This window comes from Aotus nancymaae, unplaced genomic scaffold (genome assembly GCF_030222135.1).
Source record: "Aotus nancymaae isolate 86718 unplaced genomic scaffold, 86718_ANA_hifiasm-v0.15.2.pri h1tg000010l, whole genome shotgun sequence".
NCBI lineage: Eukaryota > Metazoa > Chordata > Mammalia > Primates > Aotidae > Aotus > Aotus nancymaae.
This window is the reverse complement of record NW_026988421.1, coordinates 12,806,213-12,950,391: the sequence shown is the minus strand read 5'-3', so window position 1 is coordinate 12,950,391 and position 144,179 is coordinate 12,806,213. Positions and strand designations below refer to the sequence as shown.

At 37.2% G+C, this 144,179-nt stretch overlaps 1 protein-coding gene, 1 long non-coding RNA gene and 1 other non-coding gene across 5 annotated transcripts; 2 read left to right on the top strand and 1 right to left on the bottom strand.

Moving 5' to 3' along the window:
• Nucleotides 1-33,571: 33,571 nt before the first annotated feature.
• RAB11FIP2 (RAB11 family interacting protein 2) lies at nucleotides 33,572-74,723 on the bottom strand. 3 transcript variants are annotated; one of them, XM_012448046.2, is made up of 5 exons: nucleotides 74,268-74,723; nucleotides 68,574-69,016; nucleotides 67,427-67,895; nucleotides 43,697-43,742; nucleotides 33,572-37,882 (listed from the first exon to the last, which is right to left on the bottom strand). In XM_012448046.2, exons 1-5 carry the CDS (start codon nucleotides 74,618-74,620, stop codon nucleotides 37,655-37,657), a joined length of 1,539 nt encoding a protein of 512 aa, XP_012303469.1. In that variant the 5' UTR covers nucleotides 74,621-74,723; the 3' UTR covers nucleotides 33,572-37,654. The 3 variants fall into 3 exon arrangements, with proteins under 3 accessions (XP_012303469.1, XP_012303470.1, XP_012303471.1); XM_012448047.2 differs by lacking the exon at nucleotides 33,572-37,882 and adding an exon at nucleotides 56,038-56,077; XM_012448048.3 differs by lacking the exons at nucleotides 33,572-37,882; nucleotides 43,697-43,742 and adding an exon at nucleotides 45,322-45,492.
• LOC135274140 (U6 spliceosomal RNA) lies at nucleotides 62,983-63,089 on the top strand. Its single transcript, XR_010341932.1, has one exon. It is a non-coding gene; the product is annotated as a U6 spliceosomal RNA (small nuclear RNA).
• Nucleotides 74,724-75,275: 552 nt separating the features above from the next.
• LOC105714151 (uncharacterized) lies at nucleotides 75,276-128,546 on the top strand. The gene is made up of 4 exons (XR_010341692.1): nucleotides 75,276-75,571; nucleotides 77,991-78,097; nucleotides 80,757-80,822; nucleotides 126,672-128,546. It is a non-coding gene; the product is annotated as an uncharacterized LOC105714151 (long non-coding RNA).
• The last annotated feature ends 15,633 nt before the right edge of the window (nucleotides 128,547-144,179 follow it).

Genomic DNA, 144,179 nt, shown 5'->3' with positions numbered 1-144,179 from the left:
GGCCTTAATGAATAACTTACATAAGCAAAATTACTAGACTTGGAATCAAAAGTCTTAAGCAAGAAATATGGTGGCTGCCTCTCCCACCAGGATGGAGGTCAACAGAGTGCTGGAAGCCCTAAACAAGAATTGGATCGGGGAAGAGCACTGTGCTAGAATTCTCCTTCCTGTTCTTCCACCCACAGCACCTTCCTTGGGCACTAGAAGGTCAAGTAGAACACCACACCAGCCTTGGTACCCTCACAGCTACCTCGCCTTCATGAGTCCACCAAGGTTAAGATGGGAACCCAGGCTGTATAGGCATTATCCACCTGGACTCCCTTTGGGTCAGGCATCTTTACATCAGTGAACAATGACAGCCAAGTCTTTCTTCCAACTGCCCAGCTCATCTTTGCATTTCCCCCTCCCCCTGAATATTGGCAAGGGACCCTAGGGTAACCTGCTCTGACAGCTACCTGTTGGCCAACAGGTCTAAGATGAACAATCCTCCTCGGTCTCCATCACTCTCTTTCTGAGATCTAAGGATGGAGCAGGCTCTTCTAGGTAGTCTGAAACATCTCTGGCTCAGAGAACAAGTCCAGCCTCGAGCCACAGTAACTGTGAGCAGCAGGCGCATGCTTCGCATGAGAGTGCAGCAAGCTGAGGCTCTCTGAGAGCACCCTACTGTACAGAACACGATACTGAGTCATCCCAGATCCAAGCGTCCACTTACTCATTCACTCAGCTGATACACATTGAGACCCTACTATATGCCAAGCACTGCTCTGATATATGCTGGTTGCTGATATACAAGGTAAACAAGATGAGCAAGCCAGTAGATAAAAATTACACTGTCTCTGGCCAAGAGCTTGGAAAGAAACAAACAGGAAGTTGAAATAGAGAACAACCAAATTGGGAAACAATATACTTTAAAGTAGGGGACTGGAGAGACCCCTCCACAGTGCCTTGTCAGTTAGGAAGGATAAAAAGCAGCAAGCATGGAGAAGAAAAAGAGGAGAGGGTCTTCCCAGAATTAAAAAGAGATCAAATGCCTGGAGATGGAAAAGTATGTGGATAAAAGTTTCCGGATAAACGGAGCCAAGCCCAGTGAGGTGGACGGAGTGGGCAAAGACCATGCAGTTCCCCTTCCACAGATCACAGACCTGCTAGCCCAGCATGTGGGTCTAAAGACTATGTCAAGGCCGGGTGTGGTGGCTCACACTTGTAATCTCAGCACTTTGCGAGGCAGAGGTGGCAGGATCCCTTAAGCCTAGGAATTTGAGACCAGCCTGGATAACAAAATGAGACCTCATCTATACAAAACAACAAAAAAAATTTTTTTTAATTAGCCGGGCATGGTGGCATGTGCCTGTGGTCCCAGCTACTTGGGAGGCTGAGGCAGGAGGATTTCCTGAGCCCAGGAGGTCGAGGTTGCAGTGAGCCATGATCATGCCACTCACTCCAGCCTGGGTGACAGTGAGACCCTGTCTCTAAAAAAATAAAAGTAAAATAAAATAAAGACCATTTCAGCCAGCCTTCTCCTTCTGTTCTTGCCAAACGACATGGGCTCACATCAGAGGACCAGTTCTCTGTTCAGCCTCACAAGAGACACACTGATCAGTCCAGTCCAGGGTCTGCTGCAGGGACTGCCAGCCCTGGGACTCACTGATTCCCATTTTGATGACATTAGCTTCCTTTGGGGCCCTAGTGGTGTACTTTTAATCCAAGGACACCCTATTTCTGTCCAGAAATGTTATTTGGGGAGTGGGTGTTCAGGGAAAGTAGTTAGCTTGGCTGGTCCCAAAGGTCAGTAGTCCCCCAAGTCCCTACTTACTCATCATAAATTCCTGCTATGGAAGCTGAGAAGTCAGAAAGCATGCAATTATCTCAGGCCATCCAGAAGGCCTTGCATTGAGTAAAACCTGGTGCGGGCCCAGTCTGACTCTCAATCCATCTGGCCAGCTGGAGATTAGATAATTCCTAGAATGTCGAGCTGTGAACAGAGGGAAATGAAGGGATCTGTCTGGCTCACAGGGCAGATGGAGAAAGTAATGCTTTTCCAATCAGACTCAGACCCTTTGGCTCTCTGGTTCTGTGGCTAAAATCCAACGGTCAACTATGGATGAAGGGCATATCAGACTGGAAGTTCTTGATAAGGAGAAGCTAATAAATGCTTACAGCAGCTTCAATTTCTATTATATTTCATATATATGTGTGTATGTGTGTATATATATACATATTTAAAATCATGCCATAAAATAAAACATAGCAGAAACTTTTAAACCACCTGTAATTTCACAACCCCAACATAAATATTTTCTTCTGTATACAGTTACTTCTGGCCTTTGCCCTAAAACTTTCCTACATAGTTGTAGTCATGTCTGCACATACTTGTGTTTTTAAATTTTATATTATGTCATAAACACTTTTCCATATTCTTCCCAGCCTTTATAGTTAACATTTTAATAATGGCATTATTATACTACCTAGTAACTGTACTGTAATTTATCTAAGCAATACCTTTCTTTTGAACATTTATATGACTTTAGTATTTTACTATGATGGACAAGAGGCAATTGATAGTTTTATGTATGTAACTTTTTCTTTCACATTTTGTTGGAAATCTGATATTATTAAATTTTTAATACTTTTGTTACCATCTCTCTCCTTTCCAACTGTCCATTTTCTTGCTTTCTTTTTCTTAAGGCTCCAGCTCAAAGGACCACTATTTTTCTTAGACTCACTTCTAAATGCAAGTGACTTAGTGTGAAACTGCTTCCTGGTAAAACACCATCTCCCATGATGACTTGCATGTGATGCTAAATACACAGATGGTGCTTCAGCAAACTTCCCATTCAGCCTCATCTGACATGTGCTTTTGCCTTGTGGAATAGAATTTGGAGTGAAGGTCTTCTGCAGTCTCTGTTCTTGCAACAACTTTCTCTCGTATATCTAGCTTCTCTCCTTAGGCAGCTTCATAGAATGAAAATGTAATCATCCCTTTGGAGAGAGAGAATAGGAAGGGGCTTGTCCTTAGACAACAACAGCCTGTCACCTGGAAAGGTGCTCTGACCTAGAGAAGTGTGGTGTGACATGCAACATGAAGTCCATCCAGGAAGCATGTTGTGGCCTATGGGTCTGCATACCCTGGTATGTTAGTCTGACCCAGCTGCTATAGCAAGATACCATAGACTGGCAGCTTATAAACAACAGAAATTCATTTCTTACAGTCCAAGTCTAAAATCAAGACGCCAGATTCATGTCTGGTGAGGGCCCACTTTCTGGCTCACAGACAGCAACTTCTTGCTATATCCTTACGTGGTGGAAGGGGCAAGTAAGCTCTTGGGGGGAGTCTCTTTTATAAGGCCATTCATCCCATCATGACCTAATCACTTCCCAAAGGTCCCACCTCCTAACACCACCATCTTTGGGATAGGGATTTCAACATATGAATTGGGGTTAAGGAGGGGATGCAAACATTCACACCACAGCACCTGGGACAGTCTGCACTCACTTTTTCTTAATCTGCTGAGTTGGAGGCAGTCATTCCTATGCAGGCTCAGATAATAATGACACACAAACTTTATGACTTTTAAATCCACATTTAAGGAACCCTTAACATTTTCAAACAAAGACACCGAGAACAGAAGTGCTCTCTTCATGGGGTTGCTTTTCCTTGCAGATTTTTATTTTCTTTTGTAGGAAAGTTTTTAAATAGCGATAGGGAGGAGGTTTATGGGGCAGAAAGCACCATTCTCAAAAGTTTCACCTTTGACAAGTCTGTTAAGATTATCTAATACTATTTCTAGCTCTCCTAAGCAAAGCGGGTACAAAGTTACAGCTCTGGCAACTTTGATAAATCTAAAGAATGACATTTCTGAGAATGACTTTTCTCAATCTAGCCATAACTATCAATGAAGAATTCATGTTACTATAAAATAAAAAAATGCCAAGGAATTCACTTCTTTACTGTCAAATTGAGATTTGATGGAAGAAACAGCCAGGCAATTAATTATATTTAGAAACCATGCATCTTGACTTTGAAGTTAAATGTATTTCCCTGTGGCTTTATATTGGGAACAGCTTTTATTAAATTCAATTACTTTTCCCTCTGGTTTGCTCCATAAAGGTGCACTCATAGAGGAGGATGGCTCTTAGCAGAAATATTTCCACTGGAAAAGATGGTAATCAAGTGGGTTCAGTCACTAAAAAGAGTTGGTCCTTTATAAGCAAAATGCCAGATGAGAGGGTGTGTTTCTGGTGGTCTTCAAGTTTCACCACGTTCTCATCAGCCAGTAAAACAAAGAAGAAGTAAAAATAGAAGGAGAAGGGTCTCCTTATTTCCCATTTTGCCGCCTTCTTGCCTGTAACCCTACCTAAAGCCCTTACTCTTTCCCAGAGGGGTCTTCTCAACTCATCCACAGACCCTTGGACCATGTGATTGCTCTCAAGATACTCCCAGAGTCATCCGTCTTTGGCTTTGGCAAAAGCCCTGCACAAATGGCCTGGAAGGATAATTGGAATGAAAGCATTAATTCTAGATCCATCTCTGTCTCTAGCCATAGGAGACTTGATCATTTCTGCTCCATGAACCTCATTTTCTTCATCTGACCAGCAGGCAGGCGTAACAACTCTTGACCTCCCTATCCCATATAGCTGTTATGAGGATCAAACAAGATGGTGAGATAATAAACAAGTGATAATTGCAAAGCATTGGTAGGACTATTAATAATAATTTATGAACTATCAAATTTGTTTCACTGTCATTTAAAATAAATTGTCTCTTTGCTTAATAATTTTCTTGTCCAAATGTGCTAAGTTGTATCTTATTATAAGTAAAAAATGATTATTCTCTCCCTAAGCTACACAAGCACGGTAAAAATCTAACACATTATTTGCTTAGAAAGCAACTGCAAAAGTTGACTACATCATCAGCCAATCAGGTGGCAGCTCTCAATGAAGGCATTTCTAACCAAACGTATAATGTATTTCTGTAATAAAATTACCAATTTTACAAGTCCCAGGCATTGCTTTAAAATTGGTTGTATTAGGATCAAAAGCTTTGGTGCCACCTGGGAGCAATAAGTGGTCTGTTTCTTTCAGAAACATCACCTACTTCGGCCCCAAACCTATAGTTCTGGCTTAGTGAAATTAAGAAGCATGAAAAACACAAGGCAAGCTCAAAGACCTCATAGAAGAATGACACAGAAAAAATTCAATATTACAGACAGGTAATTTTCCTCCAAGCTTGCCACAGAAAGGAGCCAAGAGTACAACTGTAATCTTCCTGGCTTCCACCAGTAAGGCACTTTTAAAGCTGGATTCCAAAGCTCTGCACCAAAATCAACAAAAAGTGGTGTGCTTCTGCAGCTTGGCTAAATACTACTGAATTTGGTTGTTCAGATTCAACATTGTCCTCTCTCAGTTTTCATCATCGATAATGTGGATGTGAGGTTCAGGTAGCCTTCATTTCATCAGATGTATCACTACAAGCACTTAGAGAGAAGATGTCTAATGAGAGAAGATCATAAAACTGCCACATTAGGACTACAAGTGAATGGAACACGTCCTCTGGAACTTTCTTTGGGTACACTGGGCTTGGCAATTCAGTGAACTTTAAAAGAAACAAACAACATAGACATCCAGATGTGTCAATATCACAGCACAATGATGAAATCACTGAAGAGTTCTGCCTACTGATTTAAACAAGAGATCAAGGTGGGGCATAGGAGGTGGTTTTGAGCTTACTGTGTTCAGAGTACAGTATCACCAACATGGAAGATCTAACACAAGGTGGTATATCTTCATTATCAGATGATTATATTGATTGTCTATTATAAGTCTAACTAGGATCCTGGAAAAGGACATAATAAATCTGCTGGTTTGTAAACTGCACTAGGAAAAGGGCCATATTTGTCTTGTTGACTTATCTGTAGAAAGAAGCATAAAGTTAATATGTACTAAATGCACAATAGATGCTCTATAAATAAAAGAATGAACAAACTATTCGTGTTTAAGGTAACAAAGTACAAGTGTTTATTAGTAACTTTCTCCAAACTCTAATGATGAAAAAGTACAGAAAAATAAAAGGGTAAACTTGCATTGCTCCTAGAAACTAGGAAGGACACCAACACACTTCACCCCTACTCACCTAAAGATGTACAAAATTACTGGAATTCAATATTTGTTCACAATTTTCTTTAAGATAAAATGTATATACAGTCACATGAAAAAACCTTTAATGTACCATTCAGTGACAAATATATGCACATTATAACCCCAACCTCTAACAAGATAGAAAACATTATTACCTAGAACATTCTCTTATGACTCCTAGCCTTCTAAATCAATCTCCCTCTAACATTCCCAGAGACAACTATTATTCTAACTTTGTTTCTATCATAAATTAATTTTCTCTATTCTGTAATCTTATATAAATGAAAGTATACAATATGTACTATTTTGTATAAAGCTTCTTTAATTCCACATATCATTTTTGAGGGTCAACCATGTAACTGCTTCTTTTAGTAGTCTGTTTCTTTTCATTGCTTAGTAGTATTTTATTTATAGAAAGATTGCAAAATACAAGGTTAAGACATAAAAGTCATTTGTTTTTCTATGTATCGCCAAAAATACAGTATCATTTACATTAAAACCTCCCAAAAATGAAATACTTAGGTACAAATCTTAAAAAGTACAAGACTGATTTGAGAAACTACAAAACTGTGATGAAAAAAATCAGAGAAAAATTAAATAGAGAGATAGTCCATGTTCATGAATAAGAAGACACATTATTGTCAAGATGGCCAATCTTCCAAACTTTATCTACAGATTAAGTGCAATTCCAGTCAAAATCCCAGCAAGTTATTTTGTTGATGTAAACAAACCGATTCTAAAGTTTATATGGAGAGGCCAAAGACCCAGTACAGCCAACACAATACTGAAGGAGAAAAACAAAGTTGGCACACTACCTCACTCCAGGACTTACTATAAAGCTACAACTATGATGACAGTGTGACATTGATGAAAGAATAGACAAACAGATCAATGGAACAGAATTGAGTGCAGAAAAGACCCACATGAATATTGACAACTGATCTTCGACAAAGGAGAAAAGGCAATACAATAGAACAGTAATAATCTCTTCAAGGAATGGAGCTGGAATAATTAGATATACAAATGCAAAGCACACACAAAAAATTTAGACATATACCTTTTACCTTTCACAAAAATTAACTCAAAATGGAACATAGACCAAAATGTAAAACACAAAACTATTACATTCCTGGAAGATAACATAGGAGAAAGTCTAGATGACCTTGGGTATGGTGATGCCTTTTTAGATACAATGCCAAAGGCACAGTCTATAAAAGAAATAATTGACAAGCTGAACTTCATTACAATTAAAAATTTTTTCCCCATGAAGGACACCATCAAGAGAATGGGAAGAAAAGTCATGGTCTAGGAAATATTTGCAGAAGACTTATCTGATAAAGGATTGTTATCCAAAATATACAAAGAACTCTTAAAACTCTATAATAAGAAAATGAACAAGCTGATTAAAAATGGGCAAAAGACCTGAACAAACATCTTTCCAAAGAAGATACACAAATGGCAAATATATATAGGAAAAGATGTTTAACATCACGTTATTAGAGAATTGTCAACCAAAACAATGCCATACTACATTACATACATATTGGAATGGTCAAAATCCAGAACACCAACACCAAATGCTGATGAGGACATGGAGCAACAAGAACTTTCATTCACTGCTGGTGGGAGTCCAAAATGGAAGTCTTTGGAACACAGTTTGGCAGTTTCGTACAAAACAAAATACAGTCTTACCCTATGATCCAACAACTGTGCTCCTAGGTAACTACCCAAAAACCTGTGTTTAGATATTTATAGCAGCTTTGTTCATGATTGCCAAAACTTGGAACCAACCAAGCTGTCTGTCCATAGGTGAGTGTGAATAAACTGTGCTATATCCATACAATGGAATACTATTCACTGCTAAAAAAAGAAAATCTATCAAGCCATGAACAGATATGAAGGAACTTTAAATGCATACTACTAAATGAAAGAAGCCAATCTGAAAAGGTGAAAAGGCCATATACCATATGATTTCAACTATATGATATTCCAGAAAAGGAAAAATAATGAAGACAATAAAAAGATTAGTGGTTGCTAGGGCTTGGGGAGGGAACAATGGGTAGGCAGGGCACAGAGGAGTTTTAGGGAAGTGAAATTATTCTGTATGATACGTGTAATAGTGGATACACGTCATTACATATACATTTGTCAAAATCCACAGAAAGTACAACATCAAGAGTTAAGCCTACTGTAAATAAACTGGATTTTCAGAAATAATAAGTGTCTATGTAGGTTCACTGATTGTTACATATGACCACTCTGGTGCAGAATGTTGATAGTGGGGAGGCGATGCATGCCTGGAGATGGAGGGGTAGATGGGAAATTACTGTATCTTCTCAATTTTGTTGTGAACATACAACTGCTCCAAAAACATAGTTTATTTAATAAAGTCTACTTTAAAAATATATCTGGCCACAGTCCTGAAGGGAGGGCTAGCTAGGTATTTACAGCAGGCTTTTTTCCTTTGGTAGGACTTTGCCACCCAAGCATCATGAATCTTTGAAAGATGTTATTTTGCCTTTTAGAAGCTCTCAGCCTATCCTGTCACCTTCTCACATCACATCAGAATTTAGTAACAGTGGAAAAACCAGCTGTATGCTTGAATTCTCCATGCAAATATCTGGTTTTACCTTTCCCCAGGAGATTCCCTCTAGCTGAGCTGAGACCAAGCCTTAGCCCATCCTTGGCAAATGCACCTGGGAAAGAAAAGGATGGAAAATAATTACCTTACCTTGAGTCATTCTCCTGGGTAGGTAATGGTGTCTCTGCCTTTCTTGAAGTGATATCATTTGCCTTCTGTGTTGTTATATGATGCTGTTCAATTCTTTAAAATCCTTCTGAACTTTATGACAAAAGTCACATAGTATTATACTATCAGTAACTACTTATTATGACCAATCAGCCGATAATTCTATTTAAAGTGTATAATTTTTCAGAATTCTTTTATTTGGAATGTAAGCAAAGTTATTTGAAGACGATTTGTCAAGCCAACACAATCACACTTCAGAAAAATAAAGTTTTTCAACAATTTAGAGAAAAGGTGGTGTGGTGGTAGGAAATTTGAAAACATAGTCTTAGACAAGCAAAGGACTGAATGACCTAACTAACGGTATTCTCATCCTTAGAGAATTGGAGGATTACATTATTATATTTGTAATGATGAATCAGAAAAGAGATATGCAATGTCATCTAACGAAGACAAAATTTCTCCCATGTCTTCATTATTTAACTGTAACCTAACTGAATCTATTACTGTACATGAATTATGAATTAATAAAAAAAGGAGTTGTGTAGTCATAAAAACCAGGACAAAAGGAGGTCTACAGAGGTCAAGGTAGCCATTCTGTTTGCCAAATATTTTCTGGCTCTCTCCTTTCAGACACATAATAAAACTGCATTTTCTAGCCTTCCTGTGGTTTAAGTAGAGCTATTTAGTTAAATAGCCAATTTAACTTAGCCAATAAGTTGTGAATGGAAATAATGTATTGCTTCTAGGCTGAAATATTTAACAAGATTTTCTAGAAACCTCTTTTCTTCTGCCACAGCAACCAACAGCACTCCAAAGAGTGTTATCTCCAACAGCCAGCATCCTTGAGTAAGAACACCCCAGAGAAGAGCCCCAAACCAACCTATGGTGGGCAGACAGCATACAGATGAAATAAGTCTTGGTTGTTTTAAGCTCCTGAGATTTGGAGGGTAGTTTGTCACTGCAGCATAACCTTGCTGATCCTGACTGATATGGCATCCACACTCACTAGGACAGAGCTCCCTAAGGACTTCAGCAGTTCTTAGGACTCCATCTGGTTTCAGGAATGAAAACTGGATACTTCGAAATATCTTAAATGTCATAAAACATTCAACTCATATAAGTAACTCCCCTTTCTCTGATTCCACACACATCAAGCAATCTTATCATTACAATTGGGCATAGCATGTGCAATGGCTCTAGAGAAAAATACTTGTTTTTGTGAGACCGGCTATGGTGAGACAGATCTTTGCTCAGGGGCTGAAAAATCCGATTTCTGAGTCTGGAAGAAGCCAGGTTACAAGTGGGGAAAAAAGCTCACTCAAAGTGGCTTGAACAATTTATTGTTAAGAATTTATTGCTGACATAACTAAAATATTTTACAGGCATTTAACCTCAGATGTAGTCTGATCCAAAGGTGATCTGATATGGAATCACATGATTCCATACATACATATATGGAAAATCAGAGTTTCTCTATCATAAAGCCTTTTGTTACCCATAAATAGCCCCAGGAGTTCATGACACTGTGGGAGGTCAGAGGGTAGGCGCTGGGTATTTAACATTTCCCAAAACTGACACCAAATAGCTGGTTCCAATGAAGTCCAGTGTGCAGACAGCATTACCAGACAGAGCACCCGGTCAACTCATCTACGTATTAGAAGACCATGATAAACTAGCTTTACAGAAGAAAGGAAACTTCTACCACTTATGAAACCACAGACATCATACACCACTCAGGGCCCAAATCACTGGGACCCAAGCAAGATGCCAAGAAAGGACTGTTTGGGGTTCAGGTATAATAATAGTAGCTTAGGGCTTCAGGAATCACGTAACACCCAAATTAAGGAAGTGCCATGTCAAACGAGATAACACAGGTGTGAGCCGTGAATGAACCACATAGCTCTGTGCATGTTCCAGCTTTGGTGGCCACTGGATGTCTCACGGTTGGCAGAACCTTAACCCTTGTCATTCTGAGTTCCTGATCACCTCACCTCAGCCCACTTCCCTCATAGTTCCCTCCTGCCTCACTCATCTCAGGCCTGGCTCCTCAACCCATGTAGGTGTTCCATTTTAAACAAGAGTGATTCTGGATGTTTCTCCCTTCTCCCGCACTGCTTTCCATATCTAGTACCTGAGCAACTACAGTGAGTTCTGCCTGCAAAGTTACCTCCCATCTACCCACATCATCTCCACTTTCACTCCAACAACTGTTATTCCTCCCTGGACAACAGCAATACCCATCTCACTTTTTCCCTCACTTCTCTCACCTCTCCAATCTCTTCTCCGTGCTGCAGCTAGACTCATCATTTTAATATAAAAATTTGATCTATCACCCCATTTCCATGCTTAACATGCCTGAAAGCCTTTGCAGTATATTTCAAATAAAATTCACCCTCTTTACCATGGCCTAGAGAACCCTGCATGATCTGGCCTCTGCCCATGGCTCCAGCCCAATCAATGGCCCTCGCCACAGCCCACTCCCATGTCCAGCCTTCAAAGTGCTTTTCTCAGCCCACTATTCATCCTTCAGCTCCCAGTTTAAATGTCACCTTTCCAGAGAGGCCTTTTCTGACCAGCCAGGTTACCAAACAAAATACAGGATACCCAGTTAAATCTAAATTTCAGATAAGAAACAAATACATTTTTAGTCTGCCTAAGTCCTAAATATTGCATGGGGTATGGTTATACCAAAAATGTGTTCATCGTTTATTTGAAATTCAAATTTAACTGGGCATTTTGTATTTTTATTTGACAGATCTGGCAGCTCTACTGACCACCCAATGTGTTCCAGTGTTATTCTCAACCACGTTGCCCTATTTGTGCCCTTCATTCACTTACCATGATTTTCAAGCATATGTGGATACATTTTTTTATTGTCCTATCCCCACCTAGACTCTAAGCTCTTTAAGGGCAGAGCCTATGTTTATTTTATTCCTCAGTATAGTCTCAATAATTTGCACATAATAAAAGTTTATCAAATGTTTAGCACATAATAGGAGCTCTATAAATATTCAACAAATGAAAAAATGAGTACTATGTTAGCTGAAGAGTTAACATCTATTTGTTTTAACTCCTTCCTAGGTAATGTGGCAAGTTTTCCCCTTACTGAAAATATACTTCACAGACCAAAGCAGTAGAGTATGTAATCATAAACCATTTAGCTCCATAATTAGACCTTAATGTGACTAAATTCAGCTGATGGTGCTTCGAAGAGACTAGGTGTTGAGTAATGTTAACACTTTTTGACACCTTTCCAGATGATAAAAATCACTGGAGAAAAATAAAAGAGGAGGAAAGTAAAGATACGGAGATGCATAAAGGTGAAGTCACAAGAGCAGAAAGTTCAGATTCATAGTTAAGCGAGGAAAAGAAAGTAAACACTGATGCCATAAAATTGAAAACAGAGTAATCTAAGGCAAGGGGCTATCAGGAAAAAGCTTAAAACCCTGGGCCAAAGTAAAGATTACCTAGAAACTTTGGAAAAGCAAAGATTAATTTAAAAAAAAAAAAAAAAAAAAAGCTGAAGCCCAAGCATGAATAAATCCTGTACTATAGTCCTCATAAATATAAATTAATTGTCATATATAAAACAGCTAAGCAAAGAAGGCTAAGAGAAAGAAAAAAACTCAGGTGAAGGGTTTTGTTTTCAGAATCTGATTTGCTTACTTGTTTAGAAAAGGAAGGTGAGCCCAGATGTTCAATGGCATCAATTTCCCGAGAACGGCTGGGGTCTATTTGTGTATCCACAAATAAAAAAAAGAAATTTTACTAAATTTCAGGCCCATTTTACAGTAGTTTTAAAGACAGGGCAAGAGGTATCTCTCCTTGAGGTAATGGTGGCATAGGATATATGTATCAAATATTTTGAGATATGTTTTTGAAACATTATTCTTATTGTTCTCTCATGGATGTGGGGTCGCTTCTGGGGTCTAGGATGGATTCGCTGAAACTCACACAGGTCTAGCTGAGGTGTTTTTACAATCACTGATGTCTAGGAAAGAATACACTGGAAGTCATCTGGAAGGAAAAGTTCACTGAAAAATGTGGTGCAATCCCACAACCCCACCCCACAGCTTGATACAATCAAAACTCCTATCTTCATTGCCTTTGATAACACTGTGGGTACTCTGTGAAATGGTCTGGCTGTGTCCCCACCCAAATCTCCTCTTGAATTGTACTCCCGTAATTCCCACATGTTGTAAAAAGGACCTAGCGGGAGATAATCTGAATCATGGGGGTGGTTTCATACCCTATACTACTGTTCTTGTGGTAGTAAGTCTCATCAGATTTGATGGTTTTATCAGGGATTTCTGCTTTTGCATCGTCCTCAATTTCTCTTGCCACCACCATATAAGTGTCGTTTGCCTCCCGCCATGATTCTGAGGCCTCCCTAGCCATGTGTAACTGTAAGTACAATTAAACCCCCTTTTTTCTCCAGTCTCAGATATGTCTTCAACAGCAGCATGAAAACAAACTAATATACTTTGCTTCACTGAAAAGCAACTAGTAACATTATGGTGTCGTTCAGAAAGAGACTGTTACTTAAGGAGTGAATTTTCAAAGTAGGGTATTATCTAGGAAGGTGTGGGGCAAAGTCAGATCAAACTACACTTTTCCCCTCTCCCTACTAGGATTACCCAGGTGAGATTCAGCTACAATGAAGTTTGAGAATGACTTTGAATAACAAATGCAGTCACCAAGGGCAATCTAGGGGAGAAAGGTGGTGGTGTGGAATGGGAGGAGAGGTCCCGTCTCATTTATTTTGCAGGCATATGTGTGAGCAACTACCTTATCTGTGAAACAGAAACTTGGGGTTGTGATCTTCTCTTTTGTGAATGGCTGTCTTTACAATTACTTCTTCTCTTAATTTTCTTAAAACACATGACTATTTCAAATGCAAATTATAATATGGTAAGGTTTATAATGTATGTAAATGAAAAACATGACAATTATAGCATAAAGGATGGCAGTAAGGTAGTAAATGAATCAAAATAGTTGCAAGATTTCCATAATTTTTATGAAATTGTACAATATTAATTGTAAGCAGACTGTGGAAAGTAAAAAATTGATTTTATAATCCAAAGAACAATAACTAAAAATAAAAAACAAAAGTAAATAAACTGCATAGAGTGATATCTAAAAATTCAAAAGGCAAATTATTAAAATAATTCCAAAGACGGCAGAAGCAGGGAAACAGAAGTAAAAAAGAGAGGTGACAGTTAGAAAACAAATAAAATGGTAGGCCTAATTCTAACCATACTGATAATTATATTAACATTTAATGCATTCAACTTTCACTTAAAGACAGATATTATCAAAGTAGATTTTAAAAAAAGGAAATACTCAACTATGTTCTATGTACTTCATTTATGTTAACTCATTTAATTCTTATCACAATTCTGTAAGGCCATGCCATTATTAACCTCATTGTATAGACGAAAAAATAGGGGCTCTGAAACATGAAGAAACTTGTCCAAGCTTACCTAGCTAGCAGAGGGCAGAGATGGTTTCAAACCCAAGGAATGGGGCTTCAGAAACTATTAGTCTGCCTCACAAGAAAATTAAGAAAAAAAAGCAAGTAAATCCAGAAAAAAAAAAGAGAGAGAGAAAGGAAAATAAAAAGAAGGAAGAAAGGAAGGATTAAGTCTGGGAAAAACAAAACATTAGTACAAAATGGTCATTATAATCCTAGTACTCTACTTGGTTCAGTGGTGAGCTACATCTATAGAATAATACTAATTAAAACAATTAACAGTGAATTTAATCTAAGATTGTGGTATCCCTGTATTTTGAGAATGGAACAGTAAGACAAAATTGAATTCATCCTGCAAAATAAGAAATTAATGGCGAATGTCTAAAAGTGATGATCCAACAGTGTGCACTGTAAGTTTAATTGTGAGAAATGGAGATAAATATTGGAAGTAAGAAATGAATGAAGCTTCTGGAGAGCTAAAACAGGATTGGGCAGTGGGCAAGGAGGGCACAGGACTACTATTTTTGACTTTTTGCCTTACAGTGATTTTGACATTTAAAATTATATGCATATATTCCTTTGATGAAATGCTTTTGAGAAAAAGAAAAAAAAAAAAAGACTCACATCAGCAATTAAAACGTATGTTGAGTAGCCCAGTTCAGTTGCTGAGAATAAAATAAAGGTGGTAATTTTGCTATTAAATGCTGTCTTAGGCAAGGTTCTACAGAGAAACAGAGCTATTTGGATATACATAGAGAGAAAAAGAGATTTATTATGAGGAACTGGCTCACATGATTACAGAGGCTAAGAAGTCTCAAGATGTGGGGTTGGCAAGCTGGATCTCAGGAGAGCTATCAGTGTAGCTCCAGGCTGAGTTTGAAGACCTGAGAACCAGGAGAGCAGATATAAGTTCCAGTCAGAAGGCAGGAGATGTTCGTTCAACGCTCCAGCTCAAGGACCAGGAAGGCAAAGTTCCTCTTACTCAGCTTTTCGTTTTGTTCAGGTCTTTAATCGATTGTCTACGGCCCACTTACATAAGGAAGGACTACCTGCTTGCCTCAGGGTACTGATTCAAATGTTATCTCAGCCCCAGAAACACCCTCACAGATACAACCAGAATAACGTTTGACCAAATATGTGGGCACCTAGTGACCCAGTCAAGTTGACACATAAAATTAACCATGACACATACTATTCAGAGTTTACATGTATTTTATGTGCAAATTCCCCTATTCAAAGTACTGTACAGATTTCCAATATTCCTAATTTCATCTTCATTTTCACTAAAATTGCTCATTGCCAGTTATTTTTGAAATGCTTTTTAAAATATACTTTTAAATAACATTATTTTAAAATTTAAAATTACTTTAAAACTATTTTAAAATTAAATAATAAAATAAAGCAATATAAATAAAAGAGAACACTATAGATGGTTACAGCCCTGATGCTCCTCTCCCAGGCCCTGCTCTCCTGTCTGTCTCAAGAGGCTATGCATCTATCCAGACTTTATACATTCATGAAAAAATGCCTTGTATTGTTTCGTACATTCTTTTCAATAGTCAGAAATACTACCATATTACACGTCATTCTGCAGCATGCTCTTGCAATCAGTGACACATTTCTGAGATTCTCCAATTGATTACTGCTCTCGAGAAAAAAACATGCTGTCTGGGAATTCTCCCAAGTTTTTATATCTTGTTCGCATTCCCCCTCTCAACAGAGATCATTTCACGCCTCCTCTTTTCATTAATCCTCCTTCTTTTCTCTATTTCCATACTTGGTTTGAGTGATCTCATTTGGTTCCACACCTTTACCATTCATGTCAATGTTGCACAATTGTTTATCCTCTAACCTTGACCTCTCCCTATAACTCCACACTCCCATAAGTGCTCTGTTTAATTTCACCACCTGGATGTGTAATAGGCATCTGAAGCATATCATGGTAGAAAGGGGACTCTGAATTTGTCCCAAGCCTGCTCCAGTCTTGCCTCTCCCATTTCAGCACAAGGCCAAATCCACCCACTTGCCTTAACCACTTGATCTGGTTGAATCAAATTTCTGAGAGGATGAGAGACAGAGAGGGCAGCTGACCTCTGTATCAAGCAGTATCCAATCAGGGGCCAGACAGGAAATGGAACGGGAGAATCATCTGGTTCAGCTCACAGTGCAAAGGAAAGTGTAAGCCTACCCTCCTCCTTTTTCAGGGCAAAAAGGTTAAGAAATATGGTGACCAGGAGACTGCAGGCTCTTTAGAGATGGGGCAAGCCACCAAGCACAACTGGGGATTGATGTCTTCAGTCCAAGCTTGTTGGATCTTCTTAAGTGTTGGCAACTAATTCAAACCACTTTTATGTGTTGCATAGACCAAACACAACATATCTAAGGGCCTGATTTGGCCCATGTGTCACAACCTTGCAACACCTTCTGTGTGTTGTGTTTGTGTGTGTGTATTACACATTTTGGGGAGGAACAGCACTTGAAAATGTAGAGACCTGAGTTCATCCTACCACATTCTAGTACACTATTATCATCGTTCTCTGCATGGCTCCTTTTTGTACTTTTTAATTACATTTTATTTATTTCCTTCTATCATCATTTCTACTCCCATCACCTGCCTGCCCTGCCATAGGCAACCATTCCAATTGACTGGGATCTTTTGCTTGTATGTGTCCTTGCAAAATGCATAGTTATTTTGCATGCAAATACTGTTAATTTACATAAATGGTGCTATTCTATAAATCTCATTCTACTCAAGTCATTTTATCTTGAGAGGGGTGTGTGTGTGTGTGTGTGTGTGTGTGTGTGTGTGTGTAAGGTATGCCTGCACCATGTTTTACCTGCCCACTCTCCCCAGATGCTTCCAGGTCTTACTTACTACGAAAAACTTGAACCTGCTATACCGCGAAATACAGGACTGCTGGACCATAAAGTGCACATGCATACTGTGCATCTCACCAGCAGTGCAGGAAGGCGCCTACATTCCTATATCCCCACCAATATGTGGCATCATCCAGCTTTCTTCTTTCCTGGCTAATGGAAAGTGGTATTTCATTGATCTAAGAATCCAAGGTGTACTTCCAGAATTAACACAATATTTTTTCTTGAGAACCTCAGAAGACTTCAAAAACTCTTTGTGTTCATCCTCAGACCTGAAAGGTAGGTGATTCTCTTCATTTTATAGGTGACTCACTACACACCAAAAGGCAAGGTCCAAATCTTTCCTCCCAGTGGGTGCTTTGAGACCTTACCTGTTAGATTCTATGACTTCCAACTCCTGGTAAGGAGGAAGGGTTGAGGACTGCCTTTCTTCTCATTGTATTCCTTCATGAATTCACCTCAGTATTTTAATCACTAGAATATACTTCTTGAGCGGAAATAAAAGACATGCTTGGTAGTATGGTGTTTTGTCGAGTCCAAAAATGAAAGTCACATAAACAGAAATCAAAGCATAGTCCATAGAGTGAATCTTCTCAAATGACTTTTTTAAAGAAAGAAAAAGTCACAGTCCCAATTTGAGTTGAAATACATTCTGGGCACAGAGGCGTGACTCTGAATAATAAGATTAGTCTGGAGTCTTGATTGACATTGCCTTGTCCTTAGAGGGGGTTATTTTCTTCCTTTTTAGTATGACATAATGTCATCCTCCAACTCTTACGTACTCAAAACATTTTCCCCTAAAGCAGCAAGACTGATGATCATGAATAAGTAAATTTGTCAGCATTACTGTACCAGAGGAACTCCCAACCCTCTGCAGGGAGACTTGCCTGAAGGCTGGAAGGCCATTGCTGAGGAAAGGGCTGCAGCCTCTGCAGAGTGGCTGTTAGGGGTGTGGTGTGCTTTGTTTTCTCTTCTGACATGGCAAGAATATTACGTGTAATTTAATATTTGCTAAAATATTATTTTGAGATGAAATACACTCTGGGCAGAGTTTTTCATCTCAAAATATTAAAAATCCTTTTAATTGAATAAATTTACTGAAAAGCTTCATCGATTTAAATGGTCTTATGAGTAATTTACTAGAAAAGATTGATTTCTTTAAGAAGATCTAGTTGTAACTTGCCTTGAGCATTGTACAAATTCTTTAGGGGAACTGGTGACTTTTTTTTGTTGTGCGCGCACGAGCGTGCGTGTGTGTGTGTGTGTGTGTGTGTGGTTTTTTTGGCAGTCAGCTATTTCTCTAGTTGAAAATGATACTATTTATTCTATTTATCAGTGGGGAAAACTTGTTTAAACACATTCAGAATGCTGCTCCTGTTTTTATTGAATCTAATCCTTCTGTTTCCTTTGTTAAGAAGGCTTAAATATAAACATAATCAAATTTGTTCTATGTGAGCTGTTAAAACCCTACAGTAATACAAAGTGACCAAAATAGCTCTTCCATAACTCATATTAGAAATGCAATGCTAGTTATTTATAAGACAGAATGATAACACCTAAAGAGATCAAAAGAAGAGTGAGGCAGACACTGTTCACAATTAAAATGAATAAAATTGAATTTCATAATCCTAGATTGCAAGTTCCTCCAGATGGGGACCAAGTCTCACTTTATAGACTCAGTTCCTGGGAATGAATCTGGCTTCCTGTAGGTAAATGTTGATTGACTTACTATTATGGAATCACAGTGGCCACAATGAACACCTGTTCCTTCCCAACCTGAGACACACAGGAGTCAGACAACTGGAGACAAAAAGGTCAGCTTTATTGAAGATAAAACTAAATTAGAGGACATGGCTGCAGCATGCCTCTTAATCCTTCATCCTGAATTAGATGGGATTGGTCCCTCAGTCACGGGCAGCTCTGGCCAACTAGCAGTCCCACTGTACCTGTCTGAGCTCACTGAATGACCCTGACCCACACATCCCAGAATGGAAGCATCCTGTGCACATGCTGCCTCCCTTCCCAAATCTACCAATCAGGTAAGCCACGCCCCTCCTGCTGAGGAAAGGGCAGAGGGGCAGAGGGAAGGTGGAAGTGTTTCCAATGCTTTTGCTTCTGGGGCAGAATAGGAATTGTTGCCCCTCTCTGAAAACATACAACCATGGAGTAAAATGGGGGTGATATTATTTTGCAATTATATGCTGTATTATTCTATAAAAGGCTCCACTAAAGCTAGAATTCTCAACTCTATTCTTGTAGTAACCAGAGTAAAACTTGACAAATATCCCTCCAGCTAACTTTAATATTTATTCCATTGCTTAGATCAATGTTTTAAATCTGCCTTCTGTTTAAACTATGTTGTCAAAGGAATTACTTGAATACTTTTACTTACACGCTTGCGTTCTCTTTCTATTCTCCACCATGATTTTGTATGCCCTTTTGTAACCTGTTGCTGGGGCAACTCAGTAATTCTAAGCTTAGGCAAGTATTTAAATTGGGAAACTGTTCTTTAATGACCTTAATTGGCTGGAAAAAAAAATCCTTGTTATAGTGTGCCTTCCATTCTGTTTGGGGTTTTAGAATTTCCGGATGTGTGACAAATATTAAACAAATGATCACTTTGATTTGGGGATTCGGGCTCAGATCAAAGGTACCAGCATCAAACACTTAGCAATAGGTGATGACACCAGACATGGCTCTGTAGTGTAGACGCAGGCAAGGCATACAGGGTGTTTGTGGAGTGGCTCCTCTGAGACTGAGATCAATGAGGAAGACCCTCAGTGTTGATACTCTGCAGGTGTCTTCCATGTGCCAGTCTTTGATTTCCACACAGTTCTTTTCATATTATCCTGGCTTTGGGTTCAGATCAGGTTTGACTGTGCTCAAAACCAAACTACTAGAATTGCAAAAAATACAGAGGCCTCTTCTCAGTGCTTAAAAGAGCATTTTCTAAAAAAAACCACAGAAGAATGTAAAACCCCAGACCACTGTATTTTATCCATGAAGTTTTAGGGCTGGGGGAGGTTGTAAAGATCAAATCGAACAACTCCACCCAACCTACTTCCTCATTTTACAGAGGAAATAGAAGCAAACTAATTTAGTAACTTGAACAAAATTACAAAGCTCATCAGTAAGTAGGTCAGAGGTACAACTGGTTTTCTGGTTCTCCATCTATCTTTATCAATCACTGCTTATCAAATGTTGAAAACTTTAGGGATGAATACCCAAGACTTAAAAGAAGGTAGCCCGATTCTATCTAGTTGCCTGTATTCCATGTATCATGTTAATTTGTTGGAGTATTAAGGGAGGTCTGCAAACTGTTGTAGATGCCACGTTCTAGCCTGAAGCCAAGACTGTCCCTTGGTTCACACAATTTGCCAGTGCTTGACAGCTTTCATTTCTCTTCTCAATATATTTTATACTATGGTCACAATACTAATAGTCCAACTCCATTGAATAGATCACAGCTCAAATCTAGGAAATCTAGATAAAAACTGATCCCTGAGTTTTTGCTTCCTTGCTTAAACAGACCGGGAGCATAAATCACTAAATTGGCCTCAATAGTGTAGGATTTGTTTTGTCAGTTGTTTGGAGGGTTCTGGGGATTCTGGTGGAAAGACAGGAAGGATTTTGGCATCAACTTTCAAAGTGTGAAAGAGTGAAGGGCAAGGGTGAGTGAGGGGAAGGAGCAGGGAGGGCCCCTACTGGGGACAGGACCACAGCACCCCCTCTGGGCACACAGACTGGAGGGAATTGGGGAATGCAAGCCCAGATCATGCCCCAGCTAGAGAAAGCAGGGGCAAAGGACTGAAAAACACCTCCCAGAGCACCTATGTTTGGAATTTTTGTCTAGAAAGGCATTGGCCAGTCTTGTTTCTGAAAAAGCCATCAGCAATTCACATGACATCTAAGAACTGGACACCTGGGGAAACCACAGACCCAGTTCAGGGAAAAAGAGGGCAGGAAAGGCCTAAGATGCTGACAAGAAACTCCTGACAACCCCAGAGGGGAAAAAGGAAAAAAAAAAATCCCTCCCAAAGAGGCCCAGGAAGGAAGACTTTGCCAGGTGGCACCACTTCAGTTTAATTAGGCTTGGGGGTGGGGTTCGGCCTGAAAGCAGAGACACCTGGGGAGTGAAAGCGAAGGAGAATCAGGGGCAAAGGTGGTGTCAACAAGCCACCTGGGACCCCTGATGGAATACTCCCCCCAGGATATGGGATAAAGGGGCAGGTCAAGGAGGCTTCCAGAAACCAGAGCACAGAGATGGTGGTGCCAGAGGGGGCAGCCTGCTGTAGTCCAAAGATGTCACAAGAACTAGAAAAAACCCACGATACTGACAGTTAACCAAGAGCATGTCTTCACCTGGGTATAACAAGGGATAAATGTCAAATTAGGAAGGACAGCAGAAAAGAGATGGCCCTAACCTAAAAGGTGTTTTAAAACAATTTTTTTTTTTTGCTATTGTTTACTAATGATATTTTTTGAAAGCCAAATGGGATTTTTTCTTGTCTCCCCATTTCTTCATTTTGAAACTTTCAAACTTACAGAATCAAAAGAAAAATACTCTCTACCTATCTACCCTTCACTTAGATTCACCAACTGTTAACGTTTTGCTACAGTTGCTTTAACTAGCTATAGCCTTTTTCCCCTGAACCATAAAATAGGTTGCAAACATCCAAACACTTCACTTCTCAATACTTAAAAAAAAAAGGTCAGGTTTCTGGCATTTAATTATTTATTCATTCATTTATTTAGAGATAGGGTTTCTCCATTTTGCCCAGGCTGGTCTTGAATCCTGGGCTAGAGCGATCCACCCACCTTGGCCTCCCAAAGTGCTGGGATTACAGATGTGAGCCACCACGCCCAGCCAATCCTCAATACTTTCACATGCAATTCTAATAAGGCCATCCTATTACATAACCATAAACGTGCCTAGGAAAATTAACATTAATTTTATTTTGTAATTCATATTCCAGTTTCTCAGTTGCCCTCAAATATTTCAGGACTTTTTTTTCAAATCCAGAATCCGATATTTGTGCAGTACATTTAGTGTGTCTCTTTAGCCTATTTTAATTTGGAATAAACTTTTCATTGTCTGTTTTTCATGACACACAAGTTTTTGAACCCAGTTGGCTAGAATGTGCCACATTCTGGATTTGTCTGATTGTTTTCTCAGACAGATGATTAGATTAAATTTGAGTATCTGGTCAAGAATACTATATAGGAGAAACTGCCTTTCCTAGAAGGAAGTCATACCTCAAAGGGATGTGTCTCACCTATATAACAAAAAGTCCTCATTAGAGTAGCATTATGCTTGTTCATTTCTTTACAATTTATGTTGATGTGGTTTCTCCCTCAAAAAGTTTTACAATATATTTTAGTCATAACCAGATAATTAAAATAATTATTAAACACACAGTTATATACTTAACGCTGAATCTGATGCTAAGATTCCAGGCCAAGAAAAAGTCTGGTAAAGAAACCAAATTCTAGAACTTAACTGTTCAACTCATACAGAAAAATCTAAAAAGAAATTCTTGCACTAAAGAACTAAATTCCATAGGGAATTTATCATTTTAAGAAACATGATGGGCAGTACCTTGCACTGTGGTTCCCCAGCAGAGGCAGCATCAGTCTTTCATGGAGAGCCTGGCTCAAAGGGATTCTGTGCTGCGCTGGACGGGCCCCCCAGGGTTCTGGATGCCAGATGTTCCAGTGAGAAAGCTGACAGTTGTGAAAACGGAGGTACCTGACTCCTGTTTTTGACCAGATGGTGAACCACTCACCTCTGCAGGGCAGTGGTTTACTTGAAGCTCTATACATATCATTTTCCAAATATAGAACCAAATTATATACAGAAAGAATGGCTAAAGTCTAAAACCAGGTAATAACTAGCCAAACAGTCTTGAAATTGATCAAAAGATGTATCTTAATTTTAAAAACGGCACATGCATATGATGAAAAACTGAAACAGACCATAAGAGGTTTATGAGAAGTTAATCTGTCTCCTATGCAAAAACCTAGTCCTATTCTTCAGAAATAATCACTATCAGTTTTATATATTCTTCCAGGAATGTTCCAGCAAACAGATCCATACATCCACACATCCACATATTTTAACGTGTAAATTGCTGAAGCAATTACATATTAAAAGTTTTCTTTTTCTTTCTCCATTAACCATGTATCTTGGGTATTCTGGCAATACATCAGCAATACAGGCCTCATGCTTTTTACTTACTGCATAGTATTCATTTGGATACCAGAAACTGTTTTGACTAGTTATTTCCAATTTTTTATTACCAACAATGCTCCAAGTGCATGTTTGTATACATGTTCCAGATATTTTTAAGACAAAAGTATGCACTTAAAATATTAATAACATTATAAAAATACCCTGCAAAGAGCTTGTCTCAATTTACATTCCAAATGATGTATTAAGAATGCCCACATCCCTATCTCCTGGCAAAGCTGTTTTTCTAATTTTCAAATGTTGGTAAAGTTATCTGGCTTTCTTATTCTGCCTTTTTGTCTTCTGAATATTTTCCTAAGGGTTTGTCCCTTTATTGGAACATGAAAGCTTTTGATATAACAGAAAAATTAGACCTTGTCTGTCACATGTGTTATTTTTTTCCCCATTTTGTCATTTGCTTTTGACTTTGTTTACAGCATTTTTTTGTTCAAACATTTAAAAAACGTTATATTGTCAACTATATCAATATTTTTCTCTATAGAAATTTAGATTTTGTGACGTGAATGGACAGCTCTTCTCTATTCTGAGATTATTAAGAAACAAAACAGAACAAAATATCCAACATTTTATTTGGTAGTCGTCATTTTTATGTTTACATTTTTAATCCATACTGAATCTCCTTTGATAGAATGACAGAGGAATGGATATGAATTTATACATTTCCAGACAGCATTTAGTTGCCTCAAGATTTTTTATTAATACATCTTTCCCCATGATTCAATGTTTGTTTTTGATGGTAAGTGTATTTTATCTTATGAAGGTAATTATTCTCAGTTTTAAAAAAGGCTAAATTAAGCATCATTAGATTCTGGGTACGAAAATATTTTAGTTAGTATTATTCAATTTAGAAGCTACTGAAAACATCCTCTCACATATAATTCTCAATACATTCAGCAATTTGGTACTTATTTTTCTCCAAAGAATTCATGTGTCATAAATGTTGATGCATATTTCTTAAATAAAATGTACTTTATCTTTCATTTCTAAATTAAATGACTGCAATTCCAGGTGGAGAATGGTAGTGAGTTCTCTGTAATACAGAAAAGGATCACAACAGTCCATTTACATTATTACTTAAATTATTAAAGAATTGCCCCTGTAGTGAAGATAATTCAGCATTCTTTCAATCTTGCTCAGAAACATCTCCCATGTTTTAATTATTTTTTTTTTCAAAATTAAGCCCATGGGTTAACTAAGAGAGTCATGAAAAAAATTCATGTGAGCTCATCATTAGTTCTTCATGTCACAAGGTGCATCTAGATTACCTCACATCTAAGATCAGCATTGGTGAGATGACATGAAGTTTCATCCTCACAGAAGATAACACTCAAGTTCTCTGAGTTGCTGCTGCTATGATTAACTCAAGAGTACTTAACTGGTCACATTAACTTGAGCAGGCCTTAAAAGATTCAAAATTATTCCTCAAAAAATGGGGTAGGGGGAGCATGAACTTCATGAGCACTTGGTAGACCTCATTAATCATGGCAGGATTTCTTTTTGCACATTTAGTTCAACTCTGTACCATAAGTGTTTTAAAATAGTGTTTTGCACACAGCTGATTTTCAATACATATTTGTTGAGTAGAAGAAGGAAGGATGTATGGATGGATGTTGGACTGGATTGATGGATGAATGGGAGAACCCAAATGAAGTCTCATCCATTTCCAGAACACAGCAGCAACTGTTGATCAATCCATTAACACTCAAGATGAAATTTACTTTGCATGTTGCACTGAGGTTTTATTCTGGATTCATTCTTCTATTCAATTAAAGACATGTAGATTAAATAAAAGACTTCAGGTGGAAAAGTCTATCTTGCTTAGTATTCTCATCAAAATACTATATTTATCTTTGCATCATGATATAATTAAGAAAACTATTTTTTATGTCTAGAGTTTCTGTAAGACTCCTAAACAAAACTGGATCAATGCACACCCTGTTTCAATGAGGGACCACTCAAGGTTTCTTTCTTTCTCATTAATTACAAATATAAGTCAAATTAGAATGGGAACTCCTCCACTTATCAAGGACAATAGAAAGTGTTTTATAATAACCATGGTTGCAATATTTTAAAGTACAGATAATTAAAATCTCAGCATGCTGCCATCCAAATCACAAACAACAAAAAAGTAAACCTTCTTACACTGTGTTTCAAAGAATCAGCCTCTAAACTCTTCCCTCTACTCCTTTCTCTAATATGCATTACTGAGGACCTAGAATGTGACCTGTGACCTCTAAGCAATAGGGAAGCAAAAGTGAGCAGATAATTTGTTCTGCTCAGAATGCGTACAGATGAGCAAGGAAACAAATACCTGCAGGAGGATATGACAAGTCCTCACTACAATAAACGAATGAATGAAGAAGTTGATAAAGCATACTCACCAAATTTTGGTAGACTGCCTATAATTTGAGATGAACATTTATTTTTGCTTTTTCCCAGTTCACTCTGCAATGTTTTTGCAGCAATCATTTGTTCTCTAGTGCCAACTCCCACTGCCTGTTAAAAAACGCTTATTTTTAATCACTTCAAAGGGAGTTCCTTTATAGGATAATATCATGGTTAATAATACATTTTCATATAGATATTGATAAAAATAATTTGATCACTTATACAACAAATACTTATTGAGTACCAACAATATTACAGGCACTATGTTAAGTGTCCATCTTGGGGCCACAATGACTAGAGGCTCAAGGAATTCTTAGTATATTTTTATAAAATAACTATTAGACCTAGAAGCAAGGACAAAAAAAGGCATAAGGGAGTTTGTTGGCGGTCAACAAAGATCAGACGGGAGTTTGATGGAATGGAATAAGCAGGATTGGAAGCAGTGCCAGCTTTAAAGCATTTATCCATAAGATGCCCAATCCCATCAAAGATCTGAGGTGACTTACAAAAATACATTCAACTTAAAATGATGAAATAAATGAGTTAGGACAAAGAGAAATATGGATGTGAAGATAATAAAGGTAGGAGTATATTCGCCATTTAGAGATGCACACTACCCATTTAATGCATCAATTTGTTCAACAGATAAGAACTAAGTGTAGGCCGGGTGTAGTGGTTCACGCCTGTACTCCCAGCACTTTGGAAGGCCCAGGCAGGCAAATCGCCTGAGATCAGGAGTTCGAGACCAGTCTGGCCAACATGGGGAAACCCTGTCTCTACTAAAAATACAAAAATTAGCTGGCATGGTTGTGGGCACCTGTAATCCCAGCTACCTGGGAGGCTGAGGCAGGAGAATTGCTTGAACCTGTGAGGTGGAGGTTGCAGTGAGCCTAGATAGCACCATTGCATTCCAGCCTGGGTGACAAGAGTGAGACTTTGTCTCAAAAAAAGAAGAAATAAGTGTAAAGACAACTGAAAGGCATTTAAAAAATGATTGGCCGGTCTGTGGGAATCAAGAGAGAAGAAATAATTAGTGGATAATAACTAATATTATAAAATCTGTAACACAGTTGTAAGAGTAAAGACAAAAGGTTGAAATAATATGCTAGTATCCTAATATGTATATACAACAGCTAATCAGAAATTAAGGTGTGGTTCACTGCTGTGGTCTTTTGATGGCTTTTAACAAGGGGATGTGCTATGGGAGCTTGAGGGACACCCACAAGTGGCATCGCTCTGCTATTGTGAGACCAGTAACAAAAACTAAAAAAGTAGACTATTTTTAATTTCAAGGGGGTCTGGTTTGGGCATCAAAACACCAGAGTTGAAAGCAGTTTGGGAAGCCACTGCTAAAGAGTGAATACTAGGATTAGGAACTATAATTGGCTAGACGTTCCCCCTTGGTCTGGAGGGAACCACATTTTGTTCCATGTATACACCACTCTGGTCCATTCTCACAGGAGGCATCATGACAGGCTACAGCTTATCAAGTGGTATAACCCTGGACAGCAAGCCTGCCAGGGGTGAGTGAGGCTCCTTAGAATCAGTCAGAGCTGAGAGGTGGATAAGTCTAAGACTCCAGGTGTCTATATACAGTTGACTAAGGAAACCTCAATTTTCTGTCTTCCAGAAGGTCCCTTGCTTTTGGGGTACCTGTGCATGATTTTAACCTCCTTTTGACCCTCCACCAAGTCAGACGAAAGAAATACATAGCCTCAGCCTCCAACAGGATTAAAAAGGACCTTTCAAGACCTAGGGTTCTGTAGCCCAATCACTGCACCGAGCTTAGTATTTCCAAGACTACAAATGAAACCTGATGCTCCCCTCAAACAGTTGCCTCCAAGGATGACCCCAGGACACCCAAGTCATCCCCTAATCACAGTCTCCCTCTTTGGCTTGCTTCACAAAATAGAATGCTTATTACGGCTCCCCTGTGACTGCTGCAGTTACTCTGCAATACCTTGTCCAACTTAATGAAGAGCTCTTAGAAGCACAATTCTAATTGGCATTAATTCCAATATTTTTATATAAAATCTGCTCACTTAAAGTTAAGATGACACCTTAATGCCATCTCAATACAGCAACTTGCCCAGAATAAGAAGAGAACTTCATTTTTGGATAGACTTACTGCTAGATTTCAGACTACATTTTTAAAAATTAAAATACATGGACTGTCTTCATCGCAAACTCTTCCTGAATATTTCATGTGTTTTGTGCTTTATTTGCTGTGCATATCTTCACAGTGTGCGTATTATTCAAATATTCCTAACAGATGGTTTCAAGTGCTACATATTACATGGCATTAAATGAATAGCTTGGTAAACAAATGAGTCAAGGATTAAAATATTTTACAGCTTATAATTCATGAAAGATGTTCAATAACAGTACATTAAAGAAAAAAATTCTTCAATGTAAACATAAAAACATTAAATGCAACTACTGGATCAGTCAACTGCTCATGACAAATGAATCATTTCTTTAAAAGAAGTGTCTGTCCTGTACAGTCTCTTATAACCTAAATTAATCTGAGGTTGACAATTAGTTTCCCAATGAACCAGACCTACTGTTTCCCTTCTCCACACAGCTCCCAGTTTTCTCTGCCATTTTCCCCCTCATTAATGCCTGCAACTAGGAAAGGAGATGAAACTTATAAATCAATTTGTTACTGTTTAGACGACTGGTAGCAACATTTTGTTGAGAGGTTGAAACCTCTCTCAACCTCAAATTGAGGATTCCAAATTAACTATGGTTTTAATATCTGTGCTTTCCAGTTTCCTAATATTAGGTTTGTATCATAGGCTACTCTAATGTTTGCCATTGAAGTTTTCATTGAGGGTTTCCATGATTAAAATAAACAACAAATAAACACAAAAACAAAGAAATCAAACCTAACAACTTTTGCCTTGTTAACTTTGAACTCATTTCATAGTGTCAATGTTCCAAACATTAGTCCACTGAGGAATAAAAAATACTCTCCCTATTGGATGTTCTCACCCTACCCTTATTTTAAATTATGTTACTTAATTGATGCATAATGATCTTTTCCTAATTGTTTAGGGTTTCTAATATTTCATGTAAGACCTAACAGGACTTTTCAATTTCATTCTAGATCTCTCTAGAAACAAAACCTCAATCCAGTTTTGACTGTGAAAAGAACATAAGATTTTTAATAAGCAAGTTATTTACTGGGAGGCCGAGGTTAGTGATCACTTGAGTTCAAGACCAGCCTGGCCAACATGGTTAAACCCTGCCTCTACTAAAAATACAAAAATTAGCCAGGCATGGTGGCACAGGCCTGTAATCCCTCCTACTTGGGTGGCTGAGGCATGAGAATCATCTGAACCCAGGAGGCAGGTGTTGCAGTGAGCTGAGATCGTGCCACTAGACTCCAGCCTGGCTGACAGAGCAAAACATCGTCTAAAAAAAAACATTAGAAAGTATGCATTAAATAAAACCTCTCATCTAAAGTCACAAATGGGCTTCATTTGTTATCTTGAAGTCCAGCACACAATTTCAGGCATATATTGAAAACCTGATTCTGTCATACTCCCTATGTGGCTGCATTCTTGATTTCCTTTTCTACATGAGTATCTTTTACCTCAGTTAAGGCCTCTGTGAGGTTGAGAAAGATGCCCACCTTAACCAAACTTTGCATAGTCAGGTCAGATCAATTGGAAGACTATTCTAGCAGTTTTAAATTAAGGCCCATTGTGTATTTTTTTCTTCTCAATCACAATACCAAATCTTATTGCACAAACAAAACATGTATCAATAATCAACAATATTTATCATGTATCTACTCTGCATAGCGCATTGTACTTATGAACATTCTACCTACATCAAGTTTCATCATACACGATGTTTTTCTTTAAAATATATTCACCAAAACACTTTTAAAAAATCAGTTTATAAACAAATTGGCAGGGAAAGTTACATTAGGCCAAAAAAAACCCCCAAAAAACAAAAAAAAACCCAAACAAAACAGTATTCTCCTAACCACATTAAGAGATTAAGAGAAATAAAGTGGAGAGGGTCCCTATCTCAGTGGTTCTCAAATCTGAATATGTATTAGCTCCACCTGGGGGGCTTGTTAAAATCACTTTTGGGTCCTCCTCTCAGTGTTTCTGATTCAGTAGGTCTGGGGTAGGGCCTGAGAATTTGTATTCTAACAAGTTCCCAGGTGATGCTGACACTGCTGCCCTGGGGATGACGCTTTGAGAGCCAGTGACAGAGCTGGGATCAAAAAGCATGACTGAATTTTAAATAGCCAATGTAAAGGTTAAACTAGGAAATCAATGGCCATTATGTTTTAATTGAAGTATGTATTTTATGCACTAAAAGTCACATGAGAATTTATTCACTATTACTAAAAACTGTCATACAATATATATGATTTGACCTTAACACAGCACAATATACGTGAAGTGATCTTTGGGACACTAGTAGTTTTTACATATTTTCTACCAAAAAGGCAAGATCATCGTAAGTAAGATATTGACAAGTCACAACTACCACAAAAGAGTATGTGACAGATCCCAGGGTAACACTTGAAAATGCTTTAAACATTAAAGCAGTGACTCTCAGACTGGACCTCAGGTTACCTGTACTGGTCTCTGAAAAGTAACTGCAGTCAGGTTCAGAGACAGGCATACTGGAGAAAGTCTTTTTGAAATTGCATTTTTAAAAATTGTGGTAATAACATTTAGCATGAGATCTACCCTCTTGACAAATTTTTAAGTGTCTAATACAGTATTGTTAACTATAGGCATAATGTTGTTCAGCAGATCTCTACAATTTACTTATGGTGCCAAGTGAAATTTATAACCATCGAATGGTTACTCTTTATTTCCTCCCTCAACACAACCCCCATCACCCCTGAGAAAATCTTGGGCTGTGGTTCTCAGTCTTACGTATCACACACACCCCACATATTCCTCAGCCAAGCCACTTTTTTATTAAACATAAAATCACTTGGGGAGAAAGTAAACAACAACCCTCCTCCAAACTGTTCTTACCATGATGATGATGACGATAACTGATGATACATCAGAAATACTGACTCACTAAGAAGAGATTGCAGGCTAGGTGTGGTGGCTCACACCTGTAATCCCAGCACTCTGGGAGGCCGAGGCAGATGGATCACTTGAGTAAGGAGTTTGAGACCAGCCTGGCCAATATGGTAAAATCCTGTCTCTACTAAAAATACAAAAATTAGCCAGTTGTGGTGGCAGGCGCCAGTAATCCCAGCTACTCAGGAGGCTGAGGCAGAAGAACCGCTTGAACCTGGGAGGTGGAGTTGCAGTTAGCCAAGACTGAGCCACTGCACTCCAGCCTGGGCGACAAGAGCAAAACTCTGTCTCAAAAAAAAAAAAAAAGAGAGAGATTGCAAACTGGTGGCCCTTGAATTTTTTTGGTTAAAAAGAAAATGAGTTAGTGTCAATATTTGGAAATCATGTCATATAATCTGTTTTATTTTCAGTTTCTCTAGAAAAACCAGTTTAGCAATCTTGGACTTAGATTCATTTCTGAATGGCCACAATGAGCTGGAGCTGAACAGCTGTTGCTCCCTTTTAGTGCAAAAAAAAATGAGCTCTCCAGATTGCCACTGTCCTAGGTAATCTCATTTTTGAGATGAGTCTTGCTCTGTCGCCCAGGCTGGAGCGCAATGGCCCAATCTTGGCTCACTGCAACATCCGCCTGCTGGGTTCAAGCGATTTCCCTGCCTCAGCCTCCTGAGTAGCTGGGATTACAAGCACGTGTCACCATGCCCAACTAATTTCTGTATTTTCAGTCGAGATGGGGTTTCACCATGTTAGCTAGGCTAGTCTCGAACTCCTGACCTCAAGTGATGCGACCACCTCAGTCTCTCAAAGTGCTGGGATTCCAGGCGTGAGCCACTGCACCCAGTCAATCCCTATTCTTTTATGTTCCACCCGCCTATTATCCACTGTACCTACCTGGCTCTGTAAATGTTTGAGTTTGCAATTCCTGCAGTAAGTGTTACAGTACAAATGAGAAAGTTTGCTGGGAACTGCACATAACCCCCAGTCCCACTCTTAACACACTTTCCTGTCATTTGCCAGAGCATAGCAGAATGTAACACTATAAGAACAATAATCTTTATTCTAATTTTTTAAAAAAATCACATGCAAACTTTGGTACTGTTAGTGACCAATCATACTATAGCTTACATTTTACCACAATACACTGTAATTGAAAACCTCTGACAGAGAAACTTGATTTTGTGCTTCCTAGCATAAATTTGGCTTTTTGGTATGCCTAACAAATGATGAAACCATTGAACATTTAAGAATCAAATTTCAGAGTGTGAGGACTATAAGATCAAAATTAAGCACTTTTAGTTCATGTAATTATAGGTACATAAATACAGAATTAAATATTGCTTATAAGTATAAAAGTATGAAGCTGTGGTATCATGTAAAATTATTTGAGGAAAAACGTCAAATGTTGGGAATTTAGGTCACAAGCCCTACATAAAAAATAGCTACCTTAACAGACTCATAATAGCTCTCTACTTCCAAATTATTTACCCCAAATATTTTTGTCTCCACAGAGTAAGGAAAAAGAAACGTGTATGCTGTGGGTAGGTAGAAAGAAGAATCCAAAGACATGCTGAGAGAAATAAAGGGGCAGGTTAAACGGGCCCTCCAGAAGGGACTACAATTCCAGAACAGAAAGGTATTCTGGCCTGCTGAGAAATCCTTTGTGCCAAATATGTATGATTTATGTCTAAAACTACATATGTTTCACGTCCCATAATCTAGAATACAACTACCTAATACACTGCTATAAAAATGTACCCATACATTGGATGGAGAGGGGTGCACTTACACTGCTGTGCTGAGGGGACTGGAAGTGGTGACTGATTAATGACTTCTGGTACGAGCTGGAGGACAAGAAGTGGTGAGAAACGCTATTGGGTTTACCAACCCTATTCTACTTTCTTGAGTACCACAAGGGGTTTTCTTACATTTCCTCTGGAAGCTTGTGCATTCTCTAATTTACAGGGTTGTGAGAAATAAAGCATAAATAGAAAGTGCTAGACATAGACCTTAGCCTATATATAAATACTCAAATATCATTTCTTTTTCTTTTTTTTTTTTTTGAGACGGAGTTTTGCTCTTGTTACCAAGGCTGGACTGCAATGGCGCAATCTTGGCTCACCGCAACCTCCGTCTCCTGTGTTCAAGCAATTCTCCTGCCTCAGTCTCCCGAGTAGCTGGGACTACAGGTGTGTGCCACCATGCCCAGGTAAATTTTGTATTTTTAGTAGAGACAGGGTTTCACCATGTTGACCAGGATGGTCTCGATCTCTTGACCTCGTGATCTACCCATCTCAGCCTCCCAAAGTGCTGGGATTATAGGCATGAGTCACCGCACCCTGCCTCAAATATCATTTCTACGAAATTGCAAGCTCCATCCCTATGAGGGGATGTATTATATGTAGAGGGCATCCACATATTTGTTGAAGAATGTTCACTTACACTTAAAAACTACTCTTTTGAATGACTTTTCAGAACTATTTTCATAGTAAAATAAGTTTGCAGGTCTTACAGAATATGTGCTACAATAAACCACATAAGAGGCATCCTAGATAATTATTAAAAGACAAGGAGGACTCATATATAAATCCATTATGGTAACACTGTTGTATCTGTAATAAATGTTGACAACTGAATTAAGTTTAAGCACTTTAATCAACTATAAGTCAATAATCATATATTATATAAAAATTCTGATTCATGCATCAGATTACATAAATTATACAATTGTCACATTATACAATGCTTACATACTTCTGAGTTTGTACCTGCAAAAATGTATACAAGTTATGAAAGCATTTACTTAAGAAGGTAAGTGTCAAACTCTTCAGTTATAAATAATGCTTATATCATTCAAATACCTGCTATATATGCATTTCTAGATCTGCAGCATTTTTTTGTACCTCAAAACACAAACCATCTGGAAGCTTCGAAAGTTAACAGGCCCACATGTATCGTTTATTAGACTTCAACTCCACTGTGAGAATGCATTTTTTGATGGAGAAAATAAATGGAATAAAATACCAACACTAGTTAAATGCTTGAAGAGCTTCTACACCTCTTATTAAATATATCAGAAAATGCTTCATATGCAGATTAATTATCAATTGCATATTAAATACTTCCAATGATTGCATCTGGATTATTAAAGTTCTACATCTGTGTAAATGGGGGCTTTCCATGTGTGCTGACAGACCCTTCCATCTACCATGATGGCTCAGCAGTACTGTGATCCTTTCCCTTACTTCAAAGAGACCAAGTGAATGAGCATGCATCATACTTCACTTACATATACACACAAGTGACACCTACCACCTATAAGACATAAGAGCGTGATGACTGTAAGATCAAAAAAGTTTCAGCTTGATTTACAAATCCAAGGTAGATCACTTTTTCTGAAAAGCTACAGCGAAAAATAAAAGCTCTACTGTAACAATTACTGTAGATATATTAGACAACAGTTTTTATTTTTGCTTTTTTTAGATTCTCTTTGTTGAAGAATAATAAGTACCCTTACGGGGATGGTAGGCAGGAATGTGTAGTGGTGAGGGAGTTGGTGGAGGAGTGACATGAAGAAAGCAAGTCTGTCACTAATGAGCTTAGTTTTACTTAGGTTTCCATTCATGAAACACTTTTAAATACAAGGCAACATTTTCACAGCTGGAAAATTACAACTAAATCTTGATTTACCGCCAAAAGCAATAGATGTAGTTATGTATAATCTACGGATAATACTACATTCATGGGACGATGGCAAAACTAAGCTCAATGCAGAACATAGCAGCAAAAAGTAATACTTAAATATTTTTCATGAATGGGTTACATGTTATGTTATATACAATTCTAAGATATGACCCTGGTATTCAATAAATGAAACTTGAAGCATCAGTGGTAGGAAAGTACGTTCAATATTTTTAAAGTTGAATTTTGGAACTGGTTATAAAATAATACTGCTTTAAAAATAATAGCAGAAATGGTTTAATTACGTAACAGAAGTATGTTAGCTTAAGATAGGCTTGAGATAAATATCACTTCTGTGATTTAAAAAAATCTTCTTGGTGGTAGAAGTGTTTTGGGGCATGCGTTCTCTTAACCATAAAAGTAAAATCTATCTATAATCTAGTATGCTGTGCATTATTTAATGAGCATATATATTTAATTTCCATTTGTAAGCAACTAACGAAATATATCATTAAAATACTTAGAGTTACATTTTGGAAAAATAAACTAAGGTGACCTTTTTGGCCTCTTTTTCTACAATGCTAGAAACTAAAACTACTCTGCTCTTCTTCCCAAACACAGAAAACACTGGTATGTTTACTTGGGAACTTGTTTTTAGTTTATTATGCAGTAAGTTTACTCTAGGTAATGAGTGAAAATTCATAAACATTAGAACAGCAAATTTTCAGGCAGTGATGAATGTATTAACAGATCCAGTTTTAAATATAGTACTTGTCTGAGATTTAAAGATAAAAATTTTGATTGAGTTATAACCAAATCACTCATGTATGAATAAACCTAAACCTTAATAGGTTTTATGTAGGAAAAAAAATCACTCCTTAAAAATCAATGTCTTCATTAAAAAGAATAGTAGTACTTGAACCATACTTTTAAATGAACTCTATTTATGTAAAACACAACCCGAGTAAAAAACTGACATCTTGGTTCACTCTATAAACAGCAAACTTGGCCAAAGCATATTATTATAGTGTCTGCAGATAATGTCATAATACTAAAAACATAGATTTTGGCATTTTAAAGAGTGTATGAAAAAGACTCAATAATACTACCAGAAAAAACAAATGCTGAGAATTCGTAACATTTAGCTAATTAAAAGTGGCACCATGTTAAAAAAATAATAACTACCAAGACCTCAAATGAGAAAGACAATTCTATACCAGCTTTTGAGGTTTATGACACAATTTTAAGTGAATAAAAAATTGGTAAAAGCAATTTTTCCTTTTCTATTTCTTAAAGCATTTAATTTTTATGAAAAAATTCATAATTTCAAAATGCATGTTCTTACAGTAAAACTGAAATGCAGAAGATACAAATAACAAGGGGTTTTAGTTTATGAATATGAGCTTGGTCAGGTATTTGCTGATTCCAAAAACTAAAATAAGCAAAAAAAAAAAAAAAAAAAAAACCCAAAACAATTATATCTGCATCTTATTTAACTTTCAATGGAGTCTTAACAGAGATAAGTATTAGAAAAAATGCAATTCATGGAAGGATTGGGGAATATATAAGTCTCCATATGGAGACGAATTTTTCATTTTAAATTTAGAAAGACACAGATACTCTCAATGTTTTATAGTATTTAAGACGTTTAAGGCTGAAAAATAAGCAGAAGATTAGCAATATTTTTATAACATTGCTTTTTAACTTAAATTTCAGAAAAATTTTGTACAAATCATATAAAAATTATCCATGGAAGAAATCAACATTTTGGGGAAGCAGGCTTTAAAATAAAACGTAAGTTTGTAATAAATCAATTCTTAAAGGGTGGATGTGGAGTAACACATAATGTCACGCTAGTAAAGGTCTGTTCTAAAAACTCACTCTTCCTTTAGTAAGTCTTATTTTGGTTCAAGACCCAAAAGCAACCATCTGCTCTATTATTTATGTAACCTGAAACCAAGCCTAATTCTTCATTCCTAGAATCTGCCCACTGCTTTGGGTTATCAGACACCAGATAATCACATACTTCCCACAATTATTATCAGATATAACTTTATAATATTTGCTTTGCTAGTGATTTAAAGGCATGCAGAATTTCAACAAAACTAACAATATTAGCTTATATTCTGCTTATACCTTAAACAAACTCAAATGTTAAGATAGTTAATTCAAAGAAATTCATGCTGTTGTGAAGTTAATGAAATCTCCTAAAATTTGTCATTCTTCAAAAAAGAACTTGAGATCATTACTTTTGGGAAAAGAGAAAAACTTTGTTGCTAGAATGATACATAGCAGCTCACTTTGAAACCAAGGTCCATGTAGTCAAGAGTGATTTGAAGCAGCTTCTCTATAACAAACCACGACAGTAGGAATGATGACTTGTCTTGCATTGATAGAGCACACACATTTTCAGATTAAGAAATTGGTAGCCTAACTTTAGAGGCAATCAGTTGTTTCTAAGTGTTCTAAAAACACATGTATATATGAGGTATATGCCTATATTTTATATACAAGATACATGAATATTCACGTACCTATGTGTATATAAAAAAAAACTTTTTTCAGTAGTGTTTATAATGAGCAGTATTCCTGAAGCTAAATATTTCTACAAATTGATTTCTGAGAAACCAGCCAAGTATCAATTCTGCTTTATGAAAAATCTATTCCTGAGGAACAACTCATGTACTTTTGAAGACATTTCTGGGCCTATGGCAGATTAATGGGTCAGTACCAGCACCTGAGTGAGTCCTAAGGAACCACTTATTCATTGAGAATCTGGCCCATTTTCGCTTTAAAAGTTTTAACTATTTAGCTTGCTTCAAAGGTCACTCTTGATAATTCCTGCTAATATTTACAGGTGAAACTATTTTTCAAAATGAAGGAGACTATGTAATGAAACATGATAGTGTAGTCTCTTTCCATTAACAAGTCCTTCCTTTTCCTTCCTTCCCTCCTTCCTTCCTTCCTTTCTTCCTTTCTTCCTTCCTTCCTTCCTTCTCTCTCTTTGTCCAATTATAAATACAATATAATTGGCTTTATTAACTGTCAGAGAATTTGCCAGCTTTCCTGGATGGTTCATATGGCACTCTGAGAATACTGGGTGTTTCTTCCATTACCCTTACAAGGAGGTTGTCGATGTAGTCCTCAAGTTCCCGGATGTGGGTGTCTTTCCTCCTAAGGAGTTCTTTGTGTTTCACCAGCTCCTGCAGAACCTCTTCATAGGTCAGACTACGATACCCTGCAGTGGCATCAAAGGGATTGCTGTCCTGGAACAAGATAAAGACTGTCATTTTCGTAGATATATCATCTGGGACAAACATTAAGAATTCTCTAGAACTTTGACTTTTTGTTTTTCAAACCCTGATGAAGATTTTCGCTAGCCTTGCTTAGAGTGAATGAGACAGTTCACAAAAAGGCTAGCCAGTCCTGAGGCAAGAACTAGGGCAGGTGCACCAAAGTTTTGGCTATAACTAAATCTTAAAGCTCTTTTTAACATTGTGGGCAATTTCTTAATATCTGAGACTGGTTATATCATTTAAGATTAAGAGATGAAATGTTCTATAATAAATACAACTAAAATAGATAAAAACTAAAGATCTCTAAAAGTTAACTCAGAGGAACTATAAGAAGCAACTGAAAATGATACACGTGGACATGTGTCCTTATGCAGCTGCTTCCCTTGAACTGTGATTTAATGTGAAGTTCTTAGTGAAGACGGAAACAGCAAAAATATTTTCCAATTTGCTACGAAAATGGAAGCACTTGGAATTAAATCAAAGAGTACCCTTAGAAGAAGTCCCATGGGAGTAACTTCTGTTATAATTTAGAAACAGGCAGAATTTTTCCTCCCCTGAGTAACTGGGTCTAGTTCTTTCTCCTAGTAATAATATCTTCTTTCTCTTTTTGACCCTGGTTATCAGGAAACGCAAGAGTTCAACTATATTAATACTATGGTTAGTATATTTGCATTCTCTCCTATTTCATCTGTTTAGTTAGCTTTATTGACAAAAATTCTTTTTAGGAGAAAGCATAAATATAACCAAAAAAATTTTTTTAAAGACATTTACTAATTGACTATTATTACAAAGCATTCTAATACTACTGTTACCTAAAGAAAAATATTTCTCAGGAATTTAATCAAGGCACTGTAACATCAACCTTTATTTACAGTATGTAGAGCACTTGGAGTTTTCATTCCATAAAATACAATGCCCAAATACAACTAAGCAATTTTTTATTCTTTTTAAATCATAGTTCTCTCACTAAACCCAACAATTTAAAATGATTTTCATCACTATCTTTCAAAACATTTCCATTTGGCTTTAAGGAAAATCAACTAAAATACTGAGGAAATTGGTTTTCTTGCTCTTAAGGAATACTACCTAATCTGTTCAGTGGAGGATGGAGAATGGGGACTGGTGAATACCGAATGACCTTCCCCCCGTAAGAATTAAACTTGTCTTTCCCTATTTTCAGGATCTACTTTAATAGTGGTATGTGTTTGGGAGTTTTCACCAGTAAAGCCAAAGTTTAACTTTTCACTGGCCCTCCCCAGTTCCCCAGCCTTTCAGCCCAAGGAACCAGGACTTTACCACACCAGAGAAAGAGAAGCTATAGTACAGATACCAATTTGATGCTTGGGTCACTGAAGCACACCCCCTTCTCCAGGATAAGTGAAAAAATTCAGGACTGAAAACCTTTTCCAATTTCACAGAATCTCTCAGGCTTTGTGGAGAAAATACAGCTTGCACTAGGCCTTCAAGATTTTGCAGGCAGAAATGTGTAATGGGGCATTCCAAGCAGTGAGGTCTGCTTGTTCAAAGGAGGAAACGAGGCTCAAGGCATAGTGGCCAATAACAACAGGTAATCCAGTAACAGGTACTCAGTAGAGCATGGCTGGAAAATACGGTACAGGACGGGGGCGCTGAAACGGTAGGTTTGAAACAGACCACTAAAGATGCTGAATGGTAGTATAAAGAATTTTTAGACTTTTGCTGAGGAAAATAGGAAGCCATTGAAGGTTTTCTAAACAGAGAAAGGATATGATTAAAGCTACACTCTAGGAAAGGTAAAATGGCAACAGTGAATCATTTGGGGGGTTAAGATTAGTTATACGGCTATCGAAATATGAAAGACCAGAGTTAGTAAGAATGAATAGAGAGGATATTAAAGGGAAGTGAGTTTAAATTCTATAAAATATATCTAAAACAACTTAGTTTATTTTAGCATTAGAAACTGGAAACAGATGTAACTTTCAGTTATGTTTCCTTCATCCCTAAAAACATTTCAAATATTGTTCTAAAACCATTAAAGCACAATTATAGAGACAAGCGTTGTTTTACTTTTCTCTTCTCTCTCAGATCAATTAATCGTTTGTAAGTCTACACGCGCGCGCACACACACACACACACACACTCACGCACATAGCCACTAGTTTATTTAATTGGTCATGATATATAGTTTAGAGATATATAACTATTAATACATTCTTATAAAAGATTATATTAAGCAGTTTTCTACAGTAGAGAGAAGACATACTATGGAGTTCAGCATACCTTTGAAATTTGTTAAAAATAAGCTAAAGTTTCTTACTTCAACCCAAGTAGTAATTCTGAATAAATTTGAGAGAGAAACCAACCTAGGTCTCACTTTCTTTATCTGATAGATGAGATGTTCTCCATGGTCCCTTTCAACTCTAAAACTGGTATACCAAGTGATTTTTCTAAATTGCATTTTTAAAAGTAATAAAGTCTAATTAATGTGATTTCACTTTTCTAATAAAACATTTACTGAGAAATTCACATTCTTAATGAGAATTGCAGGGATTAATGAAAGGAAGCTAAATGGGATGCATTACTGATTAGTTGACTGCTTTCTGTTTTTTCTTTATTTAACATAATAAAAGCATCTATTCCAGTCTCTCTAATAATAAAATTATACATATACAAACTGATTTCTCCAAACTAGTTAGGCAATGAAATAGTTAAAAAAAATAATGTGCACTGTTATATTTAACACTATTACCAGTTAAGCAGTTAATGTAGTTAAAATTATTTTTAACATTTCTCTACAGACACTGAAGATGAAAGATGTGTCAAAGCTTTGTATTTTGACATAGTTTAAATGAATGCCATCATATAAATCAATTTAACAGTTTAATCTTTCAAAATAATCAATTACTATTTCAGACTACTGGTCATACTTTACAGCCATCCTCTAGAATACACAGATATGTTATTTGGATTATTTTTTTTTTCCTTACAACAATCTTAACACTCATGTGTAGACAGATTTCCGGGAAATACATTTCTGGACTTTTCAATAAATTTTCCATTTGTCCTTTTATGTGAAAATTTTACCCCAACTTTCAGCATCAAGTTTCTAGGCAGGAAAACATCTTAGAAACATATGCACTATGAACTATATTCTGGAAAAGAATACAAAATAATTAAAAACAGTTTCATGCTGAGTTCCAGATTTTATTCTATGTTTGAAAACAATGTAAACCTTCTAAGTTTAGGCATAAGATTCTTAAATTGACGATACTCTCTATTTCTCTCTCTCTCCATATCTATCTATCTATCTATATCTCAACAAACAGAAATATACATTTCTGTTTGTTGATATAACTCCAAATAACAATTAATAGAAACAACAGAAAATTAAAATATGTGCTCATTACAAAAATTATTTTTTTAAAGAGGAAAACTCTCAGGCAAATATAAAAAAATTTTTTTTCAAAAGATACTTTTATTATTATTCTTGGAAAAGCTTGCAAAATTCAGAACTCTTCAAACTAGCAAAGACAAAATGCAACCTACAATGGTTACTCCAAAGTGCTCAATATTTTTTCTTGCAGCACTCTATACAGACAACATTGATGTTTTTAAGATTTTTTTTATTTCAAAATTTAATGTAAATTTTTCTTCTCTTCCCTCTTTACAACCTTTCTCATTTCTACCCCACTTCTGTTAAAAATGTCCATATGCAGACATAAGATGTGGACTAGAGAATACTAGAATTACTACATGAAGTTTTCTAACCCAGAATTTTAAATAATACAGTTATGCATAAGATTTTGAGAACTCATAGTGATCTATTTTTGCTTTACACAGTCTAGCCATTTAAACTAGGAAATGTACATTTTTTACAATATTTAAATTTAAACAAAAGCAAATTATCAGGACTCAAAATAACTGAAGATTTAAAGAAAGGTTGTCCTGGTAACCAAATATTGGTGGGGTACTAACTGACATCCAAGGCAACTAGAGGAGAGAGAGAGAGAAAAATGAAGGCTTGGCATTCTCTGATCATCTCATTATTGTTCTAATGAGGAACTCTGCTCTGGGAATATCATCTCAGCTACTTTCACATCTTTTGTCCTACTCCCTTCATCTCCCTTTCAGTTCTTAATTAGGCCTTAAAGAGCTCACACTGCCCTTTCAACTGGCTACTGCTCCTGTTTAAACACTGTGCTTTCACAGACAGGTGTTGGCACTAGCATATAAGACATACAAACTTAATTACAAAATACTATGTCCAGAGGGAAAAAAATAACTTGGTGGATGGCTATTATTGGAGAACTTAATGTAAATTACTTCAAACATCTTATAATCTTCCACATAAAATTTGTTCGAACGCTTTTCTTCAACTATGATCAGTATGAAGATGCGCTTCCTCCTCTTAATTGTATCTTGCAGTAAATTAACAACACCTAGTAATCCTTTAACTGTCACTTAGAATAGTTAGTATTCCAGAGAAAAATAATCACACATCAAGGATTCTTTTATCACCTTTAAATCCTTTAACTAAAACAATTTTCACATTTTACTTCTTTAAAGAATTCTAAGAATGCTTTTATAGCAATAAATTACAAGATTTGGAAAAGTACATTTACAAGCAATCGAAATTGTAATTAAGGTTACTTAATAAACAATAGCTACACATTAAATCGATTTTTTTGATGTTGCATTTTGTTTGAGATTAAGTAACTGCCTGATAGAATTCATTTTACTATCTGATCAAAGGCTGACTTCATATTTTCTCACATTTCTCGCCAGACTGCCATATTATAAAGACTTGAGAATTTATAAAACATCAAAACTTACAAATCATTTAAATAAAACAGTAAGAACATAGTACAAAGTCCTGTGCTGCTATGACAGTTTCCAGAATTTTAAAGATAAACAACTGCATTTAGAATGGCTTAGAAAATAAACTCTAAACCCACCTTAGCTTCTTCTAGCCATGTTGCCTAAAAAAATTCTTACTATACATCTGGATCACACGTATCAAGGACAGATGGTTGTAACAGCAACCACCAGTCTCTTGGAATAAAGGACCTATTTCTGTTATTCAGTAAGAATTCAGTTTTCTACCAAGAACATTTGCCTATATTTTGGTAAGGTAATTTATTCTCTGTTTAATATAGTTAGAATTGATTGCAGATGCAATGGAACTCTGAACAGAGATTAAATACTGGACTTCAAATACTACAATAAAGTTAAGATTATCTGAATAATCCTTGCAAAATACGTGAGTTGATTTAGGTGGTCGCTACCAATCCTGTTAACATACTTGGTTTTGTTCTGACGAGAAAGATAAGTGTCCTAAAGTATTTGTTCTTTCAAATACTTTCCTGGTTATCTGGCTTTCCTGCCAGGATGCTTTTCTATTGTTGAATGTTAACAAGCAGCTTTATTCTTTCAATCCTTGTCCCAACAACAAAAAATAGTCTTTTCTACATGCTCTTATTTCATAACCACAAATTTGACCCTGACATACATCTTGCATATTAATTTCAAAACAATCTGTAAACAAAATATGTATATCCTAAATTGGCTTCAATTATAACCTATTTTGCTTAAACTTTCATGTATCATATGAGTCACACCCTTTTGTATATTAAAGGTAAAGATTACATTTAACTTTCTTTCTTTCTCCTAAAATTACTATGCTAAGCTACAATCCTTAGTTAAGTGAGACAGAAGGCAAGAAGACAAAGACATTTTTAGAAATGTGTGCCAGAGAAAAAGACCAGCTTATTCTTTGACAACCCTCTAACCCCTTCAGCAACTTACCGGGATTTTCCTGAGGTCTTCATTGCTTGTCGGATTCATATGAAAACTAATAAAACATAAACAAATGTTAAAAGTGTCATAACTCATGTGGGAGGAAACACAAAAATAGAAAAATTTTAGCCAACATGTAATACAAATTTCTAAAGCCCTACATTATTCAGATGAGTGAAATTTAACCCAAGATGTAGAAAAAAATCCAGTATTTACCCAACATTCTTAAAGCATCTACAATTTTAAACTTTGAAGAAAAGCTTTTTAGTTATCAGAACTGAAGAATGAACTACGAAGTTTCTAAACATCTTTAAACATAGCAATTTTATCCAGCAAAATATTTTGTAAAACTAATTTGTGTAAGATTTACCGTTATATTTACACATAGTCACTCACCTTAGGCCCTCTGATATAAAACTAGGGAGAATTAAGTACATTTGGGTTGGAAAGATTATAGAATCAAAGGGTTAAAGCAATCTGTTTAAAAATGCCATAAGTGTTAGAAAAATCGGCTTTCAAACATTACTCTATCGATAAGAATAAATTCAGAATTGTGGGAACCATTTCTCTCATTAATGTGATTTCTAAGTAGCTAGTCTTGAAAATTTAAATAATGAACCAAAACAACACAGATTTCCTCCACACAGAGAAGAAAACATCACAGCTGAAAGCTATAACTATTTCTTCTTTGAAACATATCCATTAGACGGGACTGTAACCAAAAAGACGCTAAACTTCAAAGCCATCTGATGAGTAAATATTTCATCGGTGCTTTTCAAGTTTAATTTTTACCCAGCACTTAAAGGTATTAGCCTTTAAAACTTTCACAAAGCATTAGTGTCCTAGGAACCTTTTTATTCCATACACAAAACAACTGTAAAATATGTATGTTTTCATTATCTGTACCTTGACAGTAAAATAACTGGGATCCTTTCAAAATTTAAGAAATTTACTTTTAAAACTTTTGATTGTGTGACAAAAAGTCTGGACACTGGATGTAATGTTGGTAAAGTATCTGTAATTATGTGTACAAATCCTACCCTCTAAGATGTATAGGGCATACACGCATGTACAACCACCTTCAGAGAGTTTCCCATGTAACCAAGATTTCATTGGCTATGACTAAGATTTAAAGTACTGGCTTCCAGAACTGATTACTAGACTTTTCTAACTAGAACTCCTGTGGATGAATTAAGTATTTCAGCAGAGCTGGGTGGCATGTAGAGAAGAGTGAAACATGTTTTAAAAACCTACAATGCACCAGTTCAAGGCCTGTGTGGCTGGCACATTTTCTCAACATCTTTATGGTGTTCTGCATGGCCCTGGACTCAAGTCACTATACCAGCAAAGCATCAAGAGCACACAAAGGAGTGGCTTAAAAGACAAAAACTAAATCCAAAAAAGCATTCTCATCTAGTCCACCTTAGCCTAGAGTGCTGTGGTAGCAGCTGCTAACACATGTGGTTTCTATCCTCTCTGATTTTCAATCCAAGGTAGCCAACAGGGGGTCCAGTGGGACTAATCTCTCCTACCCCATTATCTCACAGCATGTTTTCCAACAGGTCAAGAAACACATTCTGCTACATCTCCGATCTGACTGTGATAGTCTAAAAAACAAAATGATTTACACTCAGTCCAGACAGCATACAAGGTGCTTGCAAGCAGAGAAGTGACTGGAGCCAGGTGGTGTGGATTCAAATCCTCGTTCTGCCCTGTGACCTTGAGCAAGTTACTTAACTTCGATTGGGTCTTGGTTCCTTCATCTGTAAAATGGAGATGGCGACAGTATCTACGACATAAGACTCCTGTGAAGATTCAATGAGTTAACAACATGTAAAACACTTAGCACTGTGACTACCAGACAGAACATTATTTTATTTCATAAATAAAATAATAATGAAATAATTTTATGTCATAAATATTTACACAGCACTTAATGTGTGCCAGACACTGTTCTAAGCACTTTACCAAAATTAACTCATTTAATCTTCATGATCCTTATGGTAGTTTTATGGTCCAATACCTTCCACATCTTTATTTTAAAAGTAAGGAAACAAGTCACAGAGAGGTTAGGTAACTTGCATGTGGTCAGCCCGGCTCTAGACTCTGTCCTCCTATGACACACAGCCCTAGCCCCATTCCCTGTATAGAGATTTACTTAGTGAGCACTGGCTGCACTGCAGAAGCCCTGAACATATAGAGCACATAGATGAATAAGACAATAACCGTCTCATTTCAAGAAGGCGCATGGTAGAGATGTGCTTGTGGGAGGTGGGGGAGAGCACTCTGGATAATTAAATTTTTAGACCTCAGAGAGAAATGAAATGTTCTATCACAGCAATTAGTCAAGCAATGCCTAATTCATGGAAAATGTAGGATTTAAAATGACATGAAGGATATGTTTGGCAGGCTAGACAAGGAGGGCTCTGCAAACATATGGCATGGCCTGGGGCTGTCCGACAGTTAGCGTCACTGCAGGACACAGAGGAGCCTGGCAGCCCAGGCAGCAGGATGGGCAGGAGCCCCTAAAGGTTCTGATGACACGTTCCTCAGGCTCGATCCATAGAGCAGTAGGTAATATTTGGGCAATGTTAATCTTTTCTCGTAAATATTATTTAAACATTTTCTGTTTGGTGGCATAATCCATCCCATTGCATCCCTGAGACTGAACAATATTATGACTCTATACATTTCAGTATATGTCTCAGGAAGAAATCACTGAAGAAAGAAACAGAAATAATGGCTTTATATTTGTTGCAATAAGAGTTTTCAAGGAACAGACATTTAGGACAAAGATTTTATCAAAATCACAAAAATAACAATATGTAGTAGCCAGTCACAGCTTATAAAACTAAAATGCAACTCAATGGCGGCTCAAAAATGCCTGAGAATTCCTAAGAATGCTGAAAAATCGCCAACTCTTAGGGGAAGGGTTTGCAGTGCGGTGAGCCCGGCTACTTCCCATTCTACCTGAGTGAGTCTGAGAGATCTGAGCCACCCTCTCCAGCTCCCCACAGTGCAGATCTGAGGGAGAGGCTCTTGTACTGGGTATTGTCTGAAGTCTAAAGGCAGAACCCCTCCCTTGTGGTCTGCTTTATATTCACACACTGACATGTCAAACACTTGACAAACCCAGTCATTCATGGCTGCCTTTTTTGATCTGTCCTTAAGGGGGAAAAAAGAGTTAACTGAACTGGATTGAATTAGCTTGGCGAAAAATAAAATGTCTCTATTTATTGAAGTGTGGCACCAATTTGTGATATCTTTCTCTTTGGACTGCCATCCTCATGTCAGACAAGATATCGAATAATCCAGTCTGACTGCTCAGCCGAGCTGCTGACAGGTTAAGGAAAATGGTGTTTTTAATCAGGTGCAAAATAAACCTAGACACACTCACATTTAAAAAGTAGTCTATGTAAAATGAAAGTTCAGAATTTAAACTTTTTAAATTAGTATTTTAAAAGATATTTTAAACAAAATGATTTACTTTAACATTCTGAAGTTTTTACGCAAAAGTGTCAATAGTTTTACTTTTGTGATTTTCCAAATATTAAAGAATTTTTCCCAGTAAATTCTAATTCTAATATTTAAATGTTTTCAAATATTTTTAGGAGTCATTAGTACCTCTTCAATATCACTTGTTAATTTACCTCAAAGTTAAAATAAATAATAAGTAAAGAGAGAAGTAAATCAGTGAGAACTTGAAACTGTCCTTTAATTTGTGCTATGAACTAATCTTCCATATATAGGCCAAAAAATAACCCAATCATTATAAAGCAAAAAAAACTGATCACTGTAGTAATCATAATCACTATGGCATTTGGCAGTGATCAAAGTGTTTTTTTTTTCTTTTGTTTCTCTTTCTTGAACATACAGATTCTTTTGTAACAAGAACACCTAAGGAGAAGAAACTATTCAGAGTAAAAAGTATACAGTGCTTGAAAAGATTAAAAAAAAAAAACCTACATAAGAACAAAGATCTATTAAAACTGGTTAACAGTGCTTTTATTAGACAATGCAAACCATAAATTCCTGGTTCTAGGATTTTAAATCTTTCAATGAGAAGTCACATAATAAGCTCTTTGGAGGGCATTTGAAAACAAGTATTTTTAGAGTATTTTAGAGTATTACTACACCTTCCATAGTATCTCCTTCCAAACCCCATTACTGCTGGAATTATAAAGCAAAGTCCATTTTGGCCTATATTCTGATTCATTTTGTATTAAGCGAATTCAAATTAAATGTGAAATCCAGGAGGTGTGCCACTTGGCTGCGAGGAGGGAAGAGGAGAAAGAGGGAAGGGACAGAACAGGAGTAACTTTCTCAAATGCCAGTCAACTCCTTATTGTGTGGGAAATAAGTATAACTTCAAACTATCACAGAAAAACTGACATTAATTATTTTCGAAGGAGCACATCCTATCGATCTTCTTTAACCAAGTGGGCTCTAGAGACCCGGGGCTTCACTTTCATGACAAAGGTAGTTGGGCAGAGGTATATACTGAGAACTGTGACATAATATAATGCAATAAAAATCTTCAGTGAGTCTAAAAGGAGGAAAAGAGAAATAACCCATGTATTTCGTTGATAATGAAGTACAGAATAATGTCCTAAAAGCAACTGATATTTATTGGACTCTAACCACGGTACCAGGCATCTTTCTGAGCACTTTACATGTTGACTCACTTAATCCTTGTAACAATCCTACGACGTAAGTGTTATATTTATCTTCATTTACAGATGAGGAAATGGGTACAGAGATGGTAACAAGCTTATCCAAAGTAACACAGTAAGTGGCTGAGTTATGATGTAAGAAAGGCAGCCCCACTCCACAGTCCAAACTCTTCAGGCATAAACTCTCCTTCTTCCACAGAGCTGTTCTAAACTGTCAGTTTTACTGTGAGCTCACTGCTGGCTGGTTTCAAGGAGTCCAGTGCAATTTCATGAGGCTTCTTCCGATCAGAAATGATTCAGAAAAGTCTTAGACTTAAATAGTCTAAGTGAGACAGAATAATGGTTGAAATGCATTTGGAAATAACTGTGCTCTTGATTTTCTGCTCCACTCTGCCCCTCCTGCTCCACTCTGCCCCTCCCTGTACCCCAGGACACTGACCTCTGGAGAGAGTATCACCTGGGCTTGCCCACTGGCTTATTATGCTCTGCCACTAGGAGGCACCTCCAAGAGGCTGGAGTACTGAAGGCATAGGAGGCAGGGTATTTACTCCCCTTCCCCAGCCCCATCCCACCAGCACCTCCCTCCCTCCCTGCTGGGCTGCAGCAGCATCTATCTACAGCCACGGCTGCAGCTAAGCATGCAGTGCCTCTAAGACACTGCTGGTCCCCGGTGCTGTACTATTTCTTCTTGATGCCCTTACCCTGCTTGCACCTCTCCACTACCTTTCCTCAGTTATCCGTTTTGAGTGTGTCATTTGCTTTCTATTAAGATTCTTAACTGATACATGAGTATATAATAAATGCCATAAACTATTCACTTATAATTTAAAATAATTTTAAGGACAAAGGTTTGTTCTATTTCTCTACTAGAAAGAAAAAAGAACCAAAGAAAAATACTCTTATGAATTACCTATACTTCCCTTATCCCTTCAATTTCTGGTTTATGCTCCGTAACTACTTATTTTAATATTATTTTTGTCTTTTCAAAATATACATAGCCTCTTCTTACTTTGTAAATGATAATTCACTGCTAGACACACACACACACTCACACTCACTCTCTCTCCCTCTCTCTCTCTCTCTCGCTCGCTCGCTCGCTCTCCTGGCCTTCATTTAACAATGCTCTTTTCATATTCACAGAGCTAGAGCTCTTCTGTTTAAAATTATTTCCTATTTAGGATTGCATTTTTAAAGATTCATTGCTTTAAAATGGTATAATTACTTCAAGTGACTTGGATTTGAATAATACCACCTTATATTTACATACTGCCTTACAATTTATAACACATCTTTACAAACTGAATTTTTCTTAACATGCTTCCAAAGGAACAGTAATCAATAAAATCTTAAACCACAAAAATCTCAATCAGAATCCCATCTGATCAGCCTCAACTTCTGACACTCCCTCTCTCCTGGAGACCTGCTGGTGAACTCCCACTATCATCCCCATTGTCTTCTAATCCACCTGTATTTACTCATCTCCCTCACCAGAACCCACCCACAGTCCATTATCTCTTTGACATTCTACCATTTTTATTTTGCCAATTTCTCAACCCTACCAAGTAACCCTTGCTGACTTTATCTTTAGTCACTCACATTCTTTAATCTAAAACACATCTCCTGCCACCAATATTCATTGCTTCTTTGAGGAAGGCCACTAGTGAACTATTTTCACTAAAATCGCCTCACTCTCCTTAACTTCTCAGCTCCATGTGATACCAAATGGCTGCTCCTTCTTTTTGAGACTCACTTTTCTATGCTATCTGGCAGCCTAACTTTTCTTCTAATTTCCAGTCCTTTTCCTTATCTTCCTCTTCACCCCCAGGTGGGAAAAACTGGATATTTCTTAAGGTTGTTTTCAGGACTTTTATACTCTACCTTGGTGATTTCATATTCTCTCACCACCATCAGCCCTATACAGATACAGGACTAGTAAATCTTTTCGACCACCAATCTCTTTACCCTTTATAATACCATGTTTACAAATGTCTGATCAAAATATTGGATTGAATATCCTACCTGTCCCTAAAAGACCAATCATCATGTCTTTTAGATCAGTTCTGTCTGGTTGTCTTCCTCCTCATACCACCAATCTCCCGGGCACCCAAGGTGAAGCCTCAGAGATACCCTTCACTCCAGTCTTTGACTTACATGCCTCACAAATAAACTGCCATGTTCTCACTATTCAGCCTCTGCTGAAACACTCTCAGTGTTTACTCCCTGCTCATTTTTACTGCTACCTTTCTGACCATAAGACCAAACTGCCTTCTGTCGAGACTCCTGCACCAGCCTCTTCACAGTCTCTGCCCATCTCTCCTTGTCCAGTCCAGCCTGTGCATACTGAATATGCATTCTCAAGCTCAGGTCTAACTTCATTATTCATCTGTCAAAAAACTTTTGAACTCTTCCGGAATAATGACAAAATTTCTTAGACTGGCTTTCAAAGCCCATTGGATTTTACCCAATTTACCTTTCCAGACTTACTGCCCACACCCTAATGTCAAGGAAAAATCTAATTAACTGCTCTAAATTTCATATTTAAGAAACAGAAATGCTACCATCTATTTCACAGAATTAAGATTAAAAGAGAGTTAAGAGAAATGAGTATAAAAATGTTTTGTTTGACAAAATACTTTTCAAATATATGGTCTATATAAGTTTGCTTCTGTGTATATATCTTACCCCTGTCTCCCCTCCCTTTCTACTGTAAGCCACTTGAAGGAAGGAACCATATCTCATTCCTCTTTTCATTCCTAGAGTCTGACACAGTGCCAGCATGAAAGATGCTTAACAAAAGTATGCTGAATACATTCATAACCAGTACTTAGTAAAAAATGTGTAAAAACTGGGCTGAGTTGACTGAGTAGATTAATGCTAGGGCAACATAAGTTCCACCCACAAGATCCCAAGTCCCCAAAGAGTAGAATAAATAATTTTCCTGAATAAGAAAGATAATTTATATTTATACCTGATGGTCCATTGTGGAGTGATTTTTAGTTCTTTTGAAGATAGGAAGAATTATTCTAATATTTACAAAAGTCAACTGGAACTAAGCACATTTTCAAATTGGTGGACTTCCAACAGAATCAATTTAATTAACCAGTTTATCTGGTATACCAACTAGGTCTATCAGGATAGGTATTTGACACAATACAGATTAATTAGAGATTTTTCTGGTAAATCCTGAAAACATTTATTCCACAGAGGTTACATGTTAAAGTTTTTTTTAAATGTTGTTTAATAATCCTCTTTCCAAAGCTCTAAAAAAGTGAAGTGTCCGAAGAGATTCCACTAGAGAAATTTCATTGGAATCTTTAGCACATTCCAATTACCTTTATTATACATGCAAATGAGGTTTAAGAGGCAAGACGAAATGCAACATTTTTTTCTTTCTTTTTAGAAAAAAGCAAAAAACTCAGTACCAAATCAAATTAATGATACTATAGATGAAAAGACTATATTCTGTCTCCTGGGACTGGGCATGTACACTAAACACCTGGATGACAAAACAGAATCTAACACATAAATGTCTACAGGGATTAACAGTAATTTACTTATTAATATTCTCATGGGGTATCTTTTATGAGCTCTCAGAGGCAAGACAATTAAAAACTGTGGTCAGTAACACCAAAGATCATGGACAGCAAATTCAGACCTAGCTGCTTTTCCATAATGAATAATAATGGATATGTTGTTGGTGAAAGTCCTAGAACTTGAGGATTTAAAGATATCTATGAAATTATTTAAAGACATCTATGAAATTAAGGCCTGGTTCGTCAAGGATGTAATAGTCAATCAAGTCCAACTTACAAATTTCTCCAGGGAAAGCACAGAAATAGTGGCTCAACTCTGTAATCTCAGCACTCTGGGAAGCTGAGGTGGGCAGATAACTTGAGGTCAGGAGTTCGAGATCAGTCCGGCCAACATGGTGAAACCCCATCTCTACTAAAAAATACAAAAATTAGCCGGGCATAGTGGCATGCACCTATAATCCCAGCTACTTGGGAGGCTGAGGCAGGAGAATTGCTTAAACCTGGGAGACAAAGGCTGCAGTGAGCTGAGATCGTGCTACTGCACTCTAGCCTGGGGGACAGAATGAGACTCTGTCTCAAAAAAAAAAAAAGAATAGAAATAATTATTTCAAAGACAGTCAAACAACCCACAAGTTTCAACATAAGGCCTATGGATTCCAAAAGTTCTCCATTCCTTTAAAACTGAGCTTCTCATCCTTTTTTTCTCTTTAATAGCCCTAATACATAAGAATAATAAATCAAACAACAAGCATAAAATTTAACATCTCAAGTTTAAGTAAAAAATTCAGATGAATTTTTGCATTTACTAATACAATCATGTGTCTCTTGCTATAAAATGAATCTTTTCTCCCTTGATCTTTAGGAAATTTGTCACTTTGGGAAGTTGTGTTGTGTTTGGCCTGTTACCCTGAGTAGACCCTTGCCCACCACCTGCTACGCATCTACTAGTCATCATCTCTGTGTGTGTGTGTGTATATGTGTGTATAATCAAGTCCTGTTCATTTCAGCAGCAAAACAGTGGGCAGCAGTGATGAGAGCAAGACACCAGCAGCCCCCTTGACAGGCCAAACCCAGCACAGGCTCTGCTTGTCTATGTGATCAAGATAGACCCAGTAGCCCTGATCAAGCTTTTCCTGCAAGGAGAGAATATAAGGATAATCTGGAGAGATGTGACAATTCCATGAGGGTGCAAGCAAGGCATCCCTGGGTCCCTTTGAACCAGGTGCAAAAAGCCAGAAGGCCCACAACACCCTGGCCAAAAGCACCCCAAGCTTGCTCTATGTAGGCCTATGACAAAGCTATGTTCTGGAGAAGCCACAGTGCCCTCTGGTTACCAGGAAGGCCTCAGGTGTTCAAGAACAGCCTACAATGAATGAAACCCCTGGCCAACAAGCACCCACCTTCCCAGCTCAAGCCATCTCTACAGAGCCTTCAAGGAGGGACATCAAGGCAGCCAGACTTCCAGGGGCCCCCCAGTTGGGTGATGCAAGCCACAGGCTCCTATACCTGTTTCTTAGAAGCAACTGCTGGGGTTACTGGGGGATTTCCACTGCTCTGTAACCCAAGCTGAGAAGCCCAGCCTTAAAACATTCTTGGTAGTCAAAAGTTTGTTTCAGTGGAGCTATTAAATTATAAATGTTTTGCCAGAAAAGAATATATTGTTTTGTGTAAAATACACTTTCCAGGGCCATTCCCCAACAGAAGAATACAATGATCTTATAAGAAATTGTACATTATACTATACAACTTTCAGTCAGCTATTTCTAAATGTTTCTGCGTGAAGAAAAAAAGAAACTATTCAAAGAACAGTTAAAACAGGTACTCACTGATTTAAAGAGTGTACCTCTAATATATATTAATATCTGCACATTTCTTATGCCAAATAATTTCACTATTGTCCTGCTTCTATAAGTTATATCATTAAAATCTTTCACTACAAAAAGTTTTTGTTTGGAATCTAAAATCATGCTTAGAAATGCAGTTTCTCTGAGTCCATGTGCATCTCTTCCGATTCCAGCATTATTATGTATGTAACAGCAGTGGCACTGGTCTCTGGGTTTTCCTAAAATAGTATTTTTATCACATCAGTCATATATGGAAAACTCTTCATACATTCTATCTATAGAAGCAAATTCTTCATTCTGGTATGCTAAATTAATGCTAATAAGGTCACATCTCCACTACTACCTCCAACCTTTAATGGTTTTAGGCAGGCTGGGTCCCTGAGAACCACTTAACACATTCATTTTTACCTCGCTACCTTTTCTCATTTGTATCTCCCTTTATAAAAGCCTTTTCCTCTGTCTTCACAGATCCATCCTTCAAGACTCTTAGTTCTACCTTTTCTGTTATGCCTGGACTGCCTAACCTTACACAACTAATCTGTACCTTTTATCTTTCTGAGCACTTACCAACTGTACCACCCATTAGGACAATTAATTACATATTTTGTATCTACCTGCTTCTACTTTTAAAGGCAGAGACTTTGCTTTGTGCATCCTTTATATTGGAGTATCAACATAATTCTCACAGAGAAAGAACAGCAGTAATATATATAACCAAGGAAGGGCCAAAATTTCCATCCCTTATTATCAAATTCAAAAATAAACATCTGGATTTTAGAATGTCACCCTAATATATACGGTCTGGTAGTCTAAAGATGGCAGGCACAAAGAGATGACATTGTAAGATCCTATCCATCTTTGTAAGTACAAGAGATATTATTCCATAAAATGACGTGATGACAGTATTTAACATTCAAATTTTGGTTATATATTTTTTGTTGAATGAATATTTATTTTTTAAAACCAGGATGACAAAACATTAAAACTACAATAAATATTATTTCCAATATATTAAATAACTGTGAGTTCAGAGACTACTAGAGAAGAATCTTATATTCTTGGTGAAAAACAAAGAGAAAAGAGGGCACCTGCACTGACATAGAAATAAAAGAGTCAACTTCTGAATCTTGGTTGGAAGAGACACTGGTGCCTGTGTGAATTTCCAAAGGCAAATGCTCTTTTCCCAAAGGGGACTGAAGTGTTCTGAGGAGTTTTCAATAAGCAGCCTTTATCTTTCTTACTATCATAGTCTAAACTGCCTTCTTTAACAATCCAATTTGAACTCAGTCATCTGAGTTTGGGAAATTGTCACCATACCTTAAGAAAATCCGCAGCTTAGATATCTACCCTGTAATATCTTTATTAGTGTTATGAAAGAATTTCTGAACATAAGACTTTGTATCAATATTTACTATGATAACTTTGCCTTGGAAATTTTCTGCTTAATAACAGAGAATACTTTTACTTAATTTCAATGTGGTTTTAGTTTTATGTCATCAAAGATTATTGCTGAACATATGTCTTGAAAGATACTAGAAAAACTATCAGTATATTGCTTCCTGCCAAATGTATGTCCTTTATCAGTTGGCGAAAAACATGAGCTTCTAAATTCTACTTTTATTTAAAATTTTTTAAGTTAGGAAGATATCATTACTTGGAAAAAAATCCACCTAATTTATTTAAATCGATTTTAGGTATTCTGTAGATGCTGTATATTAAGATCATGGCAAGGGCTATTGTTTCTGGGTGCACTGTGTGTCAAACACTACCCTCAGCAGTTTTTGTACAAGACATTATTTAATCTGTCCTACACCAAGGTTATTATCTCCATTTTACAGCTGGAAAAATGAGGTGTAGAAAGGTTAAGTAAGGCCACACAGCTAACAGAGACTCAAATGCAGACCTGACTTCTAAATCTGAACTCTTAATACTTATCCTATACTCCCTTCAGAATATCTTATTATTAGTATTTCAATGTTTTCATGTTGTACTGTAAAACCTTTCAGTAAAAGAAGTGAATCAAATGTACTTTCTGAAACAAATATTAAATCATGTTCAGTATGATTTTCATTTTTAATTATTTGGAGCATTTAATTTCTTTGAAGATAAAAAATCTCTATGAAACAAATGCATTGTATACCTCTAGTAAACAAAATATGTGATTAACTGGAACACCCCCATTCCCATACCAGGCTCCATAACAAAGAGTTCATTATACTTAATGCAGAGCTGCTGCAAGGCACTCACTAATTGGCTCCTTGGTAGCCTAAAGTAGCAAACACACTTCCTCTGGAACCTACCAGTCAGGGAATGACATAGAATATAGCTCCATGACTCCAACTAGAAAAGAAATGGTAAAATTACTAAGCTGTTAATAAAGAGCTAATGATATAATAGTATTTAGTCACTTTGGTAAATTATCCCTTCAAAACATACCTAATAATTTTGAAAATGAGCTTTATTGCCATTACTAAAACAGAGTTGTCTATCTACTCATTCCCCAACTTACAAAATGATGTTCCATGGTCAAGATCAAGCTCAACGGTCTCCCCATTGAAGAAGCATTTCCCAATTTCCAGTAGACTGAACTGCTCTGTCATCTACTTTTCCACAATAAGCTCCAAGTCCTTCTGTTTAACACAGTTTATTCTGCTTTGATTATAGGTCATTTCTTACACATCCCTCTCCATAGCTGGTGTGGCTAGGAATGTCATCCCCCATACCTCCCCCAACCCTAGCAGAGTTTAACACACACATTTGTTAAACATTTTTTTCTTAATAGCAATTTGAATTAAGGTGTACTCTAAGAAGGCCAAGCTGATTCAACTAATTGCTTTTTAAGTCCAAGATTTCTAAGCTTCAATATATAAAAAATATAAAAACATTTTATTTTGCATATACTGTATTAAATATATAATAAATATTTTAATAATTATAAGTACTTATTACATAGCAATATATTATATGTAATATATCCAATCAAAGAGCAAGAATTCAACCTTAAAATGTAAGTTCAAAGAGACAAATGTCAAATGTCTGGATCCTAACAGTCTTAGAAACCAGTTACATGCATGTAAGAAAAATCACTTCATAATTAATTTGTATCACCAGCAGCTATTTAAAACACCTTGGCCACAAGGTAACAGTATTACCATAAATTAAATATATAGGAACGCTACCTGTATTTCAAAAGTTAAAGCATTATTGTCTTGGGAAAACAGTAATTACAGATAACGTGATCACAGTGACCCAACTGGAAATGTTCTAGGCATAGAAGCCTGGAAAAGTAGTGTCCACAGAAGTGAGGGCTAATTATATAAGAAATAGATGTTATCCTCTTAGTGAGAAACAAAAAGCATCCAACAGAGACAAGATTTGGTAAAACCAAAACCATTGCAGAGAAATATATTTAGTAATTTCAATGGTAAGGTGAAGGAAACACTTTAAATGCATACATCCACAGTTACTGAAATTTCCACTCTTATGTTCAAGGAAGCCAAAGCATTTCAGTGTTGAAAAACAAACCTTTAAAAGCAACTACTGTTTTCATGCTAACTTGTCAGTCTCAAACAAATTCAAAACACATAATTCCTAGTCTCAAAAAAAAAAAACAAAAAACAAAACCCTAAAATAAACAAGATAGCACCTCACTAAGAAAACAAAAAGAAAAAATTCAAACCTTTCTATCAAGACTACAATCCTAAGTTTGATTCAAAGACTACAGACCTGGTATTGTTGTACCAAACCAAATGGATTTTAAAATGCTATGTTTCATTAAACTTAAGACATCGGCTGAAGACATATCACTGGCTTTTTATTCTCTTCTCCCTTACCAGTCCCCCCCACTGCCCACTACCCAAAAGCAGAAAGTGTAAGTCCCATAATGGGTAAATATTTCTCAAAGATGTTCCTTTCTTCTCTCTCCTCACTGCCAAATGACCTCCATCAACTCTCACCACAACCATTATATTAACTTGCTAACTAGTTTCCCTGCCTCAAGTCCTTCTCCTTTCCCCTCTGCCCTCAACAGCTACTTCATGATAGAAGACATTAATTCAAACATATCACAAACCAATTTAAACACTTTCATGGTTCTCCAGTGTCTATACAATGTCCAACCCTTAGCATAGAATTCAGACCTAATATTTGCACACCTTTTTCTATGAGCACACAAAGCAGGATCAATAATATGACTTCCTTATACACAGCAAATATTCCAAAAATAATAACGAAAATATCATTTGATTTTCAGAGCTGAAATTCAGAAAAAAATTATCCTGATGGACTAGAGTAGCATCACTGAGACAGCAGGTAATGGAATGAATCAGGAGACTCACAAGGGCCTTCTTTATATTCTTAACCTTTAAAGTATAACATGTTCTTAACAAATGTTTGCTGAAGGTGGGAATTTTCTAGGCAAAACTCAAGATTCATACCTCATCAATTTCAAATTTACACAGGAAATAACTGGACCAAATATTTGAAGTTGGGAATATAAAATCTCAGATGTGAAGGTAGCACAGGGCATGACTGAAGGAACCTGTGCATAATAGTCTAACGCTAAGGTAAAAACCAAACTGGTGCCAGGGCAGTGTCTCCTCATGGCCTAGATCCCGACTGTTTTAAAGCAGACAAGGAAAGCAAGGTTAATTTCCAATAGGCAATTTTAGCTGACAGTCCACAGGTAAAAAATACACTGAAAATAAATGTTTAAGACAATTTAGAATCATACAACTGATGTGTTTCCAATGTATTTTTCTCAAAATATAAATGTTCATTAATGGCAATCAACAAAGATTATTAATCTACATGTAAGAACATTTAAAAATAATTCTCTCAAATGCTACTTAGAAGTTAAACCAAAAACCTTACATACTGGTTCACAAAAATCAGTGCACTGGGGTCACCGGAATATAATCTTAATACTTTCCTATCAGAAACCTCAAGAGGGCTTACATGCTGCATCTTATATTTGATCATATCATAACAACCTGTTCTTTTTAACTATTGGACTCGCTATGTGTTATCCTGTGTCCAGTGCCTAAGAGCTCGTTAATTACCTAAACTATATCTCCATAGGTCTTGTTAATTACCCGTCTCCTGTCTCGGAGGACCTTGTTAATAACTTGTACAGTCTCTCTAAAGAGGTCCTAACAACACATTAAAATTAAAGATGCTTTTCTTTTAGCACCTGTCAAGTGCTGTAAATTGAGAAATTTTCACATCAGTTTATTAGCCTACAATAGTTTTTGTGAATTTTTTTTGGCTTGTTTTCTTCTCTCTCAGAATCTCGCTACATCTCAATCTCTCTCTCAAGGAAAAAAAAAAAAAAAACGGCAAAGTTTGTCTTTTTTGTTACAGAGCTTTTTTTTGTTTTCAATTTTGAAGACTATAAATATCAATTTGCATTATTGAGTTAGTATAAGGATGCCATGGCTGGTATCTGCAAATTAACCCACTGGGAGATGCACCAATTAATGAGAGCTATTATAATGAGTATTAGGATGACAAAGGGTAAAAAAGTTTCAAGTAGTATCTGGGGAGTTAAACATAAAAGTTCTAGTTAGTGTTAAGGGAACTAATCACGTTGCATATTTTGTGTTCATAGTCATTGTTTCATTGGATACATTCTGTAAATCCCTGGGCACTAATGGATTAATGGCTCTAAAAATCATCTCAAAAGTTTTTGTTTTCTGTCTCATAAATGAAGACACAAATTTTCAGGTCTGTAAAAGATGTACAGCCTACCATGCATAACAGGCAAATTATCTTCAATACTAGACAAATATGAGCAAACAAACCCTTTGCAAGTTAAGATTTATGATGCCAACAATTGAACTTTAAACTCATTTGGGAAAAAAATGTCCGTAAGAGACATTACAAAAATGAAGGTTTAAAAACTATCAATAGACTCTTTTACTTAGGATCATTTACTTACTATACTTTTTAAAAATAAAAATGTAAATTACACAGTAAACAGTCTGATTTTTAACTAACATGTTATATAATTTCATAAAAATGGCTACATGCTTATAAGCTTATGGTGATTTGTGAAAATTAGAAACACACTTAAATATACATTCTAGGTAACCAATTTTTTTGGAGCTCCTAAGGAAGGTATGACACAAGCACAGACAGGAATTGACTCGTTAAGGAAAGAAAGAAGGAAGGGAGGGAGGGAAGTAGGTAGACTTGACCTCAGAAGTGGAAGGCACACTGCCATGCAAAATTACTAAAACATTAGTGATAAATAGGAAGTCTTGATCTTAGATACTATTTCTGTACCATCCTAAAACATAACTATTTGGTGTAAGATTATCTGCTAAGAAGGCTCTTTCACCAATCATTAAAAATGGAAATACCTGCTTTTGTAAAATCAGTAATACTAGAAATATTACAGGGCATACATTTAGTTGTCCTAAAGTAGCTAAGAATTTGCTACATGGCATTGAAACTACAGTAGAGCAGAAAATAATGAAATGAAAGCATGCTCTCTGTATGCGTCACAAATAGGACAGTTCCCAGACAAAATTCTTTGGTAAAAGTATCTCCCGTTAAATTCTTGCTCTCAGAACAGCTGCCCCTCTAAACATCAAACAACAGAAACTCATCACACAGAGTAGTAGGCTTATATTGATTTTTTTTTTTAATTTCAGAATAAGACATACTTAAGCAATTTTCTCCTTATTCTCTCAAGCAGAATTCCCTTCAGTAGGTGGAGTTCTGTTGTCCTGAACTTTTTTGAGGAACTTAGACCTCCTTTGAAGAATCCACATCATGGAGTTTCTCCTTGATTCACCATGGGTAGCATACAAATAGAAGCATATTTTTAAGTGTCATTCATCACTACTGACCCTCAGGTTTTACCTCAATCCTGAGAAACAATTCATCCATAGATGCCATAAATATTTCATAGTCAGATATTTCTGCCTGGTCTTCAATGCTCTATAATCGTGTGTGTGTGTGTGTGTGTGTGTGTGTGTGTGTGTGTGTGTGTGTTTAACCTATTCAGCCATACCTTTTAACTCCTTTCCACCACAACTCTGTTTTGCCAAGCTAACTTCCTTACTGTACCCTCTACCTTAGTTAGGGACCTGCAAGCAGAGCTAATATGACTAAGTGGACTAATTTAAGTATGCATTTGCCAGCACAATTCCTGATTCCCATTAACAATGAATACTTACTGAAAGCTTAGGAAATAAAGTGGTCCCATCCCTTTAACTGTGGTTTTACTTTCCACCATTTCAGCTATCCATGGTCACCTATGGTCCAAAAATATTAAATGGAAAATTCCAGAAATAATTCCTAAGTTTTAAATTCTATGCCTTTCTGAATAGCCTGATGAAATGGTAGGGTATCCAATTCTGTCCTGCCTGGGATGTGAATCATTCCTTTGTTCAGTCCCTTTGCTCCGTGTATCCATGCTGTCTACACTGCCTGCTCACTAGTTACTTAGTAGCCATCTCGGTTATCAGGTCAACTGCTGCAGTATTACAGTGCTTGTGTTTGAGTAGACCTTATTTTACTTAATAATGGCCCCAATGTGCAAGAGGAGTGATGCTGGCATATTGTTGTAATTGTTCTATTTTATTACTATTGCTACTCTCTTACTGTGCCTAATTTATGAATTAAACTTTATCATAGGTATATATGTATAGAAAAAAAAATAGGATATATAGGGTTTGGCACTGTGCCTGGTTTCAGGAATCCACTGGGGGTCTTGGAAGGTATCCCCACAGATTAAAGGGGACCATTGTAGGTGATATAATATAGATTAGGAATTTTTAAACCTGATAGTCAATAGGAAGTTGTTAAAATGTTGATTTTCATTTCAGGGTCCACTCACTAGAGATTCTAATTTAGTCAGAGCGGAGGCCCAACAAACTAACTAAAACAAACACCTAAAATCTCTAGAAGCCCCTGATGATCAGCACTGAGGTCTTCCACAAATCTAGGTGCTGTGGGGCACCCAAGAAGGAAGATTCTGCATAACTGTTAAGAAGCTTATACAGCTTAATATAAAACCTAGGCACAATAAACACTGTACAGTAATTACTTCTTCTATTCAGCAGAAATCCAAAGGGCAACATGAGGTTATTACTCAAAAAAGGATACTCAGAGATGAGTTGAGAGTGCACCCCACAATTGAGCCCAGGAATGAAGATGGCATGGCTTATAAGGACATCACATGTAGTAAGGAAATTAACTTACCTAGAACAGGTTAGTGAGGAATAGTAAAAGAAAACTTGGAAGGTTAAGAAAAGCCTAAAATACGATAAGCTAGTTAGAAAGAGGAGTTTGGATTTGGTGTTGCATAACAGTGGTTCTTAAACTTTTTGGACTACAGCTTTCTTAAACACAGCAAAAGGTACTATGGTCCATGTGCCCTCCTCAGTAGGACAAATAATGCTAAATGCTATAATATACATACACACACCTCAGTAACTTATATCCCATGAACTTGTCATTCAGACAAGTGCCACTTGGTTATTCCTGGTCAGGTGGACCTTCTACTTGCATGCAGAGACCCAGGCTGCTCCTACTTATAGCTCTGCCCATCTCAAAGATCCTCTCCATTCAGCTACTGAGGGGTCAGCAAACTATTTCTGTAAAGCCCAAATAATAAATATTTTTAGTTTTGTTGGCCATATGGTCTCCATCACAACTACTCAACTCTACCACTATAGCACAATAATGACCATAATGTGGCTGTGTTCCAATAAAACTTTATAAAAACTGGCAGCAAGCCAGATGTGGCCTCCAATCTTACTTTGCCAGTCCCTGGTACAGGATAATATGGAGGAAGAGGCAAAATGGAGGATTGTGTTAAGAGGACATTCCATGGGCCAGACTTGGAAGTGGTATACATCTCTTCCATGAAGTCTTAAATAAGCCAGAACTTGCTATGTCCTAGTTACAAAAGAAAAGAAGAGAAGAGAAGAGAAGAGAAGAGAAGAGAAAAGAAAAGAAAAGAAAAAAGAAGGAAGGAAGGAAAGAAAGAAAAAGAAAGAAAGAAAAAGAAAGGGAAAAATCAACAAATTTGGCTTGATGAAGACACCCATCATTTCCACTTTTAAGTGAAAAAATAGCCTAGTGGTAGCATTATTTATAATTTATTATTTGTTACATTTTTTATAATTTATTGAAAGATAACTTGTGAACAAATTATTAAAAATGGTATAACAAATATCTAGGCACATTTGTTTTTAGCAAATGATATACTGCTGATTAAAAAAAGGATTACTGTGCTCGCTTCGGCAGCACATATACTAAAATTGGAACGATACAGAGAAGATTAGCATGGCCCCTGTGCAAGGATGACACGCAAACTCGTGAAGCGTTCCATATTTAAAAAAAAAAAAAAAAAAAAGGATTACTTTGCAAATTATGGGATAAACCATATGATAAATTAGTTGACAATTTATTTGATAAATGATAAAAAAATTAGTTGATACTGATGATGCTAAACTACCTGTGACTTACAATTAAAAAGCAAGACTAGTAGCAATTTTAAAATACAACTTAGTACCAATAATAAAGTAAGAAAATATTCTCTTGAAGATTACAAGAACTCCAACTCTACTTACTGTATATGTGTCGTAGGAGTTTTACAGCATGCCAGCATTGGACAGCATCCCGACTTCTTAGTAGCAAGCTGATTTGGCATCAATGGCACATACAATATTGTAAGCTCACTAAACCCAATTCAGCTTCCTTCTGGGTAAACAGCTAAGTCACAGTTCTTCATAAGTTAAAGTGAGGTTGGGACATGGGTGAGCTCTAGCCAATGGGACATATGTGGAAGTAACGCATACTGTGCTTGGTCTGCCACACAGAAATGACCCTCCTTTGATCCTCTCTTCCCCTGCTGCACTGATCATGGAGGCCATGTGTTAAATGGTAGCATCACAAGAAGGAAGTTGCCTGGTTCCTGAGACTGTGCAAAGCCCGGTGAATGCACAGAGCAAAGCATTCACTTTTCCTATCACCCTCTCAGTGAACTGCTTTGTGACAAGAGTGAGCAATACCCTTTTACTGTGATAAGCCACTGATACCTGGGGTTATTACAGCTGACAACCTATCCTTATACACAGTTCTTAATAGACTCCAGAAATGTACTATTTAGATTGAATACCACATTTTAGTAATCCTTTAAAACTTAGTTTTTTAACAATGTTCAGTTATACACAGAACTGCATACATCTGCCTTTATGGATGTGTTTACAGTCTATCAGAAAGATCTTCACAGCCCACGCAAGCAGGTCTGGAAGTAGGAGGCTAACCGAACAAGAGTAGCATTTTAGGAAATGTCTGCTATACTGCGTGCATTTATTCAAAATATCTAATAAACTACCTACCAAGCATCACACTGGAGACTCAGGGCAAAGAGAGGAATGAAATGCAGATCCTGCCATCAAACTCTTCATGGTAATGGGTAAGAAAAGTGAGACTAAGCTGTTAGTGAACAATGTCACGCCCACGTAAGACTTACGTAAGCAAATGCTGCAGCACAGTGAACAACTATGTCTCCCTATGAGAACAGGAAAGGCTCCAAAGAAACAGGGGCATTAAGAGACTGCAAATTAGTAACTTTGGGAAAAAGTGTTTCAAAGAGCCCTGTTCTTTGCTGAAGTAACCCAAGAAAACGCCTAATTTCCTCTATCAGTTTTATGTAAAACTATGGGACCTATTCCAAGGACAGAATCAAAATGTGGTATTTTTTGTGGTTTCCAAAGTGCTTTCTTCAGGTGGACTTTACTTACACTAAGTCTAACTTTTTTTAAAAAAGTGTACCTTAGTATATTTTAAAATTTTTGGCCTAAAGAAAATTCTCCTGCTTTAATCATATACATTACTCAACCAGAGGGTAACAATATAGTTCCTAGGTACCTGCAGTCACAAGTGAGCCAGTTCACTCACCAAGAAGGAAATGCAGTTCCAGAGCTATGTATTTTACCCTTAAATTTGCTCAGCATTCTCACAAACACTGGCCACAAGAGGCCAGGAAACCGTAAATAGGTCTATTTAGTCCTCCTGAAAAAAATTCACAGCACGTGTCCTACTGATGTGAGTCTGTAGCTCCAAAAGTGCATGCAGTTAGGATGTTAATGTGAGAAATTTACAATGTCCCAGATAACTGAGGGTTGACACTGGAAGGAAAAATAGGAATACACCATTATGTAAAGACAACGCTACCTTGGCAATATCCTCCCAAATTCCACTCAAGATAAAGCTGCTTGCCAAAAGTGTGAACTGCACTCTCTTTTTGGGTCTATTTATATTCAATTTTTCTTTTTTATAAGATTAACTAGAATTATCCCTTTACTGCAAATGTTTCACATTTACCACATGGATGGTTTGTGACGCAAAAAGAATAACTTCCTAGGAATCCACAAATGTTCTGTCCTCGTATCTGGCATCCCATAAATATGAAGAAGAGAAAGCCATAAAACAAAAAAACAACTTTTTTTCATACTTGCAATCATTTTATACATCACAAAACATCTCTAATTTTGATAGAAACAGTCATTAATAATAAAGTAACTGAAAACAAAGCCTAGATCTGTCAAAATGCCACATTCACTTTTAAAACCCTAACAGTCCACATAAACAGCTCAGGTAGAGGGGAATTAAAGATTTGAGAATACTCAATAAGCTTTTTTTCCCCATATGTACCCATAATGTAAAAACATTATTTTCCTACCATTTTCCATTTTCTTGCTTTTCCTTGACTCTAAAATTAGCTAAACTGCCCAATCTCCAAGTTATCTCAGACAGTTGTTTCCAATAATCTTCTGTAAAAAAAAGTTTAGTAAGGGGGGAAAGAAGCAAATATATTTCTATTTACCCATAAAATTTAAGATTTAATGTAATATGGGAAGTACGTTATATAAAATATCAAAATATTTTTGAATGGCATATCAAAACTATGAAGTCTTCAATAAAATATTGATAGCATATGATAAAAAGGTTATTTTTCTGGAGTATGGTCTATAAACAGAACTGAATACTCTTTTAAACCATGGCAAATATCCATTTATAGGTAAAAGAAAACAAAAAAGTACACTTCACTTTGAAAATTTTAAACGCAAGTTTTTAAAATATTATGTAAGATATCTAAGAGAGGTGGGAGGGCACAGCCTAAAAGCATGATTCACTGTTAATACTGGATTTGCTGTTTCTAGTGGGACAAAACAAAGCACTGTTTTTTAGTAAAATATAACATGACAATACATGTAACATAATTGAAGTCACCATTTACGGGTTCTCTATTTGGGGTCTGCCTTTGTATTATGTACTTTATATATAATATCATTTATTCTCACTGAATCCTATCAAGTGGGATTATTTTCCTTGTTTCAAAGATAGAGATGCTGAGGTTTATGGAGGTTACAGCACTTCTAAGGCAGCATTCCCATTCAGGTCTGTACATTCTACAATACTGTCTTGAAGAAAACCTTCTATTACATGGCAAACACTCTAGCATGTTCTTCCAAGATAATCACACTCGTCTCTCAGTATCTGAGAGAGACTGGTTCCAGGACTCCGAGGATACCAAAATCCAGGGATACTCAAATCCTCTATACAAAATGGTACAGTATTTGCACATATACACAACCTCCCATGTATTTTAAGTCATCTCTAGATTACTTAGAATACTTAACACAATATAAAGTTATGTAAATAGCTATTACACTGTACTGTTTTTTAAATCTGTATTTTTTTTAATTCCTATATTGTTATTTATTTATTTTTTAAATATTTTCAATCCATGGTTGATCGAATCAAAAAATGCAGAACCTGCATTTTTTGCAGGGGGGCCAACTATATTTAAGATGGCAATAAATTTATCCTTTTCTTTGCTTGAAGTTTCCTTAATCAGCTATTTCATCATTTACTTCTGTAAAATCCATAACCATATTTAAATTTATTCCTTAGCATATCTAACTTTATATCTATGTAGATAAATTTATATAGATATTTATATATAGATTTAAATTTAGATATCTAGATATAAATTTAGATATACTAAGGAATAAGAAAAACACCATTATATATATAACTGAAAACTCAAAGTCTGAAAATCCAGTCTTTCTCATGAGTGATTATTTCTGACTAGAAATCATCATTAGATCCCTTAGGTGTACCTACAGAACCCACGAGGGCCACTGAATTCCAATAACAAACGTTCTCAAATAAAAACTACTTCTAAATAGCCATTTATTAAGGATAATAAACATCTATTAGGAAAACCATGAATACTGAAGCTGGTATTTCTTAAAGAGTAGCCCATGGGCTGTTGCTGGTCCTTTCCAGATAGCTCATGAACAAATCCCTAGAAACATATCACCTAAATTTCTGGCTTGAATTAACACCCACTGGCAATTCATTCTCTCCATGTTTCATCACAAGCCATGTTGTTTTCTAAGTTTCGGTGAGTTTCTGGCTCACATAAGTGGAAGTAGACCAGGACAGAGAATAAGAGTCTTTTATCTTCTTATGATAAAAAAGTTCAGCTCCAAATATATATGCAACTTTGCTTGTCTCTATAATTTAATTATAGAAATAAAAATGTTCCTCAAGTAAAATAAAACAACTTGAAAATATTCTAGTATTTAAAAGAAATATCTGATACTTTCAAGTACAAGACTTTCCCAAATAGTGGAACTTCCCCCATATTAAGCTTACCTTGAAGATGGTATTATATTGGAAGCCCTGAATTTTGCTGTAAATGGATTGGTTGACTCATAATCAAAATAGTCCTGGCGATTTTCGCTAAATGCATTAGGTGATTTCAAGTCACAAGGGCTATCAGATCCCCCATTGTTAAGTTTATCAGATCTTCTGCTATCTTTTTTTCCAGTAACTCTTTCAAACAGGCTAACTTTCTCCCTTTTCTCTCTTTTATTTTCTTTTCTTATTTCGATTGGTTTTGAAAATAAACTCATGCTGCTGTCCCATGTTTCACTGCTTTCTTCAAATGGATTTTTCTTCCTTGGCAGTGTTGCAAATTTTTGGGGTAATGAAGCAGTCACATTTGTAAATGGGTCATTTTGTCCTCTGAAACACAATTCACCTTCATCCACAATGCTGTCAGGTTGGTTCATTTTAGAAGTATCAAAGCTTAATGTTCTTCTGTGTGGAGATTTGAGACTTCCTACAAACAATTTTGTAGTTAGTACATAATCAGTGACACATGACATCATACTACTTGACACATTTGTGTGTATCCTGCTGTTTTTAGAATGAGAGCAATTAGCTACTTAAACTTATTAACCTTCAAAAAATCAAGGAAAACAATCTTAAAATGCTAAGGTATAGCAGTCTGAAGTACCTAGGCTAATAACAATTAGCATATTGCTAGACTATTAGTAATTTATTCAGCTCACAATCATACAAACTATGATGTCAAAACTAGAGGTTCTGCTTGGCATGATAATGCTAAAAATTCTCAGAGACTTTTTCATTAGCATTAAATTTAACTTACTTCTGAACGTAAAAGTTTTCTTCTAAGGACTTTATGATGAATGGAACATTCATTTATGCTGAGGGTTTTGAGATAGTAGAAACAGCAGTAAAAAAGGCAGACAGGCCATTAAAGGAGACTGGCACTCATTTTATTATCATCTAATAATATAAATACAAATGCAGACAAGCTCTGCCTTCAAGGAACTTACCAATTTGAGATATAGTAGGTACTCAATATTTGATGAATGACTAAATTTAGAAAATACTACAAAGCAACTGCTATTTTTATTTTCTAAATTTAGAAATTAAACTTTAAAAACTAAAAGCATAGTTGAGACCAATGAGGACACATGAATGTGGCACTCACCACTTTCTGGAACTGCTCCAAAGGAATCTAACTGGTGTCTGAGAAGATGTGTTTGACCTATGGTGCCAGCCTTCAGTTTCTCAGAAGACATGTGGGACCCAGATAAATCAGACATCGAATGCGCTGATGAGAGTCGCTGAGGACCCAAAAGAAAAGGCTTTTTTGGTTTGGATTTCATCTGTATTTCACCAGTTGAAAATTCAGTATTGGCGTCGGGCATGTGAGTACTTGGAATGATTGCAGAAGACGTATCAGAAAATGATCCATCATTTTTTCTACCTTTCATCTTATCTTTTAATTTTGCAAAAGGAGATCTGGTTTTGTCCTTTATTGATAAGTCAAACATACTTGCAGTCATATTGTTCCTCATAAACTGAATATTGACCTTTATCTCACCCCTGTTTTTGATTCGTTTTCCTTGTTTGGATTCTAATCTAAACCACCTTAAACAGAAGAAAAAAAATGGATTGTAACACATAATGAAAAGAGGATACTGAGTTCTGTTACATACAAATAACTTTTTAGGCAAGGTAACTATATATAAAGGCAATCAAAGCCCTTAACAAGAATCTGTCAGCCACAGTATTTCTGGGTTTACTCATTGTTTAGTCTAATGATAACTGTTTCTGTGATGTAAAATATACTGCAGGAATAGGTCTTTAGCAAGTCTGAAAATGTTTTTAGATAATCTTTTCTTTGGGATTTGAAAATCACTCAACATCAAAAATTTGTATCAATGATACAAGTTTTCCATATGGGATTAAGTGTTGCTTATGGTCTAAGGACATTTTGTGACATTAAAAGACACCAAGGCAGAGACATTTAAAGAATTCATCCATACAAATTGTTTTGAGCAATATAAAATGAATACTGATAACATTTTAATACAGTAATAAATACCTGGCTCCATCCAAAAATATTACTTATATAAAAGTAGCAAAAGAATTTTGTTAACATTGGAGATCACTACATACAGCTTGCTAATCATTAAAACAGCATATGATGTCACTTAGATTGATATAAGATGGATCAAAGTCTTTTCCTGAATATGCAAAATAAGTAAAATGCAAGTGACGAAAAATAAATCTTGTGACGTCTTCAAAAGAAAAAAAAGCTAGAATGTTTCCTGTTTGAATTTATTTGCTTCATTTTACTATTATTGCTACTGTGACAATACCAAACAAAAATTATTTTGTAAATGAAGCCAACTCTTAACGTTTTAGTCACTTCAGTGTATTGCACTAACTATATTTGAATGATTTACAAGAAGCAGTATTTTGGTTTTATAGTGTTTTTATACATGAGAAATTCTCCAGTTGTCCATGTCACAAGTGGTCATTCTGTAGGAAAACAGCCAAAAAACTACAAAATCAAGCCTGAGAGTTTCTACAATGTTTTCATGTAACTTAGCAATAAGGCATAATATCCATTCCTGCAGACAGGTTATTATTTAAATATAGCTCTAATCAAGTGTAACAAATTTTCTTAGCTACAAAGGAACTCTGATCTAATTTTGCATTCATTCTTTCATTGTTACCAACCAGATATGCTAGGAGATTACATTTACTGTATATCAAGTTGAAATACTGGTTCACAGGTCTTCCAGGAAGAACAGAGAACTGGCACTTGATATAAATACCAGCCACATCTTAGCAAGTAACAAGAAAAATATTTTCTTGATTAACTAAATTGGAGCAATTCAAGCAATTCAGATATAGTTGCATCAAAACTAGCAATTTTTTAGAATATCAATATTTTATAATAGCATTAGCCTGAGAACTTAAACAGAGAAAATCCCTTATGTAAGGCAAATGGTAAAATCTGAAGAAACAGGGGCTAGAAATAAGAAATGACAGCAATAAACTCTGTGAAACAGACAACCTTAAATAACAAACAATTGAGCACTCAAAAGCCCGAAAATGAAGCAGATTATATATTCAGTTAACTCAAAGTTTTGGAAAACAGTCCCATTTTCAAAAAGGAGAGAAACACATCTGATAAATAGTATCTCAGAAATACTCTGTAGTATCTCAGGCTTCATAGAATATAGGTGAATATACTTTGCAAGAAATGTACCAAAAAACATGCAAGCAAAAATGAGCATGTATATAATAAATCAAAGCAAATATGAGTCAAAAAAAATCACCCCCAAAATAGAAGGGGGTAAGGGTAGTCAAAATTCATAGAATTTTAGAAATAAAACCAATAAATCATTTACTTTAACATCTTTATTTCATAGATGAAGAAATTGAGGCACAAGGAATGATATGTAACTTCCCAATGTCAGATTAAAGTCAATAAGGAAAAAAATCTAAAGTTGATGAGTAACACCCACAGGAAAATAGTTCTTTCTTATTTGATGAACCACATATGTTAATAAGGTTAACCACATGGCTGGCACATATTGCAGGACACTGTATTTAATCAGGAGACATGAGAGCTAAAGAGAAAGACAATGCAAATTTTGTATTGCTAGACTATAAGCTCCTGGAAGGCAGTCTGTCTTGCATCAAATGATTATTCAATTTTTATTTCTAGAACTACATTCTTACAAGTAAGCTACAACTTTGTGTATTTTTTTTATATTGTTTTGTTTTTTAGTAGGGAACTGTAAAGACCACGGTAAACTTGAATAAAGCAAATCAGTGTTTGACTACAAACTGTAAATACACTATCATGTCCATTCCCCACCCTCCAAGAAAAACTGCAAAGAACTTTTACAAATATACTCATCGAAAATGTAGGAATGAAAAATAACTTAGTTGCTTTGTTTTGAAAATGATGTAATAGGGACGTCTTAATGAGATCTTCAAGAATCATTTCGGAGATAGCATTTGTTTTTTCCAGTCTTCCGAAAGATAAAATGAAGACGCAGCATTTGAAGCTTACTGGATTAGCAGACTTTTTTTCACCTCTGGAGTGCTAGATTTAAACTATACATGGCCTCCGTTCAATTTTTAGTGGGCACAGGTCCATGTTCAAAAATCAGCACACATGTGGGAACTATTCCCAAGCAATTGGTGCTGTGTGGTCAGAAATGGGACAAAATTGGCAGTAAGGGTGCCAGAGGCCAGGACACAGGTGCACCGCAGAGACACACACACGTCCTAAAATCTGCGTATGTTTGAGTCATATATAACTCTAGAGACTCTGGTTGTTATTACTTTTCATGAGCATTAAAAAAAAAAAATCAACATCACCTACTTCTATTGTAAAAAATCAATGGATATTACATAACAGCATCAACGATGTTAACATTCTATTATTAAACATTGTATTATTTCTTTAAATCTCACGCCAGAACCAACCCAGACAGCTTTTAAAGGAGGAGACAGAGAAGTTCTCTTCCCAGACCCATTCAAAGGGTTCTGGCTCAGGCCCTTTTTCCCTATTCCTTGAGAGAGAGAGAGAGACAGAGAGAGAGAGATTGATTGATTCATTTTCAAGGTAAGAAAATAAGTAATAATTTTAGCTGTCATACTTCTTTATCTATCATGACACAACTGGAAGACAAGCTGTAAACACATATCTTCAGTGTCAAAAAGTAAAAAGTGTCACACCCAGCAGTTTCATAGGACTTCTAAGTCAGCTGGTAGTCCTCATCACTCAAAACAGTTTTCCAAAAAGCACTGGGGAATATGCTGACATGGTTTAGCAATGTGCAGAATATTAAATATCTTTCTTGCAATATACCGGTGGCTCAAGTCTGTCTCTTACTGGGCCACATGTACAGCTGTGCTAGAAAAGGAAGCTATTAAATATATTAAAAAACTATAAATATTACCAATAAAGATACCTCATCAAATACGTGGTCCCCATTTATCCACAAAGAAAATGTTAAGGGCTTAATAACGTATGAAAGTCACTCTGAATGCAATAACATCACAAACCCTGTTGATAACATTTAAAAGCGTTTTCCCTCTAAAGTTCTAACCAATTTTATATAATAGCCAGTAGAGAATTTCTGTAAGGAGAGACCACAATATTAGAGTATTGCTCACATCAAATGTATCGTAACTGTGATGTTGCCCATGACTAGGAGTAAAACTAGAAGAAACTGCAAAAGATTATTTCATCCTCAGACTCTTTGGGTTCACATTTGGGCCTATTTTCACTCGGAAAAGTTATGTTTCAGAGGTCTGAAATACATGATCCATTAATATTAAAGTACTATAAATCAAGGGAGAAATTTGAAGTTGCAATATACTTAATGGTTTACATTCAAAACACTTTAAATATTTACTAAGTGTCACCCAAAATTGGCAATTTGAAACAGATTATTTGGTAATGATCCATTTTTCACTTTCAATTTGATAAAGAATCCCTTGGAGGAAACTGAATGCCACTCTTTAGGTATCAAATAATTTTACTATTCAAATCACTGATATATATTCCACTTCACACTTAAAAAACTTTCTCCTTCTAAAATATTTTAATCTCAATTAGTTTAAATATTATCCTTTTTCCTCTTGCATTCCCAGAGGAAAGTGTAGAGATTTTATTCTACATATATTAAATCTTAGGTAACGACTTGATTTAAAATGAAACAAAAAAACTACAATCAAGAGAAGCCTAAGAGCAGAAATGTAAAGAAAAGAACAAGAGACAGCTGTTTTAAAAAATGTCAGGAATTAACACAACCTTGAAGAAAAATATCATTATAAGACATTTTTTAAAAGAGTAAATAAATTCATTTATGACTCAGCGAAACACCAACACTATTTTGGAAATGGAAAGTCCTAAGAAGTTCAACCAGTATTTTTCTCCTATTAATTTCATTAATATTAATGTTCTTTTAAGTTTAAGGAGGGGGTGAATACACCTATCTGTAAAAGCATATATATTTTTTTTCAATTTAAGACACGATATCCTAGTGTTAATTTATATTATGACTTTTTACATTAAAATATATCTAACTCAAGCTCAAAAGTTATACTGAAGAGGCCATTGAAGATGTCATCGAATCATTTCATCACAAAATTTATCAGTCTCCAATCCTATAGCATTTTATATGGTCTAAACACAGTAGCTTTGCAAAACCAATTCTGAGGTAATACAATAGCTCTGATCTAATTGCAAATTCAAAGGAAAATGTTAGTGCATTTGAAGTTGAGGATGTTGGTACACATTTTTAAACCTTTTTTTTTTTTTTCTAACAGGTATGGACTCCCATTAAGGCGTACTGACCCTGAAAATGGCTGAGCTAAAATAAAGGCTGTGTTTATAATGTTGAAATGAAATATTGAGTTCTAAATCTGGTAATTTATCTTTTGACAGCTACAAAGTGCAATGCATAACATTTCATTGGCAAATTTAACTTCTGATCTTCCATTTCATTGATAATTATAAAGTTTAAAATCCATAACAATTTATACCAAGTTCTAATTGGTCAATACTGTGACCCAGTCCTCTTATACTGAAACAATGTTAATTTACTTAAAATCCACCGCAGAATACTCAATTTGACAGATGTTTACCTCTAACAGAAATAGCTGATTATTAATGATGCCATTTAAAAAATATTTCACCACGAGTGCTATTTTTACTTCAGATTCATGCAAATATGGTGCTTAAAACTGGGTCATATTTCAGTCCGAAAACCAACGCCCGAAGTATACGGATAATTTCTAGGAACAGAAAACCCATAAATAAGACATAAACTCCCCCAAATTTAAAATAAATTACATAACTTACTCTGTTTTCCTTCTTTGTTTGTCCTCAAAGATGTCATTGAGATTGATTGCCACCTGCCCTAAAAATTTATCCAGACCCACCAGGGACCTGTGCATAACTATAAGGAAAAGAATGTATTTCTCTGGATTCCCCTGCATTAGCAATCCAGGTAGCTCAAAAGAGGCCTCCTCCTTCCAGACTGGCTCAAGGGTTTTCTCAGCTACAGAGGTGGAGTACTTTTCCTTGCCCAGCTGAATTATAGTGTATGTGTCATTGGTGCCACTTTTGCCTTTTGGCTTTAGATCTTTGGCTTGGAGCACTGTGACCTGCACGTGGGTTGGAAACCACTTTTGGGCTTGCTCGGACAGCATCATCCTGTCCTGTTTGTCTGCACACGAGTTCACACGGACAGGCAGGGCCCCTCCCGGAGGGAGAGCCTAATTCCTTAATCACTGCATCCTAAGGGCACTTAACGGAGACAGGCAGGCGCAGGGCACCCCGAATTCCCTAAGGCCGATGTCAAAACGCCTTGCGGGGGCAGCCCAGGGGCACAGCCGCTCCGGGGGTCCTCCTTCGTCAGGAGAAACACAGGGACCCACCATCACCTGGCCGCGCCGTGAAGGCCTCCGCGCGAACCCCCGCTTCTGGCGTCTCCACCTCCCCAGGCCTGCGGGCACGTGAGGCCTGGCTACCGGGGCCCGGGCGAAGGGATGAGGGGGTGGAGGTAGCCCACCGCCCCAATTCTGCACCCCTGGCCTCCCGCCTGCCTCCTTGCGGCCAGGCAGCCTCAGACGCGTCAGCGCCTCCCGCCCGCCCCGCGTTCGTCCGCTGGCCCGGCCCTGCTCCTCCTCCCGACCCCGGTAATACGAACCGCCGGCGGCTCAAGCGGCCTCGCTCCCTCTAGCAAACCTCTCCCTCCTCCTCCTCCCCCTCGCCTCAGCTCCTCCTCTTGGGCGAGGGCGGGTCGCCCGGTGGGTGGAGTGGAGGCGGGCGGGGGACGCGGCCGCCCAGGCGACTGCGGGACGTAGGGCGGGCCGCGAGTTGAGAGCAACGGGCGCTGGCGTCGGCCTGGCCCGGCCGTGGCCTCCTAACACCCGGCGGGCGGCTGCGGCGGCACTTCCGGGTTGGCTTTCTCCATGTTGGTATCGGGAACGCGAAGGGGCGGGGCCTCGAGGTCAGGGGTCAGCGCCTCCCTGGTTGCCGTGGCGACTGAAGGCGCGCGACGCGGGCGTGACGACGGGGACTCTGGGCTCCTGGCTTGGTGCTGCTTGGGCATGGCCCAGTGGCGGGTCCTCGGGACCTGAGGGGCCTGCAGAAGACGGCAGGTGAGCCCTGGGGAGACCTGGGCACCGCTCCTGAGAGGAGGTCATCAAGGACCTGGAGACGCCCTTAACTAGGGAGAGACCCATTTAGAGTCTTTGAGGGCGGGGAGTCTGTTTTCGCTGTGTCCTGGATGCCTAGTGCCAGTCACGAGCAGGTCCATAAATGGTGTTGGAACGAATCAGGACTCTTCACTCACCGAAAGCAAACTTTTCTCCAACCTCTTATCCACTCTTCTCTTTTTGAAAAGTCCGTCAATTCACTGAAAGTGACATCCCCCACCCAGAAGAGGGGCGAGAGGGAAGCAAATAGCTTCCAAAATTAACACAGGGAGTAGAGATGTAGGGAGGCACTAGGCTGGCGTCGGAAGACCTGGTTCGTTCCGGCGGCGCCTTTGCCGCTATCACTGTGTGTGACCCTGGCCAAGTCATTTCACCTCCCTGAGCCTCAGTGTTTTCACGAGTAAAAAAAGCCAGTTCCACATCATGTCTAAGACTCCATCACGACGTCAAAAGGACCCCCCTGGGGACTCACACTGTAGTAGACTGTGCAGATCCTGTGGAGACCACGCCCCAAACACGACTTCCGAGTTTTAGATGATACATGTGCCTTTACTGGCACAAAGTGGCACAGAAGTCTCCTTTTGCCCCTCTCTTTCTCAATTGGAAGAGACACGTACTACACCTATTGCCTTTAATTCTGTTCATGTCTTACCTTCCCAAGAAAATTTTATGTTTTGGGACCGCCTTGTCTATCATGCAGCCCCTTCATAGAGCCTAGCATGCAGCAGACACTCAATTTATTGAATAACTTAATGCCTTTTTTCCCTTTACAAAACTAATTTTGAGAGTGAAACAATATGATACGTGTAAATGCAGAGTTTTTTTTTTAACTTAAGTGGCCATAAACATGTAAAATACCGTGTTTATTATTTTCAAGAAAGTTTAAAATTTCTTCATTCAAGGCAGAATTTTTCATCCCTGAGAGACAGTATATGAAAAGGCCATGTGTGGAAAACAACAAAATCATCTTACTGCGAATATAGCATATGAATCCCAGAGTGCACAGTAGTCAACTTTAAAGAAAAATATTCTTAGGGATTTTCAAACAGTACATTGGAACAGTCATTGTTGGAATTGCACCAAGATCTCTTAAGGAGAAATAATTTGACACCTGAAACTTACAAAAACCAAATAAGCATCATGAAATCAAATTTAATTTTTAGAGTTTTTATACATTTTTAAAAGTCTTCATGTCTTTATTAAAGGTTGTAATTAAATAAACAAGAGACAATTATAATAATGGATGTGTATTTCTGAAGAGCTTAAATTGTTTGATAAGCTCTATTAATGATTATAAACTTATTTACAAGTATTTCACTCATCTCTGAAATATAGCCATCTCTAGGGTGGAAGCTGGCAGCAGTAGTTCACAGCAACGCAATAACATACTCCAGCACAATTCAGAGAATACTCTAAAGGCAAGAGATGAACAATTGGAATTACTAACCTCTCTTCTGTCGCACCTAAATGTCTTTTGAGTTTTCCCAACACGTGGCTAGAGCCAAAATTGTTTAGTTTTTACTGGTGAAATCAGAAATTATGACTTAATATTTTTAAAGCCAGGATAATAAAATAACATATTTTTGCCCCTGGGAAAAGTAAATAAACAAAAAACAAACCTAAATGAGCTAAATAGAATCTGGGATTGCCTTATAAAAAGGAAATGACTTCCTATAGAGTGTTTTCCTTTTTTGATTATATTAAGAGAATAAAAACATGACAGTTGAGTCAAAGATATGGTTGGCTTATAGTGAAAAATAATGCCAATTACAGAAGATCCGAGATCAAAGTGCTTCTCCCAAAATGTTTATTGTTTTACGGTTTTAAACATTCTTTTTACTAATTCTAAGATATACATGAACAACAAGTTAAAAAAGAAAGAATTGCATGCATAAGGACAACATACTAGAATTAAAGAGAGTCATTTAAAAAAAAATTCTGCTACAACTAATGAGATATCTAGAAATGTTTGGTACAATTCCAAAATCAAAGTCTTGGGAAAATAATGTATTTTAGAAGAAAAATGCTGAACATTCTAATTTTAAACTGTTAACAATGGCTACAGCAATGAATAAAAATGCTTTGACCAGAAAGTTAAAAAAGTCAATATGTATTCCCCAGGAGTAGAGGATTTCACAGATGAAAATATTTACTAAGTGTTGCCCCTTTCAGAAAAGTCCCATAAGGAGACTTATTCCAAACATTGTGGGAGATTTTCCCTTTGGACAAAGGCATCTTTGAAAGCGCGTCTTGCAAATCTGTTGCAGAACAATAATAATGCTCTCATGTTTAACTAGCCCACCGGGTCAAGCGGGTTAATGCTTCCATATATATTATGTAATGGATATTAATTATTTTCCAGATGGAGATTCAGAAACATAAGGACAACAAGAAGCTTTCTCAAGGTATTGTTACAGTCTTTAGACTTCAGATACACACTCACACCTCAAATACATACACAACTGAAATGTGTATAAAATTCATATACATGTACATATGACAAAGCCCCAGAGTTATATTGGAGATACATAGATAGATCAGTCTCCATATAACCAGTCGAAAAGTGAAAGAATATTTGGCAAATTGACTTGAAATTATTACAGCAATGAACTAGCATTTGGGGATTTTTGGTGATTGTTTTGTTTTCATCACTGGACTGATTAATTTATCTTCTGGGATTGGGCAGTGTGGATACAGTTTGTGATGCCCCAAAAGTAACGTGGTATGTAGTGTAAAGAGTTCTAATCAGCAGCCTGGGTCTTAATCCCAGGTATGCCTATTACTAGCTACATTTCTTTAGGGAAGTCATTTTTCTTCTTTGGGCCATCTGTAAAATGAGTCTTTTATAGCAACTACCAAAGCATCCTCTAACATTTAAAGATTCTGCATAGTATATCCACATCACAAAGAAGCAAATTGCATTATAATTATCTAATTGAATTTGGTCAATATATTAAAGCAGATTTCCTGTTTATGTAACTTATTAATAAAGAATTCTCTAATTCAGGAGAAAAATATATTTTTCAAGATGTCCTGAGAGCTCTGTCTCTCGCAAATGAAGGTAATTAATGATCACAGAAAGCAAGTAAATATAAGTCTTATTAATAGGCCCTACATGAGGAAATTGACACCAACAGCTCAAGATTTAGAAGAAATAACATGTAGGTGCAAGTGGTTTTGAAAAGCCTTGAACTTTTCGATTGTAGTGATAAACATAATTTCTATTTGTATTATCTGTAGCTTTTTTGAACTCTGAAAACATGCCGAGATTGGTAAGAACTTATGGAACAAAATACACATTTGCATATAAGAAGGTTTTGTGGGGAACATCTTTTAATTTCGTTTTCATAGTATCATACTATTCTGTTGTATAATTTTTATTCCTGCAACAAAATCAATGCATATTAATGCATAGAACATGAATTGATTTACTTTAACTGGTATATGGTATTGGGTGAGATGAATAAGCCCCATCTGATTTTTTCTCCTTCCAAAACACGTTTAAGTTATTTCTAGTTTTTCAATTATAATAAACAATGCTGCATAACCATCTATATGTGTCTCCTATGCATATATGCAGGGATTTTTTATTTTTATTTTTTGACAATCAACAGTGAAATTATTGGGAGTTTGTGAGTGAGAGTATGGAACTTCCATGGGCCTGAGCATTAGACCTAAATTCTAATCCTGGTTCTATAAACTAAGGAGTTATAGGCCTGGCAAGCCGTATTTTGTCTATGCCTCAGAGACCCCTTCCAAATCCAGAATTCTCATTCTTTCATTATATTTACTGAGAAGCAGAGATTATTGCTATTGGAAGATGATTTTGTGACTACTTTGACAGTGGTCTTCAAATTTCAATTGTCTCATCATCATGAGTATTGCTGAAATCTTCCAGAACATTGTTACTTCTGTGGATTTAGGTGAGGTTAACAAGGGCTAGAGAATTTTGATTATTCCTAAAAGCAATGATTAGCAAAGTTATATAAACGTATTATCTTTGTACTTTGTAAACATCTGCTAATTTTTTTATGTTCAGTTAAAATCGAAGATGGGGGTGGGGTGGGGAGTTGGGGAAAGATAGCAGGGGAAGAAATGCCAGATATAGGTGAAGGGGAGGAAAGCAGCAAATCACACTGCCATGTGTGTAGCTATGCAACAGTCTTGCATGTTCTTCACATGTACCCCAAAACCTGAAATGCAATTTAAAAAAATTGAAGACGGGATTATTTTTTAAACAAAGAATAAGGGATTCAAATTATAATATTTCTGGGACAGTCTGGAATCTATAAAATTTCTGGGATAATATTTCTGGAAATATGTTCATTTAGAGAACATTAAACTGGTGGACAGCTGGCAAAAGCATTTGGTGGTGGTGCTTTATTCCTCCATGTGAGATCTAGTGTTCTCTGCCTTTCTACTTATTTGATCTATGTTAAACAAAGTAAAGGTCTTTTGTTGTGTTTTGTTTTATTTGTTATATTTTGTGTGTTTGATATAAAGCCAGGGGGGAAAGTGACATTTTGAGGGATAGATCCAACTCTTCTTGTTCCAGGGCCAGTTTTAAATAGTTCTCCTAAATCAACTTTCAACTGACCTCAACCATGTTTTAGTCCATCTGGATATCTGATCATAAAAGCACTTTGGGCTTAGAACTGTGTGCTTATCTTTTATACGTTCTGGGTTAGGTCACCTTCAGAGCACCTATAAGTTTTAATATAGGGAAGGACTGTTGCAAGTATGTATTATAATCATTTTCTGGTTATTGGAATGATCATGGATGATCTGCATAGCCAAAACCGAGCATAAGGTGTTGCTTAGCCATGTAGACCTAAAAGAAATTCCTCCTTTCAGGAATTACGTAGTATAGTGGACAGAAGTCATCTGGCTCAATAAAATAATGTATATGACCTTGAGCAACTTAAACTCTTCTTCCAGAAAACAGTGAATTTTAAATTTCTTTTCTCTCCAAACTTGGATCTCAGGTTATCCACAGTGGCTTCCCAATAGATTCATATTAATGAGAAACTGCATTTTACTGTGGTAATCAAGTTTATGCAAGATGAGAAGGTATATGGATTCTGTGATTTGTGCCTATAACTGTGTTCTTTTAACCTGAGGTTTAAAGGAAAATTAAGGAAGTTTTTTAAATAACCCTATTCCAAGTATGAAGTGTGTCGCACGAATTTCCAAGGTAGGTTTTGCCCAAATCACCTTCATAAGGTGACCTCCTTCAATGGTCTTTGTTTTCCTTTCTGTCTACACTTGGACACTGGAAAAAAAATAGAGCAAGCTATCTTTGTAAAAGTGAAGTCTTCTGTATTAGGCATGTCAGGAATCAAGGACTTGTAACACTTTCTGAAACAAGATTTGCTGCAAAGTTCCTTGCATGGAGACACTGAACACTATTAAATACACTCCCTGTGATAGATTTTTGTCCCCTGGAGACTAATAGCAATGTGACCTTGGGCAAATTATGTAAACCTTCCAAATTTAGGTTTCCTCATCTGCAAAGTGGGTTGTTGGGAGGATTGAATAAGGGAGTCAGTTAAAAATGCAGAGAGGGCCTGAAATACAGGAACTGCTCAAAAGATGCTTGTTGCTGTTGGCTTGATGATGTGTCCCTCCTTTTTCCAAGTACTTTCCTCCTACCTGAAGGCAAAGACTCCACAGCAATTGGTCTGGACTGTTCCTCACCAAATAATTAAGGATCCTGAGCTGCGGCAGGTGCCCTTCTAACCCAGCAAGTGAGAAACAGCAAATGGAGACCCTGAGTTATTTTTGTTTCAAGCCAAACTCAGTGTTATTGGACACTCTTTTTCTAAACAAAAGTAACATAAAATAAACCCTTAATGTATTTCAAACCTTCTTTTAAAATTCAATAATGAGTTTCTACATATCATTTTAACAACTTTATATAAATGAATCAGATCCTTGAGTTGAAGAAAAATAACTCCTTACATTATATACCTATAAGTAGCAAAATTAGAAATTTATATAATAGATCATATACCAGGTAGTATTTTAATATTCTAGATTTTCACTTCAGAGAGAATTATGATAAATTTAAAAACAAAAGTATGATATCCTCATGTGAATCTTATAACAAACATTCTGCTAATCAGTGTATCCATCCTCTCCTTCCCTTTTCTCTACCTCTACTCCCCGTTTCCTCTCCCTTCCTTCCCCTTCCCCTCCCCCTCTGCCTTCTCTCTTCTCCCTCCTCCTTTCCCCCTCCCCTTCCCTTCCCTCCCCTTTATTCCCCTCTCCTCCCTTCCCCTCTCCTTCCTGGCTTATAAACAACAGAAATTTATTTCTCACAAGTCTGGAGATGGGAAGTCAGAAGACCAAAGTACCAGCAGAATGGTTGTCTAGCGAGGGCCCACTTCCTTCTAGATGACAGTCTTCGCACTGTGTTCTCAAGGGTAGAAGGAATGAGCCAGCTCTCTGGGGTCTCTTTTGTAAGAGTGCTAATCCCAGTGAAGAGTGCTCTGCCAGGGGCCCCACCTCCCAATATCATCACCTTGGGCTAACCCAATATTTTCTAACTTCCATTTGCTACTCTAATGTTAACTCTGTTATCTCAATGTTAATAATAATAATAGCTGACATTTGCTGATGACTTACATTATACTGCATTCATTAACATCTCAATCTCATTTAATTTGAAAGAGGTGAAGCTACAGCCAATACACACATTACCACTTTTTTTCCTATCTCATCACAAAGATTGTGAGGTTGCAGAGCTCTCTTTAGGCATTGCTCACATCAGGACACTTGAAAAATAGATCCTTCATATCCTTTGGACGACTCTTAGACTTCAATTGGCTTTAAGCATTATCAGAGCATCCTTGACATGATGCCAGGGCCTAACACCGCTTCAGTGAAAGCACAGAAATAACAATGGCAAAACATAATTGATCTATTTTGTGCCCCATGACATACTCTGGGAGCAGCAGCATCAAATACTGTGGTGTTTGGTATCCATAAACTGCAGAGAAATTGAAATATATTTAAAAACTTTATGCATAGACAATGACCTAGGATATCACTCAACTCTTCTGCTTTCATAACCAAAGGTGAAAATGCTGATAGTGTGTTTCTTGTGGAAAAATGTTGAGTTTTCATTCAGGAGACCAATCCTCACACACTAACTCAACCTACAGTAGACACTTGTTGGAGAATAAAAATAATGCATGTAAAACCATTTTGTAAACTGTAAATAATTTTACAAATATTGACTTTTGTCACAGTTTCAGTTTTGTATCTATTAAATGTATGCCTATTAATATGCACATTTTTTTCTTCTAGCATCAAAGCTTGCTTAAAATAACAGTGGAACATTTAAAAGCAAGAGAATTCTAATTTACCATCATTCAAATTATGTTAAATCCAATTCAACTTTATAAGCTAAGGAACATGTGAAGGATAAATAAGAACTTGATAGTTAAAAAGATAAATATATGCAGATAAATATATGTGAAGAGTCAAATTGATTATAACTATATACTGTATTAAAACAGACTAAATTTAAATTTATTATGAAATGGCAAACCTAGTGCCTTCTTGGAAAAACATGCCTTAACAAGCTCGTGTGGTTGTAAGGTTGATAATATCTTGATAATAACTTATGTTTTTCTTATTCCTAGTAATTACTGGCCTCCTTATGACCTTCATTCTAGTTTCAGGCAGTAGCTAGGAGAGCCAGACTAACTGCTCCAGAGAATCGAGGCCAAGGCATACAACAGAGTCAATTCTCAGCTTTCCCATTTCAAAGTAGACAATAGGAGAAGCTAGAACAAAAGCCAAAATGTATGCAGTAAAGAAAAAAATTGGGGAAGAATGCAGTTGATGAAAGAGCTACACTAGACAAGGATTTCATTGGATAAAGTGAAGGATAGGGAGCTTGTAAAGAAGATCAAGATAGTTGGACAGGTGGACTGTCTCCAAGACCGTTCCACTTGCCTCCCCACTTCTTGAGCATCGGAGTTGGGCAGGTTGATGATAGACCATCCAGGTAAATGTTGGCATCCAAAGGTAAATGTCACTTTGATCTTGTTTCTCAAGAAAGACCTTGAAAGTGAACAAACTCCTGGACCTCCCTAATCCCAGGTACCACAATGGCTTGGAGCAGCAACAGTACAGTAGAATAGCAGGGCAGGGGGACTCAAGGCAGAGATAGTCTTGATACAGGCAACTCCCTGAGCCTCCTGCCATCAGAGAGGTACCGAGAACCTCCAAAAATTTCATCTCCCCCTGAAAGGTGTGAAAATGACTGGGCTGATAGACTAGGGTCCTTTGGGTTGGGATTGGGAAAATTCAAAGTACGTGGATAAAGAACCAGGGACCAGCCATATTACTTCATATGACTTGCTAATGGGAGTCGATGCTGACAGCCATAGACCCTCCTGAGCTTCTCCTTGGGGCCTCAATTTCAGTCCAGCCTTTAGAACTTAGTTTTGGTCTCAGGGAGAAGGATAAGGAGATGAAAATTTTATCTGAGTTTAAAACCTGAAATGATTGAATTTATGCGATATGACATTTTCTGGATATATTTTGACAAGAGTAGAACTAGGGGAATCAAAATAGAGATTATGTTGAGTAATAGGGAAGTAGGGTTATATTTCTTGCCTATCATCTGAATATATGACCTGAAATACTAGACCTGCTACAAGGAATAATACATTGTAAGCAAAGTGAGGTCATGGTCAGAGCCCAGGAGTTCCAGGAGCCTTCTGTGATGTGATGAAATGATCTTGGGTCCCCTGTACTATTACCTTGTGGTAGAACATTAGAACTAAATATTCCAGATGTGTTAACATAAACCTGAAGTGATGTCGTTAGTGAACTTGGTCTTAAAAATTAAGAGTATTTTGGTTAGGTGACCTACCAACATACAGGGAAAAGATGCAGGATCTTGGTTGATTCTCACTGCAGTAGAAATTGATATTGTGATATAGCAGCTTATAAATTAATGAGAATTTAAGATGAATTAAGAGAAATATAGTTCATGAAGCTACCCCAATACTTGCCCTGCCTCTCCTCTCCTATTACAGTAGATTACCTGTCTGTGTTCCTTCCTATCTGAGATTCAGGTGATGGACTTCATCTCTTCTTATCTTCTGAAGGATTTTGTGTCTACCATTATCCTTTCTCCCTCCTGCATCCTCAGTGGTTTTTTTCTCTACTGGATCAATTTCCTCAACATACAAATATTATCTGGTATTTCTCATATTAAAAAAAAGAAAAAAAAACTTACTTGTGCATACACCCCTGTACCACCTCCACCTACCTGTTTCTTTTTAGAGCAAAACTTACTGAATGAAAGACTTGTTCATATTTGCTTTCTCTTTCTGCCTTTTTTCTCTTGAGCATACATCAGTCAAATTTTTGTCTTCACCCGTCTCCGGCTGCACATTGTCACAGTCCATTTCTTATTTGCCCAATTAGCAGCATTTCACACAGTTTATCGTTTTTTTTGTTGTTGTTGTTTGTTTTTTTTACTGGTTAGGTAAAATCAGTGTTTAACATTTGTAAAGCAGGCCATCTTAGGAGAGCTCCAAGGTTTGGATTGATAGCCTGCTCTGTTGCAATATTTGGTGTATTGTAGTTCAGTGTCATTATGATACACAGTGATAAGTAATAAAGACTTAAACCAAAAGCAGATTTACTATGCTTATTTAATGTATTTTTTTCAATTATATTTAAAATATATTTTCTATTCATTCAGTTAACCCACTATAAAATTTATTAGATAACTTGAATGAGTTGCTCCTCTAAAAAGTATGATCACTGAAGAGCACTCTAACTCAATAGCTCTAACAAGGGATTTGAAGCCGGGGCTTCAGGCATAAATATTTGAGTCTTGGAACTTTTCTCTGGTTTTGTGACATATATAATAACCTACAATTTTATGTACATAACGTATAATAATAACATATATATTATATAATTTCTATGTTGAGTATTATAAACTTAGAAATATAAATATTACATTGTATACTATTATAATTCATAAATATATAACATAATCACAGTATAATATATACTAATTATTATGTTACAGGCATATATAGTTAATATGTTGAATTTTATCCATATGTATATAATTTATATATTCTTTGGCTGCAGGACCTGAGATTCATGCCAGTTAATTTGTTTAGAATGGTTTGTTATATTGATATATGTGGAGCAAAATTAGATGTATGGAATTTCATGAATATTTAAGCCTAGGAGTCAGTCCTGGGCCAGGCGTCCTGGAGTTTAGCTGGAGTTTGAGGGGTCTTGGCAGCAAGAGTCCAGGCTTGTACAGGTAATCCACTCCTGACATGCCTGGCTACCCAGGCTCTGTCTGCTTCTCCCTGTGTCTCCATCTCCTCACTGTCACCTAGGACTCTGTATTTTGTCTCTCCCTCCCAGCCTCTGCCTACTCCTGTTCTGTTTCCTCCTCTTAATTCTCCCTTTTCTTGCCAGGACTTATTGTGGCACTGACTTACAGCTTTTAGCCTTAATTTCCATGATTGAGAGAAGTGTCAGTTTTTCTTGGGGCAGGACATATCATAGCAGCTCTGGCTCCATGACCTGTATCTGTGGCTGGGTAGAGGGAGAGAGCTAGGGCTCTGAGGTCTGCAAAGGATTTCCCTTTTCTTGGGGATGTGGGTGGGGCCAGTTCATGTGGATGGAGCTGTGGTAGGCAGATGCAATGACTGATACATAAAACATTAAAACACAGTCATTGAAAGCTTTTGGTGTGGTTCAAATTTCAGGGTCAAGCTATTTAAGAACAAAAATGCATTATACTTCTCAGTTTAAATGAAATACAGTGTTCAAAATCACTAAGTATAAGCTCTTTAACATAGATGTTGTATGATAGAAGCACATATCACTCCATTTTTTCTATATTCTATTAATGTTTGTGGAATTTTTCTTTCAATTGTTGGACTAATAATGACTTTGCAAATTATAATTGCTAATATTCTCTAGAGTGGATGGCTTTTCAAATCACCTTCCAGCATTAATACCTATTTAAATTTTTAAAAACTGGGTTGCTTTTGGAATTTCTGGATTCTTCTGTTTGTCATGCAAATATTCGGTTCTGTTCTTTTTATGATAATATGAAATAAAGTAGTTTCTCACAGTAACATTGTAAATCATTTGCTTTCTATTACATGCAGCTGGTTTTGTTACTATAATGATTTTCTATGAGTGCATATTGTAGAACATATAAGATGCAATGTGATATTCCTTTATTCAGAATTTGTATGCAATTATTGTTTGCCCAAAAATAATGAGACAATTTGGAAATATAGTAATTTATTGTAATACATTTCTTTTTAATATGTATCTACACTGAGGGAAAAAAATCTAACTTTAAAAAAATGACATGCCATCTTTTTTTGTTATATACACTAGAGTATTCATCTCATGGAAAATTCAGAATCAAAATCAAAAACAGCTGAGGTAGTTACTCGGGTGCCTTCCTTCAGCTTATTCAAAAGAATATAGGATGAACGGTAAGAATTAAGTAAACCACAAATTATTTTGGAGTGTCTGGTTTATATTATAAATAAATTTTTCACTGCTGGTTGTTTTTTCAAAAATATTGCCTGTATTTTTGATATTCATTCCTGTGATCTAATGTAAACTCTGTCCTACCAGTTTGGTGTATTGGTAGTTCATGATTAAATTTTTTTATTACACTCATATGCTATAACTATTTCTCACTCTTCTCTTTTGAATCTCCCTAAATGGCAATAGTCTTTAAGACATGTCACCGAAAATGTTAAGGGAAATGTCTCACTTTTGTGTTGGCACATGTTAATTTCACACCTTGAATAGAGTCTAATTTAATCAACAATAAGGCATCTACTTTTCAGATGCTGAATTAAATATTTTATTATTATTAAGAAACAACAACAGCAGTAACAACAACAACAAAAAATAGAAGCAACAACAACAAAAACAGTCAAAATGAGGTATCACCGTGGCGTCATTGTTTTGTTCCTCATTGGTCTTGACTAGAATTTTAAAAGACTTGATGGTAAATCTACATTAGTTTGTAGTTTAATGAAACCACAGTAGGTTAGATTTTGGTTTTAAAGTATGTTTGTGAACCTTTTCTTACATACTTAAAAAAAAATGATACTCATATTTTCACTCCTAACTACAAAGGCACCATCACTAACACAGTGCACTGCATGTAATAGGGAATAAAGAAGATTACTACTTATTGCCTGTGTGCCACATATATTAGTAGTGTGTTTAATTCTCACTACAATGTTCTGTTATTAGTCTCAGTTTCTCAGTAGTTCCTATGGCTCCGTAGAAGGAGCACAGAGTTTATAAGAGGGGGCAGAGTGGAGCAACACTGCACCAAGAAAAGATTTTGGAGGCAAGAACTAATGGAAAGGGTGATCCCTTAGGAGTGAAACATCTGTCTGGGCGCAGTGGCTCACACTGGTAATCTCAGCACTTTGGGAGGCCAAGGCAGGCAGATCACTTGAGGTCAGGAGTTTGAGTTCAGCCTGGCCAATGTGGTGAAGTGCAGTCTCTACTAAAAAAAATAAAAATAAAAAAATAACTGATCATGGTGGCAGGTACCTGTAGTCCCAGCTACTCAGAAGGCTAAGGCCGGCAAATCGCTTGAACCTGGGAGGTGGAGGTTGCAGTGAGCCAAGATCATGCCACTGCACTCCAGCCTGGGCGACAGAGTGAGACTCTATCTCAAAAAAAAAAAAAAAGGAAAGAAAGAAAGAAAAGGAGTGAGACATCAGTGATGGAGGGGCCAGCATGATGCTGACCATGACCATGCCAACCCACCATCTACACAGTGGCCACCCTACTGGTGGAGATAATAACATTTGGAACCAGCCAGAGCAGAAAAATGAAAAAGAACCTCTCCACGCTACTGACTAGTAAGTAACCAGTTACCCAAGAAAATCCTTTTACCCTGAAAGTGTTAGGTCTGCAAAGGATGTAGGGTCATCTCAAACCAAATACCCCCTCCACCTCCTATCTCCCATTTAAAGGGAAGACCAAGCTACCTCCCCATTCCAAGTCCCTTAAGCCACACATCTAGGGTGAGGAAAGGTTGGACGAGTGCTTTTGAGAGCATAGAAATTGAATTTCATAAGCCAGAATATATATGTATGTGTTTTAATTCCATTGTGCTCAGAATATTTTGAAACCTGTTGAAGATATTGTTAAGGGTTGTGTCTACCATAAACTCTCTTAAAGAAAAACTAGAAAAATCTGTAGATCCAGCCAAGAGAAGTTTATTAGATCTACAGAGTCTCAGTGGTACCTCAAAATGGGGAAATGAGGAAAAGGTGTTGGGACCTCGGTTGGTTGTTTTAAGGTAGATATTGCAAGGCAGGGGCAGGAGTAACTGAATGAGCTTGGGCAGTATGACATAATAGCTTTGATCCGTTTAAAGCAAGGCTAAGGGCTTGAAGTGAATCCTCTGAGTAAGTTGCTAGACTTAATCTGTAAACTGTTTAGTTGCCAACTTATCTTTGGGAACTGGTTTATAGTACTCTCTTTCAGAACAGCCCTTTTCTGTATCAAGCAGCCACGTTATTTTGCTTGGTCTCAGTAATGTTGAACACGGAGAGAAAATTATTCCTGGTCTCAGTACTGTTTTAACATAAGGATGAGACATTATAGGAGTTTTAGTTCTCAAAGAAGAATGGCAGATTTTCTGAAAGCAGTGCTAAAGGTGGTCATTAGACAAAAATAAAACTCTTTTGCATTTGTGCCCCTGCTTCATTGAGGCTTTGAGATAAATAAATTACATTATTATCTTTATTTGGAATTGGAAGCTCAAAGAAGTTAAACATTTGTCCAAGATCACAAAATGAATGAGTTGAGGAGTAAGGATTCAAACCCAGTCTGTGTGATGATAATCTGGATGAGATATTTGCTGCCCCATTGATGACCTGGATTGGTACTATCTAATTTTAAAGTCTTCCCTTCTCATCTTCCCTGACACCCAGTACTCCTTGTTTCTTAGCAGAACTTTGATACAATTTATTTTCTCCTTAAGGGCTTAAAACAAGAACATGCCCTTGACATGAAACATGTTTGTCCTCAATTACATACTGTCTTGTGTAGTTGTCTCTTCTTTTCAAAAATATTGAGAAAAGCTGGAAGTGCTTCTTACACTTCTTTTGTATCTCCCAGCACTTAGAGATGCTAAGCACAGAGTAGAAGCTCAATATTCCATGTAACTGGACTGAATGTTCACCAGTCCTCCAGTAACAATGCCTCCACTACAGAATTTTAGCTACTATTTAAGCCACAGTTGGTCTGCCAAATACTTGTTGTGAAGAATAAGCAAATATTACCCAAAATGTTCAGGAAAGCATAGTACCACTGCAAACAGATTTTTTACTGCAAAGTGTTTCCCTTATTTTCTAATGTGTGTGTGTGTGTAGTGGTGTCTCAACTGCATCAAAAATAAAGATAAGACTACAGAAACAGAACAACTGGCATTTCAGTTCTCTGTGTTACAGATGGTGGTTTTGGTCCCCTGACCTGTAAAAACAAAGACAGCAATTCAGAGAATAGTGGAGATTGTCTCCATATATGTTTTTATTTTTAAAAAAATGCATCTCTTCTCTCACAGGGTATGGAATAGAAGTGGAGAAAGGTGGAGGGGACTTGTTTTCCTGAGAATGTTCTCTATAACCTTCCTGACCTCCACACACTACCTTCAGACATGCCCTTGATTTTTCAGTTGGATAAAAATGTTAGCAATTGGGGAACTTACACAATGTTATTTCCTGAGGTTCCCACATTCATCTAAGGAGAACCAGAGCTACCACCATTTTAATTAAAAGGATTCGCTTTCAATAAGATTCTAAATTGTTTTAAAATGGCAGAATTGAGCACAGGTGGCCAGTGGTCACTGAGTGCTTTCAGTGGTTTAGAAGGTTTGGGAGACAGTGACAGACTCTACTGTCACCATTGGACTGGTGATAATGGGATGCATTTTCTTTGGGAAGGCAGAGAAGCAGGTAGAGGTGACTTTAACCACTAGTAGTAGGTGTGTCATCCCTGGTAAAAACATCGATACAAAAGGGGTATACACATTTCAGACTTGAAAAGCCATCTGTTTGATGGTTCCAGTGAAGATCAGCTAGCAGAATGGAACGGATAATGAGACAATTACTTTAGGCACAAATGCCTTGATTTGAAATTACCTAGATCATGTATGCTTTATATTTTTGTGGTTGTCACTGAAACTAAAGCAATTCTTTGAATTATTTAGCAGACAACTTTATCCATTTGACTAATAGACTCAATGTCAAATATCCAGGAAATTCAGAAAATATCCAGCTTTACACGAAGGTAATTTTCAAACCTTTGAGGTTCGATAGGAATAGATTCTTCTACCTGGTGATTGAAATGCACAACCCTGCTGCTCAGAGGGGACTCTTCACCCCTCCTTCCCACTACCTCTTATGTCTTCTCTCTTCCTTAGTCTTTCTTTTCTCCACCCACCCTCTACTTCCTACACAAACTTATTTTGTTTTTCCTAGTTGGGAATGCTCTCAGTTGTGTAGACAAAACATTTTATTGTTTGATTTAAAAAACTTCTTTTATTCAAGGTCACATTCAAGTTACTGCCTACAATATTGTTAGAGTTTTTCCTTACATATTTACCACCTTTGGAGCTTCTATGTTTAGACTATATCCTTTAAGGAAATAAAGTGAATTTCTCTAAGTGGGCTTTGAATGAGCAAGAATTTGTTATTGCAGAACCCTCTAGGCCACTTGACTGTCATAACCTCCTCAGGTGGGATGGCTAAGAATGTTTAGAAGCTCTGAGGGAAATTTTCTCTAAACATCTGATGCCTAAGAAAGAACGAACACCTAGAGTCTAAAGAATGTTACCTGTCCTTCGACTCTTATCTCTGTTTGGTTTTCAGGGAGTTGGTTTCCAACCTGATAACAGATCTTGCCCTTACCTCATGACCTAGCCTTCTGGTACCAGGTCCCTGTTTTGTGCTTTCTCCTTTCGTCTCTTGTTTTGACCTTGGTTCATTAACCTCAGTAACTCAGGCTATACAAACTTCTAGCAGAGGCCAGCCACACCCCTCAGGCACGAGGCTGCCCCTCCTGGTCTGGCTGCTGGAGCCCTGCTAACTGGGAACAGACACCCTCCCTTGGTTCCATCTTCCTCAGTGAGCCAGAGTTGAGTTCAAGTAGGTTAAAGCATTACATTTGTAAATTTGTAAAGGATCAAGTCGTGAAAAGAAGGGCAATCTTGTTCTTGGAGACTTTATTAGCCAGTAAATGCAATATGATACATTTATAGGAGTGAAGACCCAAGCTTTCTGAAGTTCATTGAGCCAGAAAGATGTGTTTTATTTCATGCAGTTTATGGAATGACTGCAGCATAGGTAAGCTTTTACATGACGCCACATTGACTTGAGGTAATCATAAAATAAAAATGGGCAAGGAGAACCTTCAGGTCAAAGTATAATTTATATATACATTTACCCAATCCAATGCAAAGACCCCAAACCATATGCTTTTAATTTTTGGTTTAATTTGTAAGCTCTTTTGTTTGCTTTTTTTGATGTAAAAGAATTATGATTAACCTTTTTTAAAAAAAAAAATGTTACTTGCTGCTTTCCATGAAGCTCATATTATAATAAAATGTACTGACTACAATAACACTCATGTCAGCAAAAAGTGACACAAGATAGCATTAAAAAGTCCTTCCCTGTGACAAAATAAATTGGAATTGTGTGGTAAACCTTTTATAGCTTGTTACCATTTTGCTAAGAAAATAGAGCTACTGGCAACTTTTATATGGGGAAGCTGAATATAGGCTAAAAAGGTTTTCCAGATGATGCTAAAATGCGCAGCTATATTGACGCAGGTCTTCTATTTCTTGTTATGTCATGATTTTTGGAAAATAAACCTGATAGGGAAAAGGTAAACATTTTAGGACTGGAATGAACTAGTATAAACTATCAAGAACAGATAGGGCATATAAATAGCAGGGTTAGAGAATTATTAGATTGATGATAGATGGATGATTGATAGATAGATAGAAGTTTCTTGTTAATTTTGAATCTTCTTTTTACATTTATTGTAAGCCAGAAAATAAGCATAGTTAGTTAGTTGCAAGGAAGGTCACAAAATAATTTAGGTGGTTGATTTTTAAAAATATATTTGTAAATTTTTTATTATTCAAGTGCTTTTTCCATTTAGAATGGCAAAGACAAAGATGATACCACTTCATTTATTTCTTTTCTCATTGTGCATTCTCAGTGCACATGAGCCAAACAGATCAAGTCAGACACACACAGCATGACAGTCTCTCTGACTCCCTCCTTTGTCCTGCTAAAGAAATGATGGTCAAGAGTTGGATGTTCATTCTTTCAGTCTTCTCTGTGGGTTTCATGCATATGTGTACATATCTGTACATATCTTGTTTACATAAATAAGATCATAATTTATCTATTGTGCTTCAGCCTGTTCTTCACTCAATATGCCATGAGCTCTTTTTAAGCACATGTCAACTTTTTTCTCTTTTTTATTACTGACTATATAGAATTTCATAGCATGGTTAGGTCATATTTCAGTTTTCTATTATACTACATTTATTTCCATGGTTTCACTGTTATAAAAGTGCTACAGTGAATATCCTTGTATATTACTTTTTAAAAAGTGAGAGTGTTTCTCTAGGAAAACTTCCCAGAAATGGAATTGCCGAGTCAAATAGTAAGCCTTTTTAAAGTGTTATAGGTTTTACTAAATTGCCTTCCAAAAAGCTTATTTATCTTTTCATTAAATGTATAAGCATGTCCATTTTCTCATATCCTTGAAAGTTCTTGATATTATAAACATTTTTGTTGTATCTTTCTTTTTTTTTTTTTTTTTTTTTTGAGACGGAGTTTTGCTCTTGTTACCCAGGCTGGAGTGCAATGGTGCGATCTCGGCTCACCGCAACCTCCGCCTCCAAGGTTCAGGCAATTCTCCTGCCTCAGCCTCTTGAGTAGCTGGCACGCATCACCATGCCCAGCTAATTTTTTGTATTTTCAGTAGAGACAGGGTTTCACCATGTTGACCAGGATGGTCTCGATCTCTTGACTTCATGATCTACCCGCCTCGGCCTCCCAAAGTGCTGGGATTACAGGTGTGAGCCACTGTTGTATCTTTCTATGTGAGTGAACATTTACATTTCATATTGTTCTAATATTTATTTACTTATATGGGCAATTGTGTGTCTATTTATTTACTAATTATGTTTATTTCTGAATTGCCTATTCTATTTTTTGTACATTTTTCTTTGGGGTTGTTTGTTTTTTCTTTAGTGAATTGTTGAAGCTTTTTACGTATTTTGGATATTAAATATATAGCAAATATTTTCTTCCAGTCTGTTGCTTTTTTTTGAATTTTGTTTATTTCTGAAAACTGTTTTATCATGTAACAATATTGCTAGCACTTAAAATTTCAAGAAAGCAGCTAGCTAACTGCTGGTTCATTTCACACATTGATTTATTTAGTTAGTTTTCATTTTACTTATTTATTCAGTTCCACGTTAATTATTATTTAAATAATTTTTAAACATAAGCTTGACTTTTATTTTATTCTGAGTTGACAAAAAGTATCTTTAATTTTTTTCTCTTTATTTTAAATGTTTCCCTCCCTATTAGAATGTTATTTCACATTATCACTTTCACCTTTTAAATTATGTCTTTTTTTTTTTTTTTTTTTTTTAGAGATAGGGACTCACTCCCACCCAGGCTGGAGTACAGTGGTGCCATCACAGCTCACTTTAACCTCAAACTCCTGGGCTCAAGCAATCCTCCCACCTCAGCCTCCAGAGTCGCTAGGACTACAAACACACACCACCGTGCTGGCTAATTTTTGTGTTTCTAGTAGAGACGAGGTCTCACTACGTTGCCCAGACAGGTCTCAAACTCCTGGCCTCAAGTGATCCTCACACCTCAGCCTCCCAAAGTGCTCAAATTATAGGCATAAGCCACTGTGATTGCCCAAAATTATGTCTAATTTTTATCTTCATATATTCAGAGGAAATTATGTCTATTTTTGGCATGTGTAAAGATACCCAAATATGAAAAGTTTACTTTAGCACCTGTGGCACATAGACACTAAAGTGACCCCAATAAACCCTGCTTTTTGGTGTCCACACTCTCATATAACACACTCCCTTTGAGTGTAGGCAGGACCCATAACTTGCTTCTAACTATTAGGACACAGCAGTGGTGATGAGCTGTCAGTCCCATGATTACATCACGTTATATAAGGCTCCAACTTGCTAGCTCTCACTCTCATGCTACTCATGAAGAAACAAGGTGCCCTGTTGTGCATTGCCCGTGGAGAGGTCCTTGTGGCAGGGAACAGTGGGTGGCTTCTACAACCTGAGGGTCTCAGTCCTGCAACCATGAGGGATTAATTTTGCCAACAATCTAAAGGAGCTTGGAATCAGATTTTTCCTCAGTCGGGTCTTCAGATAGGAATGCAGCCTAGCAAGTACCTTGATTGTAGCCTTGTGAAACTCTTAACAGAGGATCCAGATAAGCTATGCACAGACCCCTGAACCACAGGTACTTTAATGTAGTAAATGTATGTTGTCTTAGCTGCTAAAACTGTAGTGGTCTGTTACACAGCAGTAGATAACTAATATGGCACCCCATTTGAAATATACATAGACATCATTAGGAACAAAAATAGTAAGAACTAGAGATTGAATTATTTGTTATTTGGCATTATAAATAATCATATTAGAAAAATATGCTATGGAGTAATACGTATAATACTATATGATAGAGAAAATGCTTATGTTTTTCTAGCTCTTAAAATGTAGTTTCAAGGTTTTGCTGTTATATTATTAATGTATTAGAGTAAATCATTAGAAACTGGGATAAGTTATTAAATCAAGCTTTAAAACTTGTGGAACTATATTGCATAAAACACCTAGCATAATTAATTATGAGTCTGATTATTGGTATTTTACCTGTGTAGACACTGAAACAAATACAGTGTTTACTCTTTTTGCTTTCTTTTTTTTTTTTTTTTTTTTTTTTTTTGTGAGACCAAGCTGGAGTACAGTAGCATTATCTTGGCTCACTGCAACCTCTGCCTCCCAGGTTCCAGTGATCCTCCTATCTCAGCCTCCTGAGTAGCTGGGACTACAGCCACCCACCGCCATGCCCAGCTAATTTTTGTATTTTTGGTAGAGACTGGGTTTCACCATGTTGGCCAGGCTGGTCTCGAACTCCTGACCTTGTGATCCGCCTGCCTCAGCCTCCCAAAATACTCTAGAGCTCTCAAACACACAGTTACTTATATGTTTCATAAATGAAGATCTAAGTGACTTTAAAAAGTGAGAAAACAAAACCTTCTGTTCAGGAGGATTTTCTGAGTTTTCCATCACCATCCCTTCTGTGCTTTCCCTCCACCTCGTTCTTACAGTGGTCACTTCTGTGATTGTCCTTTCTTTCACATTGTCCTTCTTTTTCTTTCTTCACTTTTCCTTTTGCTCATCATTTATATAATCCATACAATGAGGTACTGCTTTTTAAAAAGGGTATTGATTTTAAGGATTCAGCCTTAAAAAAAATGCAGTATTAAGCAATGGGGAAAGGATTCCCTGTTCAATAAGTGGTGTTGGGAAAACTGGCTAGCCATATGCAGAAAGCAGAAACTGGACGCCTTCCTGACACCTTACACTAAAATTGACTCCAGATGGATTAAAGACTTAAACATAAGATGTAACACCATAAAAACACTAGAAGGAAACCTAGGCAAAACCATTCAGGACATAGGCGTAGGCAAGGACTTTATGACCAAAACACCAAAAGCATTGACAACAAAAGCCAAAATAGACAAATGGGACCTAATCAAACTCCACAGCTTTTGCACGGCAAAAGAAACAGTCAATAGAGTGAATCGGCAACCAACACAATGGGAAAAAATCTTTGCAGCCTACCCGTCTGACAAAGGGCTGATATCCAGAATTTACAATGAACTAAAAAAGATTTACAAGAAAAAAACAAACAAGCCCATTCAAAAATGGGCGAAGGATATGAACAGATACTTTACAAAAGAAGACATACATGAGGCCAACAAACATATGAAAAAATGCTCATCATCACTGGTCATTAGAGAAATGCAAATCAAGACTACATTGAGATACCATCTCACGGCAGTTAGAATGGCAATCATTAAAAAATCTGGAGAAAACAGATGCTGGAGAGGATGTGGAGAAATAGGAACACTTTTACACTGTTGGTGGGAGTGTAAATTGGTTCAACCACTGTGGAAAACAGTGTGGCGATTCCTCAAGGACCTAGAAATAGAGATTCCATTTGACCCAGCAATCCCATTACTGGGCATATATCCAAAGGATTATAAATTGTTCTACTATAAGGACACATGCACACGAATGTTCATTGCAGCACAGTTTACAATAGCAAAGACCTGGAACCAGCCCAAATGCCCATCGATGATAGACTGGACAGGAAAAATGTGGCACATGTACTCCATGGAATATTATGCAGCCATTAAAAACGAGGAGTTCACATCCTTCGTCGGGACATGGATGAACCTGGAAAACATCATTCTCAGCAAACTGACACAAGAACACAAAATCAAACACCACATGTTCTCACTCATAGGCGGGTGTTGAACAAGGAGAACACATGGACACAGGGAGGGGAGCACTATACACGGGGGTCTGTTGGGGGGAGGGGGGATAGCGGGGGTGTGGGGAGTTGGGGAGGGATAGCATGGGGAGAAATGCCAGATATAGGTGAAGGGGAGGGAGGCAGCAAATCATACTGCCACGTATGCACCTATGCAACAACCTTGCATGTTTTTCACATGTACCCCCAAACCTAAAATGCAATAAAAAAAAAAAGTATAAAAAAAATGCAGTATCAAATAATTATTTGGTCAGACTCAGTAGTTTTTCAAATTTAGCATGGAAAAACGTTTGATTGCTAAACTGCTCAAAGATTAATGACTATATTTCCTTCATGCTGTGCACACTCCCCTGAGACATGTGTTCTGGTTCCTGGCTGTGTCCCTTTACAGTTGCTTGAGTATAGTGCATGTTTATTTCAAGCTTAATAATCATTGCCTTTTCCCAGCCTTTATTCTTGTCAGTTTTGATATGAGGGTTCTTTTCTATAGAAAGGTCTAACCAGTGACTTCCTTGCCACTTGATATCTTGGTCCTCACCGTTTCCAGCTTTACCCATGTTTGCAGGTATCTGAATAAATTTCCAGCTCATTTTCCAAACTTCACACAGGACTTTTCACTTTTTACTTTGCTTCTTATTTCTGCACCTGTCTTATATTCTATTATTAGAAGGCAGAATCCCATAATACTGAGGACTGTACTTTGCAAATAATAGGCTCCAGATAGATGACTAAGTGAATGAAAAATTTTAAGAATTTTTAAAGCGTAGTTAATATGCTTTAATATGGATTTTGGATTTCAGAAATTGGTGGAATTATAAGGAAAAAATGGGGAGGGTGACTTAGAATTGCCAGTTTTAAATTTTGCTAAGTAAGTTTAGACAATCATTTACTATCATCATTGTTTCATCAAATGCAGTGCAAAACAAAAATAGCATTTATAAATGGTTCAACATGCACAAACAAAATTCAGAGGACATAATGTCAGGATAAAAGATTGATCCTTTCTTGACAGATCAGCTTTAAAATGACTAGTGTATCTTGTTATCCTCTTTTCTCATTTTGCAGCAGACAGCTAAAAATTGTCATATTGTGCTAGCAGAGACTATATGTTTTAAAAATTACTCAGCTAGTTTAACTCTCCACTTGATACAGTTATCCTCTTAAACCACCATGGATTAGATCTGCTTGTTGCATATCCAACTGTTGGAAAGCTTCCTGTCTTTTGCATGTGACTAGTAGTAGTGGGCGGGAAAGAGAACCAGGTGGACAGATTCAGGTAGCCATCATCACTAATTGATATACAGCTGTTCCATCACTACAGAGAAACCTGCTGAGGTACCTCTTTACAGTGTACATTTTAAATAATTTATTTTATTTGAACAGAGTGATCATAGGTGATGGATGGGATTTTCTGAGAGTTGGAAGGCAGGCCTTGAGCCACAGAGAGCCACTGTAACATGAAGATTCTAGTGATGATGCTGACTGTCTGGCTACCTAAGAGGAAGAAAGCTTTACCAATCCATCTCTCAAGCCTACAGTCCATCTACCATCATCTGTCCCCCTTTTGATACCCTTTCCTCAGCTTTTTTATCCCATAAATCTTTACTGGGCACTATTATGTCCCTATAAACTTAGAGGCTAGGAAAGAAAAGATGGGAGATGATGTCCCTGCCATCCACGATTTTCAGTTGAGTAACAAGGCAGACACCTACATAATGAATCACAAGCAGGGAAAGGGATGCAATGCCACAGAAACATCGAGAAAGCAACTGATTCCGACAGGACGATTTTTTTTTATTGCATTTTAGGTTTTGGGGTACATGTGAAGAACGTGCAAGATTGTTGCATAAGTACACACATGACAGTGTGATTTGCTGCCTTCCTCCTCATCACCTATATCTGGCATTTCTCCCCTTGCTATCTCTCCCCAACTCGCCACCCCTCGCTGTCCCTACCCTATTTCCCCCCAACAGACCCCAGTGTGTGATGCTCCCCTCCCTGTGTCCATGTGTTCTCATTGTTCAGCATCCACCTATGAGTGAGAACATGCGGTGTTTGATTTTCTGTTCTTGTGTCACTTTGCTGAGAATGATGGTTTCCAGGTTCATCCATGTCCCTACAAAGGACACGAACTCATTGTTTTTTATGGCTGCATAGTATTCCATGGTATATATGTGCAACATTTTTCCTATCCAGTCTATCATCGATGGGCATTTGGGTTGGTTCCAAGTCTTTGCTATTGTAAACAGTGCTGCAGTGAACATTCGTGTGCATGTGTGACAGGACAATTTTTACACGTGAAGTGACGTCTGAGCTGGTCCTTGAAAGAAAAGGGAGAATCAGGAGAAAGGATGTTTAAGCAGCGGAAGCAAAGACTGTAAACTCCTGGAGTCAGGAGCGCCCCGGCAAGCATGGCCAGTGGTCTCCTGCATCAGAACAGAGGGTTACAGGAGGGAGTGTGGCTGGAGCGATAGGTGGGGCCTGGATCACAAAGGGCATCAAACGCTTTGCTAAGGAGTTGGGGCTAAGCAGTTGGAGACCATCAGAAGATTTTAAGTAGGGATGTGATATAATCACATTTTTCCCCCTAAAAATAAAGACCATTCTGGAGTTAGTGTGGAGAATGGATTAGAAGGGTAAAAGACTGGAAACTGGAAGATCACTTTAGAGGCTGACTTTCACAATAGCCTCTTCCCTCTAGGAAATAAACTCATCTACCTCCTGGTGAGGTTCAAATTAGGAATAAACGGGCGAGCTCTTTTTTTTTTTCTTATGAAAAACTAAAGATGAAAGTGGAGATGCCTCACTACAACTAGTGCTTTAATTGCATTTTCTTGTGGAAAGGACAGTTCTAAAACCTGCAAGTAACTTAAATTTGATTTTTTTTTTGTCAGATAACTTTTGCTGGGACTTCTTGTAGTCAAGCATCTTCATGGGCACTTGGGGGAAAATACTCAAATGCTATGTGAGAATCTAATAAAATTATTATTTTTTGCAGTAAAAATAGCACTTCACTAAAGTGCTGAAGGAATGATTATTTTTAAGCAGCAGAAAAAAAATGTAGAAGGAATCCTTCAGTTTCAACTGGAAAGCCTGACTGTTGTTGCTTTTCTACTACTTGACAGCATTGAGTTTTCTTGCATTTATTTGCCTCTACCTCTCTGGCTGAACCACAATAAAAAGCACCTACCTCAAATACCTAGCACTAATGGCTTAATTTGACAATTTGTAGATGGTATTCTTTTATTACCCTTTAGGACCTTAATAATTAGTTTTTCTTTTGTGTAGTATTAAAGCATTAGAGGTCATAAATTCCACAGTCACCTGTATCCATTTATTGCTAATTTATTATAGAACATATCATAAAACTTTCCTTGACATATAGGCCTCTTCATAACTATAAATCTTTTTTCAACTGTTTAGATAACTTATGCTTAAGTTCAAGAAGAGACCTTTCGGAGCAAATATTTAAAACATCTATTTATTACACATGAATGGTGCAGGGTGGATAACCATGTGAAGTATTCATTTACATTCAGTGTATTTATCACTTCAAACTCTTATAAAGATAAATTTGTTTTCAAAAGGGGAAATGTTAAATGTCAAGTGGCTGTTTTCCTAAGTGCTTTAAAATGTCCAGCTGAATAAAGCCATCTTTCTAGTTAGGATAGGACACCAAAAAAGTTTCCAATAAGATTAAATTTGTCACTAGTAACCTCAGTTAAGTTTAAAAACTTTGCAAACTTGATAGTTGTCTCCTCAGATGGAAGATGTATCATCTTAGTTGATAGAGAGGTTGTTTCCTCTGTTTCAATTATGGAGAGAACACATTGCAAAACACTCACAATTCCTGAATACATTTACCTTACTGCTTAAACTTCTGTATGGATGCATTTTTGTGGCACACATATATTCAAAAAGGGAGAGGAGAAAATCAGCTTTCTGGAAAACCCATTTGCTGAATATGTAATTTGCTGAAAATCAAATGGCTTCCATTAATGTTGTCTAATATGTTTAGTAACCATGATGCATAAGATAGTTGTAACACTCTTAGGGACTTTTTTCTCAAAGCTTTCATTTAGCTCTAGTTTTCTGCAGCCCAGTGGTTAGCCAAGCTAGATTATCACAGGTTTTATCATACTCTGACTTTGGGAAACCAAAAATTTAAAGTATGTGTTTTCTTTTTTGAGATGGAGTCTCTCTGTTGCCCAGGCTGTAGTGCAGTGGTGCAATCTCGGCTCACTGCAATCTCTGCCTCCCGGGTTCAGGCAATTCTCTGCCTCAGCCTTCTGAATAGCTGGGATTACAGGTGCCCACCACCACCACACGCCCGACTAATTTTTGTATTTTTAATAGAGATGGGGTTTCACCATCTTAGCCAGGCTGGTCTTGAACTCCTGACCTCATGATCCACCCGCCTTGGCTTCCCAAAGTGCTGGAATTACAGGTGTGAACCACCGCACCTGGCCTGAAAGTGTATGTTTTCAACTACAAATGTAATTGTATTGAATGTCTTATGATTGTCTTATGAATTTCTTATGATGGGATGGGTTTTTTTTTCTAACATATTTTTAGTCCAGCCTTCTGCACTTTTGTTAATTTACCAATTAATCAACCCAATACAATATGAACATTTTGTACATATTTTATACATTTGAGAAGTGCTCAATGTCTCAAATATTAAATGCAAATGAACTTAACACTTAACTAAACTGACAAGTCCACTACAAATAGCTAGAGTGAAAAGAATACAGCAAAATGAAAGCTGAACTAAAACCAACACTTTGATAAACTATTGAACAGTTCAGCCACACAATTTGCTGAAATCTTTCTTTCTAACAGGGGCTATGTCCTCTTGATAGCATGGTGTACATGCAACAGTGAAGATTCTGAGAAGGGATTACCATACGTACTGTAAATAGAATTTCAAATTTGAAATACATTCGCCGTAAATAAAGAATTATGCAAGAAAAATGGTTGCAAATCCCTGAAGAATGCAATAAGAGGAGTAAAGACACAAACGTAAAATCACTAGAAAGATACGGGAGCTACTATATTGCAAATTAAATTCTGGCCTTTAACTGATTAAAAACAGTAAGTTGAAGTTGCTATGCCACTTGGGAAATTGGCAAAATAATCTTAAAAAATGCTGAAGAGTCTGTTGAAGTAGAAAATGGCATCAGAATCATTTTGAAAAATTGGTACTGTATTAGTCTGCTTAGGATGCCGTAAGAGAATACCACAGACTAGGGGGATCAAACAACAGTTTATTTTCTGATAGTTCCTGGAGGCTGGAAATCCAAGTTCAAGGTGCCAGCAGGGTTAGTTCCCGGCGATGCCTCTCATGCAGGCTTGTGGATGGTCTGCTTTCTCTCTTTGCCCTTACATGGTCTTTCCTCTCTGTGTGACCATTTCTGGTGCGTCTTCATCTTCTTGTGAGGACACCAGTTCTCGTAGATTAGAGCCACATCCTTTTGAGCTCATTTAACCTTAATTACCTTCTTAAAGGCCCTATCTTCAAATATAGTCACCTTGGGGATTAGAGCTTCAACATATGAATTTGGAAGGGGACACAGTTCAGTTTATAACAGTATGAACTACAAAATTCCTATGTAAAAAAGTCATAAATCCTGCAGTTACCTGTATTTATGTATTGATTTATTATGAATTGCTGAAAATTTTGGTTCCTTTTTTGCATATTAAATATATTCATAAGACTGAATAGTTTTATGATCACTAGCTTTTGACAAATTTAACTCTCCTACTAAGCTATAAAAAACATCTCTGATAAATCATCATCCCTGTGATTAAACTTTATGCTAGTCAAAATCATCAAATTTCAAGTAATTTTAGTAAATTTTATAAATTTGGCAAATTGGTGATTCAGAGACCTTTTATTATTTATAAATTACTCAGCCATAGAAAAGCATGCTAGGAATAGTCATAGTCTCACCAATATCACAATTGGCAGTAGAATGGTCTTGTATATGGTGATGACAAGCTAGTAGAGGTCTCCAGAATTCTTTGGAAACTATTTTAAATATCCCTAAGGGCTGGATGGTCCTAAGACGATGAAAGAATGCAAGATTTCATCAGGTCAGATAGAAAATACATTTCCAAATCTAAGGCCTTCATTACAGCCAAAGGTCTTTAGAATTTGACACATTCTAAAAGTTAAAACAATGTAAAATTCAAGCAAGGGTTCAAACTGGGTAAGAGTTACAAATTTCTGTGAGTAGTCAAAGAACTAAGTAATGTAAACTCTGAGACCAACCACTTTCACTTTAAAAAAAATAGCCTTTTTGATATATATTTCTCTTACCATATAATTCATCCATTTGAAATGTACAATGTAGTGGTAGTTAGTATATTCACAGATATGTGCAACCATCACCACAGTCAGTTTTAGAACATTTTCACCTCAAAAAGAAATTCTGTACCCTACAGCTACCAGCCCACTATCTCTGCATCTTTCTCCCCCCAGCCCTAAGACACCACTAATCTACTTTCTGTTGCTCTTAACTTTCCTGCTCCAGACCTTCAAATGAATGAAGTCATGTAATATGTAGTCTTTTGTAACTAACTTCTTTCACTAAGCGCATTTTCAAGGTTCATCTATGTTGTAGCACATACCAATACTTCATTTTTCTTCTAGCTTCTTTTAAGATTTATGTATCTTTGATTTTCTGCAGTTTCAATATGATATGTCTATGTGTATTCTTTTTGGCATGTGCTCTGCCTGGTATGCTTGGAACTCCCTAAATCTGTGGTTTGGTGTCTGACATTAATTCAAGGAAATTCACAGATATTATTGCTTCAAATATATCTTCACTTCCTTCCTTTCTTCTCCTTCTGCAATTGCCATTATGCACACATTTCACTGATAGTTTTCCTACCATCCTTTGATATTTTATTCCATTTTTTTCGGTCTTCTTTCCCTTTGCTCTTCAATGTTGGAAGTTTCTATTGACACATACTCAAGCTCAGAGACTCTTTGCTTAGCCATGTCCAGCCTACTAATGAGTTTATCAAAAGTATTCTTCACTTTTGTTACAATGTTTTGAGCTCTATGATTTCTTTTTGATTCTTTCCTAGAAGTTCCATCTCTCTGATTACATTATCCATATGTTCTTACGTATTGTCTACTTTTTCCATTAGAGCCCTTATCATATTAATCATAATTGACTTAAATTTCCAGGCTGACAATTCTGACATTCTTGCCATATTTGAGTCTGGTTTGGCTGACAATTCTGACATTCTTGCCATATTTGAGTCTGGTTTGATGTTTGCTCTATTTCTTCAAACTATGTTTTGGGTTTCTGGGGGTTTTTTTTTGCCTTTTAGTATGCCTTGCAATTTTTTGTTGAAAGCCAAAGATAATGTACTGGGTACAAGGAACTGCAGCAGATAGGCCTTTGGTAATGTGATGTTAAGGTGTGGAGGGGAGAGAAAGCATTCTGTAGTACCATGTTTGATTCAACCCTGGTCTTTTAGTGAGCTTGGGTCCCTGGGCTGTGAACTTCACAAATGCTTCCCAGTAACCCTGCCAAACTTCCCTCACCGTAGGTGCCATAGAGCAGGCTGGAGCTAGGCATTTGTCTACACCTAGGTTGGTTAGGCTCTGGTAAAACAATTCTTTTCTTTTCAGAAGAACAGAGTGCTCTACATACTCTAAAATAGTACCTTTTCTCCTCCTCCTGCCAGAAGCATGAAGGGGGTTCTTCCTCTGTCTCCACTGTTAGAACCTGGGTAGAGTTCCTGGAGGTAAAACCCACAGAAGTGTGAGGCACCCCCTTAAAACTAGGCCTCCCGGAATGTGTAACTGACATACTTGTCCACACTGAACCCCAACAATTCATCAATTGCAGTTCAGGTTTTCCTGTCTCGATACCAATTTCTGCACAGGTTTCTGCTCATGAATTTCTGCTCCAGTAAGTCATGGTTCTCTATATCTACTTGTCTCTCTCTCTCTCATTTTGGGGGCAACAGTTAGCCCTGTGACTTCATTTCTCTAACAGAGTTGTTGATCTTCAGTTTGTTGAACTTTTTACTTGTTAGGATGATGTGATGACTTCCAAGCATCTTACACACCAGACCGGAAACCAGAAGTTTGTTCGTGAGTTTTTAGAGCAAAATAATATTCCATTGAATGACTGTGCCACATATTGTTTATCCATGTGCCTATTGACAAGCAATTGAGTTGTTTCCATCTTTTGAATATTCTGAATAATACTGTTATAAACATTCATGTATAAGTTTCTACATGGACATATGCTTTTGTTTCTTTTGGATATATACCTAGTAGTGGAATTGATAGGTCATGTGATGACTTCAGAGCTAATCATTTAAGAAATTACTCAACCAATTTCTACATATCCTCATCAATACTTGTTGTTACCAAACTTTTTGATTCTTAATGTAATTTTTAAAAGTATTATAATTGTGATAAACTACATGCCGCATAAGTTTTACCATATTAACCCTTTTTTTTTTTTTTGAGATGGAGTTTCACTTTGTCACCCAGGCTGGAGTGCAGTGGCACCATCTCAGCTCACTGCAACCTCCACCTCCTGGGTTCAAGAGATTCTCTTGCCTCAGCTGTCTGAGGAGCTAGGATTACAGTTGTATGCCACCATACCTGGCTAATTTTTTTGTTTTTAGTAGAGATGAGGTTTTACCATATTAGCCAGGGCTGGTCTTGAATTCCTCACTTCAGGTGATCTGCCTGCCTCGGCCTCACAAAGTGCTGGAATTACAGGCATGAGCCACTGCGCCTGGTCCATATTAACCATTTTTATGTGTAGTGTTCAGTAGTGTTAAGTACACTCACACTATTGTACAGCCATTCTTCAGAACTCTTCATCTTACAACTCTAAAACTCTGTACCCATTTAAAAAAACAAACAAACAAAAAAAACAAAAATACTCCACATTTCTCTGCATCCCCAGTCCCTGATAACCACTATTTTACTTTCTGGCTCTATGAATTTGACTACTCTAGGTATTCCACATTAGTAGACTCACACCGCAGTATTTGTCTTTTTTGTGAATGACTAATTTCATGTAGCATAATGTCTTATTATGTGAATGACTTATTTCACTTAGCATAAAGTTAATACACCTATGTTGTATTATGTATCCTTCCTTTTTAAGGCCATTGTGTGTATATCCTACATTTTGCTTGAATATCCATTCATCCATCCATAGACACATAAGTTGCTTCTACCTTTTGGCTATTGTGAACAATGTTGCTGTGAACATGGCTGTACAAATATCTCTTGGAGATTTGTCTTGAAGATTCTTCTTCTTCCTCCTCCTCCTCCTCCTCCTCCTCTTCTTCTTCTTCTTCCTCCTTCTTCTTCTTCTTTTCTTCAGAGACAGGGTCTCTCTGTTTCCTAAGTTGGGGTACAGGGGTGCAGTCCTAGCACACTGCAGCCTCAAACTCTTGGGTTCAAGCAATCCCCCCCTCAGCCTCCTGAGTAACTAGGACTTCACACATGTGACACCACACCCAGCTAATTCCATTCTTTTGGGTATATTCCCAGAAGTGGAATTACTGGATCATATCGTAATTATATTTTCTGAGGGACTGCTATCCTATTTTTCATAGCAGCTGCATTGTTTTGCATTCCCACCAACAGTTCATAAGGGTTCCAGTTTCTCTACATTCTTGCCAACGTTTATTTTCTGTTTTTTTAATAGTAGCCCTTCTAATAGGTATGAAGTGATATCTCATTGTGGTTTTGACTCGCGTTTCCCTAATGATTAGTGATCTTGAGCTCACCTTCATATTTTGAAGGCCATGACATTTCAACCATGAAACAAAGTTCAGTGAAAATCAGGATCTTTAACAATAATCTAGTCCCTATATAGGCCAATATCTCTATGCACATGTGACCTAAATGGCGTGGCATGGTAACAGGTTTCCTTTAATGGGTAAGAATCTTTTAGCTCTGGGGAGATTTAGAATTAAGTATAGGAAGGATTGCAATAATTAAAATGGAAGTAATAATATTTGGATGTTAAGAAGAAAGCTGTTCATATTTCTTATTTTACTAATTTGTCTTATTGGAATGACAGTCTTACAACTTCAGTTGAAAATTTGTAATTGTGTGATTTTGACTTAGGGTGACCAATTTGTCCTGATTTGCTCAGAATTGTCTTCACTTTAAAATAGAAAAGCTCTGTATCCCGGACACCTGCTCAGTTAGTGATGGTTGGTCATCTTATTTAGACTTAAGATTTTAAATTGAAATTTTACTGAAGTCATATACAATATTGGACCATTTAAGAGAACTTCTTTAAGTTTAATGTGCAAGATATAAAACAGTCTCTTAAGTATCTGGTGCAGTTTCCATAATTCAGATAATTGAAGTACTTAAAAATGAAGATAGAATATTAAATTAATAAACAAAGTTTAAATATTTGAAAGTGTTTAATTAATGAGACCAAACATTATTCAAAGCCCTCTTAAAAATAATTATTAACATTTGCTATACTTCTATACAGACTAAAGAGATTTGTGAGCCGAACTTAATGACTATTTATCTGGAAGACAAAAATCCCATTTCATTCTGTGTTGCCACAACTCAACCTTAAGGTTAAGGTTTTCCTTAGTTAAACACCAATTTTTTAAGCCAAAACCAAATTGAGAAACAGCCTTTTGGGAATACTAAGCTACTCTAAAGGACACCAAAAATTGACATCAACTACACCTCATGATATTCAGGAATAGTTCCATTTAGGGAGTTTCAAAAGGACTCAGATTTTCCTGGTAACATGGAGTACATTAACAGTTGTCAAGCAAATCAATAGAACATATTAATTATTGTAACTATACATATATCTGAGATGAAAACATCATTTTTGAGAGTTTGAAGATCAATTTAAACTGCCTTTTGTTGTTGTTTTGAGGAGACAGCTCACCTTAGTTGTTAAGAAAGCAACATTTACTGACATTTTCAGCTAAAAACTGGATTCAGTATTTTCCTTTTCTTAATGGAGCACTGCCTCTGTAATGTAGCTAAAGATTAAACAGGATTGATGACTATTTTAATAATTTGTGAATATCACAACATTTAGATATTCTAAATTGCTTATACTTAACTAGGCTTAAAAGGAATGTCCTCTTAAGATTTGCAGTGATTTTTTTTTTTGCTTTATTTCTCTGACAAAAACTATTTTTGGAAATATGATTTATCCTGCAAGCTTTACCAAAGTGGTAATTTCAGTAGAAAGTCTAAGAAAACATGATCTCCAAAGAACCACCAAGCTATATTCAACAATATTTCAGGCACTCAGATTCATCCATGTTTTTTCCAGGCTGTGAAAGGCCTATTATTCCACTTGGGGAAAGCTAGTCTTGAATACTTACTTGGAGTATCACCACCAGTGACAGTTGCTTCCTAGATACTCTACTTTGTTATATGCTTATCTCTGGAATATGTTCTGTCTCAAGCATGGCTCATGGCTACTGGTCTATTTAGATTGAAAGCAAGAGAAAGGCAGCATATGTCTTCCACTGTAATCTGTGACACCACAAGCAGTGTCGCTGGTAGGGATGTACAGAGTAGCTCTGAAGAACTCACAGATTATAACAAACTGCTGCTCTGTTACCCCAGAGGAGATTAAGTGTTGATCTGCCAGATAAAAATCCGATCTTATTTTATTACCAAAACCCAATCTTAAGAATTAAATACTTCTGGGGAAAAAGTATAACATTTCGAAAGACTATTTATTATAATAGATATGCTATTACATTAAAGACAATTGCAGCCTTCTAATTTATCCTTAGTTTAAATGTATCATGGCTGAAGGAAAAAAACTAGGTTAGTAATGTGAATTCATTTTTATCAACATGAATCTGAAATGTTTTTGAAAACCCTGTTATACAGGTTGTCATAAAGGTTAGATTTTCCAAAAGGTTAGTATTTATTTTTAACCAGAATGATTTCCTAAATTATAGTTTTAAAATGTTAATAATTGCCAGTGGTTTCAAATAGACTTCCTTTTATCAGGGAGCTGGGGTCTTTTGGTTCACTAGACCTCCTTGATCTTAGGCTGTATAAATTGTTTAGTTTTATTTGGTGCCATAGGGACTCCTTCTAACTTATCAGAAGCCTCAGTTTAATACAGAAAAAGAGAGGCTCAGACATGTCAATATAATACTGTTAATGCTTTCCACGTTTATGATTTCAGGGTCAAAGCCAAACCTCTTATTGTATTAATAATAGCAAAGCAAAAATAGGCTTTGTAGTTGTGAATTCATGGTTTTAAAGAATAATTTCCCTATGTTTTTATTAATTCAAGCCATCCATTGAACCACTCAAGGATTCCATTATGTATTTCAATGATGTATCTCATATTGTACCTTTAACTTTGGAAGACTATAAGAATGGATATGCGTGTGATTCTTTACAGTCATCAACATAGGATATTTCCTTTGTTCAAAAGTTATGTTAATTAATGGCATTAAAAGTTATATTTAGTAAAATAAACTTTAGAGCTTAGTAGTAAGATAATTAAAAGCCAGTTTTCCTCTGCTCATTATTTAAAAGAGCATGGTTTGCAAGATAGTTCACATGCTATGTATTATAAAGCATGGCCTTACATTCTGGATTCTGTAACTATCTGATTTGTAGACCCAGCAATAATCAGAATTTTAATAAAAAAGTTCCAAAGAAAACCCAAGCAGCCTCAGCTTACCAAGCCCTTTCCTTTTGAGAGTGTATTGAATCCATGGTCCATTCAGCACTGATTAGTGGTAAAACTAAACCAAAGCTGTTGGTGTATTGCAAAAGGCCTTTGCTTGACCAAAGCTTTTGTTTAAGACAAAGCTGCCATTGATGTCCACCCCAGGTGACAGGGGGTGAGAATGGAGTGACTTGGCAGCTTCTTTTTCTACCTGTGTGTCTTGCTCTTCTGTCATTCCCACCTGACACCCTTCCCCACCTTAAACTTGATATGGGTGGATGGGAGCAGGAATTCACAGTGCAGCTAAAATAAAGATGCTCAGAGCTCCGTCTTCTGTATGGCAGACCTGGATTGTGTGCCTCTCAGAGGGGCAAGCTTGTCTTTCCTATTCCCCTAAGAAATATATCCTTACCTAGCCAAACCCATTTCCCCTTCTTGAGAGCCTATGCAGGCATGCACAACATAGCAGTGTTCTATGTTAGTCTTCGCACTGGAGTTCACTCAGGGCCTGCTGGTGGCTGTGAGAAGAATCTCTCAGCTAGAATGGTTCATGAGTGAATGATAAAGCCTAGGTTTCAGTTACTTTGGAGAATGGAACATTTCTTTGCATTCTTTCCTCATGTACTTCATGGTATCATTTGTCATGCTGTTTTGCCAGCTACGTACTTTTTTACATAGTTTTGTTTGTTTTGAAACTCATGACTATCAATCAAATAAGTTATTTCATTTTTAAGAAATGGCAAAGAGTATCTTGCCTCCTCTTGTTTCATAGGTAAGTTATATGGCATGTGGAAGCTGAGAATTCAAACTCAACTTATGCTAACTCTTTCCTAAAATTAGGTGAACATTTCTAATTATAACTCATTGCCCTATTTACAAGGTAAGACATTTGGACTTATAAGGAACCGAAGAAATATTGTGCTTCTGTGTTTGCCAAATTATGTTCTAGAGATATTGATTGGTACATTGTGATCAAATAATTTTGGGAACAGTGGGTTAAACAGAGCTAAAGATATTTCTTTGCTGATTCTTAGAGGCATTATACCAAAGTGGTTAGGAGTGTGGACTCTGAAGACCCCACTGTGATTTAACTTTTGACTCCACCACTGACTAAATGTGTGATCTTAGGCAAGTCACTTAAAATATCTGCACCTCAATTTCCTCATCTGCAAAATGGAGCCAGAAATAGGGCATATGTCTCAGGGTGGTTGTGAGAATTACTTACATTGATATATATATAGCATTGATAGCCCTTAGAATAGATCCTAACACAAGATAAGTACCTTGTATGGCCTGTATTAGCTATTATTGCTATAATTCTCAAGTTTCTAAAGGGGAGATAAAGCAGTCAGCCTTTCCCAATCTTATTTATTTGTTTGTTCATCCATCCTTCCATCCATCCATCCATCCATCCATCCATCCATCCATCCCATCTTTCCGTTCTCTTCTGCCGGTATAAACAGCCTGGAGAGAGAGACAGAGACAGAGATAGAGAGAGAGAGAGAGAGTTTGAGAGGTAACTAAAAATTGCATCCTCGTTTGTATTATCTATTATTGCTGCCTGCTTTAATTGGTATTTGCTTATTCACTTTTTCTTGTTAAACAAGAATGGATCAGGGCCAGGCGCGGTGGCTCACGCCTGTAATCCCAGCACTTTGGGAGGCCGAGGCGTGTGGATCATGAGGTCAAGAGATCGAGACCATCCTGGTCAACATGGTGAAACCCCGTCTCTACTAAAAATACAAAAAATTAGCTGAGCATGGTGGCGCGTGCCTGTAATCCCAGCTACTCAGGAGGCTGAGGCAGGAGAATTGCCTGAACCCAGGAGGCGGAGGTTGTGGTGAGCCGAGATCGCGCCATTGCACTCCAGCCTGGGTAACAAGAGCGAAACTCCGTCTCAAAAAAAAAAAAAAAAAAAAAAAAAGAATGGATCAGAACACAGTTTGAAGGCTTTCCCATAGAAAGACTGAAATATTACATTATCTGTCAATCAATTCCTGCAGGCTTCCCCTCAGTCCTCTCTCTCACTCAAGAATGGACATTTCACGAACAGAAATCACAACTATATTAATTTCCCTTATTTATTAACCAAATTTTGTTTGAGTGTCTGCTGTGTACCAGGGACTGTTCTTGTCACTGGGGACACAGCAATGAGTGAAACAGATAAATATACCAGATTTCATGTAACTTAGATTCTATTGGTACCCAATAAGCAGCTCCAGAAACCAATAATAAAGCCACAGTCAAGTCAGCTACATTTCTCAAAGCTTCTGAATACATAAACAAAAAATAAATGATAAAATCAGATTTCCTAAATGTTAGTGTATTTCAAATGATGTTTATTAATTAGTGCTTATAACACAAAATAAATAGAGTAACAGAATATTTCATCTCTTTTAGAAATAATCTCAAAAGTAAAAATGTTTGAGAACACAGCTGGGCCATAAGGGTCTCTTATAGAGCTCCTCAATGCCCTACCTACCCACCTTATACCACCCCAAACTTATGCTGCGTTTCAGTCTTGGTTAGAACTCAATGACTAATCTGCCATTTTTCAGCTAAAATAATGAAGTTTTTTTCCTCTCTTAGCCTTTGTTCAGGGTAAACTTCTTAGATATATAGTTCAATTTTTATCTAGAACAGCTTTTTTTTTTTTTAGTTTAAGGAGCATATAAAATAGCATATCAACATTAAAACCTTACATCAAATCAGAAAAAGACATACTTGCAATTTTTTTTTAATTTTAAAGAGATATGGAGCCATGTGTGTCTCTGTCTCAGACTAGAATCAAACACTGAAATAAGACACATGCAGTGCTTACAATTTAACTCACTAATGTTTTGTTCCTGACATGCAATTTTGGTACATGATAACATTGAGTAGTAGTTTTGTTTTTAATTACAAATATAAAAATTACACTTAACCAGGCTTGTTGTTGGACTTTTAGATAATTTTAAGATATGGAAATTGTGAATACACAAATATTTAGTGTGTTTGGTTAATAAACTCAGAAGTATGTAATTTTTCTAATATTTTAACTTGTGTTTGCTTCTTTAGTTATCTGATCGACACTAAGAGAAAGCATTTTATATCTTCGGGCAATGCAGGATCTCAGAATTATAAATTTTTAGAGTTAGAAGGGGGTTTGAAGACCCTCTCATTGGACCCACTCCTTTTACAAATGGGGAAACATAAGACCAGAGTGGGTGGAGTTAGTTGTCTTTTGATTGAATCACAATTTTTTTCATGAGCAGAATATTTTATTTAGGTCTTACATAAAATAAGATCCTTGTATACTACTGAAACTTTCTGTATTATGCATCAAATCATCAAAGTGTCAGTGAACCTGCTAAGCAGGAAGTAAATGTTAAGTTTAAAAGTATTAAGTACATTGAAAATACTTTAAAACTGCTCGCTTTGACATGTCTTTTGAGTTGAATAGTCATTTTAAAAATAAAATCAAAACAAAAATTTGTTTTTTATCACATAACCATTTTTTAACTGAATTAAAAAAAAACACAGGGAATAAATGATACTCTTTTTATGCATTTGTACCTGGATTTCTAAATCCAGCCATAGTTTTCTATGCTCAAATTAAATGAAATGGGAGGCTGAGCAGTTGCCCAGTGTATTAGACTATTCTTGCATTGCTAGAAAGAAATACCTGAGGCTAGGCAATTTATAAAAGAGGTTTAATTGACTTACGGTTCTGCAACTTGCATCTGCAACAAGCTTGGCACCAGCATCTGCCTGGCTTCCAGGGAGGCCTCAGGGAGCTTTTACTCATGGTGGAAGATGAAGTGAGAACAAGCACATCACATGGCAAAAGCAGGAGCAAGAGAGAGAGAGTTGGGGAGGAGGCACCATACATTTAAACAACCAGATGTCATGAGAACTTACTCACTATCATGAGGACACTACCAAGCCATGAGGGATCTGCCCACATGACCTAACCACCTCCTACCAGGCCCCACCTTCACCACAGGGGAGTACTGTTGAACATGAGATTTGATGGGGACATTCAAACTATATTATTCTTTCCCTGTTTCCCCTAATCTCATGTCCTTCTCACATTGCAAAATACAATCATGCCTTTCCAACAGTCCCTCAAAGTCTTAACTCATTCTAGCATCTACTCAGTTAAAAATCTCAAGTACCCAGTCCAAAGTCTCATCTGGAAATGAGTTCCTTCCACGTATGAGCCTGCAAAATCAAAACAAGTTATTTACTTCCAAGATAAAATGGGGGCATATGCATTAGGTGAACATTCTCATTCCAAAAAAGAGAAATCAGTCAAAAGAAAGGGGCTACAGGCCCCCTGCAATTTTGTAACCCAGCAGGGCAGTCATTTAATCTTAAAGCTCCAAAATAATACCCTTTGACTTCACGTCCCACATCCAGGGCACACTGGTACAAGAGATAGGCTCCAAGGGCTTGAACACCTCTGCCCTGCAGCTTTACAGAGTTCAGCCCCCACAAATACTCTCATAGGTTGTTGAGTGCCTGCAGCTTTTCCAAGCACAGAGGGCAAACTGCTAATGGATCTATGATTTTGGTGTCTAGAGGATGATGGCGTCCTTCCCACAACTCAACTAGGCAGTGCCCCACTAGGGACTCTGTGTGGGGCTTCCAATTACACATTTCCCTTCTGCACTGCCCTAGTAGAGGTTCTCTATGAGGACTCTAACCCTGCAACAAGCTTTTGTTTGGGTGCCCAGGTTTTCTCATATATCCTCTGAAATCTAGGTGGAGGCTGCCAAGCCTCCTTTACTGTTGCACTCTGCATGCCCACAGGCTTAACATTACATGGAAACCACCAAAGCTTATGGCTTGTACCCTCTGAAACAGGAGCCTGAGCTGTATCAGGGGCCCTTTGAACTGAGGCTGGAGCCAGAGTGGCCAGGATGTAGGGAGCATTGTCCCAAGGCTGTGCAGAGCAGTGTGAACCTGGGGGGAGGTGTGGGAGGAGGGTTGGTAGGGGTGCAGGGGTAGTTTGGGGGAAGTGTCCCTGTGTTTGGCCATGAAACTATTCAATCCTCCTAGGTCTCTGGTCCTGTGATGGGAGGGGCTGCCTCTGAGATCTCTGAAATGCCTTTGAGGTCTTTTCCCCATTGTCTTGGCTGTTGGCACATGGCTACTTTTTAGTTGTGCAAATCTCTCTAAAAAGTGATTGTTCCACAGTTTCCTTGAATTCATCTCCTAAAAAAGCTTTTTCTTTCTTTACCACCTGAGCAGGTTGCAAATTTTTCAAACTTTTATGCTCTTCCTCCTGTTTAAATATAAGTTCCAACTTTCTGTCATTTCTTTGCTCCCACATCTACTTGTGTGCTATTTTAAGCAGCCATGCCATATCTTGAATGCTTTATTGCTTAGAAATTTCTTTGACCAGATCACTGTAAAGTTCAAACTTCCACAGATCCCAAAGGCAGGAGTAGATTGCAACCAAGTTCTTTTCTAAGACATAACACAGGTGACCTTTGCTCTAGTTCCCAGTAAGTTCCTCATTTTCATCTGAGACCTCATCAGCCTGGACTTCACTATCCCTATCACTATCAACATTTTGGTTACAATCATTTAATCAGTATCTAAGAAATTCCAGACTGTATTTCATCTTTTCATCTTTTTCAGAGCCCTCCAAACTCTTCTAAACCTCTACCTGTTACCCAGTTCCAAAGTCACATTCACATTTTCAGGTATCTTTACAGCAATGCCTGATTCCTTGGTACCAACTTTCTGTATTAGACCATTCTTGCATTGCTATAAAGAAATACTTAAGACTGAATAATGTATAAAGAATAGAGGTTTAATTGGCTCACAGTTCTTCAGGCTGTACAAGCATGACACCACATCTGCTCGTCTTCTGCAAAGGCCTCAGGGAACTTTTACTCAAGGAAAAAGGCAAAGCAGGAGCAGGTATGTCACGTGGCAAAAGCAGGAGCAAAAGAGACAATGTATGTGTGTTAGGAGGAGGGGAAGGAACTCATTAGAACTCTCTCACTATCATGAGGACAGCGCCAAGCCATCAGGGATTCATACCCATGACCCAAACAGCTCCCACCAGGCCCCACCTCCAACACTGGGGATTACAATTCAATTGAGATTTGGCAGGGACATATATTCAAATTAGATCACCCAGTCATAAAATATAGTCTTAAAATTTTTTTAATGTTAACAGGTGTATTTCCTTTCATTGTTTAATGAAAACTGTGCCTCAAGTCATCATTTCAGTTACTAGGTTAGTCTTAATTATACTTTTAGAGTACAATCTCATGCCTCCAATATTTTGATGTCCTCATAAAATTAATATGCAGTTTCATGGAGGAATGTGAAGTTAGGTAGGACCTGGGGACATAGGAATCTTTTTCTCACAGTGAAACCATGCTTTTGTAAAACTGACTATTTATTCTCCCTGGGAGAATTTGTTGGAAAACAAAGGTCTCCGTGGAGTGTTTCAGATAAGGGGTTGAAGGAGAGGAAAACATGATGGTGGGAAGGGATGCTGGAATAATTTAAAGCTGAAGGGAACAGAAAAAGAGAAGAGAGTCACCAAAGAAAGAAAGGTAGCATCAGCTACATGTACTCCTGACAAGAGAGTTTGTGCCATGTCGATACCTGAGCCTCTCATCTTTGTTTGTAAAATCATTCAACTTTGGGATACTTCAAACCAGTGTTTCTAAAAGTGAGTGGCTTTTAGGTGGCAAATATTTTTCTAAATATAAATATATCTTGGCTCATGCCTATAATTCCAGATACTCAGGAGGCTGAGGCAGGAGAATCACTTGAAACAGGAGGCGGAGGTTGCAGTGAGCTGAGGTCGCACCACTGCACTCCGGCCTAGACGGCAGAGCAAGATTCTGTCTCAAAAAATTAAAAAAACAGGCCAGATGCAGTGGTTCACACCTGTAATCCCAGCACTTTGGGAGGCCAAGGCAGGCGGATCACCTGAGATCAGGAGTTCGAAACCAGCGTGCCCAACATGGTGAAACCCTATCTCTACTAAAAATACAAAAATAAGCCGGGTATGGTGGCTCATGCCTGTAATCCTAGATGCTTGGGAGGCTGAGGCGAGAGAATCACTTGAACCTGGGAGGTAGAGGTTGCAATGAGTTGAGATCATGCCACTGAACTCCAGCCTGGTCAACGAAGCAAGACTCCATCTCAAAAATAAAATAAAAATTAAAAAATAAATATATCTGTATGCATTTAATATATACTGTTTCAGAAAATATGGATGTTATAGAAATATAATCATACATATGCATACATTTTATATATTCACATTTCATAATATATAATATATACATGATGTATAAATATATCTTAAAAATAAAAATATAAATATATATGTAACCAGCACATCTATGTATGATAGTGAAAGAAATTTCCCCTTAACAAAATAAATAAATTTAGATTTTTTTTAGAGTCAAATTTGCTAAGAAGGATTAAATAACTCATAGGTAGTGATCCTTGAATATGTCTAAAATCATGAAGATCATATGTGAATGGCAAGTTTAGGAAATATATCTCTAAGAAGAGCTTCTGTTTGTAAGTTTAACTTTCAGCTTTTTAAAGTTTACTGGCATAAAGGAGTGATCCTGAAAAGGATGAGGGTGAATTCTTGCCAGAACTGACTTTTTCAAAGTGCACATGCTCCGGCTCACCTCCCCACTGACACATTTTGACAGATCTCTATTCCCTCCCCTGCTTCCTCTGACTGCATGGTGTGGAGGCAGAGGAAACAGCTGAGAACAACTAACTATGGTTAGGCATTCCTAGTTCATTCAGGTCCAAAGAAGGGAGGGGAAACCAGCCACAACAAAGCAGCCCCCAATCCACACGTACCACACCACACACACATACATACACACACACACACACACACACACAGTTTCTTTATCCACTATATTGCAGGCCATTCAGTATAGCAGAAGAAAAAAATCTTGAGACAAAACTGTCTACCTAGAGACATTTTTGTTTACTTGATTAATTCCGTAGTTTTACACTTTTTGAACACAATATTTTCAGTCTAGGAACAGCTGAAGGAAGTGACAGTCTTTTAAGAAGGGTCCTCAAAGCAAAGCAGGTTCATTTTTGAAGAACAAAATCCTTCTGGGCATTTTTGTATGTTCCATTCAAGACTGAGATAAATCCAAGAGGAGCTTGACAGATGTGATTGTCATAGTGTACTGGGACCAAATTACTCTGGGTACCAAGAACTGAATGTTAAAATAAAATTGGAAAGGTCTTTCTTCCCATGCTGTCCCCTTTGCTGAATCTCTAAAGCATTTGTTTTGTAAAATCCTAAGTGGAAACACATTTTGGTGCCATAATTTCAAACAAACCATCTCTTTTTGAACTCTGCAGTCTTGAACACAATAGCATATCAAGTTCATAAAATTTCAGACAAACCACGTCCAAGCTATAAAAATGATTCCCCCCCCACCCCCCGCAAAAATCTTAATTTTTCCCACATCTCGTTTCTTTTTCCCACACTACTTTTAGGAAGCTCAGCTTTACTGTCTCTTCGGACAAGATTGCTGCTGTGGAGACACACACTGTTGCCCAATGCCTGAGTCCATTCATAATTTAGTTTAAGTTATCTTTTCCTGGTGGAGTCACTTTGACCACATTTATCATTTTGTGAGCCACAAAGTAGGCATTAGTGAGTGATGGAACACTCAAAGAAATAAATGACTGGATTAAAATTGGGGTGCGTTAACTATCATTCACACGAGAACTGTCTTATCAACCCGTTTTTACAACTTGCTCTGAGATAGAAAAGTATTATTGTTCTGAGCCCTGCATTTTACCTAAACTAGTGTGTTTAAAGCAGTTAAACACTACCATATTGCTTTTTAAGGTCAATTTCAAATATTTTAAGTTCAACAATCTATTGAAAATTCAAATGTCATTATTATTATCTATTTATTTGGATACATATGACTGTCTTTGTTTAATTAACTTGTTGAAAGTAGTACCACATTGAAATAACTGGAATAAATGACCAGAATAAATAAAATGACTTGAAAGTAGCCCAGAATAATTGCAAAGAGAAGCAAGAGAAGCCAGAATAATTCCTCTTCAATCAGGTACCCACATGTTTTATTATTGTACAAATGACTTATACATATAGTAGCTTAAAAGTTTTTAAAAATACGGACATCCTTCAGGGCAAAAAGGTGCAAATTCTGTGAGGTAGAGAAGAAAACATGATTTATTCTGTTTTCCTAGCATTGCTAGTTTCCAGGTGTTCACCTTTTGATCCGGCTACAGGCAATGATTTTCTGAAGTGGTTTCTGATGGTGTCTGACATCATTTATAGTACTCTTGAACAATCTTGTAATGTGCTAAACTACACCAAATTAAGTGAGTTAGTGGCCAAAAAAGAGTCCAATAGACCCATGGGTATCATGAGTGTTTTCGCTACTTGCTGCCTCTTGTATTCACTGCTCAAAGGGAAGAAGTGAAGTTTTTTTGATCCTCTGATATCTCAAGTGGTGGATTTGGTGGAGAGCTATAGAGAATCTGGGACAAGTAGGAATGAATTGAACAGTCTTAAGCATGTGGAAGTTTACAAGTTGCCAGACTGTGTCCTTTGTAATCATTCATTTACTTATTCATTCATTCAGTCAGTCACCAAATATCTATTGAAGTGTCGCTCTCTGTAACATATGGCAAAATCTGTTGTGTGAGAAATAAAGATGAGAGAGATCATGATCTTGAGTTAAAGGAGTTTATAGTGAGAAAGAGAGATGGCATAGAGAAATGAGTTGACATGAAGGCACAATCATTTGTCAACATATAATAGCATGTACATGTTCAGAGGCAGGAGAGATTCCTTCCTGCTGGAGTGATCAAGAAAATGCTCATTCATTCTTATGCCTATTGATTTATCACATATACATAGTTAGGAACTATGGTAAACACTGAATACAAAACAGTGAAGGAGAGGGTAAGCAGGAAGTTAAAATGCATTCATCTGATCATTCAAACAATATATATTGAAGGTCTACTGCATGACAAGCTTTGTTCTAGACGATGGGGGTTGTTTGATGAATAGACGAAGCACTTTCTCTCAAGGAGCTTACATTCTGGCAGGGAAGATAATCAACAAGCAAGTAAATACATCATAAGGCAATTTTAGAGCATGAATCCTGCAAAAAAAGTAACTTAGTTTAGCAGGGTAGATGATGAAAAAACATTTTTTCCAAATAAGTCAATGGTCATAGGTTCTGAGGGTTAGGACATGGACATATCATTTGGGGACTCATATCAACTCAATCCACTACTGGCATAGTAAGTCCAAGAGGTCTTGTAAAAGGGCAGGAGCCACCTAAAAAGGAGACAGAAAGAAAATTAAGACAGCATTGTGGTCTTGGATGCCGTAGCATTTCAAGGCAGAATTTGCAACCGACAGTGTTAGACGTTGCTGAGAAGTCCAGGAACATGAGAACAGTAGACTCATCACTGGGTTTGGTAATATGATGGCCTTGACATGTGTGGTGTCACTGGCATGGTGGGGCTAAAAGGCTTAGCAACATAGATTACGGATAGAATATGCAGTCAAGTAGGAGAGAGTGCCAGAAAGGATGTCTCAATCAAGGAGTACAGCATTCTATGAGAGAAGACAGGGGCAACTGAGATTTGGGTGGGGGAGGGAGCAAGAAAAGATTTCAGGAGAACTGACATGTGAATTGAGACCTGAAGGCCAAGTCCCATTTTAGTAAAAAAAAAAAAAAAACAGGAAGAGAGTTTTATAGGTATCTAGAATATGAGGAGCCACCAACAGGTTTTATATAGGACAAAGATATAAACAAATTTGCATTTCAGAAACATGACTCCTGTCAATGAGTAGTGAATGAATTAGTGACTCAAGGCAAGCAGCACAGGGTATTTTGCTCCAATCCAAGTAATACCTGGTGGCCCCTTTTACTGAGAAAGATGTGGTAAACAGGGGTAATATTAATAATATTGAGCAATCAGTTCTCTTGGGTCACTGGCCAATCAAAATGGATGCTGGCTCCAACAGCTATTGTGAATGTACTGGCACAGGACCACGGAATGTAATCTGCTTGTATACTTAGGAAGGACTGAGTAACAGGTCCTAGAGCAATTTAGAGATTATAGTGGACAAGATTTGTTTACAGATTGACTTATTACTTAGGAGCTCAGCAGGACAGGTAGGTCTGCCGATAGAAGGTGGGCAAAATTTCAAGTTCAGTTTGGGTCAAGCCGAATTCAAGGAGTGGTTCAGGCCAGGTGCAGTGGCTCATGCCTGTAATCCCAGCACTTTGGGAGGCCAAGGCCAGCAGATCACTTGAGCCTAGCATTGGCAACATGGCAAAATCCCATCTTTACAAAAAATTTAAAAATTAGCTGGGTGTCATGGCACACAACTGTAGTCCCAGCTACTTGGGAAGCTGATGTGAGAGGATCACCAGAGCCCAGGAGGTCCAGGCTGTAGTGAGCCATCATCACACCACTGCACTACAGAAGCCTGGGCAACAGAGTGAGACCCTGTCTCAAAAAAGGGAATGTTTCAGACCTATAAGTGCAAGTATCCACTAGGCCTTGGAGAGAGCTGGGCTGGCAACATGGATTTGGGCATCATCAGCATGTGGACAGATGATAAAACCCAGGAGAGCGAATGAGTACACCAGAGGAAAACCACAGATTCAGGAGTAAAGAAGGCCAGGGATAAAAACACCAGCCTTTGATGCATGAGCAGAGGAAGAAGAGACTTCAAAGAAGTGAGAAAAGAGGGGCAGAGAAGAAGGAGAACTCGTTGGTAAAGAAGCAAGTGGAGAAAGTGTGTCAGGAAGAAAGAAATGGTCAAAGGAATCTTGTGCCACAAAGAGATTTAGAAAGAGAAGGAAGGAAAGATTATTTGGGTGGAGCAGCAACAACATCATTGATGAATTTGGCAAGAGCAGTTGCAGTATAATGGTGGAGGTAGAGTATACACAGCAAGGAGGTGACAGGGAGAGGTAAGAATATAGAGACAGTGAAGTTGGAAGCTTTTTCAAGCTAAGAAGGGGATAGAAAATAAAGTATTAGCTAGAAGGGAACGTGGGGCTAGGAAAGACTTGAGCATGTTGAAATGCTCCCTGTGCTTGTTGGGAAGGCAGTCTGTGACAGGCTCTCTGGTGGCTTCAGGATGGGAAAAACTCTACAGAGAAGGACATATCGAGTACCTAGGTGGAAAAGTGAATACTGAAGAGGCTGAAGATTCTGAGAAGCTGGGAGAAGGCAGAATAACCCTTAGACCCTTAGGAAGAAAACTGCCTCCTCCCTTCAAACCAAAGGGAAAAGCCAAGGACGATTGCCAAAGTAGATTTGAAGGTTATGTGGCATAATTTGACATGGTTACTATCTTTGTGTTTTATATTTTCATAGCCATTTGGAGGAGGATTGAGACTAGGTGGATGAATCAACCTTTGGCTCCCATCACTACAGAAATGATGTTGTCAAGGTCCCCATGACTTCCAATGTTGTTGATGGTCCTCGTTTTATTAGCAGCATTGGATGCAATTGATTGTTTCCTGTTCCTTAAAACACTGTCTTCTGTAGCTTTATCAGATATATTTCGTACATTACTTCAAATTATCTGGGCCCCACTTCTTACTCCAGCAATTGCTCTGGGGAACTGTTACGTATAGGGTTCAGCTAGCTTTCCCCATGCACAAGCTAACCATGTCTTCCTTCTCTTGCTTCCTGTCCTGGGGTTTCCAGGCTGCCCCCTTCCTTAGCTACCTAGTGCTGGTGCAATGGGTCAATGAAAGTGGGATGTCAGGAGAGGAAGGAGAGAGGACATGATGGCAGAGATGGATCTTCAACAGGGGAAAAATAACATAGACTTCCTCTCACCTAGGCTTATCTAGCTACTGTCATTTAAAGCTGATATTATGCATCTCTTTCCAATAGAATATAAGTTCCATGAGGGTAGGGATTTTTATCTGTCTTGTTCATTGCCCACCATCTAGAACTGTACCTTGTACATAGTATACTTTCAATAAATATTTATATGTATGAATAATGATAGAAAATGAGTAAATGATAGAATTAATAATGTGATTTGATTATGCAGCCATGAATATCATCAAAAGGGCAGTCTGGGTGGAAGAAACAGCTTAAGCAAAGGGTGGAAGCCAAGCATTTTCAGGCTATGTGTCAAGGGCAAGGATTAGTTGTCCCATGTTGAATAATTTTCTTACAAAACTACTTTTTATACAGAACTTTTGATACACTTCATTATATAACAGTTAACTGTCTGAACTGTCAAAGAAAAGTGAGTAGAATAAGACTTGGAGAAATTATATCTTGGCACATACCAAAACTGTTGTCCAACTACCAGTTAAAAAGATGGCAAGCTTCTATAACAATTCTTTCCACTTTCTGACTGAAAAGATAATGTAGGATGAATAAATCAGACAAAGTAGACTACTACTTAGAGAAGTGCATCTTTTTACGTATAGCACCCAGAATAATATTTCCCTAAATAACCAAATTTTTCATTTCTTCATATTACCTGTGCTAACAATTTCTTAGGATACTAATTGTTGAACTTTAATAAGGATAATCTAAATGTTTTTTTAAAGGCACTTGTTTTTAAAATAAAAGAGAAAATCCAAGCTTCTCTAACTTCTAAGCCATTTTCCAGAAGCCCCTAGTTGTATTTATTTTGGCTCAGGGACTATCTCAGCTTCGGTGTGATTCAGAAGTACAAAGTCAGCTTACATGCCTCACAGAGCTGCATTTATGTAAAAAATGGAACACATTGCCTCCAGCTCCCTCATCAGATAAAAAGAAGACTCCATGCACTGATAGGCTGGGTGTCATTCCTTGAGTTTGAGAACTTATTGCTCATCTTGGAGGAGGATGTGACCACCTAGACCACCTACTTGCATGGCAATGCCTCTGGTGAAGGCAATGCTTCCAAACTGCCCTCCCTCTTCCCTCATCCCTCCCCCTACATGATACTTCCCTATCTAACTCAGTAGTAGGTCAATGAATTCTTGAAGGTGCCTGGAGAGATTGACCATGCCTCTGAAGGAGGGAGGTATATCTGGGTGTTGACTAGAGTTCATTAATCCTAGGGTTAATCTGGGACCTTCCAATTGATACATTGAAGTGAAAGCTTCTGAGGCCTTCAACAGCCTAGTTGTGTTAGAGGTTACAGAAAAAAGAAAAGAATAAGGATTATGGATAAACTTTAAGCATTTCTTTATATAAGAAGCACATTGCATCATTTTTAGGGCATTTAACAGAAATTATACAGCAGTTGTATATCTGTGTCCACCACACAAGTTCTTATGTACATTTAGTTCAAAAGGAAAATCTATTGCACTTTAAAGTGCTTCTTGGCTGACATGGTTCTCTTTACTTTCTCTAAGGCCCTAAAGAACACAAGGATCTTCTTTAGCGGTAAGGAATTGAGTGTATGGATCCCTCAGTTTGAATGCCAATCTAAGTGAGTCAAACACCCACTATTTCTGTTACCCTGTCCCCATATCTGGAAAATTGCTTCCATTATTCATTTAGTTTCTTTCTATAGCTAGAGCACTTCTGTATATTTTCACTTGGTTGTATAAACGACTTTGGAAGTATAAAAGTAATTTTTCAAGGCAAACTGTCCATTTTGGTTGCAGAGGACCTTCTGAGGAAAGTGCACAGCTCCCACTTCTTCCTGCCAGAGATTTTTTAAGGGAGCTCCGAGGTCCTTATCATTTATGTCAACCTAATTTCATCAATAGCTTTAGTTTGACTGAGAGATAGATACTTCACTTTTTCTGCTGTTCATTTCTGTACCCTAAAATCTGAAGGCTTTTCTGAAACAATAAGATCTGCATAGTGTTTTGTTTATAATTCAAATGGACAATTTGAAAAATGTCATTGGTTACTCAGCTACTTATTGTTAGTTTTATCGTTAGTCATGGAGAAAAGGCTTTTATATGGAATTTTTGTATAGAAGGAAATGAGGATGTCTTAATTTTATGCACACACACACACACTCTCTCTCTCTCTCTCTCTCTCTCTCTCTCTCTCTCTCTCTCTCTCTCTCTCACATGCTCATTTTGAAGTACTAACACCAGAAGTGACTTTAGGGATTCTTTAATACAATCCATTTATTTTGCAAAGGGGAAATTGAATCCAACAGAACTTAATTAGTTGCCGGATACTATAGAACTAATTGGTCATAAAGTCAGAATTAGGACCTAGACCTCCTGAAAGTTTTTTTTTCCTTGCTATATAGTCTCAAATCTATGAACAGTGGAAATAGAAATAATGACCTCAGATGACATGAGGTTTACTAATAAATTAATTAGCCTTCTTATGAGTTTATTGGATCAATAAAGGCACAGACATTCATTTCAATAATTGGTCCTCTCTGTCTGTCTCTGGTTTTGGATATATCTAAGTGAACGTCTTCTGCATCAGTCAGATTGTGGCTCTCATTGTTTCTTGGGTAATGGTGATACTAATATGCAGTGTTTAGTATGTAATATATATGATATCTGGAAAGACTTCTCTTGTGGATTCTTTTGTAAGAAAAGAATAATGACTTTTTTATATAGTAATAGTTAACCTGGCTCTGTTTTCAAACAGAATGACATACTAGTATCATTTCTATTTAACCATATTATCCAAGTATTCAATTTTCTTTGCAGAAACAGAGCACATTTACATCCATTTTTATCATATAAACGAACACATCACTAATTGCGAATGTAACCATGCTCAAATTTCCTCAGTCAGACAGAGAGCTGAGAAGTATTTAATGGCTGGGGAATAATAGAGGAAGGAAAGGGAGGGAGATCATCCTCAAAACTCAGATATATACTAGAGGGAGAGAACAGGTGCCAAAAATCTAAAGGAGAGTGCCTGGGTACACAGAAACTATCAAACTATCATCCTTGGGCAAACATTAGGTTGGATTTATTTATTGAAAGTAGAAGAGAAGGGCCATTCTCATGCAGGAAATACCCTACTCTTTAGAAGCTTCACCTCAAGTAATAGAATACACGGGGATTATGAATTTAAAAATCATGGTAGCTCTTCTCTGATGGTGTTAGTTTTATTCATACTAGGCCATCTTTGTGATTACTGGGAACTTTCCAGAAAATGAAGTATTTAGGAATTTCAGTAGGTCTTATCTGTATTCTCATGAAAGAGCAGATTATGGTTATTTCTTTAAGCATGTATGTTACATCCCTTTAAAAATAAACTAGGGGATTTCCTGTTATGTAAAACATATATATTAAAAAAAGAGGGAAAATCCTGTCTCCAGTTAATGTTTTTCTACTCATACTTCTTGTAACTTTTTCCTAGTCATTTATTCCTTTATTTATATATGGGTTAATTCCAAACAATCTGCCTACCATAAAACTATGCCCTTCTTTAGAAACAAATCAAGTCTATGGTATACAAAAAAGCAAAACATATAATCAAAGATATAATAAAATATAATAAAGAAGTCTGATATGGAGTAAGGTTTTGGAACTAGATTTAGAGATAGTTGTATCAAAAAATCCAGAATCTATTTCACCACGACTCCTTTTCTAACTTTGTAAATGAAGAGGTGTGGTCCACATATCATTAATTTTTCTGAAAGACATTTCTTATCCTAATGTTTTTATGTACCTTTTTGCTTTTCCCTCAGAGGAGAAAGATGTTGATTCATTCTCAGTGTGGGGCCCAGAAATCTGCATTTTAAAACAAGCGCCCTGGACATTTCTAAAGCTGGCTAAAGTTTGAGAGGCACTATCCAAGGGAAATTTTTCCCTAACTCTTTTTCTCAGAAGAAAAGTAAAATAAAAGTAAAAATAAGCAGTACCATTAAGTTTCAAATGATTTTCTCCTAAAAGAACAAAAGCCCTATATTCAAGCACAAGAAAAGTATATTCTGTTTATACATGAGGAAAACAGATAGTGGATAAAAATCAACACTTCAGATCTTTTGTCTACATAAAGCCAATTGCCCCTTTGTTTTACTGATGTCTTCAGTGATTTTATTTACTTTTTCCTACGACATTTACTGAATTAGCTAAGCAGACATAGATCCAATTCTTCATAAACATGGTTTGGAGACTCTACTGAATCAGCACTCTTAGCTTCACTGACATAGTCTCTTGGTAGAGCAGAAGGCGTATCTTATCTGGAAAGACTGCTATATCTACACCCACAAAAAGCATTATTTATCTGAACACCAAATTCTGACTTCCTTGCCATTTTAGAGTTACTTCTTGTTTTGTAGCAACAAATCCTTCAGAAGGAGGTCAAGTGATGGGTTTTATCTGTTCCCAGCATCTTGCCCTTAGGTCCTCAGGGCACCCCCTGGACAGCAGCCTCAGGAACCAGGTACAAAGCACAAGACTACTGGTCCACATGCTACAGGAATCACTTCTAGACTGGGCCTTCCCATGGGCTTCCCTATACTTCCTGGACTCAAATCATAGCCATTCTTTTCCTTTCTCCTTTGGACTTGATAACCCCAGTTCCATTCATTTCATCTCCAACTTAGAAATCCAGAGAATGTGAGCCCTGGGATTTACTTTCAGACACCCTCGTCTGTAACATTGGCCAATTAGGTTGCTGCAGCCTGTCCCCAGAGAGGACAGGTATAATGGAACAATGACACAACACCAACAATAACAACAGGAGCAGCAGAAGCAGAAGCAACAATAGTAGAACTAGAAATAATTTATAGCATGCTTACCATGGGCCAGGCACTGAGTGCTTACCCATATTAACTCACTTAATTCTTATAATAACCAGATGAGGTAGATTTCTTATTATCCCCATTTTTCAAATGAGCAAACAGAGGCACAGCAGGTTTAGAAACCTGCCCAAGGTTAAGTAAGCAGTGAGAAACAGAGCTTTGAACCCTAGTATTGCTCAGAAATCTATGCTGTTACTCATTTCTTTATGCTGCCATAATCTAATATAAAACTGAATATCAATAAATGCACTTTACATTTGTATAGCTATACACATTAATTTACATGATCTTCACAAGAACTATGAAATGGCTATGATTATCCCCATTTTTAAAATGATACTCTAAAGGCATAAAATGCTATAATTATTTATTTTATGCAACCCTGTGGTGAATAACCCTATAAATATTTAATTACCTATATTGACGTTCTTCCTACATCTGAGAAAAATGTTATTACCATTCCTGAGATGTTAGTAGAGACGAAGGTTTTTCAATTTGTCTCCTTGATTTTGTTGGATTATAGCATTAAAGTTATTTTTACAAAGTCATCTACGGTAACCCAGTAGAAAGGGTAAGCCTATTGGCTTAGGAAAACTTAATGGCATTCAGTTTCTTCAAAGAAATTTGGGACAGATGTGTTTTTTTTCTTCTTCAACAACAAATCCAGAAGACAAAAAATGTATTTTATTTCTTGTGAAATGCATTTTCCTGTTCATCTCAGTATGTGGGACTGTCGAAGCTTATAAGTTTGGCAGTGTTCTAATGTGGCCATCCTGTTCTCCTTTAGAAACTTATTAAATGTATATTTTTTATGAAAAACAGAACATAGTGGAAAACTCTTTTCATCTTTTGACATTTACTTGTTGGTGTTTTCTACAAGATCCCAGACCAGTATGACAAAACATCCATGACTTATTTCTGAAGCTTATTTGAAACGTCGGCGGCGTTGTGAATGATGGTTCCTGGCCCTTCTGCACAATGTTTTATCTGAGAATTAATGATGATTTTAGAGCTATTAATGAATTCCTTTTAGGTCGATGTTGGTTTATCAGAAGGGAAGATTTTTCTCAAGGTTTTTTATACAATAATGCTACTAAATTGCAATGTGGATACTTAATGGGATTTTTAAAAAGTTTTAGTGTGATCTTGCTTGGAAGCACGTGGGTAGATGGAATGGCATTTTCAGTTGCTTCCTGGATTTAGGATCCTCAGAGATTTTCCCAAGTCATTTTCTGGAACTCACAAAGCTCCCTTGGCCTTTCAACTCCACCATCAATGAAACCATGAGTCTCTTCCCCGGTATTCCAATTTCCTTTGATTTTTCGGGCCTATTTAAGCTCTCATTTTCATATCTCAGTTTTGCCTGCTACGCTCAATATTTTAAAGAGCTTCAGAGTTGACCATAGTTTTGTCCCAGTGCATGGAGAAGTTATTCCATTATCTCCAAATTGTTATCCGGGATGATTGGATTTAACAACCTCTATGAGGATTTGTGGAGGTTTTAGTTTGATTTCCCTGTGATCACTGATGCTATTTTTTCTTTTTTTTTATTTGCTAAGAAGCTTTCTGCAGTAAAAGGAATAGCTAACCATGTCACTTCTATCTTTGGCTCATCTTAACTTCCTTCTTATTAAATGTCTACCTTTAAATATTATGATCTAAGAATCATAATTATTCCTATACAATGTGTTAACCAAATCACAGCACAAGTGGTAGATGTGATTTAATAGGCAGTGCATGCCATCATGTGAAATTCAGCATTAGATGGTTCCTGTCTTGTAGTGCACCTATTAAACTTGCTAGGCTGACAGGGCACAATCTTGGGGAAAGCATGGAAAGAGAAGAGAAAGAATTCTCCATAGACATGCATGAACGTTCATAGGATAGGGGGGAAAAAAGGAGTTCTATAAGCACTTTTCTATATTCCCTAAACTATAATAGGCTGAATTTTTTGTGCCCCATTATTTTCTGTTGGGTGCAGGAAAAATAACTATTCGACAGATAGTTCACAAAAGAGTGACCAACAACTACAGTTACATAGCCTGCTTTTACACAATTTTTTTCCAGAACCCATAACTTGAATGAAAAGCTCTTTTTTTCTTTGCTCCACTTGTGATGAGAATAGTTTGTTTGACTCATACTAAACCAAATCAAGCATTTCTGTGGGCACAAAGAGGAATGTAGAGCAAAGAAAGATTTTCTTCCTAAAAGAGAATATGTACATGGAAAACAAAATTGCTTCAGATTTCACAACATCCTTACCATTAAACACTGAAGGCAGTTTCGGGTCAGTCCAATTTCTTTGCAGATATTTGACTTTAAAAATCACATATTCAACTTTTAAAAATGGATTTATGTGAAATGATATATAAAAAAAATCTCATGGTATATAAGTCATGATGAGTTTCAGCTTATGTTTAACCTCTGCCTCTTCATCTTTAAGAGATGCAAATTGCCTTCAGGCAATAGTGGAAATGTCTTGTATATCTTGTCCTACTTCCTCCAAATCAACCCCTAAAGACGTTTACATTAGGAACTCAGAGTGATGCTGAAGTAAATGAGTTTCTTCAAAAGGCTGGCTGCTCCCTATCTAGGAAATTAAAAATCATTGGAGAGATTTTTTTGAAAGAGCAATAACAGATAAGTACATAGTTCTTTCTTTCTCAGCCAGCCCTATTAGTACTTTTAGAATCTCAAATGACTGATCCTGTTAAATATGTGGCTAATTTTAAGATGGAGAGTAAAACTTTTTCTAAATGACCCAAGTATCATTCTCTCTCAGTTGTTCCAAGATCTCAGATTTGTGACTGTACTTATTCAAAGAATGTCATGCATTTGCTTTTCTCTTCAAGAATGTAACATTACAAATGTCTTTTAAATATGATTTGATGTGAAACTACAGTAATTCTTTGCATGCATTTGAGAACTACAGATTCTGGCAGTTGACGCAGAAGACCTTCTCTGTTTCCTTAACCTTAAAACAAGGAAAACAGTCTTGCCCGCCTTCTCCCAAGGCTTCTGTGAACACTAAAACTGTGAAAAATTAGATAACTGAGGTACAGAGTAAGTTCTGGATGGTTCTTTGGGGCCCATGGCCATGCTAAACCTGGCAACAACCCCTGGGAAATGAGAACAACAGGTATCACCATGATTATTCCAATTTTATAGATAAGAAAAGCAACACAGCATGGAGAAATGACTTGTCTAACATTACTGGGCAGAGTTAGTACCTGCAAGAACCAGGATGCAAGTGCAATGCTTTTGATTCTAACTTCCATGCTCTTTTAATAAGGTGCCATGAGATTCCTTTATAAACTGTAAAGTGCTGTATAAATAAGAGATATTACATGGTCAGACCCCTTTGACCTTACTCCTGACCATCTGAGGCAAAACTAGGAAAAGTCGGGGAAATATTGGAATGCTTCAGTTCCTAAACCACTGGATTTTTCATAGTACAGTTCAGAGAGAACCAAAACAGAAATGGTAGTGAAATGCCAGATATTTGGAGCAGAAAACTCAGACCTGGGACAAAGGCTGGTCATTTACTGAGAAAAGAGAGGCTAAGTTGGCAGCTGAAAGAACAAGGTCATGAGAAGGAAAGATAACTAAAAGAAAGAGGCTGGGGAGAAAGGAAGGGAGGCCAAGCTGGGGCATGGGCTGGTGCAAAAGAGTCTGACAGATGGGTTTCATCACTGAGTTCTTTTACATCATGGTTAGAATCCTGAAAGCAATGACCTCCCAGGTGCTTTATCTGACCCCAGGTGTGCTGGGGGAGGCTGGACAGATCCCTTCTATCTCACCATTGGCCTTCAGGCTCTTTGTCGTCAACCCTGGGACCTCTCTACCTGAGGGTCTTCTCCGGTGGGCAGAACCCACTCTGCCTAAGCATGGTTGGGTAGAAAGAGCCTGAGAATGAAAAATCCTCTCTTTCACTGGACGATGATATGAATTGGTACATAAATAACCCAGCTCCCTCACCCATCAGGGCCGTAATGCTGAGCACATGCTCTCCACTGGCTTCCAGAGTTCCCTTTGGCATTAAGGTCCAGGTATTCACCATGGTCATGGTAGCCTGCTTGATAATGCTCCCTGTTTTGGTTAAATCACATCCCTGTCTGTTTTTTCTACTTCTCTTCTCCTGCTTCCTTTACCTCCCAAATAAACTACTTACATTAGAGCCCTTGTTTCGAAGTCAGTGTCTGGAGGAAGCTGAACAAGATGTACCTTGCTGAGGGAATCATGGTCATCTTGGGAAATAGCAACATCCTGTAGGGGTAGAATCAGGGACCACAGGAACTAAAGAAAGGACCAGGAAGATAAAAAGTGTTCAGACCCATGAAGTCTCACCATGGCCAAGAAATTCATTGCAAGCTGTAGGTCAGAGCTGCCGATCAACTGCAGATTGGGCCCAGAAGACATTGATGACAGAGGCAGTTGGGGGTGCATTGTCCAGTGAAGAGTCAGGAGCCACAGGCCAAGCAAGATATGTGAGAATGAGAGGCTCAGAACCTACAAGCAAATACCACTATAACCTGGGGCTGAGGCCAGGAGTATTGGGGTGGGAGAATTTTACTGCTTATTAGAGCCAAACGTGATCTTGCGCAGGATTTAATCCTTCCTGTCCTGCAGATGAGGAACCAAGGGTCAAGAGGACAGATGTCCTACCTGAGGCCAATCGTACAACCACTTAGTTAACAAACCAGGACTAGAATCTACCACTGGTACTTGTCCACCACTCCATGCTATATTGGAAAATGATCAAATCAGAATTTTGATTCTCAGACTTAACATTAACTTGGAAAAAAATATCTAGTCCTCTAAAAATGGAAAAATTCAAATTAAGTGTCAATTTCCTCCTGCCTTTGACATCCATATAGAAGGGCAGACTACGTGGTCTAAAACCTACCTGTTTTAGAGAGTGTGTGTAATAACTCTCCATCACCTAATGGGAATGCTGCTGTGAATTTTAATTACTATTCATTAAGGGCACAGATGTGGTCTGTTAAATAAAATGCTCTAAGTGAATTTCATGATAGTTTTGCCAGATTATAAAGAACTTTCAAACACTCAAGAGCCCATCTAGTTTGGTCAATACTAATGCTGTATTGTTATTATTTATATTATATATAACAGGCAATACTATATGATTATAATAATGAACGCTTTATTATACATCTGATTTATCTTTACATTCAAGTCAAAAAATATTACTGTTGAAGAAAAAAAAATGTATCTTCCTGATAAGATGTAACGCTTGTTCCAAAGATGAAGGCTACAAAGAATTACCTCCTTGGAACTCCAAGGTAAAAATGTAGTAGTCTCATCAGTTTTGTCTCCTTCTTGTAAACTACTATAAATGATTAGGAAACACATTGTACCTCTGAGGCACTTTACTCTGATAAGTTTAGAATCCCCCTCACATATTCTTAAAGTATCTTACTAGGGCTAGCTCTAGAGAAACAAGGAGGGTCTTAGTAGAGCTAGTTTAGAGTGGACAACTATGGCTGAATATGTATACTGTACACACACACACACACACACACACACACACACACACACACAGCCTAACAGAATTATTTGGAGTATTTAACATGCTCTTTAATAATATTATACTTTTTTGCTTTAATATGTGTATATTATGTTTTAAATAATATTGTGTTTCTCTCTCTGTGAATACCTACATGTAAATAAATAGGCTAAGCAACCCAAAACTGGGTTCTCAGAAACAGAAGACTAATCACAGAAGACTAATCAATTTCAAAACACTAAGTGTTGAAGATGGAAGGGACTTGTGAAGATCATTTAGTCCAACTCTTTATGACTAAGGAGACTCAGAGCAGAAGGAAAGGACTTGCAAAGGCCACGCAGTTCATCACTGGGAAGCCAAGTCTCCTGAATCTTAATCCAGGTCACTTTCCCCAAGACGTGAAGGATGGCTCACTTGTCCTCAGGAAAACAGTGGGCCACTGGCTCCTTTATGGCCATAGCACCTCTCCTAGACTGAACAAATCAAAATGTCACTTACACCAAAATTCTCTTGCGTTTTGAAAAGAGGTACGAGCTCCTCCATCCTTGCTGATACCACTCTGTGGAGATATTCAAGATCAAAATGAAACTTTGCCACATGGAAAGCAGAAACATTTGTAAAATTGTAGTAATATAGTAATAGGTAAACATCTTTCTGTTTTCACAAGGAGTATCCTACAGTCAGGGTAATCTTCAACACATGGAGGAGGCAGCCCCCTGAATAGCATAAATTCAGAACTCTGGGAAGACCCCATTCTATCTCTCTATATCCACAAACCTCTTGGCAGCCATCTAAGAGGTCACCATTTATATTTCATTTGTCCTAGTTTTAGATCCCTATTAATGCACAGGTATCTTTGGTAAGAATGACCCAAGATGTTAACATTTTCTCCCTTAAACTAAATAAAGCCTTGGAGCATGAGTTTTAATAGAAAAGGAAAAAGAAAGCAATACAGGAGGCCTCTGAGTGGTACTAGAAGGTAAGGAGAAAGGAATGTCACATAGGGAGGGGAAATGGTCAGGGAGATGCAGTGCTGCGGTGAACTAATGAAAGCTGTACTTCTGGAGATTTTATAGCATGTCAGGAGCATGTTCTGTTCTCCAAGCTTAATTCATGTACTCCTCCATCTTACAAAGTAGATGCTATTATAATTATCCCCATTAGAGATTAGGACATAGAGGTAGAGATATTAAGTAACCTGCCCAAGTTTACACAGCTGATAAATAGCAGATTTCAAATATAGGCCTTCTGGCTCCAAATTCTGAGCCCTGAGCACTATAGTGATCATCTACATTACAATTTTGTCATTGTAACAGCCTGGCTGATTTATCTTATTTTCCTCACTACTGAAATGGCTCTAATAAAACTCTCCCCTGCCCCCTAGCTGTCTGATAAAATGAGTTTGCACTTAAAGCCTAAAAGCTGCTTGGTCTTGACGACCCTTCCAGTACACTGTTTACCCTGAAGTGCACCTTTGGGACCCTTCCTAAGAGAAGCTCTGAGGTTTTGGTAGTCCCTTCGCAAATGGACTTCTCAACAAAGAGCCTACGAGGTGTAAGACAGGCAAGGTGTTGGGTAGAAATGGAGGGCTACCTATTTATAATAGATGCTGTGAAAGACTGGGCCATCTCTGCTTATATGTACTCTGTCTCAAAATCATAACAAGTTTTTTTCCTCTGTGGATGAAAAAGCACTACCCTGGTAGTGAAGGAATGAGGTACTGGCCTTTAGGATAGAAGCACATTAATAATACAGACTCCAGAATGGGCAGTGCCACTGCCCCAGCATCCTTCTCCACAGACAAATATAAGACTCGGGCTTCTGGGCCATCCAAGGTGGCACTTTCACAAATATCAAACATAAATAATTTAAGAGGCAATGTTTAAAAATGGGAAATGCAAAATCCCAGGTGAATTTGCTGCTTCTCTCTCTTTCTTTGTGTCTGTGCCTTTCCTGAATCTCGATGGGCACATGGCAGGCAGTGTGAGTCATTCTGACACCTCATATACATCCTTCTAGACACTTGTGGTTTTTGTCACTGTTTTGAAGAGGATCAAATAATAGAATAATGGGTCTCAAAAGTCTTTCTTAAATTGCCTACTTTAATGAAAAGATGAAAAACAATGTCCATAGATTTAGGAAGAAAAGTCATCACTCTATTTTGTATAGAATTTGCTTATACCCCTGTTGGACCCCCACCAAAGTAAAGTCTAGCACAATATATGAAATAATTAATTGTCACATGAATATTTATTTTGATAGTGGTGTCATTCATTAAACTTCTTGAATACAGCCCCACACACAAAACTCTTTTCACATTTAGATGTCATATGTAGAATTGAGAAACCTTTCAATTTCGCTGGCAATCTCAAGTTGGAAAAATTAGTGATAACCTTCCTTAGCACCAGTCATAGCTAAGACATACAGTTGGTTAATCAAATTAGAAGCATGAGCTCTGCCTTCACATTTGCCAGTTCATTAAGTTAGCTCTGCCTGGTAACCATGATAGCCAGGCTGTGTCATGATTACCTGATGAACCACTGAAACCCAACACATTATGCATGTGTTTATACAATTAATTGGTTATTCAATGTTTAAAATAAGAATTCTGAAGATGTATAAATCATGCCATACCTGCTAAAATCCCTGTGTAACAGAGGCACCTCTGCCTCTGTTATGCCCAAGAAAATCATATTTCATCAATGCAAATGGGGCAGAAAAATACATCATTTTAGTGAGGCCAAATCACTGTGTCAGATGAAATTTACCAAAATGAACAGAGTCAAGTTTTTGGTCATCTTACAGCCAATGGGATTGAGAAATAGGATCCACCCAATGCCTTAAACCCTGAAATGATAGAAGAAATATGGTTGTGTGATGAAATTAATCAGACACATCCTTTTGCCAAGTAAATAAAAAACAAAACAAAGGACAGCAACATTCAGCATCATGGGAAGAGAGGGAAGACAAGATGGCAGGGATTTTTTTTTTCTTCCAAACTCCACAATGTCAAGGGAAAACAAACTGTGGACTGTCAAAGCAAATTCTGACAATGCAGAGTGCTGTCCCTGGCAGAGGCGGCAGCTCCATGGCTGTGTTTGTTTGGTCCTGGCCGTGGCTTTTATTAGACCTTTGAAGAGCACCCTAACGGTAGGTCATGGGGCGGTCACTACTCATCTCTGCTGTTGTTTCATGGCCTCTCCCGGAAGTTGTTCTATGGGAAGAAGGGAATGGTTTCTTTAAGGAACAGAGCTATTTATAAAATAAATATAAAATCTAATATCTATTATGCACAAATGATAGTGTCAGACGGCTCCGGCGGCTGTATATTTGTTGAACATCAGCCTCCTGTGAGTATAAATTGCCCCGTACTGAGGAGAAATACAATACAGTTCACCAGAGACTTGGCTGCAAGGTGTAGCCGCTTGTCTGTGGGCAAGTAATGACTTGCGTTTTCAGCTGCTTCTTGGTAAGAGCCTTAGTAATTGGAATCAGTTATTCAAAACATCGCTAAATGTGATTTAAATGGCAAGGATTTAATAACAGAGAAAGAAGCCATTAAAGGAGTTCAAGCAGGGGAGAAGGGAATTCCGTTTTTTAGAGCAGAGGGAGAAAAATAAAGCAATTACTTGATGTAAAGGCCAGAAACAGGACTCCTGCTGTCAGGGAGAAATCAAATCTGTCAGCAATTAGTGGGATCTTAGGAGGTAAAGAACTCTCCAGCGTTGAGCAGTGAATAAGGGGTTAGCAATTATATGAACTGATAAAAGTGTTCTGGTTTCCAAACAGCAGGTTAACAAGCCTTACTTTTTTCATAACTTGATGCAGATGTGATGGTCACACTTGAGGATATTTTTCAGTGGTTTGCCAGGAAAGTTCCTTAATAAGTGCATTGGACGGCCTCTTTCCATCTCAAACTGTGTTTGTGCTACCTAGCGCAAAGGATGTGTGGGAGAGCATTTTGATAGGAAGGCTCTTCTTTAATTAAAAAATGGAATAATAAATTCCCTGAACATGCAACTAAAAAAAATCTAATGAGAAATTCACGTCCCCATGTCCACTCTTCCCCTGTGACTGGCAGTTCCTGGTATTTTCAGCACAGAAGAAACATCACCTGGTATAAAGGAGGAAAACTTTTTATCAGATAACTATGTTAATTTTATTATGATGTGCTCCTTGTTATTATGTAGTCTTAGGAATAAGAAAACCTATGACATGTATTTATATACATATGTGGCCTACAGATGACTCCTATAGGGGGGTCTTTAAAAATTATTTGATATTGATGGATGTGGGGTGTGAAACTCAGTCTGATATGTGAAGTTATATCAGAAGGAAAAAATCAATTGTTCCGTCACACAAACAGTTGCAAGCTTTCAATTCAAGGAGCTACCCTCTCTGCTGAGAGAACACTAAGATGTCAATAAAAGCTGAGTATTTGAAATAAGGTAATTTGAAAAGACTCCCCTGAAATCAATCCTGTTTAACTCACTCTGAGTGACCTGTTTATGATTTCGTTGATGTGTATTCTGTTTTAAAGATAGAGGCAATTCTACCTGAGCAACAATACTGCACAGAGATCTCCCATCTAGTATATTCTACTGCTTTGTCAGCAGGAGACAATTTGGAATTTTTTTCTTCCTTTTTTTCCATTAAGAAGTTGAGTCAATATATTGGAGCATTGAGGACTCCCTGCTTTCACTTTAAGCATTTGTATGAGCTAATTGTTAAAAAATTTTTAAATTTTCTATCAGTATATCTCAGGGGATTTTCCATTTTGAACAAAACTCCTCTGACCAGAAAAATCTTATCCCTCCTACCCAGGGGAACTGCTGTGGGTCAGCAGGGTTCCCATTGCTGAAACAACTAAGCGCCCTTAAAGACCAATGATCATGAAACATCTGTGAACCCCAAAGTGATTCGGAAATGTAGGATCGAGTGTGGTTCTAAGGATGGCTTTTAACCCAGCTCTAAAGTCAACATAAGTTCCACTGCTTTTGCAACATGACTTTCTGTTTTATATTATTATTACATACTATATATAATATTTACATTAAGATTAAATGTTATTGCTCAGTTTTCTTAAATATTATATTCATTGTATGGAAATTTGCAAACAGCATCTAGCAGATTTTGTTAGCTAGGGGTAAGCTGAAGACATGGTATGAAATTATTAGGTTGGTGCAAAAGTAATGGCAAAACCATAATTCCTTTTGTACCAACCTAATAGAAGTAAAGGAACATCAGCATGAGCAGCTACAGTTCTGCTCAGAGAAAGAGAGATGTGCTCTTTCATTGCTGGTGTCAAATACCTCAAATACACACATCATGTAGATTGTAAAGATCCTATACCCTAAAATGAAATTCATTAAAAACTACTTCCTGAGCACTAATATGTGCAAGACACTGTGCTAAGTGCTATGTGTTCATTTGTGTTATGTTTCAATTACTAAGAAGCTGCACAGGTTTTTTTTTTTTTAATACTGACTTGGTTTTTAATTCATATGTATATGTGTGTATATATGTGTATAGGTTTGAGGACTACAGTTTCTGGACTTATTTAGTTAATTCCTGATTTTCTTACCATCTCCCATTGTCCAACTACAGAAGTCACTTAACTCAAAAAGACAATAAAAGCAACTGAGTTAAGGAAATGATAAAGATGAAAAATGCCAGATCAAAGCATCTAGTATAGGGAGATGTTCCAGCAGAAGAGTTGCTGTTTCTGTAGAAGTGTATGACTATGGGTTTTCTATGAAATAATTGTCCTAAAATCCTCACCAGCCAACCAAATCCTCACTTTTGGGCCAGGTTGATGGGATGCTGGGCTCTGGCCTCATCACAATGAGGACAGATTCACATTAAACTGATGGATTTTCACGTGATATCACCCCAGCTCTGCTGATGGTGAGCTGTGCTTCCTTTAACAAAAAGTTCCTCAGTTTCCTCATCTGGATGTAGTAATAATAATAATTATTGAAATGTCCTTGGAGTTTTCTATATTCCCTGGAAGTTATAAAGGATAATACAACCCTGCTAAGGAAAAGAAATTGGAGAAAATAACCTCTTAAAGGTAGGGAAAACAAATATAATGTTCTTTTCTGGATGTAGAATTCCTCATGGGCTTTATTTAAATAAGTAATTCCTCATGGGCTTTATTTATCTAAGGTATAGCATTAACTCTAGTTTCTCATTCAAAATAGGTACAAAGTGAACAGAGCAAAGACACATGTGGTGCATCTCAGTAGAATATAATTGTGAGCAAAACATATTTTTTAAATGTGCTTCCTATGAATTGCTGGGAAATTCTGAAGTCTTTGAGTCTATGAGGGACTTAGTATTGTTTCGGGGAGTATATAGAAAAAACTCAAGTGAGTATTCTGCATGATTTATCAAGTCAGCTTCAGAAATGTTGTGATCGTGTCTGTTCCAACAGAGTCATGAAAGAATCTTCACTAGTCAGACATAAATACATGGTGAAAAAGGTTCAGAATCCAACTGCCATCCTTTGAAAGCTGCTTAGGAACAGAACAGTTGCCTAAATTGCTTCACCAAGTACTGTAGCTGAAGGCTCTCGGATGGGATGGAGACCAGTTGGTGCCCTGTCTTGATGATTATTCAGTTTGGCTGTCCTGAAACTGGGGACTGCCCCAGTGGAGAGACTGTGTGAAGGTGTCATTCTTCACTTTCACTGAACTGGGCACCCTTTGCTGAAGTAAACATGTTTTCAGGAATCAGTTGTCAGTGTCAGGCAAGAGTGGAGACCACTGCCAAATTAGAAGTCTAAAGTGTTCATGCTAAGGGGTTGTGTGTGCGTTTTGACATGTCTGGCTGACAGTTCTTAAAAAAAAGTAAATCCTAGCAGTTTGCTGGCATGACAGCCTTACTCAGCAGCACGAGGGAAGACTTGATAAACTGTTACTGTTTGGAGGTTTGGAGTAGAGAACCTTCTAGGCTTTGGTGTAAAATGACTAAGTCACTTCCCCCTGGTTTGTGGAGGAGGGGGCCTCTTGCCTTTTACACTTGCCTTCTGTCCTATGTTGGACACCATAGCTATCAGGATATTCCTTCTATTACAAGATATGATAGAACTCTGTCTTTTAATTTTGTGATTTTGATCTCCTTGAGTTACTGATTAATCAGCCTTCCAAAGAGGTGCTCACCCACTTGACTGGGGGCAAATTGTAAAGAATGCTGGTGCCGCCATTCTCCATGTGGCTGTGCCTGCTCCTCTGGTTGGGACTGCAGGCCAGGATTGCAAAGTGGAACAAACCTGGGCCACTTCTTTGTCAAATGAACTGTTTCATAACTTCTCGGTAGCCATACTGTCTGTAGGACTTGGCTTCCTTGATGCAATCTCAACCTTTGTTGACATGGGTCTGAACTGACAGCCTGGTCAGGTGTGTGCATTGAGGTTGCTGTACTTTCTGCACAGGGTATTCATCTTTGTAATTTCAAACTCTCAACAACCCAGAAATGAATATTCAAAAACCATCTATGTCGGCTGGGTGCAGTGGCTCAAGCCTGTAATCTCAGCACTTTGGGAGGTCGAGGAGGGTGGATCACCTGAAGTCAGGAGTTTGAGACCAGTCTGGCCAATATGGTGAAACCATGTTTTGCATTTTGTAAAAATACAAAAATTAGCTGGGCATGGTGGCAGATACCTGTAATCTCAGCTACTCAGGAGGCTGAGGCAGGAGAATTGCTTGAACCCAGGAGGGGGAGGTTGCACTGATCCAAGATTGCACCATTGCACTCCAGCCTGGGCAATAGGGACTCCGTCTCACAAAAAAAAAAAAAAAAATCTACATGATGAACTTCCCCGTTTTAAGAAAACAGAATGTCTTCAGCATAAGATATTCTTAAACACTACTTTTAAATAGTATTTTTCACTTATTTTTATTTTAAAAATCTTTCCGTGGAACAAATCTTAACTACAGTGTCAAATGGCCATGTGCAATTTTGCTTATTTGAATGTTGGTATGTGTATGTAAGAATGGCAAAATCTGTGAGACTAAACCAAGAATTAAATGTCATTAGTTTCAGCCATTCTTTTAATACGAAATCCAGATTTTTAATAGCTTGTTTTCTTTTGTTTAGGTTGAATTTTTCTTAGTGTAGTACCTATTGTGTGTTTTTAATAGTCATATGTTCATGTCCAGCCTAGTGATTCCCCCAATATCCATAGAAATGACCCAAAAAACAAATCATAGGAGGTACTTTTTTGTTCTGTATTCAATGGTGGAACCTCTAAAATCTTTTGTGCAAAGCATTATTCATTTTATAACACAAAACCTTGTTGACATTATATCACATAGCAGTTAAGTAACTTAGTACTAAAAACTGCAGAGGCTAATCTTCTCACTGTCTCTTAACTAATTTTATACTCCAGGAAGAGATAGGACATTTTAGAAATGACTTGTCAGAGTTTCATACATTTTGTTGTTATTTTGAACCATCATTGGGGTTTTCTTCTAGAATAAAGGTATTCTATAATTCCATATAATTCTTATATCCAAAGTATATTGCCATTTCATCTCTCTCCACTTTTTCTTTCTCCTACTGATAGAATCCCATATCATACAAAACTGAGTAGGTAAAATGTATATTGCTTAGAATAATGTTCAGGCCAAAGGAGCCCACAAAACACAACCCAACAAAAAATTATTTGCAATGAAAATACTTCCTGCTAACTGGCACTCTCTGAGAACCCACATGATGGAAGTTGCGGGTATGGCTTGTTAACAATAGCCCTTAAAAATGTATTTAGAAACATGTCATTTTTATTACAGGAAGTAAACATGGAAATGCTTCTACCCATCATTAACTTGTTTCTGGAACATTTCTTTTTACTAAGCAAGTTTTTTAAAGGGTATTTTCAAAAACAGGAAAATGCGTATTAGAGGCATTGGTCATTACCCAGAAAATAAAAGAACTGTCAAAGAAAAACGGAATGGAATATTAATGGCACTGTGCACTAGACATAGATGGAGTCTCACTATAATGTCAACTGTAAAATTAGGTGATGGGTTCCTGTCATTGTTGAAACTCTTAGGAGAAAGTTCTAAACTGCCTTACATGAGAACAAAGACAATTCTGCCTTATGTGAATTCCATTCTTTGGGTAGTGACAGCTTAAAGAACCGGGGTAACTATAAGTTGGTGGATGTGTGAAGCACAAAATCTGGGTGGTAGCAGGTGGTGACTGTATTCTTGATGTGGTATTCTGTCCTCTCATATGGGTAGAAAAGTTCAAATATAATTTTGCTACCTTATGGTGATGTGATATCTTCTATTATGAAAATTCATCATTAACCTAAAAATAATCCAAAATTATCTTGATTTTTAAAATCTTCCCCCCATTTCTGATAAGGAATCTTTGCTGGCCTTTCTTCTTGCCCTATCACAAATAGTTTTACTCCTGAGTATATATTTGTGAAATAACTCAGTGGAGTTAGGATGTGAAGTAACTCATGGTCTGTGGCCATGAAATGGAGCAAGATTCATTTTTCCTTTTTACAGTTCAGCCGACAGTATCTGTTATCTCTGCCTCATTAGCATTGTGTTCCAACAAGTTGACTCAATGACAGCACAACTGTATTTTGAGACTGTTAGAGTCATTAAGAGACTTTGTGTTCCATGTTAAATTTGCTATGACATACTGATCAGTAAAATGGTCCAGCATGGGTTCTGCTACTACCCTATTCACACAGAGCACTCAGTTCTCTACACTATAGTTTTCCTGTTGTAGAATGGGGATAATAATACCTGCAAGATCTACTTTATGATGAACAATAATTGAGATGATAGGCATTATTATCATAAATAAATTATTAGATGGTTTTTTTCATATAGCTAAGAACTGAATCAACAAAGTGACAACGCTATATACAATAAGACAAATTTCACTGAATAAAACCTTGTGATATGCTATTCTCATTAGGTAATATTAATGTGAAAGATCTAGTGTTCTTACATCCTGAGCACTTCCCCGAAGGAACACAGACTTATTCAATTGCTATCCATCCCTATTTTGCTTTCAACATCTAGTTCTATCGAAAATTTTAAGTTGTCACAAAGTGCTTTGGGGGTCTGTTGCCCTGCACACTTGGCCCATCTCCATCCATGAACGCCATTCTGAAGTGGTGGTCTTTGTGTCGTTCTCGTTGTTATTCCCGGGTGCCATAGTCACTTGAATACTTGAGCAGGGGAAGCAGCGGTCTCCGGCGTCAAGTCAGTTTCAGCTCTTGAGATCTGAAAAGCAGCCACTTGGAGTTCATTACACATTTCTACTCAACACTCCTGTCTTAACATTGTATCAAGCAAGAATTCTAAATTCATTTTGGCTGTGTTACAAGGCCTGTTTTCTGCCTGGATGCCCAGGTCTTCTTTCTTTCCATTGTCTCTGGTTGGTGTCCAGGAATAAAGGATACTTAACATTTAAAAAGGCAGAATTGTTTGCAATGAAAATACTTCCCGCTAACTGGCACTCTCTGAGAACTTTAAAGACCCAAATGAGGACAGTCACTTCCTTTGGAGGCATATTTATTTTCATGCATCTTTCCTGGAAAAAAAAACAGTTATCTTTTTGTGTGTTTTGCTCTTCATAGTTTATGTTTGCAATCCATGAGAACTCTAAGAAAACAAGAGAATTTCCTAATGCAAAAGACCTTTTACTGAATAGGAATTTGAATTCTGATATACCTGGTGGACTCTCTTTTATGTATAAAAACAGAAATCATTTTCTCAAGTTCCTCATGACCTATTAAGTCTTCCCACTGGAACATGAGTTAAACTATGCTAAAATATGGTTGCTTTAAAAATACATCTTGACAATTGACACTTTGTTGATAAAGGAAATCACTCAGGAATTAATTCACTGTTGTAGCAGTGAGTGACAGTGTTGTAAGGTTTAATAAACCTTG

Coding starts and splice junctions, on each gene's coding strand:
- RAB11FIP2 (XM_012448046.2), bottom strand. CDS start 74,620: ATGATGCTGTCCGAGCAAGCCCAAAAGTGGTTTCCAACCCACGTGCAG. Junction 43,743..67,426: donor AATATAATACCATCTTCAAG/GTAAGCTTAATA, acceptor ATGTTTTATTAG/TTTTCATATGAATCCGACAA. Junction 37,883..43,696: donor AAGACCTCAGGAAAATCCCG/GTAAGTTGCTGA, acceptor ATCTTGTTCCAG/GACAGCAATCCCTTTGATGC.